The sequence below is a fragment of the Alligator mississippiensis genome, chromosome 4 (assembly GCF_030867095.1).
Source record: "Alligator mississippiensis isolate rAllMis1 chromosome 4, rAllMis1, whole genome shotgun sequence".
In the NCBI taxonomy this organism is placed as follows: Eukaryota; Metazoa; Chordata; order Crocodylia; family Alligatoridae; genus Alligator; species Alligator mississippiensis.
In genome coordinates, this window is record NC_081827.1 from 91182933 (window position 1) to 91304828 (window position 121896).

Below are 121896 nucleotides of genomic sequence, written 5' to 3' on the forward strand. Positions count from 1 at the left end.
GGCAGAGCTCCCAGATTTTCAATGTTTGGAAGATTCTTTAGCCTTATTTTCATTATAGAAGGTAGATTTCCAATAGTTATAGATCAGTTAGATTGTGTACTTCCAAACCATGACTGAAGTTCAAGGGTGCAGACAGAAGTGACAATTTTCACCTGATCTCATACTGTCAAATGGGGTGATTTCTCTGTGAGCTTTCATCCTGAACTCACACAGTCCCTTTGTGAGTACTGCTATCCACTGTAACGTCTGCAGGGCAAGATTATTTATTTAACCCTTCAATCATATTAGTAATTCATACTAAACATTGCATGAGAACCTAAATCACAAAAGTAATTCTTTATATCCATTTTAAAGATCATATTATGCTAATTCATGTAACCCCATAAATATTACTATTAACTGATATTCTTCTGTTTACCCCCCTACAAGTTCAAAGCCCTCTTTAAATTCTGATCCTCTAATCTAGACAACTCTAGCATCAAGAGTCAGGCCAGTAATTGAGAGATTGACCATAATCTCAAAATAGGGAATGCTAAGGGACACAACATAAAGAGTTTATTTTGTAATGCCACACACTTTCCCTTAAAGTATATCGTCATTATCCTGGCTGCCTAGACTGTAGGCAAGGAGGGGAACTGTTCTTTGTAAACAATTTTATCAGCCAGCAGGCAAGTACAAAAATTATTATAAACCTGGTCTTTTATTTCTTATGGCATAACCTTCATAGAAAAATAATTGTGTCATCCGTTCCTGCATTCTCTTTGCTACCAAGGGAGACAATCTGACTTTGTCTAACTAATAATGTGGCTACCCATCTGCACTCAGTCAGTCAACAATTACATGAAGTCTCTCTGGTATAATGGCTCAGCAGTGAGGAACAAGATTTTCAGGAAATCACAAGACAACCTCTTCAGTGCTTCACTTCTTGTTACGGTTATGTTACAGCCCAAGTGCAGGGTTAAACAATAATTTATGAAAGAAAATAAATATCCATGTTTAGCCATACTGAACATGTGTTAATCTTTCAGAGTCACCAGGAACTTAACATTTCTTCCACCTCATTCTCCCCCAAAAACACCTGCAGAGACATGATGCTCCATAGCTCTTACAGTTTTTCCCAGGGGTGAGGGAGGGGATCTCTAGGTGGATTTCTTTCATTCTTCATTTATGTCATTCTTTGCCCTTTCTCACTGTCAGTCTTGGATCCTTGTTAGCTGCACACAACGAACAGATTGGAGATACTTCTTGGGACACTGTCTTCTTATTGAAGGGCAGGAACATCAACAGAATGTAATGATTTACCTAGGGCTCAAAAGTTTATAAAGCATCCAGTCTAAAAGGAAGACTATTGTTTTAAGATAGTGACTTATTTCACTCCTCCACACACACAGTCACACATTTGTATTTACTAGTCTTTAACTCTTCAGCAATGTCAGTATTTACTAGACTTTAACCTTTCAGCAATGTCAGTATTTAACTGGTATTAAAAAACACAGTGGAATTTAAGGAAATAAGCCTGTAGGATTTACAAGGAAAATCAGTATTTAAGGTAAGATACAGTTAGTTCTGTGTAGCAGTACAGGAAGAGACTGCTTTGTTCATATAAATGTACAGGATTCAAGGGGCAGTTATCTTTGATCATTGTATTGTAATGTTTGAAACTGTTTCCCCTTACATGTGAACTGTAGCTCCTGTGCTAGATTTAAAGCCTCTGCTTAATGCTGTCCTCCATACATAACTCACAAAGGCAGAAGAAATAATAGTCAGTTAATTGCAAGGCCTTGTACAAAGCCTCCATGATCAGATAAAAAGCCCTTTGTAAAGGAAGTACATTATCACTGAACCCATTTCACAGAGTGGAAATACTGAGGCACAAAGTAGTGCCCTGTCCAAGCTCACCCAGCAGGCTAGGGGCAAAGCTAAGTATAAAGCTAAGACCTCCTGAGCTCCACTGCTGGGAAGATGCTGGCTAGCTCCCACATCCTGTACCTGAGCATTGCATTGCCAAGGAGCCACATGGTAGTCACTAAGCTCCCTGATGGGAACCTGCACAGATCCTGCACTAGACAGACGTAGGGATTCAAGGCCTGGCTAATGCCCGTGTGTGCACACCTTAGTTCCTTGCCCTGTGACTTTAATTGGAGACAAGGGGTTCCCCCTGAGGAAGGGCTAGTGAGTGGGTGGGATTCTAGCCAGAACTCAGTTGCTGGGACAATAGGATGCTACTCAAGGGAGGGATTTTTGCCCCTTTGGGATCCTTGCCTCAGCCCAGGATGCGGCGCACCTGGCAGGGAAACAGGGGCAGGGCCTAGATGCACCCAGGCAGCCAGATGTGGAGAGAAGGTCAGGGTGTCTGGGGGGTAGGGTAAGCACAGCCAGGGCATGGGGCAGTGCTGGGGGAAGGTTGAGCTGAATGGGATGCCCCCAGGGCAGCAGCTGCAGCTGAGAGCAGGTGGTCAGGGTATGGCTGGACCCTGCTGCTGAGTCCAAAGATGCCACAGCAGGCCCTTGGGGCTGAGATGTGGAGTTTGTCAGGCTTGTTTAATTTCCTGAGGTGGAGCTTCCTGCCATCATTTGTGCAGATAGACAGACAGATACACAGACAAATACAGTAGATAGATAAGTATGGCAGGTAGATAAATATAGCAGATAAGTATGATAGGTACCTAGATGGATATGATTGGTAGATCAATATGGTCAGTGGGTATGGCAGGTAGCTAGGTATGATAGGTAGATAAATATGGTAGGTAGGTATGATGGGAGATAAATATGATAGGTAGGCAGATAAATATGGTAGACAGGTATGTTAGGCACAAAGGTATGGTAGGTAGATAAATATGGTAGACAGTTCCTGCAGAGTATGAGCCAGACAGGGGCCTCTACCACTGTACCTTTTCCCCGATCTGAATTTTGCCAAACAGCAAATCCATGCAACAAAAAGCCTGGATCCATTCTATGCAGCTGCTTCAAACCCCAGCAGGCCACTGTGACATGGACCAGGGCTGTGCAAAACAGCATCGTTACACTTCAACTTCAGTTTCAACGAAACAGTGTTTCCTTTTGAGTTTTGTTTCATTTCGAAAGCGCTATTCCATTTCATTTCGTCAAAGCTCTTTCTCTGTTTCGATGTTTTGCCCATAGGATATTCCACAGCCAGTACCGGAAAGATCGGTGCTGCTGCTGCCCCAGCCGGCAGGCAGATAGGGACCCGCACCCCTATGAGTAGTCTAGCACAGCTGCCGCAGCCCTCCCAGGGGTGCAGGGGAGCCCCCGATCTGCCTGCTAGATGACAGGAAGCTGGTGCTGCCGGCTGGAGCCAGAGGCAGTACAGATCTTCCCGGCATGGGCTGAGTCCAGCTGGCAGCACCAGCCTTCTGTCATCCAGCAGGCAGATCAGGGGCTCACCCACACCCCTGGGAGGGCTGCGGGGGCTGTGCCAGACTGCTCCCGGGGGTGCAGGCCCCGATCTGCCTCCCAGATCACAGGAGGCTGGTGCTGCTGCCTGGGGCCAACGGCAGGCGGGCCTGGGGCAAATCAGCTCATGCGGGGCCGATCAGAGGAGGGTGAGGTGCCCAGGACAAATCAGCTTGTGCGGGGACCTGCCTCTGCCCCGGGATCGGGGTGGCAATGGGTCCCCGCACAAGCTGATTTTCCCTGGGCCCTGCACCAGAGCCAATCCAAGGAGGTGGGGAGAGTCAGGGCTGTGGAGGCACTCAGCGTGCAGCCCTGGCTCTCCCCTGCCTCCCACCACCAGGCTGCTTTGAAATTCGCGACATTGTGAAACTTTCGAAATGTTTCAACTGGCCTCATTTCATTTGGAGGCTGTTTTGAAGCCCTTCATTTCGATTTCGCTGTTTTGAGCTCAAAACAAGTCAAAACAGCCTCGAAACGAAACAGCCGGCAAATCTTCACACAGCCCTAATGCAGACTAACAGGGAAGGAGCTCTAACTTGATGCTGCAACTCAAAAAAGAAAAGAAAAAAAAATAGAAGACAGTGAGGTAAGGCCCAGAATCTCTTCTCAGGAGAAGTGGTCTTTGCTCTAAGCAGCAATGGGTGGGCTGAATTTTGTCAAAGTGGCTACATCCACACCTTCATTAATGCGCCTTAGGTACTGCACATTTAGCTTAGTACTTGCTTAATAAAATACTAACTAAATGCGCAGTAGCTAGAGTTACTTGCAGTAGCACTGGCACATGGGTTTTTTTGTGATGCTTTCTGTGCATTAGCTTAATAACACTGTGCAGTAAGCCATTAGTAAGGCTTTTAAGTGCCACGCGACTGCACAGAGTTATTAGGCTGATGCACAGTAAGCATCTCATGTAGACACACCCAGTGAGCAGGCAAAGCTAAAGCTATGGATTAGAGATCTGTGTGTGCTGCCTTTGTAGCTTGCTCCAGTTTTTTGTTAGGAGTTGCAGCAGCCTGTGGTTACCAAAGGAATCAGGGGACCGAGCGCTCTTGAATTTATTTTCCCTCCTTCATCCATGCTTCTTCCCTGCTTCAGTCCCTAAAGGACTGAAGAGAAGATGGCAAAAAGAAATTCCTTGGTATGGAAATATGCTAAAATGCCAGTTCTATCTTAGGATACCCTGCAGCAAGAGCTTCATTGTTCTGAGCAGCACTGGGAAAAAACTTAGAAAAAAGAAAAGGTTGATGAGCAAACTGCCTCAAAGACACTTGAGATTGACTAGAATCCCTTTTCTTATTTAAATGGATTTTCTTTTCTTATTCCATTTAAGTCTTTTTTTTAATTTATCCTTGAATGCACATAGTGACAGTGGCCTCTCTTAACTGCATAGCATCTATTTCCTTGTCATTTTTGCAAAATATTTTACTAGGAAGCAAGGATTACAGAAAGACTATCATTTTGGTTTGCATTTTCACCCTATTTTTGGACATCTAATACAAGTGCAGCTTCATTTCCATCTCTATTCTATTACCTTTCCAGCAGTGCGCTGTAAGCATCTCTGATTTTGTTGGTTTATAAGGTGCATCTCTACCCTATCCTCTTGACAAATGTACAATAATGTAAAATAAATCTCAGAATATCTCAACAGTTGTTATTTACCTGGACTCTGTCTACCACAGCATCTGTCATAATAAAGGTTCCCCGAGTTCATCTGAGCAGGGCCACAGGAAGCTATGGGCCCCTGCCACCAGGGGGAGCTGAAGGCTCTGGCCACAGCTGCCTGCAGCTGGCAGCCATCTGCAAAAGGCAGCCCCAACTCCTGCTCCCTGGCCAGCCACTTTTCAGGCTGGGAGCAGCATGCAGAGCCCAGCGCCAGCACACATAGCAGCTCTCTCACCACAGCCTCTGCTTTCCTCCCACCCCTGCCCCTGGCAGCAATAGCCAGCACCCCAGGCTCTTGCTGGCCATGGTGCTGGCCCTGCTGGCTCCAGTGCTTCCCCCCGGCAAAGCCCCAAGTGAACCGAACACCTGCCAGCAGGAGCCAGGGCGCCAGGTGTGAGAGGCACTGACCAACCACTTCCTTCTTCATTCCCTGCTGTAGCCCACCTGGACAGCTGCCCATGGATCCCTGCCTCACTGCCCACCCCAGCACCATACTCACTGCAGACAGCTCTCCAAAAAACACTTTATTGCCCTCACAGAAAAAGACCCCCTTTCCTCCTCCCTTCTCAGCAACAGAGCCTGTCCCCAACTCCCTTCCCAAAAATAGCACCTGAGCATATGAGATGCAAAAAAGAAAAAAGTAAAATATTCTGACTTCTCTCTTGTTCCAGAGTAATGGAAGAGCATGACATTCTCCTGTACTGTGACCTTCACAGTCATAAAAGAAAAGAAAATGTCTTCATGTATGGCTGTGAGGGTGTGGAGCAGGCAGAAACACCATGCCTGTGCTGACGTGTCTTTCATCTCTTGCTGAGCAAGAGTGCCCAGATAAGGTGGTGTGGGAGTAGTTCTCAGCAGTTGCTCATCAGCTCTGGGACTCCCTCTTGGGGCCCACCAGAGCCTGAGCCTGGACATCATCAGGGGGAGCAGCAAGCGATAGGAGAGAGACTCTGTTTACCAAGGTGCCCCTTGGAGAAACTAGAAACAACGGCCACAAACTGACAGAGAGCAGATTTAAACTAAAGAGCAGGAAGAACATCTTTATGGTAAGGGTTACCAGAGTCTGGAATGGGCTTCCAAGGGAGGTGGTGCTCTCCCCTACTTTGGGGGTCTTTAAGAGGAGACTCGACAAGCACCTGGCTGGGGTCATCTGACTCCAGCACTCTTTCCTGCCCAAGGCAGGGGGTCAGACTCGGTGATCTAGTGAGGTCCCTTCCAACCCTAAAAATCTATGAAATCTATGAAATCTTTTAGAATAGGAGTGGGCAATTATTTGGGCCCACAAGCCACATTAGGAATTTTGTTGAGGAGTCGCAGGCTGGGTCCACACCTCCCACCTTCACGCCCGCCCCTGAGCTGCAACTCACCAAAACTCCCTATGTGGGATGAGGGCACAGATGGACTGGGAGTGGTGTTTAGGAGCAGAAGGGGCAGGTGAGGCTGGGATCATGGTGGAGCTGGGGGGTGGTGACAGCAAGGGCCTGGGACCTAGAGCAGAGCCACAATCTGCTGCATGCATACCTCTGAGAAGAGTGCAGGTTCTGCAGACAGGGACATGCAGGGAACAGATCATGACTCTGCCATGTCCCGGCCCCCATGCTGTCACCACTGCAAGATCCTAGGGTCTTCATGCAGACCAGCCAGGAGCTACTCAGGCAGGATACTCCAGTTGAGTCTGCCTGGCAGAGTGTCCTGCCTATGTGGCTCCCCAACGGTCTCCAGGATCTTAGGGCAGGAGCCAGGACAGAGCCCTGGTTCTGCAGGCAGGGACAGGTGCTGAGCACATCATAGCTCTGCCCCAGCCTTGGTCCCATGCTGTCACTGCCCCAAGATCCTGGGGTCTCCTAAACACTGCTTTCTGCTGGTCTGCAGGCCTATCCCAGCCACCTGGCTGACTGCCCTGCCCTCTTGCCAGGGTGCTCAGGCAGCAGGGCTGGGTCCAGTGGCAGCAGCAGAAGAAGCCACTGCTGCTGCTGCTGCTGGGGTTACCAAGAAATGGAGTCTGCCAGCTGCACCACCCCAGCCCCACTGTGTGTCTGGGCATGCGCCATGGCCCAGGATGCCCCTGTGCCTGGTCCAGGCAGGGCCAAGAGACCCGCTGTGGGCTGGGCAAATCACTTCATGGGCCACATCTGGCCTGCGGGATATATTTTGCCCATCCCTGTTTTAGAAGCACTGGAAGTCCTTCCTGTTTGGGCAAGTATTTAACAAAGCAAGCTAGGCTGAGAGGAGGGGGCAGTCTGGGGTGGGAGGGGGGTCTCTGTTTCATATTGATATTCTGTTCTCTTTAAATTGTATTGTTCTCTTGTATAATGAGCTCAGTTCTGGAGGTGGTGAAACCACCTCTCCTGGCCATCACCTGGGCCTTACTTCGCCGCCTCCTTTTGCCCCTCAGGGTCCCACCCTGTTATCTTGGCTGCCATGCCTTGACGTTATAAGTTAACAGAGAGTCTGCCTCTACAGGGAAAAGGGTGTTTTGGATGGTAGGCCCCTGAGGCTGAGGGACCCTGGCCTTGTCCCACGACCCTGGCCTTGTACCCTGCCTGAGCCCCTCAGCCTGGGGTCCACTATCTCAGAACCACAAACCCAAACTCTGTCTCTCATGGTTTCTGGGCTCCTCAGCCCCAGGTCTCACCCTTATGTGCTCTGGACTTGCACCCATCCTTGCTGTTTTCTGTCTCCATCCTCTGTTGAACAGTAACAGTCTTCCTGCAGAGCATGGGATAGTGAACCTAGAGGAAATTGTCAGCCATATGATTTGCTAAAACCTCAGACTTGATATTTACTATGCTTTATTAGTAAAACATAGTAAACATCTAAAAAAAAAGCGCTTCCATTCATAAAATGAATTTCAGTTGGCTAAAACTAAATTGTTCAGGAAATTCCAGCATTTTGAAGTTTGTTTTCATCCCAGATCACAGCATTTGTAAAATTAATGAGAAATAAAAATGTTAATAAAATCAGTTCAGAAACATAACAAAAACAAAGGCACTTCCTGGAAATGCTGTTTGCAATAATGCCCATATAACATTCCCATAAAACCTCAGACCTTCTCAACAATAGTCACATTATCAAAACATAGCATTTTAATAATGTCAAAAACATTTAAATATAAAATTTTAAATATATTCATATAACAAAAAAGTAATATTACTTTATAATATTACAGTATAATATATCTACAGTTACTGCAAAGTTGTGCTAGCAAACATCTTTTTAGTGACGTTACTGTCCAACAGCCTAAAAATACTGCACAGTAACATATTAGCACTGTCCATATTGTGACATGCTACTGCACTGTATTATTCGGTTACTGTGCATTAAGCATCTCTAGACATGGCTACTGTGCTATAAATTACTGTACTTGTGAGTAAATTTACTACCTGAAAATGCAAATAGCAAATTTAATCATGAATAGTTACTGTACAGTAGCGCATGTATAGCGCAAATTTTCTCCCTGCCAGTCCTGCCACTAGGGACCAGCTTCACTCTAACCCCAGGGCTCCAGAACTGGGAGACTTTTGAAAAGCACAATTGAAAAAAGGGGGAAAAAGGGAAACCTGTGGGATCCCTCACATATGAAGAGGAAAGGAAGCAAGTACCATCATTATAATGACCTATATTTGGTATTATAGAAGTACTAGCGAATTGCACATCAAGAATGACAGGGAAGGGTGGAGACAGAACACTGTCACACACCAGCTCACGCTGCTGCCGCCTCCCAGGAGTGGGGGCGGGGGGGGAAGCTTGCAGGCAGCGGCGGCCACCATCCACCATCCTGCGCTGCCACCAATCCACATCCAGCCGCTTACCACCACCTCCCCTGCTCCACATCCAGCCCCATCCCCCCCCCCACTCCGTGTCTGGCCCTATGCCCCCACTCTGCAGCTAGCCCCATGCCACCCACCCCCTACTCCTTACCCCCCACTCTGTGTCTGCCTGGGCCGCTCCACTGGAACCACGCCCTGCCTGTCATTCTTGACGGACATTCTTGATGCAGCAGTGGCTGGAGCCAAACCCCACCAGGAGTCATGCTCCCCAAGAGCATTACGGACAGACAGACACACAGACAAAAGGACTTTATATATATAGATTACTGATATGTCTCGTCATCACATCTTTACATTTTTGTTCTGTGGAATAGACAAATGCAAAGAGATGTTGAATTGAAATAGTTGAGAGATCAATAAAACCTCTCTGCACACCAACCATGAAATCAGTCCCTACATAAAGTTTGCTGTAGAACTGAAGCTTCTATTTTCACTTTGTTTACTTTATGCATTTGTGTATACTGGTTAGTTTTCCCTATTGCTTATACAGGATACTGGAGGGAAAAGTATTTTAAGAACAGGAAGAAGCAGTCATAAACATACATAAATTGGCAAGGAAAGTCAGGGATGGGAACAGTATTTTAAATAACTTACAACTTCTTTTTTAAATGCTAAATTTCAAGATAGCAGTGTTCATTTAAATTGGAGAGCTGGAAAAAAGATGTCCTAAACTTCTATAAAAAGTGACGCATGCTATGGTGGCCAGGGATATATGACTCACAGGTTGAGATGGAGGCTAAAGAGGAGCATACCAAGTTGTCTTCCTCACTGATTATGTGACCTAACTTCTGCTTATCCTTCTCCAAATCTTCTGACGTAATCTTAAAAAACGAGAACTTTTTCTGGAGTCTGTGAAACACATTACAATTTCAAAAAGGATGATATTGTGCTCCTATTTCTGTGACTTCTACACTAATGAAAAGTAAGGAAGGATAAAAGACTATCCTTTCAGGTGTTCGGTTCACCTGGGGCCTTGGCGGGGGGAAGCACTGGAGCCAGCAGGGCCAGCACCATGGCCAGCAAGAGCCTGGGGTGCTGGCTATTGCTGCCAGGGGCAGGGGTGGGAGGAAAGCAGAGGCTGTGGTAAGGGAGCTGCCATGTGCTGGAGCTGGGCTCTGCATGCTGCTCCCAGCCTGAAAAGCGGCTGGCCAGGGAGCAGGAGTTGGGGCTGCCTTTTGCAGATGGCTGCCAGCCGCAGGCAGCTGTGGCCAGAGCCTTCAGCTCCCCCTGGTGGTGGCAGGGGCCCATAGCAGGGCCACAGGAAGCTAAGATGAACTTGGGGAACCTTAATTATGACAGATGCTGTGGTAGACAGGGTCCAGGTAAATAAAAAACTGCTGAGATATTCTGAGATTTATTCTACATTATTGTACATTTGTCAAGAGGATAGGGTAGAGATGCACCCTATAAACCAACAAAATCAGAGATGCTTACAGCGCACTGCTGGAAAGGTAAGAGAATAGTGATGGAAATGAAGCTGCACTTGTATTAGATGTCCAAAAATAGGATGAAAATGCAAACCAAAATGATAATATACCTAACTAGAAATGTGAAATGTCAATCTCACAGAAGATCGTACCAGGGAGAGAGAAGGTACCACAGAGAGATTGTACCACAGAGAGAAGGTAGGAGCAAAAACCCCTGAGGTCCTCAAAAACAAGTTGCTTATCATTGGATAGCAATAACTGTAGGTCCTGTAGCCAATGCACTGTAACTGTGGAGAAGGAGGTGGGCCAGACATATATACAGCATTTCCAGTAGGGCTACTAGAAGGATCACTGTTTTATTGTATTGAAGAACATAAAAAAATACTTTGCAGTCCCCAAATTTGTAAATAAAGTAAACCAATGCTCATCTTTCACAGTACTCAAGGTTCTGACAGCTCAGATTCCAATGTGCCCAGTGCACAGCAGCTACAACTAGATACTCAGGTAGGCTAAAAACTTCTTCCAGGTGCTTGTACTGGGCGTTGCAAGATAAAATGTGCCAGGACTGATTGGACAGTTTCATGTAACTAGATTAACAACTCTTTTGAAGGAGGTAAAAGTTTGTAATAAATTAGCCATAATAATAGTATAGCTTTTGGCTCCTTCTCTTTAATAGTATGAAGTACCATTAATGGCCTCTTATCTGTCACATGTCCCTAATCTGAACAGTGTTCCTAGACGCAGTTCACATTCATAATGAAGAACAAACTTAAATGTTTTTCCCATAATCTTCTTAACTCGATTCTCTAGAAGATGGTCTTTAATTTCAAAGGAAAAATGCTATCTTGTTCTTCTGATCACAAGAAAATATATTTTTGTAGTATAGATGCATAAGCAGGCTTTGAATCAGAGTACAGTAGCATAATTATGAGTGGGTGACTATGGCATGAACCACAGGTGCCAATATAGAGGGGATGCAAGAACAGAATCTTATAGGTGCTGCCAGCTTAGCTGCTGCCACAGGTGCCACCCAGACCCTTGTTGTTACACCTCTTAGATTTCAGTAAGGCCTTTGATTCTGTCTCCCATGAAATTCTTTCATAGATTTCATAGACATTAGGGCTGGAAGAGACCTCGGAAGATCATCGAGTCCAGCCCCCCGCCCAAAGGGCAGGAAGTCAGCTGGGGTCATAGGATCCCAGCAAGATAAGCATCCAGTTTCATCTTGAAGGTGTTCAATGAAGGCGCTTGAACGACCTCCGGTGGCAGGCTGTTCCAGACCTTGGGGGCTTGGACAGTAAAGAAATTCTTCCTTATGTCCAGCCTGAAACGGTCTTGAAGTAGTTTGTGACCATTTGACCTCGTCATCCCTTGGGGCGCTCTGGTGAACAAACATTCCCCCAGATACTGGTGGTCACCCCTGATAAACTTGTAGGTGGCCATCAGATCACCCCTGAGCCTGCACTTTTCCAGGCTAAAGAGCCCCAGGGCTCTCAGCCTGTCAACGTAGGGTCTGCTTCCCTGACCTCTGATCATGCGCGTGACTCTTCTCTGGACTCTCTCAAGCTTCTCCACATCCTTTTTGAATTGTGGAGCCCAAAACTGGACGCAGTACTCCAGCTGCGGCCTCACTAAAGCCGAGTACAGGGGGAGAATGACGTCCCGGGATTTGCTTGAGAAGCATCTATGGATGCAAGCCAGCGTTTTGGTCGCTTTACTAGCCGCTGCATCGCATTGCAGGCTCATGTTCATCTTGTGGTAAATGATTTCATAGATTTCATAGACATTAGGGCTGGAAGGGACCTCGGAAGATCATCGAGTCCAGCCCCCCGCCCAAAGGGCAGGACGTCAGCTGGGGTCATAGGATCCCAGCAAGATAAGCATCCAGTTTCATCTTGAAGGTGTTCAATGAAGGCGCTTGAACAACCTCCGGTGGCAGGCTGTTCCAGACCTTGGGGGCTCGGACAGTAAAGAAATTCTTCCTTATGTCCAGCCTGAAACGATCTTGTAGTAGTTTGTGACCATTCGTCCTCGTCATCCCTTGGGGCGCTCTGGTGAACAAACGTTCCCCTAGATACTGGTGGTCACCCCTGATAAACTTGTAGGTGGCCATCAGATCACCCCTGAGCCTGCGCTTTTCCAGGCTAAAGAGCCCCAGGGCTCTCAGCCTGTCATCGTAGGGTCTGCTTCCCTGACCTCTGATCATGCGTGTGGCTCTTCTCTGGACTCTCTCAAGCTTCTCCACATCCTTTTTGAGTTGTGGAGCCCAAAACTGGACGCAGTACTCCAGCTGCGGCCTCACTAAGGCCGAGTACAGGGGGAGAATGACGTCCCGGGATTTGCTTGAGAAGCATCTATGGATGCAAGCCAGCGTTTTGGTCGCTTTACTAGCCGCAGCATCGCATTGCAGGCTCATGTTCATCTTGTGGTCAATGATGACCCCCAAGTCTCTTTCTTCCATAGTGCTAACCAACATAGCACTGCCGAGCCTATAAGGATGCTGCGGGTTTTTTTTCCCAAGGTGGAGAACCTTGCATTTATCGGCGTTGAACACCATCAGATTCTCATCCGCCCACTTGCTGAGCCTGTCCAGGTCAGCCTGGATCATCCGCCTGTCTTCTGGTGTGGATGCTTTGCCCCAAAGTTTGGTGTCATCGGCGAACTTGGCCAGTCTGCTTCTGACTCCAGTGTCCACATCATTAATGAAGATGTTGAACAGTATGGGTCCAAGGACAGAGCCCTGGGGGACCCCACTGGTCACAGGACACCACGATGAGTGACTTCCATCAATTACTACCCTCTGGGTCTGACCCCGGAGCCAATTTTCCAGCCAGTGGATCGTGGGGGACCCAAGGCGACAATTGGCCAGTTTCTCCAAGAGACGATCATGGGACACCAGATCGAAGGCTTTTTTGAAGTCAAGATATATGACATCAATCTCATCTCCCTTGTCCAGGTGATAGGTCACCTGGTCGTAGAAGGAAATGAGATTGGTCAAGCAAGACCTACCCGCAACAAACCCGTGCTGGCTATCCCTTAAGATGTTGGCGTCGGCCAGTCCATTAAGGATGGCCTCCTTAATAAACTTTTCTAAGATCTTCCCCGGGATAGAAGTCAGGCTGATGGGCCTATAGTTAGCCGGATCCACTTTCCTCCCTTTCTTGAAGATAGGCACCACGTTGGCCTTCTTCCAGTCTTCGGGCACTACACCAGAGCGCCAAGAGTTTTCAAAGATCCGCGCTAGAGGCTGGGCTATGACGCTCGCCAGCTCCTTGAGTACCCTGGGGTGAAGATTGTCAGGGCCGGCTAACTTGAAGGTATCCAGCTTCTCAAGATGTTCCTTCACGAAGTCAGCATTAATGGAGGGCAGGGGATCACCCTCACCCGGACTTCCCGGCCCTGTAGCAGGCACGGGCATCCCATGGGGCTGATGAAAGACCGACGCAAAGTACCTATTTAATAGGTTGGCTTTTTCCTGGGCATCAGTTGTCAGTTGCCCCATCTGGTTCAGCAGGGGTCCAACGTTGCCCCTGCTTTTCCTCCGGCTCCCCACATATCTGAAAAAGGACTTTTTATTGTCCTTGATGCTCAAAGCTAGCTGGAGTTCAGTTGCAGCCTTGGCTTTCCTGGTCTGCTCCCTACAGGACCGGACCAGTGCAGAATAATCCTCCTTGGAGGTGACTCCCATCCTCCATCCTTTGTAGGCCTTTCTTTTTAGCCTCAGGAGGTCTGCTAGGTCCCTGGAGAGCCAGGGGGGCTGCTGTGCCCTCTTGCTGCCTTTCCTCCGAGATGGAATAGACTTAGTTTGTGCATTGAGGATCGCTCCCTTGAGGAGCAACCACTCTTCTTGAACTCCCCTCTCCCTGCGGTCACAGTCCCTTAGGGCCTCACTGACAAGCCTCCTGAGCTTGTCAAAGTCAGCTTTCCTGAAGTCAAGGACTTGCGTGTTGCTGACCGACTTGCCAGCTTTTCGGCGGATGGTGAAGGTGATCAGCTCGTGGTCGCTGTCACCCAGCTTCCCATCGATCACTAGGTTGCCGACTAGGTCATCCCCAGTAGCCAGTACCAGGTCGAGCAGCGCTTTGCCTCTCATTGGCCCATAGACTTCTTGAGTCAGGTAGAGGTCATCCACGCACGAGAGGAAGCTTTGCGACCGCTCGGATTTTGCTGAGCGATCCTCCCACGAGATGTCGGGGTAATTGAAGTCACCCATGACAACCATGGTCCTGGAGCAAGCTGCCTCAGCCAGTTCCTGGGCAAACTCCTGGTGTAGCTCAGGACTTTGGGTGGGAGGTCTGTAATAGACTCCCACCATTGTGTCCCCTGTGCCGTGTTCCCCACGGATTTTAACCCAGAGGGTCTCCAGCCGTCCACCCTGGTCGCCAATATCGGCTTGCAGGGACGCGTAGCTTTCCTTAACATAGAGAGCTACACCCCCGCCCCTTTTCTCTACACGATCCCTCCTGTACAGGGTATAGCCATCTATCCCTGTGGTCCAGTCATGGGTGGAGTCCCACCAGGTCTCCGTGATCCCTATGACATCGTAATTGTTTGCACTTAGCAGGAGGATGAGCTCCTCCTGCTTATTCCCCAAGCTCCTGGCATTAGTGTACAGGCAGGCAAGTGCCCCCTGGGGGGCTCCTTCCTTGCCCACAGATTTTACCAGGGCTGGGGCTGGGGTGGGCTCCCTTGAGTGCCGTGATCCGCTGGCTTTGCAAGGATTGCTCAGCGGGCCAGCAGTGGCGGTAGTCCCCTGTCCCCCAGCGGGCTTAGTTTAAAGCCCGGTGGAGCAGGTCAGCTAGTCTGGCTGAGAAGAGCCTCCTCCCTAGGGGAGAGAGGTGGAGACCATCTCTTCCCAGCAGCTCGCTGCCTCTCTCGCCAAAGAGCGGGCTGTGGTCATGAAAGCCAAAGCCTTCCTGACGACAACAGCGCCGCAGTCTTTGGTTGACCACATAGATCCTCCTGTCCCTTCTCAGCCCATAGCCTGAGACTGGGAGGATCGACGAGAACACCACCTGTGCCCCCAGACCCTTAAGCCCCGCTCCCAAATCCCTGTAGCGCCTCATGACCTGGCTGGGAGTGCTCCGAGCCGTGTCATTGGTGCCCACATGAATAAGGAGCATGGGATAGTGGTCTGTGGGTTTGAGGAGCTTGGGGATCCTCTCGGCAATGTCCCGGATGCGGGCCCCTGGGAAACAGCAGACTTGCCGGGCTAAGGGGTCAGGGTGGCAGATTGGCCCCTCCGTCCCCCTCAGGAGGGAGTCTCCCACAACAAACACCTTACGTTTTGTCTTGGGGAGAGCAGGGGCGGGAGTTGCAGTTGGGCCCATGTTGCCTGTGGGGGCCGGCAACTCAGCAGGCTCTGCTGGGGCAGCAAGAGGTGCATACCTGTTGCTCAGTTCTGGCGGGGGAGGGGCCTTGGTGCGGCGGGCCTTAGGGCCCTTGACCACCTTGGTCCATGCCCCTGGCTGGACACAGCAGGAGGTCCCAGAGTCCTCCTCTGGCCTGGAGGGAGACTGTGATCTACCCTCTGCCTCCCAGGGGAGAAGGGCCTGGCAGTAGGAGTCTATCTCCTGCTTGCAGTCCCTGATGGCACGCAGTCTGTGGACTGTGGCCTGGAGCTCCTCCAGCTGGCGCGCCAGAGACCCCAAAAGGGAGCAGACCCCGCAAGGGGAGGTCGCCATGCTCCCAGGCCCCAGAGCCTGAAAAAGGGACAGGCAGCCCCCACAGCCAAGAGCCAGGGGCTCCGTCTGGGTGGCCGTCTCTGAGGTGCCAGACGGGGGGGCTGCGGAGCCCGAGGGGACCCTTGGGATGCGGCGCGTGCCCATCCGTGTCATGCCTCTGGTAGGCTGGCTATGACTGGGACTGTCTACCCTGGGGGGTGCGCAGGCAGGGTCCGGCGCCCTCCCGCACACCCTCCCGCGCGAACTCACGCGCCGGCAGAGAAGTGCGCCTGTTTGTGCAGCCTGTTCGTGCAGCTCCGGTCGCGTGGCTCCCTGGGGGGCTGGGCCAAGTAGGGGCCTGGGCGGGGCTTGACCCGGCCCGGCTCCACTCAGCCACCGCCTCCCACACACACACTAAGGGGTTAGCCCCTTCTCTCCACGGGCCCCGCTTACCCTGGCTGCGCTGGGGGTCAGCAGGGGGGCTCCGCGGCTGCTGGAGGGTTTCTGGGGGGCTTCGGGGGAGCAGCGAGCTTTCACCCGCGCGTCTCTTGCCGCTTCCGCGTCTAACTTAACTTTCAATCAAACTGGAGGGTACTGGCCTGGACCACCCTGCAGAGATGTGGGTGGATAAGTGGCTTAGAGGCCAGTCCCAGAGAGTTGCAGTTGATGGATTGGCCTCACTTTGGAGGACTGTCTCCAGTGGTGTTCCACAGGGCTCGGTGCTTGGACCCATGCTTTTTAACATATTTATTAATGACTTGGATGATTAAGTTTGCAGATGACACCAAACTGTGGGGAAATGTGGGCACACCAGAGGATAGGGTAAAGACCCAGGACAACCTTGACACACAAGTTCTATGGGCTGATCAGAATCAGATGAGGTTCAGCAGGGAAAAGTGCTGGGTCCTTCATCTGGGTAGGAAGAACCTTCACCACTATATGATAGACGGTAGCCCACTAGCTGGCATGGCATCTGAATGGGACCTGGGGGTCACAGTTGACCAGAAGATGAATATGAGCCAACAGTGCAAGGAAGTCACCAGCAGGGCAAATAGAACTCTGGTGTGTATCAGCTGATGTCATAGGTGACATGTAGGGGAGGAACGCCCCTGAAATTGGCTCTTGCCAGCCAGGGAGTGGGGAGCAGTGGCCGGTACTCCCCCTGAGAAGCACTGGCGGCACTTCTGGTTTGCCACCAGTGCTTCTGGGGTCGGCAGTCGGCTGCTGGGGGACCACCCCCACCCCACCCCAGTCGTCGATCAGCCACTGGTGCCCCCCCAGAGCCAGGAGGCACCAGTCACCGATGGCTGATGTGTTGCCAACAGATCCAAGGAGGTGCTTCTCCCTCTCTATTCAGCGGTAGTGAGGCCGCAACTGGAGTACTATGCCTAGTTTTGTGTGCCGCACGTCAAGAAGCATGTGGATAAACTTGAGAGGATGCAGAGAAGGGCCACCTGCATGATTAGGGGCCTGGAGGACAGGACCTATGAGGAGAGACCCCAGGAGCTGGGCTTGTTCAGTCTGGGTAAGAGAAGGCTGCAAGGTGACTTGATATCCACCTACAAATATATGAGGGGGGAACACCAGGATCTGGGGGAGCAACTCTTCAGGAAGGCACCCCTTGGGAGGACAAGGACCAATGAGCACAAACTAATAGAAGGAAGATTTAGGTTGGACATAAGGAAGAATTTCTTCTCCATAAGGGTAACTAGAACCTGGAACACGCTCCTGGCAGAGGTGGTGCAGTTGCCATCCTTAGAGGTGTTCAAGAGGATGCTGGATAAGCACCTCATTGAGCTAGTTTGAGCTCTTTAACTTCCTGCCTATGGCCGGAGACAGACTCGATGATCTTACAGGTCCCTTCCAGTCCATTGACTCTATGACTCTATGAGAGCTATCAGGCTTTCAGATGGAGAATCATGGTGCCTATATGTGTGCTGATGTATACGTTACAATTCTTTAATTAGAAGGGCCCAAGTGTCACGATGCTCAGATGGCAATTCCCCTCCAGTGCACTGGGTGTAAGGGACTGTATAACACAATACCTTCCTGCCCCTCTGTGATAGCTTTTCTGGAGGGCAGATTTAGCAATTTGGCAAAGTATTTTCTACTGAAGGATATGCTTTACTTTAAGCATGTACTTACTTGTTTTGCCAAAAAGGGAAAGGCTTAAGTATGGCTTAAATGTTCTCTTTTTTTTAACTGGGGCCTATATCATTGATGACTGGCACTAATGTAATGGTGCTTTAGATGTACAGCACCCCAATTAGGAAAGTATTTTTATAGTCTTTTTTTTATAAAACATTTACTTCTTTTGTGGGTGGTTTACACTTTAGAAAGCTGTTTTAAAAGTTTTAGTAGCTTGTAATAATTCACATTTTTTATAACTTCCTGCTTTTAATATAATATAAACAATTAAAGGGAAGCCATAATACTTAAACTTATAAAGCTAAAGTGACCATACCTTTTTTTTTTTTTAATATATAGACAGATATGGGGCCTCTGGATGACTGGGCTGGCTGACTCTATTTGGATGACAGTCACTTCAAGATTCAGTTTGAAGTTTAGTTAAAGCTTAAACTTCTCTACCCTACATTGTCCCATACAAAAAAACAAAGCAAGCAGAGTTTCCTGTGTACTGTAAATTATTTTACAGGGACACTGGGGCATAGCTGATACATTTTGCACCCAGGGAAGCAGAGGGTCAGTCTAAGAGCAGCTGATATTTTTACCCCCTTTCCGCCCTGCCAAGTCAGCACCTGAGATCCACTGATGCCCCCGTACTTATGCTACAACTAAGATTGTATAATTAGCATGAGTGTTTTACCTGCGTGTGCTTGGATTTATTTCTTATCAATGTTGATCCACTTTATATATTATGATCATTTGGCATTTCTCTTAATTGTTCCCTCAGGCCCCTCCAGAAAGCTATTATCTGTAAAATCAATCCCAATGTAAAGCTCATTTGTGAATTAAAAATTGAGATGTACAAATAATTAGATAAAAAAATCATAGTATCATAGAAAATTAAGGTTGGAAGGTACCACAAGAGGCCATCCAGTCCAACTCCATCTCAAAGCAGGACCATTCCCAACTATATCATCCCAGCCAAGGCTTTGTCTACCCAGGTCTTACAAACCTCCAAGGATGGAGATTCCACGACCTCTCTGGGTAACCTTTTCTAGTGTTTCACTACCTTCTTAATGAGAAAATTCTTCCTAGAAAATATCTAACCTAAACTTCCCTTGTTGCAACTTGAGACCATTTCTCCTTGTTCTGTCATCTGCCACCACTGACAACAGTCCAGCTCCAGCCTCTTTGGAACCACCTTCAGGTAGTTGAAGACTGCTATCAAATCCTGCCTCAGTCTTCACTTCTCCAGACTAAGCAAGCCCAGTTCCCTAGCTTCTCCTCAGAAGTCAAGTGCCCCAGGCCCCTAACTATTTTTGTTGCCCTCTGCTGGACTCCCTGCAATTTGTCCATATCCCTTCTGTAGTGAGGGGCCCAAAACAGTACTCCAACTGTTTCTTCACTAGTGCTGAATAGAGAGGAATAATCACTTCCCTTGATCTGCTGGCGACACTCCTACCAATACAGCCTAGTATGATGTTAGCCTTCTTGGCACAAAGAGCACACTGTTGGCTCATATTCAGCTTATTGTCCACTAAACCCCCAGGTCCTTTTCTGCAGATCTGCTGCTTAGCCAGTCAGTCCCCAGCCTGTAACAGTGCATGGAATTGTTGCAGCCTAAGTAGAAGACTGCATTTCTGTTTAATGAACCTCATGAGATTTATTTTGGTCCAATCCTCCAATTCGTTGAGGTCTCTCTGAATCCTAGCCCTATCCTCTAGTATATCTATTACTCCCCCCCAGCTTGGTGTCCTCTGCAAACTTGCTGAGGGTGCACTTGATGAAGATACTGAACAAAACCATCCCCAGGACTGACCCCTGAGGCACTCCACTTGATCCTGGCTGCCAACTATACATTGACTACTACCCTCTGAGCCCAATGATCCAGCCAGTGTCCTATTCACCTTATAGACCATTCATCCAAACTATACTTCCTCAGCTTGCTTGTGAGAATGTTGTGGGGAACCCTTTCAAAAAACATGCTAAAGTCAAGGTATATCACATCTGCTGCTCTTTGCACATCCACAGAACCTGTCATCTCATCATAGAAAACAATCAGGTTGATCAGGCATGACTCGCCTTTGGTAAATCCATGCAACTGGTCTTAATCACCTTCTTCTCCTCCAAATGCTTAGAAATGGATTCCTTGAGGACCTGCTCCATGATTTTTCCAGGGATTGAGGTGAGGCTGACTGGTCTGTAATTCCCTGGATCCTCCTCCTTCTCTTTCTTAAAGATAGGCACTGTATTTGCAATTGTCCCACTGTCCCTTTCCCAACTGTCATGAGTTTTCAAAAATGATGGCTAGTGGTTTGGTTTGAAAAACTAATATTGATCTCTTAAAACTATCCAAATACTTTTTTTAGGTGGCCTGTAGACTTACTATCAAATATTTGGTTTATAGCAAAAGAAAAGAAATATTTTTCTTGGTACTTCAAACTCTGCCTCTTTTCTGCCCAGCCTTCTGCCATCACATTACTGTGCCTGCTCATATTTAATAAATTTCTCTTATTTATTCCACTTGGGGTCCAGACAATGTATGCTAGCTTTAATTCCTTCTAGAGTCCATCAGAACTATTTATTTGCTGATTATAATTGGTGTATGCAGGACAAACCCCCCCCCCCCCCCCCACTCAGGCTTTTCCTAAGCCAAAGTTTATGGGTCAGCTGCAACTTTTGGAGCTACCAGTTGCCAAGTAATTTAAGTCAGCTAGCAAACCTTATAAATATGAATCTAGTCATTTCACCAGAGTTTATTCCAGGACACCTGTGTTTGTGGTTCATCTAAAGTTCAAGATAAAAGACAATGCATGACCTTTGTTCTCCAAATGATGTAGAGTGACCAACATTTTTTGGATAACTGGTTTCAGGTATTTGAAGGAATTTTCAATTAGAGAGAATGATCTTGTTCTGGAAAAATTAGGTCCAGATAAACATGAAGGAATTTTACAGAACGTAAGTACATTTTGACTTTTAATCCATTTACATCTACCCATCTAATCCTTGTTTGTTTGGTAGGTAAAGTTCAGGAAGAAGCACTTAAAAAAAGAAGATTATTACCTGGAAACACTGAGAAAGAACCATAGAATACGTTCACAAGAGCAAATGATAAAGTATAATTACCTCTGGGCTTACACATTTGCAAGATAGTAAATTGTAGTGTTCCTCCAACCGTAAAAATGAGGATGATCACTAGAACCTTCTTATTTTGCATTACTGACTTGCAGACTGCATTTTACAAATTAATCATTACTAACTAAACAACGAAAGGCTGTGAAATGAAGGCAAGTGATGTTTAGGATTCTCATCACTCAACATAAAGTGAGGCCTTTATGTTGTCAGGTATCATTTTATTGATTTATGATCTTTGTATTCTACTAGTGCATATATTGTAGAATATGCTGTAAAAGCAATGATATTATTAGTGATAAGAAACCTTACCATGATATGTTATAAATATTTGTGTAAGCTGTTGAAAGATACCACTATTTTATGTATATTCTAAATTGTATGCATTACAAAGCTTCTACTCTATTTAAATAGCAGCAAAGCCCAGTAAATTATTGGTGGTGGTTTTACTTGGGAAATACCTATTTTTATCAAGTCAGTTTGAAAGTATAGTATATCACCATTGTTAGAAAAAGTATTAATATTTAGGTATTTGTTGATTCTTTCCATTGTGCAATAGTTTTACTTCCCTATAGATTTTCCTTTAGTTATTAAAGTGATGAGCTCACTAAACTTTTAAATCTCTTGATAAAATTGCCCCAGAATTTTTTTTTTGTTTAATCTATCCAAAAAGGTTTAGAATTTGAAATTGCAATAGTTATGTAGCTTGTAGCTAAAATACTTTGTTAGAGCCACATGCAAGGAAGTTTGCATGCATAGTTCACACATCTCAAAGGAAAAAATGTCCATTGTTGCCAAGAGAGCATTTCAGAAATTCAAAAGAAAGGGACATAGGTGGTAGCCATGTTGGTCTAAGGACATAGGCAGACAAGGTTCTTTGGGTAAATCTGATATCTTTTATTAAAGCAGCTCAGATAGTTGGAAAAATTCTTCTTTGCAAGCTTTTGGATATAAATACCCTTTGTCAGGCTGAGGAAACATCTGCAGTTGGTGTGTGCTCTTCTTGGGTGGAATGAATAGTCAAAAAGCTAGAGGCTGGTATGCATGCAAGAAAGCCAGTCAGTGAACTTCACTTCATCAGCCTCCTGGATACAAAAAATCCTAGGCTAAATATAGACACTGGATTTAGGACACATTATAACCTGCCTAACATCTGACTCCCCAGGTACCTGTCCACTATTTACCAGCTACATTCACCCTCCCACCTGCCCCCCGCTTTCCCGCCCCTCATCCTCCACCCCAGCTTGTCTCTCACCCACTGACTCCTCAATTTACCTTTTCACTGACTGGCTTTCTTGCATGCATACCAGCCTCTGGCTTCTTTACTATTCATTCCATACTGGAAGAGCACAGACCAACTGCAGATGCTTCCTCAGCCTGACAAAGGGTATTTAAACTCGAAAGCTTGCTAAGAAAAAATTTTTCCAACTATTTGAGTTGGTTTAATAAAAGATTTACCCAAAGAACCTTGTCTGCCAAAGAAAAGGGACTACATTAATATTTCCCCAGGTGATATTAGGTATATGTATATCATAATGCTGGGTGTTTTATTATTACTTTAAGTAGACATATAGATAGGCAGGCTGCCTGTTTCCAGGCTGCCTGTGCTATGTGCTACACAAACAAAGCTCCCTTTTCAGAAATCCCAATATTAACATTATGGAGCAACAAAAAATCAGCAACAGTGCCACTGAAAATGCTCCTTCCTTCCCGGATTACAAGACTACCATCCAGAGATAAGAATGGACAGATCCCGGTGTCAGTTTTTGCTATATGTGTGTCCAGGATTCATAACCATTCACTGAATAGAACTGCGAGGAAAATGCTGACCTTCAATATTTTGTCTACATCTCTTCCTTTTAATCTTGTGATCATGACGTTATCCTTTGTTCTCTTTTCTGCAAGCTGCAGTATTTTCCCCTGAGAAAAAATTATTACATGTTGTTTTCCATTAACAGTAAGGCCAAAAAAGTCAGTGAAGACAGAGGACATGGAAACAAAAATGTGAGGTCTCTTCAACACTATATAATCTTGGGATACATTCTTCCAGTTTAGGGCAATATTCTCTCTTTTACCAGAGTTTAATGCATGGTCAGCTTCATTCAGCTACAGTAAGTCTGGACACATTCTTGCAAAAATTATCAACCTGAAAAGCAATGTTCCCTCTAAGGTGTAGCGGTCCATGAGAGCACCGCTTCGGTTCGTGAGCACCCCACTTTGGTCCATTCCCAAATTGATCCCGCCTCCCTCTTTCGGCGTGCACCCACAGTATAACAATAAAGGTGATAGTATAACCTTTATTTACCAAACTGACTCCCATCTACCTTTTTCTGTTTTCCAAACAGGATATACAATGTCCAGGTTAACAGTCTTTCCTGATGCTAAATGAAGTTTAATTCACATCAGCTTGTCCAAATTATCAACTTCTAGATGATTTCTAGACTTTGTTTTTATTGCATTCATGAGGCTAAACCCTCTCTCACAATCTGCACTAGATGCCTGGAAAGTGGCACAGATGTCAACAAGTAATGACAGTTCACTAAATTTTTCCTGTTGTAGTATGTAGGTGACTATGTCTTCAAAGGTATTTATTCCCCCAGTTTTCATATTTTCACTAACAGTTCATTTAAAGTCCACATATTGTTTGCATAGGTCCTTCTTAAAAGTTTCTACAGATTTGTTTAGCAAGGTGCTATATCTTGTTGCCAATGTTTAAATCTCCTCATGCCCAAAAGAGAAATCATTTCTGTAAGATGAAGAGGAAAAAGAGTCCTTATTGAAAACTGACCATTCTTTCAGCTTGCCTTCTGGAAATCTGTTGTCCATGTGGTCACATGTATGCTCAATGAATTGAATAACTGATGTAGTGTCAACAGGCGATTCAAATGATGACAGCAAGGTTTGAATGTCTTCAGAAAAATGTACAGTCTCACCAAGATACTGCGAATGAAGTTTGGCAATTCTACCTTGGCAAACTGAAATGTTTCTACTGTTGTTAGTGAACTTCGTTGAAGCAGTCTGCACATTCAGCCAGTTCACCTAAGATATCATTTAGTATGGCCAGTGCAACATGGTACTCTGGTTTCCGCAGTTTGTCCAACCAGTATTTGTGAATTGGGTCGTTGTCTTCAGCCACTTGTTGTGCACAGTAGTCCATCAACACAGTATAATTCTTTATCAAGGCACTAACAGCAAAAAAACCAGCTGGCCCGCACCAGCCTCAGTCCCCACCTTGCCAGGCTTCTGGGAGCGAGGAGGCACATGGCGCCAGGGCTGGAAAGTGGAGCAGTTTTCCAGCCCCCGCCCCCAGCTCCCGGAGCAGTTTCCTGGTCATGGCCCCAGCCCCCGCATCACTGCTGGGACTGGAGGAGTTTCCCGGTCCCAGTCCTGGCCCCAGCCATCGCCGCCAATCTCGGTCCTGGCCCCAGCCCCTGCATCGCCGCCGAGACCGGAGTAGTTTCCCAGTCCCAGCCCCAAACCCCGCCTCGCCTCGGCTTGCCTCAGCTCGCCTCACCTCTGGAAGCAAGGAGGCACATGGTGGCAGGGCTGGGAAGTGGAGCAGTTTCCCAGCCCCGCCCCCCCACCTCGTGTTGCCTTGCCTCCAGCAGCCTGCCTGAGCTTACCAGTAAGTTTTCCCATGCCGGCATCGGTGCCTCTGCTGCACTCAGCTTGTTGCCTCTCGAAGCCACAACCCAGCTCCTCACCGGGTGGGTGTGCAGCATTAATGGGCTTGTGCATGGTATGGTTTTAAAGCGTGCGCGGCAGCGCACATGCGCAGCTTAGAGGGAACCTTGCTGAAAAGACTTCAAGGAGCATTACAGTAAAGCACAGTGCACCAAACTACACATGTTCTCTCCCCCCAACAGGTATAATGTAGCTGTAATCTAATGTAGCTGTCTTACTGTAGCTGTCTTAATGTGACCAAGCATGTGCTAAAAAGCTCTTGCTTTCTTTCAGAGCAAATTTTCCAAAATCTGTCCCAACAATCAGGAAAACATATTTTTAAAGGACTCTGCACCCATTTAAGCACCAAAATAAATAATGGCATTTTTCAAAAGAGCTCATTGTATTGAGCACTGAACTTTATTTATATTTTTTTTAATCCTTAAATTAGAACTGAAAATATGACCCTGACCATACATGTTGAACACTTGAAAATTTAGCTTTGAGGCCTCCATTTAAAAAAAAATTGCCTAAAGTTATATTCCCAGGTCCACCTGTAGGCATATTATAATTGATTTACACTGGCCATGTCTACACAGGTGCCTGACTATGCAGTTGTTACTGTGCAGTCACTTAGAAATGACTGTGAAGTAACCAGCAGTACTGCACAGTCCTGGTGCCACATGGATCATTTCTGACACTACTGCACCTTTAAATTTATATTATGGTTGTATGTTTGTTATGCTGTTTTCAGGAGCATGGCTTTCAGCCAGAATCCTTAATAAATTGAAATTGAAATTGAATTGACCCTACTGCACAGTAGCAATGAGCTACTACGCAGTTGCTCCAGCACAGTAATGGCAGCATCACAGTTTGTGCCCACTGACGCTATGTCTGAATCTCTCCAAATCGATTCGGAGGGTTCTGATTCGATTCAGAGAGATTAATGGGTCTCCTGCTTCAATTTGGATTCAGAGGTTCAGCCACCAAATTGGGCCAAATCTCCACTGCATAGAATCAGGGACCAAAGCTGTGCACAGCCCTACTTGTCTTCCCTCGGGGTGCCCTGGTGAACAGACATTCTCCCAGTTCCTGATGCACACCCCTTATATACTTATAGGCTGCCAACAAGTCTCCCCTGAGCCTTGTCTTCTCTAGGCTGAAGAGTCCCATGCCTCTCAGCCTCTCCCCATATGCCCTGCTCTCTTGACCTCTAATCATGTGTGTTGCTCTCTTCTGGACTCCTTCAAGCTTCTTCATGTCCTTTCTAAAGCGTGGAGCCCAGAATTGGATGCAGTACTCCAGCTGTGGCCTCACCAAGTAAAGTGGAAGAATGACTTCTTGGGTTTGCTTGAGATGCATCAGTAGATGCAAGCCAGAGTTTTATTTTCTTTGCCAGCTGCGGCATCACATTGGTGGCTTATGTTCATCTTGTGGTAAGTCATGACCCCCAAGGCTCTTTCTGTCATGGTACCAGTGAGTGAAGCACTGACAAGCCTATAAGCATGTGGATTCTTTCTCCCAAGGTAGAGCACCTTGCATTTCTCTATGTTGAATGTCATCAGGTTTTGATCCACCCACCTTGTGAGCCTGTCTAGGTTGGCCCCTTATCCCCAGTCTACGCTCTAGTCTGACTCTTATGAAAGAGAGGACACTGGTTTTTTTTAAATCGTGGGTTCAGTAAGCCAATGAATCAATATTAAGTTAGAATCATTGCAGAATCCAGGGTGAAGACACTGCCTGACACAGAAAACAGAACTTCTTAGGCAGGTCACTAAATGCAAGAATCCTAACTAACCAGCAACAGGGTCACGCTGATTATTATGTATTCAGAAAGCACTGTGTACTGTAGGTCCGAATGTTTGTCAAGCTCTACACTAGTTCTGCTAATGTAGTGTTGTTTGGAAAGGGCCTGCTCCTGCAGTGGAAAAAAACAAGGTAAATCCATTTACTTCAGTGAAGCAATGACACCAGTTGGGTGTTTGACCCAAAATGTACAAAACTGTATTTGGATGGTAAATTTATTTTTCAAAGATCTCTGCAGCTGTGCCCCTCACCAGTATGAGAAAGAGTTGGGCAGAAAATCAAAAAAAAAATCTGTCCTCACTATATTGCTTTGTTATATTTGCTGTGTTAGTTCAAGGATTAACTAAAGAGGCTGGATCATTCTTAAAATCGTAATTATAAAAGTATTTTTTATGAATTTGCCACTAAAATGTTGATGTTACATAAAATGTAATCTGCTTTTAGTTAATGAACATCAAGTCAAAATAAATATTATTTTTTGCAAGTTTTTCAGCCTAGATTTTTTTTTAATTCTTTGTTTCTACCTTCCCCCAGGATTAACCATTCCAGCATGATCTGTCTTATAACTAGATATTTCTCTGCAAATAGCACCCACGTGTTCCCATTACCTCCATATATGCCTAGCCAATTCCACCCATGCCAAGGCAAACCAGCCAATTGACCCCTCTTGAACATGAACAAGCCACCAAACCCCTATCAGGTTTCCCTTCACCAGGGAAATCATCCAACCAATCTATATTTCCTGGACAAACCATCAAGGAACAGTAACAGATGAGTAATGTATTTTTCTTTCTGTCACTCAGAAGTTTCCTTCATATGTAACCCGGGCGGTACTCCAAGAGGTACCCCCTCTCCAATTGAAGGGATCAAAGCAGGTACACAAGTGCTGTGGGAGGTGTAGGGACTCTCCTCCCCCTATAGAGCAGAGCCAGACCACCACTGAACCATATACCTTTTAATGAGGGAACAATACTGGGAACATAACAGGCATAAATCAGGAGGTATAGTGGACACTACAATGACCCAAAGAGGCAGGATTCAACAAAGGTTAGACACTTACAATCATTGATAAAAAACAGGGTTAACAAAATATAAAACACAAACAGCAGAGCAAACAATACTGGTTGGTGAAATATAAAAGGCACAAAATTCAAAATGTCAAATAATATAGGGCCTAGGTACCTGGAGAGGGAGAAAGGGGGAAAGCACAATGGCCCCTTTCCACTGCAAGAAGATTTGCTTCTTGTTAGCTCACTCACCCCAAGTCACCCCAGCTAGGACTTGAACTCAGATCTCCCATGTGGTAAGTAGAAGTGCTGCTACACAGCCACCACTGGTAGCACTGCTTCAAGCTGCTAGGGGTCTTGACCTTCCCGGAGCCCCGGCTTCACCTGGAGCTGCCTGGCCTCTGACTGGAGGAGCTAGAAGCCAAGCTGGGAACCTCTCAGGTTGCTGCTCAGATCGCTGGAGCGGGGGAGCCTCTCCTGCTGGCCACAGCCTCTGGTAGGGGATCCTGGAGCCCAGCAGGGAGCCTCTCCAGCTGGCTGCACACCATGGTGCTGAGGGTCCAACTGCTGCCTGCAGGTCCCACTCCTTCAGGCTCTTCTGGGGCAACTGCTCCTACCCCACTGGTCCAGCTCCTTGAAGTTCCTTTCTCATGGTCCCTCGCTGGTCTCTCCCTGAGTCAGCCGTGCTGCCTCTTTTATCCCCCTCCAGGTGACCCAAGGGGCCAATCAGGGGACATGAAGGGTGAGTCTCTGGGGCCTGATTGGTGAGGAGAGGGAATCCCAAGTCCTCCAATCATCTTTTACCCCTTCAAAACCCCTGGGCCAAATTATTACCAGATTGGTGAGGAAAGGGAATCCCAAATCCTCCAATCATCTTTTGCCCTTTCAAAACCCCTGGGCTAAGCCACTATCAGACAGCCCGTCACACATATTAGAGCAGTAATATATGTATTCATCTCTGTCCTACCTTACAAGCTATCAGTATGGCAACACTACATAAAATATTTCAGGAAGTTGATCCTAAATTGGAAGGTTAACCTCTTTTTATGGCCATAAGTTTTAAATATCTTTCGGTAGTATCTGACCCCTCTAAACAAAGAATACCCACAAAAGAGACATGCAAAGCTCTCGGTGTGGTTTCTATTAGGCCAAACATTTTGAATGGCCCATTTTTCATAAATTATTCTACCCTCACCAGTCACATTCATCTTCATCAATCAGCAGCTGTCTCAGCAGAGAAGTCCTTAATCCAAGGTAACTGGCCCCTTGCAGAAAGCTGAAAAGAACTAAGCATTTGTCACTGTTGGCATTACAAACAGAGGAGTTGTAATAATGTATTCATTGGTACGAAGAAGGTTAAAGAAGAAACTGTTTAGTAAAATAACACCAAAACATCAATCCAGCATGGTTCTTGAGGTGCCATACGTTCCCTAGCATTAAGATTATGAAGCAAAATGATTCTTATCTCCACTGAATTGTCAACAATACTTACTCATTCAAACAAAACATTTTTTTTTTCAACTTGGGCTTAGAATTTTTGCTAAAATAGAAACTAGATTGCATAAGCAGAAGCATCAACACTTAGAAAAAATAGTTAATTCAGCCAAGACAAAGTCACAGACTTAAGAACAAGAATGCAGGCTAACCTACAGAATGGAGGACCATGTCCTGGAAAGCAGTGACTCTGGGAAAGATTTAGAGATCTCAGTGAACAAACTAGTCTGCTTAAGCTCTAAACAAACAGTGTCAAATGGGACCTTTGTGATCCTTGGATATATAGGTAGGAGAGTAGAAATAGGGAATTGGCTCACTCCTGTATATGACATTGATGAGACTAATATTTGATTATTGCATCCTGTTCTGGTGTTAAGATTTTTTTTTTAACTATGCTGGAAAATATGACATGCGTGCAAGAAAGAGCCACAGAAATTATCTGATGGTTAGGATGAATGTCTCAGAGTAAGAGGCTTAAAGAGTACAACCTGTTTAGTTCAGCAAAAAAGACTACTGAGAGACTACTTTATTACAGTGCACTGGTATTTTAGCTGGGAGACCATATCAGAAAGTAATGGGCTCAGCAAGCCTGACAGTAAAGGCATGGAAAAAATGCAGATTACAAGCTGATGCCAGGTAAAATTAAACTGGAAGTCAGGCACACATTTTTAACAGTAAGTGTACCTGACAAATTGCCAAGGAGACAGGTAGATTCTCCATTTCTTTGATGTCTTGAAATCAAGACTGGATGCCCATCTTCAAAATAGGCCTTAGTCAAACCCAATTTTATAGGGCTAAATACAAGAAGGATAAGTGGGTAAAATTACTGAGCTGTGTTTTACAGGAAGTCGGATGAAGTAATCTACTGTACCTCTGGGCCTTAGAAATAGAATCAGTCTATCTACTGTGCACCACTAGAACGTATCTTCGGTTTTAGCTTGCTTTTCTGGAAGCAGGGATTCTGCAGGAGCATGGAGTTTCTTTGTTTTCCCTTAATCCAAGGTTTGGGGAATTTGGTTTAATTTATTATGATTCGTGAGTGGTCTGTAGTGAGTGGGCACGTCTACACGTGCCCTCGACTGCGGAGTTGTTACTTTACCAAGTACTAAATGACTGCACAGTAACCACCGCTACAGCGCAGTCCCAGCAGCACATGGGTTGTTTCTGACCCTACTGCACAGCGTCGGCGTCACAGTTCATGCCCACTGACACTACGTCACTGTAGCAACAAGCTACGTCACTACAATGACATAGCGTCTCATGTACACACGTCCAGTGTGAACCACATTTGCTCTCAACCCACTGTACTGTGATTTTTTTTCCCCCGACTTGGACATTATTATTGACTGCTTCCAGATGTGGGGGGACAGAAAAACAGCACTTTACTTTAAACTCGGTGCAGGAGAGCATCGATCCAAGTATGTGCCCAGAAGACCGCAGTGCACCTGGCTTTCTTAGCATCTGTAAAGATTAGGCAGTTTAGTGGAGATTTATTGACGCTTTTATCTAATAGTTGATTGAATCAACTTTAGTTAAAAGCACCAAAAAGCAGGGCCTATCACAGGGGGAGCCAGGAGGGCCATTTGGCCTGGGCCTCTCATTCACGGAGGGCCTCAAATTTAGACTTTTGACGTTATCTCCAAATGAGGTTATACATACAGACACAGAGATACACTGACAGGATTGAAAGAAGAAAAAAGCTAGAAAAGCTCTTGTTAAATAAAAAAGGAACATTTATTACAAATTACTGCATTGTATTTTGAGCTTCAAAAAATGGGAGTGGCCCGGGCCTCTCTCAACCTCTGAGAGGGCCTGCCAAAGCCCTACTGAGGCTCCCGATCCGTACAGACGCTGTGGACCCAGGTTGAAGTAACGGACTGCTGCTTCTGGTAGCGTGCATTTTTTCTTTTCCATGTCTGTCAGTGCCTATTATTATTATTATTATTATTACTAATGGTTTTTGCTGTTATTAATCCATTAAATTTATCCTCTGGACAGTGTAACCAACCACAAGAACAGAATCAACATTTTTGCTTTTCCAAGATATCAAAACATTTTATTGGCAAAAATGTTCAAGGCCCAAAATACATCTTTGTTCAGCTCTGATCTCTTTCTCATAGTTAAGCAACCATGGTGAATCATTATAGACGCACCACTTTTCTCACTTAAACAATATCTTTACAATCTTTTTCAGAATCTGTGCCAGCTGACCAAGTGCATGATATGAAACAGTACCTCAGCCATTATTTTCCCAAACAAGAATGGGGTGAGTAATTGTAAAGCTTAATTGTAAAGTATTCATATGTTTGTGTGTATGTATGTATGTATGTGCCTATACAGTGTGTGTGTGTGTGTGTGTGTGTGTGTGTGTGTGTGTGTGTGTGTGTGTAATATACCAGTTTGACATGAAGGAACAAATGTTTTCATGTACAGTTGTACTGAGGATGCTGGAATTTATCTTCATGAGCAAAGTGGCCTCATTCATAAGACATCTGTCACAGTTTGGGTACTGCATAATATATTTGTAAAGTCCTTGTTGTAACAATGTGCTTTTTAATCAAGATCTTGTGTTTTCTATTGATACTGCTTAAAACCAAGTCTCTGACTCCCTGTCTGTTTTTCCCAATATGAATTAAAAACCATTCTGCCTTCCAAATGTTCAATATTTTTCTCTTGTAGAACTTGGTAGGAAATAAAACTTAGTGGGAGCAAACAACCTAATTGTAAAGCAAAAGTTGCTAAATTTATGAAAGAGATCATGGGTCAGATCCAATCTGGTTATTAAACTAAAACTAAAACCTAAAACTTAGCTTCCTCATCCCAAGAAAACAATCCATTTTGACCAGTTTTAAATACTTAGGGTCCTCTGAGGAGCAAACCAGAAGCTCAAGAACAGGGGTGGGCAAAATACGGCCCACAGGCTGGATCCAGCCCTAAGGGCCCCTAAAAAATTTAGAAAATTAATATTTATCTGCCCTTGGGTCCTGTCAAAAATGACCAAAATGACAGGAACCAAGGGCAGTAGGACCCAGGGGAAGCCCGGTGAACTCCCACAACAGCAGGGCCCACCCATCGGCTGGAAGCCCCAGCAGGGGCTTCTGGCCTGGGACCATGTGGCTGCCCCGCACTGGAACCTCAGGTAAGGGAGGGGGGGAGGAAAGTGGCCCCTCCCACACCCCGTGGCCAGCGCTCCCTGCTGTAGCTGCTTGAAGCCCGCACGGGGCTGTCCTGAGCATGCACAGGCAGCCCCACATGGGCTATGAGCAGCTGCAGTGCAGGGCACCGGCCATGGGGCAGGGGAAGGGCTGCTTTTCTCTCCCCCGCGCTCAGCTTTTCCCCAGGCTGCTTCCCAGTGCAGGGAAAAGCGGGCCCTCCCCTGCCCCGTGCCCGGCACCCTGTGCTGCAGGTGCTCACAGTGCATGGGCTGCCTGTGCCTGCTCCAGACAGCCCCATGTGGGCTGCAAGCAGCTGCGGTGTGGGGCACCAGCCATGGGGCAGGTGAGGGGCTGCTTTTCCCCGCCCTTGCGCTCAGCACCACCTTGTAACCTGGCCCCACTGCCAGCCTGGGCCCCGCACCAGCTCCAGGCTCCAGGCTCGCCTGTTGGGGCTGCATGTGGCAACAGCAGCTGTGGCCCCCCTGCTTGCTGCACCAGGCAGTGTTTGCCACTACCACCTCTGGGCTGCCCAGTGTGTGAGCTCCGGGCAGCCAGCAGCAGCCAACACTGCCTGGCACGGCAAGCGGGGGGGGCCACAGCTGATGCCACTGACAGACAAGCCCAGAGCTGGCAAGGAGCCCAGGCTGGCAGCGGGGCCAGGTTACAAGCTGGTGCTGAGTGCAGGAAAAAGCGGCCCCTTACTCGCCACATGGCCAGCACCCCACACTGTAGCCGCTTGCAGCCTGTGTGGGGCTGCCTGTGCCTGCTCCAGACAGCCCTGCATGGGCTGCAAGTGCCTGCAGCAGGGAGCACCAGCCGTGGGTTGGGTGAGGGGCTGCTTTTCCCCACGCTCAGCACCAGCTTCTTCCCTGCCGGTGAGCAGGGGGCCGGGGTTGTGCACTGCCCCCGGCCTGTACTGCGGGGCTGGGGGGCACTGGGAGTGAGCAGGTGCAGGATCCAGCGGGAGTATGGGGCCTGTACCAGTGTCTCGGGGCCAGTGCCAGTAGGGCCCAGAGCAGGGTGGCAGGAGTACGGGGTCCCGGCCAGCAGGGACTCTATGGAGCTGGGCCAGCTCCCCACTCTCCCTGCTGGTGCAGCCCAGCCCGGCTCCACAGACCCCTGCCGGCCTGTGCCCCGCTTTGGGCCCCACCAGTGCTGGCCCTGGGACATTGGTCCCAAGATGGTGACCAGGGGGTGGGGCACCTTTCAAGGGGCGGGGCTAGCCATGCGGCCCTTGACAGCCTGCCAAAACTGAGTAAGCAGCCCTCTGCCTGAAATAATTGCCCACCCACCCCTGCTCTAGAAGTAGACAATAAAAAACACAAAACACAGGGGTATGTCTGTACTCTAGTGTCTCTTAGAAACTTAGGGTGCCTGTAGGCATGCAGTGATGCTGCTCTAATGCGCTGTAATTACAGCACATCAGAGCAGCACATCACGCTTCATGCCACGTGATGCTACTATGCAGTAGTAATGAGCTACTGTGTAGTCGTTGTCTCATGTAGATGCAGCCGCTAGTGCCTAAATGATTTAGGTGTTGTACATATACAAACACAGCCTGTACTTGATAACCTAAACCAAATCCCAAAAATGCATACAGGCATCTGAAGATAGACTGTTAGGTGCCTTAGGTAGAATACAGGTGCCTAAATCTAAACTGATGCTTCAGAATCATGTTCATTTCTGCTCCTTTCTCTCTCAGGCCTAGCACTTGTACAAATATCTCATGAAGAGGTGTATAGCTTCAGCCAGTGGGAGTGAATGCACCTACCCCAGAATAGTCCATAGTCTGATAATTAATAAATTATTCTGGGAGGTAAGGGAGGTACACTTGAATTTTTTCAGGCAGACATGAGAACTGAACTTATGCCTTCCACACCCTCAGTGAGTGGTCTGGCCACTGTATAAGAGGGATAGTATTGCCATTTCCCTCTCATCCTGCTCTTCTCCCTTTGTGAAAGAAAGGAAAATAAGCAGCTCTCATCAGGAAGGAATTCAGGGTTGCCAATTCTGAGTGGAGAGGAGAGCCAAGTAGTGCTTGGTAAAGTACATAACCCTGGAAAACAGCAGGATCTGTTACAGCCTTGTCCTCAGCACTACCCTATTGACTAGTCTATGTAGCTCCTTGATCAGATTCTGATTTTTCAGATCCCCTTCTGAGGTGCCTAACTCCCTCCTCCAGATATTGAATAGGGAGCTCAGGTCTGTAACTTAGGTCTCTAGATTCCACTGTGGATGCCAGGTGCCTAGAAGTAGCTGTTGCAGCCTCAGCATTGGGGCACTTAAATCAGTATAAGGCAATCAGAGAGAGAGAGATAAAGTATTATTTATTTCCCTCTTTCACCTGGGGAATATTGGTCTCAGATCAGAAGTATGCTTGTGCTGCATACTTGTTCACTGTAGAGTACTGAACTTAGCTCTAAATGAACTAGCAGAAAATACCAAAAGCAACATAGCCACAGTAGCCCAGAATTAAATGCAGTGTGGAGCAAGTTTTGCATGCTATGTTGTGCTACCAGAATGTCTTCATTTTCAGAGTCGCTATGTACCCATGGCTCCTGTTAACTGGGAGTGAACTAACAAAGACAAAAACTGGACTGTTGTGCTATGTAGCAGATTATCTTCTGTAGATCTGACACACATTTTCAAAATAGTGATTACTCCCCCTCTTCCACTGTTTATAGTCAAACTGCCAGTTACTACCCCCATCAAGCAAGTGGGAAGATGCGTCAGGTAGGAGAACGTCATGTTTGACTTCCAGAATTTTTTTCTAGAGGGGAAAGAGCGATCCCAAACCTGAATTCTCAACCCTACCATTTTGTCCTTTCATGATGTGGGGAGGGAAACAAACTGAAACCAGTGGATGAATATAATGTTTCTCAGTGAGACCATGGCAGCTTTTGGAAGATGATTTTCATCTTATGTTACCTTGTTTTTAATTACCTGACATTTTGTACTTTATTCCCTTCTATCATCCCATTTTAGATCTTTAAAAGTCTTATGCATGTATTTAACTTTTAATGCAGGATTTGTCTCTTTGACTTAATCAATGAGACTTAAAGGTGAGACATTCATATATGCACTTCCAGGTTTTGGCTGTTTTGTCAGTGAAAATTCTCAAGGATGCATTTTCTTGTGGACGCATGGGACAGTATTCCAATAACACTGATGATCCATGTTCATTAGGCATGTGCGAAGCAGGCCCTATTTGATTCGGATTTTGATTTGGCCCAAATCAGGGACAGTGATTCAATTCATTGATTCAGATCACTGTCCCCAATTCAATTTGGCCGAATCCGAATCTGAAGATTCGATGCTGATTCAGAAAATCAGTGATTTGGACATAGACACAGTTTTAAATGTTTTTTCTACATATCTTGAGCTACCAGCACAGCTTGTGAATGCTGCGATGCTGGGGCAGATGGAGCATCCCACAGGAGCACTGGGGGGCCCCCACATGCTCAGCGGTGAACGCAGAACCCAGAAGTACTTCCAGCCCACTTCCGGGTCTGCCGAGGAGCACGCGGGGTGTCCCCCCATGCCCCCCCAGCTCAGCAATCGGACATGGGGGGACCCCAGGTGCACCTCCAGACCCAGAAGGCACCAGCCGCCGAGCTGGTGGGTGCAGGGTAGTCCCCCTGCATGCTCCCCAGTGGACCTGGACGTGCACCGGAAGTGCTTCTGGTCCACTTCCGTGTCTGCTGTCGAGCACACTAGGGAGCCCCCTCCACTTCTGTGGGACACTCCATCCACCCCAGCATCACAGCATTCATGAACTGCCTGCTACCTAGAGGTATGTAGAAAAAACATTTAAAGCTGTGTCTATGTACAAATTGCCAAATCTTTCTGAACTTCTTTGAAATGATTCAGAGGGTTCTGATTTGAATTGGAGAAATTAAAGTGTCCTCAGATTTGATTTGGATTCAGAGATTCAGCCACCGAATCGGGCCGAATCTCCACTGAATCAAATCAGGGACTGAAGCTTCGCACTGCCCTGATGTTCATCACTAATGCACATATACCTATATTGACAGGATAATAGATTCCTTAGTTTGTTCAGTAGGCCCTGTAGGCTACTTTTGGATTAACAATGCATGATGGTATATTATTCAGAAGTAGGAACAGAGCCGCTATTATTCCATCACATTGAAGGATGGCCTGCTTCAGAATTAATCCATTACTGGTATGTTCTCCATGTCTTTCAGCTCTGAGACTGACTTGTGGTGCTGATGGAAAACATCATGAAAAAAACTCTAGCTCAGGAAAAAGTGTCCCCCTTAATGTGCCCCTATCCAACAGTGCACACCTGTCTTCTCAGTGCTTCAAGAGGACAGAGAAGCACCAAAGCAGAAGAGTCACCATCTACCCAGGGGGGGCACAAGAATGGTTGAAATAGGGGGCTGCCATTGACTGGTGTTGCGATTCACACCTCCACCTCAGTGAAGCATATTTCACCGTTTGGCAAGCAGCAACTGCTATGTAAGGATCCTCTACTCTACTGCATCCTTATCTCGCAGTAAAGGATTCCAGAACTGGTTTCACTGTGTGCCTTTAAGAGGGGGACTGAAAATTAATCACTTTGCTCTTTAAAAAGTACCATGAAATTTTTAACCCCTGCCTGAAGATTTAGTTGAGAAAAACCTAAAGAACCTCACTCTAGCACCAAAAGTTATTGCCTTTGCCACTGCACTGTTCCCATCCTATTTCTGGTGGAAGATTCTTTATCCATTGTTCTGTTCTCTTGTTTGCATTAGCAAGAATGATGGGATGACTATTCCCAGTAGCCCTCAAGCATGCTGGGCTGCTCTTCACAGACTGCCTCTTAAATCAGAAGTGCAGTTACATCTGCCTGGCCAAATAGCACAGGGGCAGGTAAATTGACACTGTCACTCACCAGGACAAAGGGCTTCATAAAGGTGTCATGCTCCTTATCATTTAGAAAGCAGCCCCAAAGGAGTAGCATCATGAACTTAAGGGAACTGCCTCCAGGGAATTCAGCTTAGTACTTAAAAGGGGAAGAATAAAGATTAGTCCCCCTGCTCATTGGCTTTATCCATAATCATATGCTAACTATAGATCATGTTATACATATCCTCTTATGCTTATCTGCTGCTGAAGGATTTTTGTGTTTCTGTAAGTTACAAGGCTATGTGAAACAGCATAATTCCGCTTTGACGTCTGTTTCAACATTTTGACAGAACAGTGTTTCGTTTCATTTAGATAGCACTGGTCCATTTCCTTTCATCAAAACTCTTTCACTGTTTTGATGCTGTTTTGACGTTTCACTCATAGCCAGCACCAGGAAGATCGGTGCTGTCACTGGCCCCAGCTAGCAGCACCAGCCTCCTGTCATCTGGCAGGCAGATCAGGGGCTGCACCCTTGCGAGCAATCCAGCACATTCCCCACAACCCTCCCTCAGGTGGGTGAGCCCCCGATGTGCCTGCCAGATGACAGGAGGCTGGTGCTGCCAGCTGGGGCCAGCGGCAGCACCAATCTTCCACGCACAGGCTACGCCCAGCTGGCAGCACCAGCCTCCTGTGATCGAGCAGGCAGATCAGGGGCTCGCCTGCACCACCAGGAGGGCTGCCGGGCTGTGTTGAACACCTGGGTGTGCGGGCCCTGATCTGCCTCCCGGATCACAGGAGACTGGTGCTGCCACCTGGGGCCAGCGGCAGACGGGCCTGGGGCAAACCAGCTCATGTAGAGACCTGCCCCCGCCCCAATCCTGAGGCAGGGAGGGGTCCCCACAACAGCTGATTTTCCCTGGGCCCCACACCAGAGCCGATCCGAGGAGGCGGAGAGGTGGGGAGAGCCAGGGCTGCACTCCACGCAGAGCTGAGCCATGTGGGGCTGCGGAGCCACTCAGAGCACAACCCTGGCTCTCCCCTGCCTCCCACCACCAGGCTGCTTCAAAATTAGAAACATTTCAACTGGCCTCATTTCGTTTCAAGGCTGTTTTTTTTGTAGCCCTTCATTTCATTTTGATTTCGCTGTTTTAAGCTCGAAATGAGTCAAAACAACCTCGAAACAAAACAGCCAGCAAAGCTTTGCACAGCCAGTTACACTGGCTTTTACTTTGCACAGTAAGTTACACTGAATAGGTTTTCATTTCATTGAAGTCACATGTCATTTTGACAAATAAAGAATCCCCATGTGATTGATAAAGTGTTGTTTTTTCCTCCTTTCTTTGGCCCAGGTCTTGCTCACAGTGTAAAAACCAGCTCAGACAAGAAAATAGAAAAGTGAAAAAATGGCCACCATTAAAAAACACAAGGCTCCATAGAAACAGGACAGCAAGTCAAGACATGAATGTTAGGAGGATCAATTAATGCCAGACACAAGAATTAGTGTGCCCCTCCCTCCCTGTAGTGCCTGGAGCAAAGGGGAAGCAATCCACTGAAAAACATCAGGATGAACTGCAGTCATAGCCCCTGGGCCAGAACCAATTTGTGAAGAAGCATCTTGTTACTTAACTTGCCTAGCCAACCAGTAGCAGTTTGAATATGCAGTCTCACCTGAACAGTCAGGGGGAGCAGCAGTAATAGGATCTGAAATTTCTCTCATTTCCTTTCTAAGTCAGAAGCCACAGACAGCTGGGCCACAAAATATGTGGTATTTGCTCTCTTTAGATGAGGAGTTAGTTCTCACTCTACCTCAGTTTAATTTGCAAGTCTCTCGTAAACAGAAACAAACTACTTGTGGAAAATTATACAACTAATACTAATGATATTCAAATAATTAGAACTGAGCTAGCAACTGAGGATACATTTCTATTTAGCATCTTATGCTGATTTGGGATCTTGATCCCAGAAATATGGAGCAAGGGTTTCTGGATTTACTATCTTTTGGGACTAACATTCCTGTCCTTCAATTTGTAATGGATTGGAGGGTCATAGGACAAATACATAATAATAATTCTGAACCTTTCATTCAAAATGGCCCAGAAGAACTTTCCAGTCCCAACAACTTGACATAACATCTATACATCACTAGTTAGCTACCATTTATTTCAGTGTAATTACACTAAGTAGGTTTGCAATCATTTGTGCAATCTAGGACAGCAGAAAACATCTGGCTACTTAAACACTATACCACTTATACTTATCCAGTAGGGCTGTGCAAAGCTTTGGTCCCTGATTCGATTCGGAGGCGATTCGGCCCAATTCAGTGGCTGAATCTCCAAATCTGAATTGACTCAAAGGACTCTTTAATATCTCCGAATCAAATCGGAACCCTCCGAATCAATTTGGAGAGATTCAGAAAGATTCGGCGATTTGGTCAAAGACACAGTTTTAAATGTTTTTTTCCACAGACCGCTAGGTAACAGGCGGCTCGTAAATGCTATGATGCTGGGGCACATGGACTGTCCCACAGAAGCTTGGGAGTTCTCCAGCACGCTTGGCAGCAGACCCGGAAGTGGACCAGAAGCACTTCAGGTCCACTTTTGGGTCCACTGGGGAGCATTACCTCCAGTCCACTTCCAGGTTTGCCACCAAGCACGTGAAGGGCCCCCCCTGCGCTCCTGTGGGACACTCCATCCGCCCAAGCATCGTAGCATTCACAAGCTGCACTGATACCTCAAGGTACGTAGAAAAAACATTTAAAGTTGTGTCTATGTCTGAATCGCTGATTCTCTGAATCAGCATCGAATCTTCAGATTTGGATTCAGCCGAATCGAATCAGGGACAGTGATCTAAATCAACTAATCGAATCACTGTCCCTGATTCGGGCCAAATCCTAGTTGAATATGGCCCACTTCACACACCCTTATTATCCAGTGTGCAGTTTATCCAGAGCTGCCCTGTCCTTATTCCTTTCCTAGTTCTACAACATGTATGATTGGTAAACTACAAATCAGAACCCACTGATGCAGAACTATAGGTTGTAAAGTTACTCACAAGTTCAACTGAGTATGGCCAACATTGAATTTTGTCAATAGCATATGAAATCTCTTTGATAATGATGTTAATCTTTGCTATTAGAAAGGTGGCTATTGGCTACGGCATCTTATGGAATTTGCACAATACCTAATATAAGCTGCAATTCCATCTCACTAATGTATGCCTACTAGGGGGCATCTTGTAGACAACTCTGTAATGTCAGTGGACCAGACTAGAGTGCAATACCTGTAGGACAACAATTGTTATATTTTGTTTTTCTCTACAGACTGAATCCGGCAGCTCTTACAAATACAAAGGGGAACATAGCTTTCAAACCAAATTCTTTTGCTGCTGCAATGTGACACCAAAGGAACAGCCCATCTAGCATTTCCCCTGTGCGCTGTACCGAAAACATCAGCAGAAAGTTTATTGTGCCAAAATGAAACCAAAGCTGTGGCTAAGTGAAAACATTTGCAGCTTGGGTCACAGACTCTGCAAAAAAACCTGCCAATCACACCTGGATCAGTTTACTGTCAGGTTTAGAAACTGATGCAGACATTGTGAAAATAGCACCCTGCAAGCTAAAGCATACAGCCTGCAGGGTTCCAGATCAGAGAAAACCAGCACTGGGAAATGAGTGGCCTCTCAGATACCCTGAGGGATTAGGACATCAAACCTGAAGCAAAAATAGGTATGGTACAAAGAAGTTGGCCTCACCCTGTTGTGAAACACATCTCTCTATCTACAGGCAACTTCTACGTGATGGCTATGAAAGAAAAGCAGAGAATTTGGTTTGGAATGTATTTGTTTTTTTAATTCTCAGCAAATTTCAGACAGAAAAAAAAGCCAGAACTTTCACTTCTCCATTTAAGTGGTATCTGACCAGCTCAGAAAATCAAAACCAGCCAAGATCTGTGCAACAACTCTAATCTCAACAGAAAGTTTACAAAATGGTGCCAACAATCTCCCAAGAAAGTACCTCCAATGTGGTACTACTGAAGGTTGCTACCTATAGGGTAGAGGCTGTATAGGGAATACAGGACAAGGACTATTTATCTTGGAGGGTTGCTCAAAGATGGGCAGGAGGGTGGTGAAGATCCCAAAAGGAGGTAAAAGCAAAAGTACATTTTACAATAGATTTTTAAAAAAATAAAGAGTCATTGAAATCCCATCTTACTGTCTGTTTTGCTATGGGATTGAATCCTTTGTGGGCCAGAATGGTTGCATGGCTAGCTATTTAATCCATTCTGCATATGCCAGCCAAAGATTTTATTCCTTCTCAGAGATGGACAGGGACTATTCCCTGGCACATCAGTCCAGGGCTTGGATCCTCTCATCGATTGACTAAATATTGCTAAGTGCAAAAATTCTTTATCCCGTATTGAGCTGATGCCTATAATAACATCTCCACCCTGTTGCAAACTCTCAGGGTACATTTAGGGTTTGTTTCAAGTAGGATAAAGGCTCGCTCTTAGAGCACATGAACTTCTGACGAAGCTGACTTACAAAACGATGAAACACATATGTTTCTGACTGCATCCCCTCAACTAATGCTCTGTGCTCCCAACAAATCTGAATTATTTAAAAATCTTTAAGGTTGCTAATCTGAACTGGAGGCCGGGGAAATCTCTGGACTAGATCTCCATAAAGTTATTTCTAATGGCCTCAGTTACTAACCAACAAGTCCCAAAGTAAAGGGACAGATCCTGAGCTGTGGTCAATAAGTATTCAAAATAGTTTGGGAACAGATTGTAAAAGTGCTTACTCATCCCTTCCAGGACCACCAGCATGGATTAGACTGTAAAACTCTGATCTGTAGCGGGATGTGGTAGGCAGAGCAGTTAAGGCTTCTTACTCCATCTCCAGAGGCATGGGTATGAGCCTTACTTTGGACTTATACTGAAGGACTGACACTGTTGACCCAGCTGTATCTATCTAGTACTTCAGGTAAGGGCACCTAAGGGGGCCAGATGTGATGCATCACTCCTGTGTGTACCATTGGCTACAAAAACTGCTGTGCCTTCAGCCTGATGGCCCTTTGGGCTGGTATGGTTAGATGGACCTTGGATTTTGAGAACTAACTACAGCTGGTCTACACCAGAGTGTCTTACTCCAGGCAGCCATGGAGAAACCTTAAGCAGCTGAGTTTTGCAGTGCTGTATTCTGGTTCAGTGAGTGCCCCATGCAGCTTGTGATGAGTTCTGGAATCTACCATCACTGCACAAAACATGCTCACATGGAAACAGAGATTCCCAAGCAAGCCCCCCCCCACCCCCACCCCCATCACTGCATTAGTTTCATAATATAACAAATGCAGCCGCCATTTGCCCTGGCTATTTTTAAAATGTCATGGTATGGTGAAATATTTAAAGTATGTATAACTAGCTCCTTCTTTTTGTATTTCTTGAACCATAGAGGGTGTGTACAGAAGTGCTCCGTGCATGTTTTACAGTGCTGTAATTTAGAGCACTTTTTAAAGCACTATACAGTTATAGCACTGTTAAACATGACAGAAGCTCAGTGTTTGATGCGGAGGCCAATAAGCTTCCCTTCCACACTAGGTAGCAGAGGGCGCTCCTCAGCCTCCTGGAGCTTCTCCACTGGTCAGATGTGTGACCAGCATCCAGAAGTTATTTAAAGTGCTGTAGGTTGCTAAAGTGCTGTAAAATACAGTGCTTCAAGTTGAACACCTCATTTAACAAGGGTTAATTTAAAGCACTATACTCATTTTTAAAGTGCTGTAAAGCTGGGCACTTCTTTTAAGTCACAGCAATAAGGGGCTTTAAATGGCAAAAAAAGCAACTTCTGTACACACCCAGTGATCTTAGAGATAGGGCATACTGCAGTCGCAGCTGCTGCTTCTGTGTCTTGGAAAAGAAAATCATTTCAAAGTAATACATTCCTTTATAAAGCTTCAAACAGAACAGCACTCACTTATTCATGTGAGTAGGGACAACTGTATGTGAAATATTAGCTCATGAACTTCTGCAGACTTACACATGAGTAACTTTACAGATGTATGTATTTGCTGACCACAAGTTGCTGCTTCAACAGGATTTCCTCCAATTGAAAGAAAAATATGGCTAGTAACAGTACAAAAATGCCAGACTGTTGTAGCACAATGATGAATTGAAGTCCCAGTGTCAAGCCTGGTATATTTACCTAGTCCTCCAAACAATGCTAACTGGCCTTGCAGTGTTCCACACCCAAGAATAGCAGCCATATTGAGAAGCACATTTAAAGTGTGGCTCAAGACTAATCCTCAGAAGGACACTGACCCTCCTTCTTGGAAAGCAATTGTGTAAAGTTAAAGGCAACAGAAAATGCTATCACCAATAATGACAGTAGCTAAAACATTTAATTACTTTTTGCATTGGTCCCAGCCAGTTTTTTGTGGCCTCTACTAACAGAGAATCTGATTTGCTGGCACAATTCAAAACTAACTGCTTGCACTCTCCTTCCTCCTCCTCTCCTCCACCCCCGGGCCAGTGGGGATAGCAGGCTCAATCCTACCTTGTGGGGCAGGGGCAGCAGGCCTGGTCCAGGCTGGGGGGAGTGGTGGGCTGAATCAAGAGGTGACACGAGCCCAATTCAGGCCATATATGGGCAGTGGGAACCCAGTCTGGGCAGATGGGGACTGGTGGGGTCCTGATCTGAGTTGCCTACACTGCTCCTGAGAGCAGGGGAGCTAGGCAGACAGCCTACCTGGCTCCTAGCAGTGCCTCTACTGCCCAGCCCTCTAAGGGTAGGTCAGAGCTGTGGACATTACAGGGGATATTAACCCTTAGCGTGCAACTGCTGAAAGCACTTTTAACTTTTTTAACACCGCCTAACATTCCTTAAACTTAGCATGTGCTAATTATAACATGTAACTGTACCCTGAGTCTCTGAGAACCACTGAATTTATGACATTTATCACTTAGGACTGAACTAGGATTTCAATTCAGATCTCCAGAACTGAAAGAGCAATGAATTAATTCACTCTACCTTTTCCAGTCACCTTCGTCTTTATTTGCTGTTGTTCCTTTCTTTTTCCTCTTGTTTATACGGATGTCAGGGAACACACTTTCACATAACTTTTATTTCTTATGCTATTATTGTACTTTTATCTTCTCTAGCTCCTGTTTTTTCCCTTTAGCCACCTCTTCTAGGTCTCTCTCTCAGTTTGCAGGCTGGGCTGCCTGAATTGTGGCAGTGCTAAGTTTAGAGTGCTTTCCTCAGGTCATTTTTATAAAAATAAAAAAAAAGTTTCATAGTTGGTAGGGTTGGAAGGGACCTGAGCAGATCATCAAGTCCGACCCCCTGCCATGGCAGGAAAGAATGCTGGGGTCAAATGACCCCAGCAAGGTGTCTATCTAGCTTCCTTCTGAAGACCCTCAAGGTAGGAGCGAGCACCACTTCCCTTGGAAGTTGGTTCCAGATCCTAGCCACCCTGACTGTGAAGTAGTGCCTCCTGATGTCTAGCCTGAACCTACTCTCAGTCAACTTATGGCCGTTATTCCTAGTTACTCCTGGTAGTGCTCAGGGGAACAGGGTCTCTCCCATTCCGTGCTGTTCCCCCCTGGTAAGTTTATAGATGGCCACCAGATCCCCTCTCAGCCTTCTCTTGTGGAGGCTGAACAGGTTCAGGTCCCATAGCCTCTCCTCGTAGGGCCTGCCCTGCTGCCTCCTGTCCATGTGGGTGGCCCTCCTCTGGGCTCTCTCAAGGTCATCCACATCCCTCCTGAAGTGCGGTGCCCAGAGCTGGATGCAGTACTCCAACTGTGGCCTGACCAATGTCACATAGAGGAGGAATGTGTTGTTTTTTTCAGCTTTGAGGCATGCACTAAATCCACTCATTTGTAGAATGATTTATTGGTGTGCATGGGGAATGGGTTTCCAAAGCCATCACCCACTTCAACCTCATTCTATATTGTCCGTGGCAATAAAAGCCAGAAAATGCCATAAATCATCTTGCCAGCGACTAATGACTCATAAAGTTAAAACTCTTTTACTTCTGAGTACTTTTGCTGAGTTTTGGGTGTCTCACTGAAGATGAGAAAATGCAGAATACTTCAAAATGCAGACAAGCCCTGCAAAGTTGCTGATATGCCTGGTCTGTAGCTCTCATCCAACCTCTGTTTTTTATTCTGTTGAAGGTAATTAATACTTAACACTTATTTACATGTTTAAAGCATTTTAAGGAGACGGAGTATAGTGAGCTATAATAATATAAGTGTAATTATATAGCTAATTCTCACAACAGCATTTTGAGGTTATTCACACCCTTGCCTTGTGTGGCAATGAGGCCAGTCCTGCAGGTGTAGCTGGTCCTCCTTAGGACAGCCCACAACTTAAAAAGCTGGCAGGTGGTGGCAATAAGAAGTCTCATGTGACTGCAGGGGGAGGAAGCTGGCTGAGGGAGCCTGAGCTGGGTCAGGGCTCCAGCTCAGGCAGAGAGCTGCAAGCTGGTAGTTGCAATAGTGGAGCCAAAGGGAGCAGCATGCTTTGGGAGGGAGTGCAATCACTCCAGAGAGACACGGCAACACCTGGAGGACAGCATATGAACTATTGGGGATGGAGGGATCCTGAGAGGGTCCCCAGCCTGGCTGAGGCTGAGAGTAAGGAGCCAGACAAGCAGAGCCCCAGATAAAGCCTTAAGGAGCTTGGGTGCCCCTGAGAGAGTGGGGCAAGGCCCTCAGTTAGGGAAGCAGACCACTGTAGGAAAGGGAGCAGGTTCCGAGAGCTCCGAGGCCAGAGGCATAAGGAGAACAGTGCCAGGCCAGAGTGTGCCTGAGATAGCTGAGAGTTAAGAGCATAGTGGGGCTTGAGGCCCAGGAAGTGGTATAAGAGTTGATATGGCTCAGAGCATGAAGCCCAGAGTGAGAGAGAGGGCAGATGACCACGGAGGTGTTTCATCCACCTCGACTGTCCAGGGCCCAGAGGGGCCAAAGGGCAGTTGCCTGCTTGAAAGGGGCAAGCCAGAGCCACAGAGGGCCTGGCACCGCAACTGGCCCAACCTGGGGCCAGGACCATAGAGGGTCGCAACATCCTGACATACTGAGGACCACGGATGAGAGGTGGAAGCCAGGGCCATCCCAGCACACATGATGGGGACTAGGAGAGCCTCCTGAAGGTAGAGTTGTAAGGAGCTGGGCATATCGTTGAATAGGGGCCAGGGTGAGCCTGAGTGAGATCTGGGGCTAGAGCAGAGAAGAGCCTCCTGGAAGGGAGAAGGTACACCCTAGGGGAAAGCTAGGGAGAGCTCGGAGGCAGGGCAGGGTGGCCTGCCAGAAGGGTCCTGGGTAAGACCTGAAACTGCACCCTGATGGAGTTGGCTGGTGTGGTGGGATTGCCTGTGGTGGGGCAGCCTCCAGGAAATCCCACGCCTCGTCTCCCCAGTGAAAAGGAAGGATGGGGCTCTGGAAAGCCTCAGCCACTGCTGCCTTGTGAGGGTATCCAGTGGAGGGGGAAGGCTAAGGGAGCACACCCTGACAGAAAAGCAAGGGGCCCCAGAAGACAATGGGGGCCAGGAGGGCCTTGAGGTCCCTGGGAGTAGGGGGGAGCCTGAGCAGGTAGGCCAGGCTATTGCAAAGAAGCCCAAGCTAGTAGGCCAGGCTGTAGCTTGAGCGAACTGGGACCAGGCTACTAGAGGTTTGAGCAAGTCGGTGCCAGACCTAAAAGAAGGACCTGAGCACACCTGAGCCAGGCCTAAGGTACAGGGTAAACCTGAGCTGATAGGGCCAGGCTAGCAAGTAAAAGAATAGTTCTGAGCCCAAGGGCCAGGTGATCTAAGATAAGAAAGCCTGAGCAGATAAGGCCAGGTCCTTAAGAGTGTGGAGGAGGCCTGAATTGTGAGGCCAGGCTATCGTAAGGAAGACCTGGGTAGACAGGGCCAGATCCTTAAGATTGGGGAAGAAGGTCTAAGTAGAGAGGCCCAGCTATTGAGATGTTGTAGAGAAGGCCTGAGCAGAGAGGCCAGGCCACTTGAGAGTGGGGAGAGCCCAAGCTGCCATGGGCTAAAGATGAGTGGTGATGGCCTGTGTAAACAGATTTTAAATACCATCAAGCCAAGGGAGAGCATAGGGCCTGAGTGACAAATAGCAGGCCAGTTTGAGGAGAGGGACCTGCATTAGGTGTCATCAGGCCTATAAGACTGGGAAGGGACTTGAAGATCTGCCAACAGGCCAGCAGGAGCAGATAGGGTCTGTACAGGACCTGGATGGAGAATTATGGGCCAGTATGAGTGGATAGGACCTGCATAGTGCCTGAACAGAGAAGCAGGCCAGCCTGAGCAGAGAGGACTTGCACAGGACCTGAGAAGATGGCCGCAGGCCAGCACGTGTGGAGAAGGCCTGAACAGGGCTTAAACTGGTAACAATAGGACAGCCTGAGTGGAGCGGGACTGCACAGGGCCTGGGTGTGGCCGTGACACCCCCTGGTGGCTCCGTGACCGTGCCTTGCTCTGCCCCTAGGTTGCCTTCCCATCTCTCCTGCCACACCTTGATGGAATAAATAGGGAGGCTGCCCACAGGCCCTTGCTAGGCCTCAGTCCCACTGGACCCTGCTGCGCCTAGGCCCCTCGCTCTGCCTCACTGGTAACTGTGTCACTGAAGGCACCTCAAGCCTTAAGGTCCAATTGCATGGCTCCAAATCCTTCCCTTTACCATACCCCATGCCTCACAGGTGTTACAAAGATGTTATTCCCTCTGTTGGGGCTTCGGCCATCTTGGCCTCAGCCCCTTTAATCTAGCTCGGCCTTCTGGCCTAGGCCCGCTGTGTCAGACCTGGCTTTGAGGCACTAGCTTCAGTTTGTCCCTTCCAGTCACCAGGCCCCTGCCTGCTGGGCCCCAATCCTCTATGTGGCTGCACCCCAGGCCCCTGTGTACTTGAGCCTGCCCCTGGCAGGGCTTAAGGCAGTCAAGTGTCCCCTGAGCGCTAATAAGGCCTCTGTACCTCCCCTCATCACAAACCTCTGGTAGAAACAGTAGTGTAAATCATATGCCCCTGGGCTGTAACATAACAATGGAAGCAACCCTCAGCACCTTTAAGAGGGCAAACCTTTACCCCAAATATAGCATGCCTCCCTATTTCTGTAGGCAGCACACAGTCAGCCCAGCATCCCTGGGAGGCTCCCCTGGGCAGGAGTTCCTTCCCCTGCGGCAGCCAGGAAGAGACGCCCCTGACCCAGCCTCAGCCTTCAGCTTATAAATTCCCAGGGCCCTGCCTACATCCAGTCAGCTGATCGCTTGCAGGTGTCTGCTGAGTGCCTCATTTTGCCCTGTTGCCCTGGCAACTGGCAGGTGCTGCACCCTGCCTGCCCTGCAGTGCTTCCTGGCTGGGCTGCCTTTTTCTCAAAGTAACAGAGAGCCCAGCGTTCTCTGTTACAGTGTATAACAACAAACCATACAAGATATGACTAAGTGGTAACAGAATAGGACAAATTAGAGGTCCGGGAAGTCACGACCTGAGGCAGAGCTCAGCTCAGATAGTAAACAAGAAGTGGATCAGTACTGGGCAGGACTATAATAGGAGTGTCATCTGCGAGGCATGGTCCACGGTGTAGGGAAGGTCAGAGCCGTGGGTGGTGGCCCATAAGGCCGAGGCCACCAAGACAGCATGCACCACAAAGATTATGGTAGCCTCCCGCAATCCAAATATATAATATCCCAACAAATGAATGGCAGGTGAATGCAGGCAGACAGCACAAATAAGGAGGCACAAATTTTTTTTTTGGTGGGTGCCCTGGCCCCGCTGTTACACCTTCACAGAGCAAATGTTGTTTTTGTAGTCACATGGCTACAATAGAAGATTTCTGAGCAGTGGTTAGCAGACAGTGTGGTCTATATTGTCTCTAAACAGTCCTGAAATGTTATGGTTTGATGAGAATGGACTGGGGGTCTGTGCAACATGTATAAAAATATAAATAATAGGGAGAGGCCTCTTGAAATAGATGCTTGTTCTACTACCAGTAGCTGTATTGAAATAGAGCTCTGGGAAGCTTAGGGAGTGAGGGATAGTCTTCGTGGTTCAAACAGTAAGATGGGCAAGGTCTATGCTAAAAATGGTTTGCTGGCCAACCGTTCTAGAGCAGATGTCATTATACTAGTGAAAGAGTGTGTTTGCCAGCTGGTATCATTCCCCAAACAAAATAAGCTATCCTGGCAAATGCAGTTCTATGCTAGCGTATTTGTGCCTGCCCTTAAGACTTTGACCAGTATAAAATGCTGTAAAAAATAAGCACCCCCCCTAATGAATTACTAGCCTAAGCAACGTTTCTAGTGTACATGTGGTCTTTCTCTTAGTAAGTAGCTCATTTGTATAAGCAGTAGACAGGAGAGATATGTTGAAACATGTTTGCCACCAGCTAGGGTCAGGCTTTGTTATAAATCCTTTGACAACACAGGGATTGTTTTTATTTTCACGTGACAAGAATGGAAAGTCCCCATACCAAAAATGAAAGTGAAAATACCCAGCTTTTAAAAATCACACACATAAAGTAAAGACAGCCAGTTCTGGTGCAGCACTCAGTTGGAGAACAGCTGACTAACAAAACGCAAGGCTGCAGAAGCTGTAGTCAAGAAGACTGACAAAACAGGACTTTGAGTTCTGCCTCTTCTTGTTGCTTTCGGAATTCAGCATTCACTATGATGCCTCTCCTGTAAGTATCCTCCCCATTGGCTACTCTGTTTTTGAGATGTTGTTTTGGAGATTATACTGCACATGTGAAAAACAAGTCTCTTTCCTGAGCCTTTTAAAGAGACACCAGAAATTTAAATCCCTGCTTCCATTTGTTTTGTTTTTTTTACTTGTTTCTCTTATATGTAGAATGTAAACTCAATCTAATCAAAAGGGATATGGGGAAAGGACTGTTTACTTTCCATATTTGCTTCTTTTGTTTATTTGATGATTGAGGGGTATAATCAGTTTCTTTCTGCATTATATTTTGTGAGTTTGACAGCACTCTTTGTGTAGCAAATGTCACGTATTCATGTCAAATTTTCACGCAGCAACAGGAAAGTGAAAACAATTTTTTTAATAGAAAAATTAACTAAAAAAAAAAATCATGGAAGCTGTGACAAAACCCTGGGCTGTCAGTGTGCTCCCAGAGATACACCTGTTTGTGTAAGCTTACCAGTCCCCCACTGCCTTGGGTGGGTCTGCCCAAGTTATTGATCTGCCCAGAAGTTATAACTGAGCATAGGCAACTGAGTCAAATGACAGAAAAAAATAAAAGGGTTTATTTCATAGGAAGAAAAAGTGATCAAATGCTTTGACAACAGAATATGGTAAAACAAACCTGACAAAAACTGACAACCTCCTTAGGCTACTCTCAGACTACCACCTAGCCTTCATAAAACGTCAATGAAAATTCCCCCAGGGTAACCACCCTGTCAGTCACAGCCAGCTCCCTCCACCCAGGGGCCTCCAGTCCCCCTCTCCTCCCAGGGAGCCCTCCCTGCCTGGCGCTGCTTCCAGAACATTCCACACAGCTCCCCCACACTGACAGAGGCAAGCAGGTGAGATCAAGAACAAGTAAAGACCTAAAATTACCCTCCTACAACAACATGCGAACCCTACCTAACATTCCTCTTGTTTCTTCCCCCTCCTCCGTCCCCTCCCTTTTTTCCAGTGGGTTAGATTTGTGGTTAACAAGAGTTGAATTGACTGAAAAAGTAAAATGAGATTATTGGCATTTCTGTGATGCATCTCCCTGGCTTCCTTGCTTGAACAAAGTCAGGGTGCTCCAATCATGTCACCTGTGTCTGCTGGGCCAAATTTTTCTCTCATGTCCGCAGGGCAGAGGCGTTCATTTCAAAGGGGTTAAGGAACCATGGAAAAGCAGTGCGAATGACAGCAGAATCAGAAACCTGTGTTTTTTTGTGTATGTGACAAGGTGTTCCTAAGAGCACTGATTAAAGATTGAGCTTTGTGCTCTGCTAACGATGCCTACAGGTGTTTAGGGGCTGTGATCTAACTCATGGCACTTTATACAAAGCACCATGAGTTAGAGCCCCCTCCCCACCGACCCAACAGACACCTGTTGGACTGGGGGAGATCAAGCTTGCCTGCACTGGCCCTGGCCAGCAGCTGGGAGCACTCCAGTGGCCTCCAAGGACACTGCCAAACCATCCCTCCCCCCAGCCTGCCCCGCACCCTCCAGCTCTGGGGCTGTCAACAGGGGAGAGAGGGGGAAAGAAAGGGAGCATCACAGAGCTGCCAGTAGCTTTTCCAGGCTGGAGCTGGAGCGGGGAAGGTGAGGTGGCCCGGCCCAACTATACCCCAATACTATAGCTGGGGGGGGCAAAAGGTGAGGGGGCTGTATTCCACCCCACTGCCCCTCAGCTCCAGCCAGGCAAAGCAACCAACAGCTCCATGCTGATCCCTCCTCTACCCCTCCCCTTTTTCTCCTCTCCTTCCCTCCCCCACTGACAACCACAGGGTTGGGTCTAGGCTGGTAGTCACCAACTTGAGCACCAGCCCAGCCCTACAAAGTGTGAAAAATTAACCCTGGAGGGAACACAAATTCCCTAAGGTGCTCTGCTTTAGAACACCTTCATCTAATACCTCATTTGACCAGGGTTACTTTTTTACATGATCAGCCATTTTACAAGTCCTCTGTAGCCAACCACATGTGTTACATCGCAACTGTAGAGCACTTTCAGGGGCCCAGTCTTGTGAAAAATGTAACTTATGTAAGCACCCTATGGAACTAGGCAGCTGATGCAACTGAGCAAATTAAGTGGTAACAAAAAGTATTACATCAAAAGCAGAGGACTGAAATCAGCTGACTCAGTCACATTAAAATGGGTGGGAGAGCACTGCCTACAGGTGGGGCGCTGGCATGGAGCTAAAGGGGAAACATCACCTGGCCATCCCTCCCTCAACCTTTCAGGAGCTCTGGCTCAAGCAGTAGAGAGGACAGAGAAACAGCACCTGGCGTTTTGCTGCTGCTACTAGAGGGGATGTTACCTCCTATTTTGTCACAGAAAAACAATGATTTTTTGGCCACTCAGCATGCATGTCAGCTGCAAAAAGGGGAACCTCTGGCCCCTGAAATGTGCACTGCTGCTGCCATCTAGGGCACAATACTGGCCAGTTAAACCTCTGAGCTGATTTACACCAGATAAATCTGGATCCCTATCTGTGGGCTTTGGATCAGGCCTGCACCATCCCATGTAATTAAAGTGCCTGTACCGTCCTATGTATCAGCATCCCGCATTTCAAAATGGTACGAGGGTGCTTTAACTAAAGCTCAACTAAAGCTTGTCGAATTAGCTTTAGTTAAAGCGCCCCCTGTGCCATTTTGAAGTATAGGCATGCTAGTATACGAGACATGGAGGCTGCTAGGGGCATGCTAATTAGCATGCTCCAGCAGACTCCATTAATCGAATCTGCTCCAATGGACTGTAATTATAACATGTCAGAACATCCTCCCTGCATGTCTATAGGCACCTTGCTTAGCTATCTAGCATTAAGTTATAAATGAAATCCTGAAACCCTACATTCAGCTGCTGCCTTAACCACAGAGGCACCTAAATTGCCTAGGTACTTCATGGTGTCTACATGGTACAATGAACTGCCAGACAGACATACCAAAGGTAGCTCTCAAGCTCAGGGTCTGGTCACACATTACACTAAGGACGTGTTTTATTGTAGTTTTCAGTTGCTGACTGGTCTTTCATTTTCCTATCTTCCTTGCTTAATCTGTTCTTTGCACTGTAAGCAAGACCTGGGCAAAAAAAAAAAAAAGGAATAAAGAAACAACACCTTACTAATCACGTACAAGTTCTTCTTTTGCTTAAAGGCAGACAAGTTTTGTTTGCTTAAATGCATGCAACATCAGTGAAAGAGAAACCTACTGTCATTTACAGGAATCTCAAACACAAAAGCCTTTCAGCAGCAGTAAGAGGATATCTATAAGGCCTTTGTGCGTTTTGCACTTAGAATCTGTTTTATTTTAGATCAGAGTAAGTGTTACTATGAGTTTAAAAGTTTTCTGAGCAGCTGCACAGCAATGCTTGCTAAATAAAACATGTCGTAAGTGCCAAAGTCATTAAAGACTCCGGTATACTGCAGTGTGCTGCAGGGGCTGGGACCAACAAACAACTTTTTTTGGTCCAGCTGGCCCACTGCACCAGAGTCTCTTGACAGTATTACCTCCATGGAGCAGTGAGGTGTTAGCTCAACCCTTTAGGTATATGATTGAGAGCAGGGGTGGGCAATTATTTTGGCTGGTGGGCCATTTGAAGAGTTTTGGTAAGCTGTTGAGGGACACACACACAAAATCTTTCAGAAATAATCATTTTGAGAAATTATAGATAAAAAACAAATCATACACTAAAAATCAAATATCTACTATAACATATTTTAATTTTATTTTTAAAATCTTTTTCTGAATTTTTTTGTGTGTAGTGTATATAGAGGTGAGCTGCATAATAAAAGGGGGTGGGAGGTGTAGAGTACATGTGCCGGGGGGGACTGCCTGTGGGCTAGGTCCTGGAAGCTTACCAGCGGTGAAGGGAGGAGGACGTGGGGGTGCGTGCAGCAGAGCTAGCCTGGGCTGTGCAGGTGTGGTCCATACTCCTCACCCCTCATTCAGCCCATGGCTGTCCACATGGTGCTCCATATGGGACTGAGCCCCACCTGCTCCCACCCCATGCCCTCCTCCCATCCACATGCTGGGGCAGGAACTGCCCAGAGCCCTGCTGCTCCATCAGGGGAGAAGCTGCAGGTAGTATTCAAGACAAAGTGGAACAACTTCAATAACAGATATCAAAGGAGCCCCCACCCCACCCCACCCAAAAGGGGCAAAGGGATTCACATGGGAGATATAGGTTCAAATCTTCTCAGGCATCACTACCTCCTGTGGTTGCTGGGCTCTTGGGGAAAAGGGCTGAGGTGCTAAACTCCCAGGATAGGTTTCATGGATGTGAATCTTGATAGAAGGACACACCTTCCTGAAGCTCAGTGCTAGGCATCTAACTCCTTAAAGGGAGCTGAGGCTAAGCATTCAGCATTTCCTACTGAAAACATAGGCAAGCAGGACTGGGATGAGGGGTAGGGGAGCTGTGGGGCAGCAGGTGAGATTGAGGCAGGGAGTGGTAGTCTGTGGAGGTAGTACTGCTTAGTACTGGACATACCCCATTTGAAAATTTTCCTTATAGTAGATCAGTACTAACAGGATGCTAATGTTAAAATCTAGTCAGGCTGGGAGAAGAAAATGCTGGTAAGCTTCAAGTCAGCAGATCAATTCCCACCTCTAGGCATTGAGACTCTGTCATCTGCTGTTGCTTATGACCATGACCAACAACTGAGTATATCACCAGCAGCAGCACACTCTTGAAAATCAAGCACACAGCTCATATCCATGCATCCCAGTACTCCCACCCTTTTGAGGAGTGATACAAACACACCATTGCATGCAGTACACCTACCAGCTGCAACTTTTATTGCTGTTTGGCCCCTGAACTGATCTAGATGCTGGGAGGTGACTGTAACAGAAACTATCATTAATTAGTCCCAGAATGCAGGCTCCTTTTGGATCCAGAATGATCTGGCAAAGACTGGAGGCAAGAAGCAGTGCTGCCACTACTTTAGAAAGAGAATGGGGCAGGAGGCAGTGAGAAGAGATGGATGTCAAAGGGTTACAGTGAATTTGCAGGATACTTTCTATTGCAGATCAGTGGCAGATGAGGTTCTGAGCACACCACAGAAGAATCCCCTCACTTCCCCTCCATGCTTAGAGGCAAGATCCTTCCCTTCCATTCCCCACTACCCCACCTGGCCCCGATGTTTTCCTCCCAGGGCAGGGAGAGCTTCAGAGCAGCTTCTGCCCATTCCAGATGGGATGAGTAGGGCCTGGGCTCAGTTGGGAATGCAACACAATGGCAGCAATGGTGATATGTGGGTGGGTGGGTTTCCCCTCCCTGCCCAGTCCCTCCAGGAGCAGGCATAAGAGGGAACACCCTCCTCCATCATGGTTGCTGTTGCCACTGTCCCAGCTGAGCCCAGCCTCTGTACAGCTTGGCTGGAGTAGGCCAGATAGGCTCTAAAGCTTCCTGTGCCCCCAAGACAGCACAGAAAGCAGCAGCAAGAGAAGGATGGGGAGAGGAAGGGATATGTCTTTGAGCACTGAAGGGAAACAAGGGGAATCTCTTGAGGTGTGATCCAGTCCAGAAGGATCCACCCCTGGGCACTCTTCCCCTCTCTCCCATCTCCTGCTTAGCCTGTTAATGTTCATTGGAGGTTAGCATATCAATACACATGCTATAAGTCAGCTAACTGCTTCCTCTGTCTTCCTGTCAAGGCAAGAAGCAATAGGGCTGCTTGTTTGTGATAAGCAGGGCTGCTATTTCTGGGGACATGAGCTTCCTGCATCCCCTTGGCACCAGAGCTGGAGTTGGCATCAAGGCTGGTATGAATTTAGATATGCTAAATTTATTAAATAAAGGTTTCTCTTTCAAGTGAGACCAAGCTCCTCTATGAGCTGTATGCTTATTAAAGAGTAGATGGCTTATTTGTATATAAGCCTTGTCATCTGAGCCCTTATGTTCCTTCCTCTCCCCAGCTGTGGTGTACAGTAGGGACAGCTACCTTCTAACTCAGCATTGGCTTCAGTGTCACATATTACGTGACTAACTTAAGAATGAAAAGTGTTATTTTATATATAAATTCCCAGAAGTTTGCTGAGCTGTATGGGAAGCAAGGAACCTCAGGTCCCCTTTCCCTGTTATTCCAGCAGGTGATTTACACTAAAGTTGGACTTTTCTAGTTTGATGTGCATTCAAATCTGTAAGATTCTAACCAGTGTGTAGGGAAGGGTGAGAGAGAGCCTGGCTGCGAGGGCTGGTTGCATATGGAAGCTTTTACCTGTCCACTCTAAAAGATGATGGGGTGTCACAGTAAACAACAACAAAAGAGCAAGTGCTCGGCTGCCGTGGGGTTGTAGAGCTGGTGTGGATGAGGCATCTGCTGTTGAGGGGATGGTACTTTGGGGGCTCCGGGTTGGAAATGATTTGGGATCTATTATTCTTTTCAGTTCAGACATGCTCCTTTATTTCCCAGTGAGGTGGGCTATGGGTTTAATTGTTCACAAATTTCTGATGTCTTTGAATCTTTGTGTTTTGTTATAGTGAAATGCAGGCCCTTGGTGAGTGTGCCATACCATTCAGGACTTTCCAGAAGCGTGTCTTGAAGAAGAGCTCCAAGAGAGACCTTAGGAAGCTGAAGTGAGGTATTGATTGGGTAGGGGTTTTCTTGGAGAACAGATAGATTTGGGGTACTTGTGTTACAATGATGTGTGATCCTAAAGAAATAAGTCCCTGATAGGGGAGAAGAAGGCACGGGGGGCAAGGGAGGTAGGAAAGAAATGTTCCCTTAGATGTTAAACCTCTATGAATAAATAATATGAAGAAAGCTATGGGTCAGTATTTGATACAATGTTCAGATTAGGTCTTACATTACCCTTGTATGTGGGAGATTGGGGTTCCAGCCCTTGTCCAGGTGTCTTGGTATAGATCCTGAGAGTATTGAACACCCTCCAGGAGCATCTGTGCTGCAGTTATGGCCAGGGATCTGCTTACAGTATAATTTTTCCATGGCACATTGAAACCATGGCTTGGTCCAGTAGTTGAAAAGTTTTAACCATGTCTCCTAGCTCTGCTAAAACCTACAGCCTCTAGGAAAAGGGTGGAATGTGTGCCTCAACTTCCCGAACAGTGACAAGTGTTATTAATGGGAAGCTGAGTCTTCTGCCCTGGTGGGAAAATGATGATTTAAGAAGCAGTCATCTGAGGGTGGAAACCTGCAAGAGGATGACTTCCCAAAGAGAAATTCTGTAAGGGAAGTGGGGTGCTTGAGATTAATCCTTTCTCTGTAGACTGCTCAAAGCCAAATGCAGAGTAAGCAGGTCCAAGCTCCTGCTTACTTATGACACCTTGAAGACCCAAAGAGCAAGTGATCCCTAAACTCTTGAGGGCCTGGAACAAGTAGGCTGCTTTTACTGATCACCCTTCCCTGAGTAGACTGGCTGGGGAGCTTCTCCTTACCTCTGATTTTTGTCTTTCAGCCTAAAGAGAGAACCCAGAAAGTACAACTGAAAGGAAACCTAGTCTCTAGAACTAGAGAAGCAGAGAGTAACGTCTGCCAAGAAGAACTGCCATTAGAGGTTTGTCTGTCTAGTAGGCCTGTGCGAATAGGTAGGTATTCGATTCGGCTTCGGATCCAGCCGATTTCAGATGCCAGCAATCCAATTCACAGCTCCGGATCAGTTTCCCACTTCGATTCAGCCGAATCAGCTCCAAAGCTTCGGAGCCACTTCAGTGATCCGGCCATAAGGTATAATGGAGAATCGATGAAATATCTATAACTTTGTTGGTTTTTGTCTGATTTGGATGAAACTTGTAGGAGTGGTAGCCTCTGATGAGATCATGATGCCTGCCATGCTTCAAGGAGATGGGTGTGGTGGGGTTTGGGGAAAACTGCACCCCAAATTCTTGAAAGCAAAACTCATGTCATGTGTATATGTTATGCCACAGCGGGGTGAGAACTGCAGGGTGATCACTCCTGCTGAGACCACAAAGCCTGCCAAGTTTCAAGGTGATAGGTGCAGGGGGAGTCTGGCTTCTGAGGCCCTGCACCTCTGGCTGCTAACAGGTAAAACTCATGACATAGATGACCCTGTGTGTGTTAAGGCACAGTGAGGTGAACACTGCAGACCTGCTAGCCCCTGCTGAGGCCACCAAGCCTGCCAGCTCTCAAGGAGATCGGTGCAGGGGGGGCCTGGGGCCCTGCACCCCTAGCTGCTGGCAGACAAAACTTGTGACATGGGTGCTTGTGCAACTGACTGTGCCTGTCTTGGTGCAGTTGATGGTCTGTATTGATTATTTCCTCTCTTTAGTCTGTGGTTTTCCAGGCATTAATCCTTGCTCATTAACTCATTACATTAGCTGGCTACTGTGTATTGAGCTGGTCACCGAGTGAATCATGATTGATTGGTAACACAGTAGCCTAGCAGCCAGGCCTGCCATAGTCCCCCACCACCCATGCCCCAAGATGGACACAGTTGCACAAGCACCCATGTCACAAGTTTTGCCTGTCAGCAGCTAGAGGTTCAGGGCCCCAGAACCCAGAAGCCTTGCACCCATCTCCTCAACAGCTGGCAGGCTTTGTGGCCACAGCAGGGGCCACCATCCCTGCAGCTTTCACCCTGCTGCGCCTTAACACACAGTGTCACCCATGTCATGAGTCTTGCTTGTCTGCGGCTTGAAGTGCAGTTCTCCCCAAACCCTTGAACCTACCTCCTTGAAACTTGGCAGGATTTGTGCCCTCTGCAGGGGCTACCATCCCTGCAGTTTTGACCCCACTGTGGCTTAACACATACATGTAATGTGTGTTTTGCTTTCAGGACTTTGAAGTGTGGTTTCCCAGAAACCCCTTCACTTATCACCTTGAAACTTGTCATGGGTCATGCTCTCAGTAGGGCCTACCATCTGTGCAAGTTTCATCTAAATCAGTCAAAAGACAACAAAGTTATAGATATTTAATTGATCCCCATTATACTCTATGGCCGAATCAGCTCCAAATCTATTTGGAAAGCCTAAAGCTTCCAGCAATTAGATTTGGACTCCAAATCATCCATATCATCTCTGCATCATGATCCAAAGCTTTGCACAGCCCTCCCATCCAGTATATTTCCAATATTTCCACAGCTCCCTCTTCCTTGATTCCTAGACCCCACATTGAGATTGGGTCTCAGGAACTGTGACATGCAGTGGAGGCACCTGGTTTTTAGGTACTTCCCATCTACTCTGCTGCTTTATCAGAATCCACAGCCTAAGTTAGGCACTTAACTCTCCCTGTGCATTGTATCGGAAGCTTAAGTGCCTTAGAATGGGCCCATACAATGAATGAGAAGACCCCTGATCTAGCCAACAAAAAAACACTGAGGAGAGGTGTAAATTTTAAATCCCATCCCTCTCCAGGGCTTGGGCACTGTTCTCAGCCCTACCAGGAAGTGTAGCTCTGGATTCACAGCCTAGAACTCTATCCTGAATGTGGGTGCTTACATTATCTCTGATGGATACAGAGCAGGGTCAACCTTCTTTCAAAACACAGTATGAAGACCATGCCACATCAACCCATTCCATCCATAAATATTTCAGTGCTTAGAGCCCTTACCTGGGATCTAAGAAACCTAAGCTCAGGGCCCACCTCAGTCTCAGGGAATTGCAAGCCACATCTCCCAGGAGACTGCTTTCATTACCGGACTAGAGGCTAGGCTGGTGGGGGGCACCCTCCATCACTCCTGTTCAACCTGTTTGACTTTGCATAGCATTATTAATCATTGAGTCAGGAAGAGCTAGGCAGTGTACGTACATTACTCCAGCCTGCTGAGAAGGGGTATTCTCATGGGGGAGTCAAGGTCGTAGTCCCTACTTCAGAAAGTACTTCTGTATCTGTATCCAAACCTGTTTAATGCAAAATACAAACATAGTGCTTGGATCAGGGTATGGAACCCAGAGCTGTCCTCACCCAGGTGAGTGCCCTGATCAGCAGGCAACAGAGTCACTGCCACCACATTTTGGCCAGAGCCTGGACAGTGTTCGGATCACACCTATGGAATCAAGGCCCTCAGGCAAGATAGGCAGAGGAATCTGTACTTTGGTGGACTTCAACAGGGTGTAAGTGCTCACATTTAAGGTAAGCTGTTCAGCCCAATTAAGACTGTGGTATTCTGGGTATGTCTAGAAGCAAAATTTTAGGTGCAAGAGATCCTTAATATCAACTATTTAGGCACTTAAGTGCTTCTAGGATTAGGCAGCAGTTGAATGTGTGCATATGTGTGTGGGGGGGGGGGAAGATTAAGGATCTGAAATTAAGACATAGGTATTCAAATTCTGCCTAAATCCCACTGAGACCTCTTGTAGACCTGTACTCCAGTCCAAAGTTCAAATTGCTTATCACCCTTGTGTTTGTTTCTCATGAATGATGATTCATACACTTTTGCTTTCAGTTCTATTAAAAATAAGTGTTTCCCAGAATAGCTGCTACTGTCATCTTCCCTAAGGCATGTAACACACAGAGGACCTTGTTGTCAAGCTTGATAGTTAACTTAATAGTTAACCTGACCTAAAAACTGACTCATTGTCCATGCACAAAGCATCTCCCTAGAAGCTTCTACCTGGAGGAACTTCTGTTCATGTTACTCCCCTACAACTATCTGAATTTAGACTGAATTTAGTAGGTCTTTACAATGAAACTATAAATGCTTCCTCCTTTCCCCTGTCCCATTGAGCATGACAGGCCAGTTTTCTAGTGTAACAGTTGCATTAACCCTAAGTGTAACTAGGACTTGCAGTTTATTTGACTCTTTAATCTATTGTTTTAGGACTAAGGTAGAGGTATGGTTTTGTATTCATAACTCCTTTTCTATGTGGTACTATATTAGCAGGATCCTGGCTGGCATGTTTTGAAATAGGATACATAATTAGTGCTGAAGCCAGTAAGGAAGGTTGAATTCTATATCAACACGCAACTCACTTGTTCTCCATGTAATTATATATATCTTACCCATTCATCTAGCCAAATTCCCAAGTCACTCTGTTTCCCATAATGTCTAAGGTCACAGGATATTGTCAGAGTTCCCTTCTGACCTCTTTCTATGCTAGACTTTTTTTTTCCCCCCCACCAAGTAAGCAAGATTGGTTCTGGTCTTTTCTGTCCATTTACTAATATTATCTATTCACATATTGCTTGGTTGACCTCTTCTTCTCCTTCTGTTTTCTCTTACTTGAAGTATGGTGCTGGCCAAATGAGGACGTCTCATAACATCTCTACATCTGAATTATGTCAAGGAGGCTTTCTTATTTTCCAACAGCAGTTGCGAAGTTCCAGCAGCAGTTCCAGCTGCCTCTTTGATTTGTCCTATGAATTGCATACAGTATCTTTAAGAGTCATCTGTAGTACTTCATTTCAAAGTCTTGTGTTTGTCTTTTTACACCTACATTTGGGGTCCAGCTTTCAAATGTGCATATAGCTTGTTGATATTGCCATTAATCTAAAAAGACAGATCCTTATTTTGATAGAGATCCTTGTCCTTCAAGACCTTAAACAGTTTTCCTTGTACTACTGTTGCCATTGAAATTCTTGTCTGTACCTCTGTGTCTGATCTACAGTTTTCTGAGAGATTTGACTTCAAATATTTTAAAAGTTTAATTTTTCAGGATGCCTCCCTTTTGAATGTATGTATCTATATTGCCATGTACATCCACAGACCTGATATTTCTTTTGCCCACGGTGATCTCCATTTCATGAAATATTGCTATAGTGTTTAGGCCCTGTGTTAATTCTGCCAGTTCCCTTACTGATCCTGATCAGCTTGCTTTTATCTTTTGCCTTCCTCTAGTAGGGGACATGGTCCTCTTCCTTGGATCTCTCCAGTGTATTTTAACAATGCTTTCAGCTGCAGGACCTTTATAATGCCCTTGTCCTCCTATTTTACCTGTGGCAAATTAGGGAGTTCTTAGGGGAGGCAGGGGTGGGCAGTGTCCCTTGCAGTTGTGCGAAAGGTGTTTGCGTAGTTTTACAAATTAGTTATACAAACACTTGTCTAGAATAGTTTAGATAGGGATGATTCTGCTTTTGAGCAGTGCATTGGACTACATAATCTCTAGTGGTCTCTTCTACCTACAGTTGATACTAACCTATTGAAGTGTTCAAGTGCATCTGAAGAGAAAAGAAAATGCCCACCTATCTTACATCAATGTAAATCTTAAATTCTTCCCATAAGGTAACTCCCTGATGAGAAAAAAAAATAAGAAGAGTTGCTGTAGAGTGATGTGATAGTATACATACTCCCTGGATTGATATTATGCTTTGTCACAAATCCCCATAAAGCCAAACACAATCAACGTTTCTTGTTTTTCTAGTTGTAATGTATTTCCATTTGGTAGCCAATACACTTTATGCAAAGTATTCTCAAATTGCAAATCTTCTCAGGTGTATTAAGGTCTTTTGTGAAACCTGCCTGTCCTGCTGGTATTATATTTTCTATCCATGGCTTCAATTAACTCGGCAAAATGTGTAGTAGTACTTTGCTTGGGTAACTAATCAGGCCTATAGTTCTGCACTTACTGCATTCTCAGAAGCTTACTGCAATCTCACAAACTTGTGAGAATTGAATTATCACTATCAATCTTGTCTATTGCTCGGCCAGTTTCCAGGCTGCCATTTAATGTTACAGATCTTAGGAAGGATCCCAGTCATTTATCACTCATCCCTGTTTTACAAATTCAGCAAGGATATTGTCATTTCCTGTACCTTTCCTGTTTTTTACACTTTGCTATTGCTGCCTCAGCTTCAGCCATAAGGATTCCTTAACAACTCCTCGTATAGGTCATTAGCAGCATTTGATCCTTAAATCTCTAGCACTACAGTATTAAATCCTACCACTTAATCTCACAGAATGAACTAGCCCTTAGGCTGTTATCCTCTAGCAGACTAGTCCTAAAAGAGGGCATTAGCACTCACTCTGGTGTGCTATGTAGAAGAAAATAGTGGTACCTGTGGCATATACACTGAAATTGAAGGTTCTCTCTGTTCATGTCTCACAGCAGGTCTCTCTGAAGAGAGCACTACTGAAGTATCAAGGACCCAGCAGAGCAACCAGAATGGTCCTATTTTGCCAGAAAAAGTTGATGTATCTGCTCCTTCTGATTATTTTCTTTCTGGCTGTGGGGTCTGTTGCCCTGATGGCTTATGCCCTTTTGGTGGAAGCTGGAAACATTGTCAACCTTCCTAATAAAAGAATTGGCTTTTACAACTTCTGCCTGTGGAATGAGATGATTGAAGACCTGCAATGCCTGATGATCAAGGACTTTGAGAAGATAGACATTCACCAGGCTGCAATAGCGGTGGCAAGGTTCTTTGTATATTCTCCCCTGGTTATCTGTCTCTTTTCATTACCTCTCATTGTGCATGTACAGTATAGTAATGACAGAACGAAATGGGAAGTGATCCTTACGATGCTGGGCATCACAACCATAATGTTATCTGGTGGCCTTAGCTTGTTTTTGTTTCAGGTCTGGCCTTGGATACAGGTCTCTGAGCTTTCTGGAGCTTTCATAGCATTAGCTGGGGCTCAGGTTCTGCTGGTGCTCCAGCTGGTTGCTGCAGCTACATATCTCAAGTGGGTGAAGAATAATCTTATCAGGGGCAGCTCTTCCCCTGAGGAGCAACTTCCACCCTTGCAAGTCTGAAGAGGGAGAGGGAGACATACCACAGGTGCCTTTCCATAGTCGGCATGACAGTAACTATAATTGCTTTCGTGGAATCAGAAAAAATATATGACTTAAACTTTATTTTAGTTATAAGATGACATAACCGCTTTGTGTAGAATTGCTGGCTCTGTACAGTAGAACAGATAAGGGCAAGTATTTGTTCTTTGTAACTCCTCTGCAACTGCTTTGCTCACCGTGGCCTTGAAGGTAGCAAAAAAAAAAAGTATATACAAAGTTAATTTCCAGGTGCAAGGAGGTTTGTGAACTAACCTCGCCTCCCCCATTAGTTCCCATCCTGATTACAGCAAAGAAATAATGAAGTAATATTATAGCCGCTTTTCATGCTAATTTCACTATATGATCACGTGAGTTGTAAGCAACTGTTAAAAAGTATATAAGCCTCCTGATTTTGCTCGGGGGGGGACCCCTTCCAAGTGCTTGGGAAATCCATGTCACTTTGGAACTCCCCCTACAGCTGTAGTTTCTTTTGAATAAAAGCTTCTGCTGACCTGACCCAAAAGTATGCTGCGTGTGTTTCCACGACACTTTGATTGCTTATACTTTTATATAATGAAATATTTAACCAGTAAAATAATCTAGTTATGATTTACTTTATATAATAATTTGATCAGTCATCATTAGCGGTCTGGAATTAACCATCTGTTTTTAAATTTCTTATTGCTTAGCATAAATATATTGGTCTCATGATGTTAGACACATTTGATCTATTGGACTTATTACTTTATAACTTAAATTTAGTATAAGGAAAATTGCTTGTGTAAGGGTTTTCAGTATGTCTGATGTATGTGGAAAGAGGTAATGAAAGGGTGAATGATGTATGTATGTGACAATGTGAAGGAAGACAGTTCTCTTGCACCAGGCGAAGATAGTCTTTTGTGGTTTAACGGTTTAAGGCTGCAGTGACATTGAATCAGTTCAGGATTACCGAATACTAGATCATGCTTCACCCTGATGGCTAAAGACTACAAGCAACGACCCCCCTGAAGACTGCAGACCACAAAGCCAGAAGATCATATCCTACCACTCCCAGCCTGCCAACAGGACAAGGATGACCTTCATGTCTCACTCGGAGGAATCCATAGGCTTGTATGGACAGTGATCCCTATAAAGAATGAACATGAAGACAAGGCTTTGGGTCTTTTCCACCTGCAAGGAGTTTTGGGTGTGTCCAACAAGACCTGACTCCATCTCTCATTGTCAGTCTGGCTGGCCACCAGACTGACCTGAGCAACTTTAGAACTTGGTAACACCTTAACCTTTGCAGGACTGTCTAACTATTTGTGTGTGTGCACTTGTCTTTCTTGTATGAATGAATGAATGAATGAATGAATGTGTATGCATGGTGATGAGTGAAGCAAACATCCTTACTGTTTTTTTTCTTTTCATGTTGTATATTTTATGTTCCAATAAAAGCAGTGTTGTGCCTTATCCCCTGCTTAAGATTTCTGCTTGTTTTTAATTCACACTGCGTGCAACACAGTGCCTTGTGAGAAATTACCACTCTAGTTTTTGCAGTCTTCTCAAATCTGGCCCTTAGATTGGTCCAAAATGCCACTAGCATGCTTTGCTCTTGCATGCCTGAGTTTGCCACATCTTCAGCTCTACCAGAGCTATCCTGTGATGCACACACAACTCATAATACAGAATGTCACATGATACCATACCTTCACAGGAACATCTGATCAGCTAATGCTTTACACAATAGGTGATGGCCAGAGGACCACATCAAAAGGCTGGCTTCACAAGCACTCTCTACAACATGAGTAGTCAGAGGTAGCCCTCCATCCAGCCTCCTCCCCATTTGTAGTGGTCTTAGAATGCACCCTCCCACTCCCACACTCCTTATTATCTTCTATGCTGCTCTTTTCCAGTCCAACTTGGTCTCCTTCTCTTCCTCTGCAAATAGTTGAACTGCTACAATTGGGAGTAAAGAGAAGCCTTTTTTTGATACCACTGAACTCCTTCAGGAGACTTAGTCTTCAGTGCCACTTCAGAAGCTAGAAATATCTTGTCAGTTTATTAGTTATGTTCAGCACAGCTAAACAATGGAGCTCAAATTACTGAAGGCATTCAAGCACCTGCCTCACTTCTACTAATATCAAATCAGTTGGCTGAATGGAAGAGAAATGTCTGAATAGTTTTGACAATCTGGGCTCAAGTTATTGCAATTAATCTTTGTTAGTTAACCTATCATTTTGGTTTGCATATGCACTATTTGCAAGAACTGAATGGCCTGGTATATTTAAAAATGAGTGTATAGCTGTCAGCAGAAACCATGGAATTCTTTCTGTAGCTCGAGTCAGCTGTGACTGTGGCTTAAGGCAATGCCCCGTCCCTTGGTTTCTACTTATGGAACATTTCAGCCTCTGGAACAGTTCAAATAGGGAAAGAGCAAGAGTAGTTTGGCCTTCTTGTTCCCTATACCAGGAGCCTTGGGTGTGCCTCTTCAAATATAGTACATATAAAATATAATAGACAGCAGCAGTGGGGGACTCGGCTCCATGCTGCTTCTGCTGCAGCTGCCTGCTGCTGGGGGCAGGGAGCTGCAGACGTGGGTCCCCAGCCCCATAGCCCTGACAGCTGGGGGCCCCTCCAGCAGGGCTGGAGGGCAAGGGCTGTGGGTGGGGGGCAAGAGGCACGAGTGGGGCAGTGAGGAGTACCAGCAGGGCTGGGGGGGCTTTGGAGGCAGTGAAAGGCACCAGCAGGGGGCTTTTAATTTTAATAACGGAGTTTGGGGGTTTTGTCAGAGAATTTGCATGGGTTTTTTTTGTTTTTTTAATCTGAGAAAACCAGGACCCCTGGTAATGACCTAGCCTTGCCAGAGAAGTCAACAAAGTCCAAAATCATAATCCCTGTTCCAAAATAACAGGGCATCAGCATCATCCAGTTCCTCCTCCTGCTTGGAGGAGGGAAAGCCTTCATTCCACCTTGTAGCAGGGACTGGGGCCAAGCCCCTGCTATACCCCCACTGAGTCAGCTGCACTGTCAGGAAACTTGCCCAGCTGGGTCCAGACAAGTGGTGCGTCGCCAGTGCACCGGATGAAATGGTCCAGGGAGAGCCAGGGAAACAGGCAGGCACCTGGGGCTGAAGAACATGTGCCCCAGGGAGCTAGCTCTGACTGGCCTGGACAGAAGACCGGGTAGTTTAAAGGGAGACTCCAAAAAAGGTGTGGTGTTTGGCATCTCCAGGAACAGGGAGTGGACAGCTGGCCCAGGGAAGAAGACCCAACAAATCTGAGAATCCTACTGGCCTAAACCTCGCGGAGCATCACAACCCAGGCAAGCTCTGAGTAAGGATCTTCTCTGCACACCCAGAAAGCTAAGTAACAGCGAATGGCAATGTAATGGGGGTCATCCCAGCAAGCCCTTAGAGCCAGGACTAAGCGGGGAATACCCATAGAACAGTTGGTAGAAGCTGACTGGGAGAAGGGAAAGAACAGACCCACTGAGTGAAGTGGGACCTTGAGAGAAGTTGAGGTGGCCAGAGTAAAGGAGAGATTTGTGTGGCACACTAGAGAAAAGAAAAACAGAGCTTAAACCAGATAGTGATAGCTAACAGAACCCTCGAACTGGGAAGGAAGCAAGAGTGATCAAACCTTTTTTTGAGTGTAGGTATACTGGAATTAGAAACAATTGAGGAGTAAAAGATCTCACCTTTTGATTTATTGTCCCTGTGTAAATACAGGCCAGATGGAGAGAAAGATCTCCTTTGTCCTTGATCTATGGTTACAGAACCCTAATTCCCTACAACTGAGTCTGTTAAAAGAGGTTTAGTCTACAAGGCCTGAAGTAAGGCTGGAAGAGACCAGAAAGTGTGAAAGGAGCTAGTTCATGAATAATCACAGAAACTTAAAAGAGTCACTAGAAGAAAGGAGTAGAGATGATGACAAAGGGAGAGGAGAGAAAAGAGGATGGGTAGAGTATAACCCAATCAATTCAGCCAAGGAGAGGCTCAACCAGAAGAAACCTAGACCAAAGAACCACAGGGTAAATAACCTGGCTGAGCTTGAGCAGAGACTCTGCAAGGTATCTCACACTCCTGACCAACAAAGAATAGTGACCAAACACCTGAGGAAAGGAGCAGGGTAAAGGGGAGGTGCAACCCTGCAGAAGACCATGGTCCCTGCCAGACTGACCTCTGCTCAGAGTCCTCGAATACCATTATACCATCAAGGCCTGGCAGGCGAGCGGGGAGGACAAGCCCAAGGTCAAGGTAATTCTAATGCAGCTGGGTGGACAAGAGGGCACACACTCACACACCTAATCTGCTCCCCTCACCTACCTCAATACTCCCTCCTTTCACACTGATATTCCCTTTCAGCATGCTCTGGGACAAATGTCTGAAGGTCAGAGTTAAACAGTAGTTTGCTATCTGGCAGGCAACTTGCTGCTGCTGCCTACTCCACCCATGCGACTGGCCCAAGTTCTCAATAGTATACTTTATTTGAAATCCCATCTCCTTCCATAGCCTAGAAAGCACCCACAAGCAGGGACATCACCAGACGCTCCCAGAGAGTAGACACTCATTTGAAAAATAAGAAGTTGAGATATCAAACTTAACATAATGTTGATAAAAGACAGCCTGCAGAAAGAACTCATGGGTTAGCAAGGGCTACAACCCAGCACACCTTCCACTACCCTGCCTCACACTGACTCGAAAGGTAAAACCTGGGGCTAAGAAGAATTCAGTCTCCATGACCCCCGTGCAAAGACTGCCAGTTTGGAAGTCCCACAGTTCTAAGTGAGGTGGGAGGGCCCAATGGTAATAAGGACTCTGCAAGTGGGGTTAGGAGGAGTATTAAGAATGGAGAAGATGGTGCCAAAGTCATAAGCATCTCCAAGGTATCTCCAAGATATTCTGGTCATGAACATGCAAGCTCAGTTCAGGGCATGACTGGATGGGAACTGCTTACTCTCATACATATGTGCACTCTCAGCTTTTCTTCATGCTCACTTCATTTCCACAAAAGAGGAAGAAATGTCAAAGGAGCTATTTAAAAACAACCAACTCTTTAAGCAATTCTGATGTTCCAAACAAAAAATCCCAATGTTCATCTTCCCCTGAGCCAACAACCAGCAAAGGGTCTTTCCAAGGCCTTGTTATGAGTTCCAGGTTCACTTTGTATAGAGAGACCACTGGCTTCCCAAAAGCATCTCTGCTGTCATCATTTCTAGATCCATCATTCTAGTAACCTTGTGGGTCTTTCCCACTTTCTGTCCTCTAAAATGGTTCCTGCTATATTAGTTTTGATTGGAGCAGCAGCAGCAAAACAGACTTTAAGTAAAAAATATCTCCCTGACATATTTTAAAACATCGTCATCTTCATCCTCTGACACAGTCCTGTCAGCACAGCCCAAAGCTTCAGTCTGGGGCTTGCTGCCTGACTTCAGTGTTCTGGACCCATTTGTAGATGCTGGACTCCACTGAGGATCAATCTGCAACTGCTGGCATCCCTGCTCCTCTTCACTTTCGGACAAAACTTTGTCCTCTCTTTCCTTGCATTTCAAATTCTGGCAAATAAAATAATTGTACACACCCATAAAACATGTCTCAAAGATAAAGCCTTATCTAAATAGAAACCCTTTCTATAATCATCTAAAATCTGGCTATTTCACCCCAAAGTGGCAACACTCCATATCCAGAAGTGTAGGTCCAGAAATTAATACTGCTCTGGCCCACTGGAACCTCAGGGGAAATCATACTGGAGACCAATGTTTTGCACCTAACTGCAATTTGGTGAGAACCCTGCAGCTAACATTTTTACAGTCACAAAAGCTTCAGATTGTTTAATGACCTCAAGTGGTTGGTAATTCTTATATTATATCTCCTGAGAAATTAAAGACTCTTCAGGATGGAACAGGAGAGGATCAGAAACAAGTAGAGCAATGGCTCTCAACCAGGGTGCCACTGCAACTGGGTGAAGCATGCTCTCCTGCCTGTGTAAGGGTTATCCAGCTCTCCTGCCTGTGTTAGGGTTATCCAATAAACTTAAAGGAGGCAGGAGTACCCAGTCCTGCCACAGCGCTTCCTGGTCCTACCCTGCACACTCCTCCCAGAAACAGAGGTGCTGTCCTGCCTTCTCATATTTATTTATAGACACTTAAATGCCCCCATCACCTTAGTCCCTGGTCATCTCCCCACCAGCCAAATAGAAGAGTTCAATCATCTGCATTTTACTTACAGGGAACTTGAGGCCCAAAAATTAGGTGACTTGCCCAAGGTCAAACCAGTAGGCTGTGGCAAAGCATGATACAGTCATTGGATCCTGTACCTAAACCAGATGGATGCCCCTTCCTTTCTCTGGCCTAGTTCACTCCCTGCTGTCCCTTCCATCACAACAGCTTCAACAAGGGTGAATGCTCAAGTTCTCACACTGAATTATGGTGTTACTAACATAGAGTAGATGGGAAAAAAGGAAAAAGTTTCTATTTAGCTTTCCTGGCAAGGAAGTTTCCTTAAGGGAAGGGGCGCAGTGCAGACATTTTAAAATTAGTCTGGGGAAAAGCACTGGTGGAAGTTTGATAAAGCCTGATGAGGCAGGGAGACAGGCCCATAGACATCACTGCTCACCTCAGCCAGTATCCCCAGTGCCACAGTCACCAGCTCTGCTTCATTCATACAGTACACAGTCACAGTCCTGGAAAGAGAGAAAGGAGACACCAAAATCAGTGATAACATAGGGAATGTTGAGCTGCAATGCACAAAAAAAACAGGTGGAAGTTAACACATTCTACTCTCCTCTCACTACCCCCTGCTCAGACTGAGACTTCTACATCTGTGGGAGTTCACTCTACCAGATCACCAAAAAGAAGATGCAGGGCGAGGGTGTAGGAATGATACTGTTTGCCTTGCTCAGAGACTAGCCACAAAACCAAGCAAAGCTGCTGCTTCTCTGCACACATGCAGGAGTTAGAGGAGAACAAGAGTAGAGGGTTACAGCAGGTGTTTCTATCTATGAGGCCCCTAGCCTGTCTGTGAATGCTGCCCCTCTGGAAACACCCTAGGTGTGCACATTGTAGGAAAAAGCAGGCAGGATCCTACACAGGGTTCGCTTCAGGAATCCCCTTTGTTCCCAAAATTCCTGTTTTTGAAAGACAAGAAGTCAGAAATAGGAGTGAGATTCTCTTCTCTCTCAGTCTTACACCAACATAAGTGCACTGGCTGCAGTTGAGTTGTTCCTTGTATATACCAGCTGCAAGCAGCAATTAGGTACCTCTTCTGGGTCTGCTCTTCCTGTGCCTTTCAATAACCATCCTAAAACCTTACACTGCTAACTGTCCCTGAGGAATCTCAAAACACTTCACCAACTGTGGGAACAAGGATCAACAACAGGAACACAGCGGGACAGGGAATGCAGGGAGCAAAGCAAAGAATTATTTAGCTCACAGCAAATGTGAAATTGCAAGAGGTATTCAGCTGTGGCTCTAGCACTAAGACTCTCCTTGGCATCTGTGAAGTGCTATCAGATCTATGCACTTGGGCCCTTTGTTTTGTACCTCAGGACCCTACCATCACATGGCCCCCAGCCACCAGGCTGGGAATCCCTATAGGTCTGAAGCAGGGCAGAAGGCCCCTTAACAAGCCACTGCCTCCACATCACTCACAAAACTGTACCTTCTTCCTTGGAATTTTCTTATCCCAGCATCAGTCAGACCCCATTTTGCTTAGCATATTTGAATCAACATAATCAGAGATGGCACAATGCACTTACCCTGCCTCAGCTGCCTTCTTCCTCCTCTTGGGTCTTGCTGGCGGCATTGTCTCTCTCTGCTCTGCCACCCCTGCTATCATCCATGGGGGGAGGACCCTCTTCTTTGCTGTTGATGCACAGGCCTCCATCTCTTGTAATGTGCAAAAGGAAACGCTACCCACAATCAAGACACAGGCACAAAGATCAAAGTAAGGACTACCTGTCCTAATGGTTAGCACCATACGCACACTCTCACACAGCAGCCTTTATTAACGCTCTGCTAAGGTGCCACCAGGAAGAAATGAACAAGAGGCCCCCAATGAATGTCTTGAGAAGACGCTGGCTAGGTAGGTGGAAAGACAGACAGACAGACAGATGCAAGGAAGCAGGCAGTACCTTTTATTTTAAAATAATTTTCCATAGTCCAAGGCCAATTATCCAGAACAAATTCCAAATCTGAGAGCCAGTCCACTACCGGCAAACATCCCCTACCCCCATCTGGGGCTTCAGATGTTCCTAAATCTTCTGGCAGGCATCCTACGTGCAGGCCCAAGCCCGCAGGCTTGGGGTTCATTCGGATGCCCCCGAGTTTTGCTTGCCCTCAGCCGTAAGGTCCCAGGGCAAGCCAGGGAGGTCCCCCATTTCCATAAAGTGGGCATAAAGCCAAGGTTAGCTATGCATTACCTATGCGGGTACTATACCATGCCAGCAGAGTGGTCTTCCCCAGTGCAACCAGGAAGCCACTGTGGTGACCATGCTACTTCCCCTGCCAGGCAAGCACAGACCACATTTGATCTGAGCCTTCAAGAAGACAGTGTCAGCACCTGTAAGACTATATATCTGTACTGCTAGTGCGCAGTCACACCCCTGTCCCCTCCTCTGGCACGCATCTACAAACAGAGGCTGGCTCTCACCACCTGAAACCCCCCTTGCTCTCAGGTCGTGCGGTCAGGCCCCTGGGCGCGAGGAAGACCCTGGTGCTGAGGCCCCCAAGACCCCAGCCCCTCCCCCGACACCTCACGCGGCTGCCCCGTGCCAAAGGCGGGCGAGCTGAAGGCCCCACCCCGCAGCAAAGGGGCACGGGACGCGCAGAGCTGAGGGCCGCCAGGGGCAAGGCGGCTGGGCGCGGCTCCCGCCCCATGTCCCGGCAGCGAGGCCCCCGGCCGCTCCCCGCGCAAGGCCCGACTCCCGCTCGCCGGCCTCAGGCCCGCCGCTCGGGCGTGGGCAGCGGCCCCGGAGGAAGGAGCCTGGCCTGCGCCTTGCTACTGCACCATCGCCGCCGCCACCACGCAGCGCAGGGCAGGGCAGGGCGGCCCGGCCTCCACGCCCGCAGGCGGCGAGCTCGCCTCGCCTCGCCCCGCCCCCTAGCAGCGCCGGGCGGGATCGGGGCCCGCGGGCACCCCGCCCCCAACCCGCACGTCAGCCGCCGGCCCCGCTGCCGGGGCAGAGCGAGACGTGCTTCGGGCCTCATCCTCCCCCAACCTCTCCCGCCGCAAGGACCTCGCTCGCCCGAGAAGTCGCTCCAGCCTCCTCCGCTGGCAGCTTCCGGCGGATACAAGAGCCTGTTGGGCAGCTGGGGGGGGCTCGAAGCCGCGACTACAAAGGTTTCAAACACAGGCTGCAAAAGGACTGATTCCCCCGCTATAAAGCTGACTGGTAGGGTGCTATGTTGCCCTTTCCATTCTCCTGGCCTTGTGATGCACCCACGCAGGGAGCAGGCAGGCTGACGTTTCACTCCTGCAGCACCCAGAGAGAAAGGCAGCTCCGCTGCAGTGCCCATTCTCTATCCCTCCCCACCATCCTGTAGGAGACAGCAGAGCAAAAGCGATCAGCTAGAAGAGCAGCAAATCAGTGTTCATTCCCCTTCCTCTCTCGGGGGATTTTCGGTTGGGTAAGCATCCGGCAGCTATGTCAGCCGAGCAGATGCTCTGTGATGTTGCACCGAAACGGTGGTTCCCTGCTCCCACCATAACCCCATGGGTCTGTCTACACTCGACATAATGCCCCATAGAGGCTCCCATGCTTGGCCGGCCCACTCACCCATTATGTAGAGACCCAAGGAACAAGCCCTTCCCTCTGGCTCCACTTTAGGGAGTAGGAGACCCATGTCTAAATCTGTACTTTGACTGATTCAGAGCATGGACTTATTCTGTCTTTTGTTGGAGCTATTGAGCTTGTTAACAATCACATATTCATTGGGTAAGAATCAAAGATCCAAGATCAGGTTCTGTCTGATGTTCTTAAGTTCAGTAAGGGCAAACCTCTTTTTGGCAGGTGTGCCACAAGTTAGCCCTGTACCCTCTGTGAGTGCCACTTGAGTCCCCTCCCCCTGCTTGATCTGCTGCTCTGCTGTTTGCTCCCTGCCCCCACTCCAGTCTGCTGCCTACTACTCATCAAGGTTGTCTGTGCCACTTGTGGGGCACATGCTGTAGGTTGGCCACTCCTGCTTTAGTTAAATCCATAGGTAAGTGCTCCAAATGCAGGGATCACTGCATAAACTTTTGATGGCCTGTGTTGTCAGATCTCATAACCATGACTTTCTGGCCCTAATGCATTAATCCACTGCAGCAATACACACACACACACACACAAATGCAAGAAAACATTTTCTTTTAAGAAAAAAAATACAACACTGCTAGTTTCACACAGACATTTTCATCAAGTCATTTGTGTCAAATGCTCTTCAACTTTCTTCCCCATTTGCATCCTATCTCCATCTGCCCTCTCCCGAGGAATTAGAGCCACATACTACTTGAGCCTCCAAAATCAAGGGAGCTCAGTTGCCAGAAAAGAACATACATCCTAAAATGACCATAGTACTGCTGCTGTTCCAGTAACCAAAGAGCATCTTATTGAGCAGTGGCTTGATGCTTATAAAGAAAAGTTTGTCTGAGGTGAAGTCAAAATGAGAAGAGAGATTGTAGTTTGCTTTCCCCTCTATGTAGTTTGTTCCTTTGTAGTTAACACTGATTTTGCAATGCATATCTCTCTTCCCAACCACTGGCATCCAGGTCATGATTTCTGAGCGAGTAAAGTTGTTAATTTGATCTTTCCATCCATTGAGGCTGTGAGGCAAGTCCCACAATCCATGGCTGTGCTCCAGTCCACGGTGACCACTGGGGCTCTGTGACCTCCCAGGGAGAGGCAGCTCTCCAGGATCTTCTCATCACTGTTCAACTGCAAGAGGTAGAAGACAAAAAAGACATTAATAAAGCAGGTTTCCAGAGCAGCAACAGCCTGTCTTCAAGAGAATCTAAAGCCTGGGAGTCATAATCAGCACATACACTTCAAATATACATTAAAGATAAATTGGGATTTTGAGCAACACATACATGGCAAGAAAAATGAACCATTTCTCTCCTTTGCTGCACTTTAAAATGGCCATGCCCTAAAAAGGAAAGATTCATGCTTGAACTAGCAAAGGATTGTAGAAATCTCAAAGTAAAAAACACCACCAGCCAGCTAAATATAACTTAAATTGCAAGCCTGGCACTAAGCTACCACTAGCCAGTATAAATCTGTATCCTGTCCAACACACACCATACCCTTCCTAATAAGGAAAATTGCTTAAAAAAAAAAAATCAGCTATTTTAACAAAGACACAGAAGGCTTACAGTTCAGTTACTTGTTTTGGGGTCTTTACTGGCTCAAGCCCTGGTAGATTTTTATTTAAAAAAAAGCAGCTAAGGTTGCAGTTTTCTATAAGGAAGCTTGTTTTGACCTGTTCGAATCATCTCAGTCACTTTTCAAACTGTTACCTTGTAGATGACACCCCCAGTGGAAGAACAGGTCAACATGTAGTTTCCCTCAGAGTCAAAGGCAAAAAGTCTTCCTCGTGGGACTTGGACTTGCTTGTATCCGCTGTACCCTGACAGCACAAAAGGGCCTGTGGCATCACTGGGAAGAGCATATTCAGATACTTTGGAGCCACTTTTGTGAATATTCCACTGAATAAACTAGAAAAGCAAAAGAGAAAGGATAAAAGCCTCTTGTTAAAAAATTCTTTACAGGGGTACAAAGAAGCTCAGCATTATTCATAGATTCTTATAGGCCAGAAGGAAAACAGCATCCTCTAATCTGCTGCATCATACAAGCTAAAGAATGTTAACAAGGAATTCCTGTATCAAGCCTGGAACTTTTGGTCAATCTAGAGAAGACCTTTTAGAAAAATGTCTTAACATTGCTTCATACTGGGGTTCCATGCTAGCGTAGTCTGTATATATGATAATCTGTTTTGGAATTAAAAAAAAAGACTTTTCCAGCATCACAGAGCTGCTTAGTATTAGACAGCATAGGCAAGCATCTTCTACCCTGACAGCACAAGCTGTGCACTGGTTGCACATGGGTTTCTAGATGAACGTTAAGGTGTTGGTTTGATCCACTAAAAGGCAAGGGGTGAGCACTCTATCAAACTTGTTCTCACTTAGGGAAGTATACTGGCCCAGGAATAGCAGAATGCCCAGTAGATGATCCCCTCCACTCCAGCTCTGTAGGGAGGACTGGCACGCAGCCAGGAAACAATGTCACTGATGAGCAGTTCGTTGAGCTGAGAACAGGACTATAAGTGGGCTGTCTTGCCTGCTGGCTTCTGCAGACAGGTATTGCTCATTGAGGAGATCTTCAGTCACTCCTCCCAACTACAAGTCTTTAAGTACCAAGCAAGTAAAACAAAACCCTTCTGCTCTGTCCCAGGCACTGAGAGGGAGCCCTTTGGCTGTGGTCCCAGCATAGCAGCCTGGCCCCTCTGTGCAGAAAGCTGTTCAGCTTGCAACCTGCTCCCTTTCTCCTTGCAACTGTTCCCTCACAGGTTGCTTACTTTCAGCTCTCTCCTCTGGGGGTTGAAGCTCCCAGTGGGACACTCCCTTCTTAGCCCAAAGGCTCACAGCTGAATATCCTTACTAGGGTTGACTACCCCCTTTTTAAGGGGACAGACCACCCAGTTACAAGGATATTACTCATGCTCAAATCCAGGGTCCCAACATCTTCTCACTGTCATAGGCAGCCTACCTTTCCATCTTCTCCTATGCTGTAAACTGTGTTTTCATCATAGCTGAACTCGACAGAGTGAACCTCTCCATCATGTGCCTTCCAGCTCATAGCGCACTCATGCTGCTGCATATCTGAAGGAAGAGTGATCATTGAATGTTCATCATGCACAGAGGTGGGGAACATAGAAGTGGCTCTTTCACTGTCAGGGTCAATGCCAGCCCTCACCAACCAGTGAAGCATTACTCCAGTACTTACCCATTCTCTGCCCATACTAGTTTCTTACCCAACCATCCCACCCCATCTTCCTAAACAGATATTTTCCTTCGTTACCCACAAAGACATAGTATTCAAAGCAATATTCCCTCTAGATTTATAGGACTGCATGCTCAGGGCATCACAGGAGGGAAGATAGGGCACTGACAGCAATACAAAGCAGCTGCTCTGGAGTAATTCTCTTTAAAACAGCCTGACTGCTCCTGGGCAGCATTTAGGAGAACACAAGTTTTTTTGGCAAATCATCTGTGGGATGACACGGGGTTCAAGTACAGAACACAAGAGCCCTAACATGCCTCCTTTCAACTGATGCAATTTACTATAACAGACGATACAATTTGCAGAGTGGAGGAAAAAGTACAATATGCAGAAAAATACAGAAAGCTAGAAAAATCATGCCCTATGGTGGGAGGAGGGGTAATTGAGGAAGCTGAGAAGATGGCAGCCTATCCTAAGACTGGCTCAGCTGGTAGTCTACACAAATTCATCACTAGGTCAAACCCAGAGACTATCAAGTGCAATTTTTCTTTCCTTTTTATACTCCAAAACTCATTTAAAAGGGAAGATGGTCACATGTGTCACCTGCCTGAAGGTCTCTGGCTCCTAGTGGGGTTCAACAAGGGACCTTGCATCAGATACTGCCAAAAAGAAGGTACACGTTTCAGAAAACCTGGGGCTTGTTCTTTATAAAGTCACTTCAATCTTCCTACATGCTCTCAGACAGGATACTGTGCAACACTTGAGGTTTCCACTTAGTTGTGGTACAGACTGAATGAGCTGGAAACAGATGACACATCTTTGAACTAGCTGGTTACCAACTGAAGTTTTGCTGCAGAGCTCAAGCCCACACCAATGATATTCCAATACTGTACTAGTGCTTACTGCACTACTAGAAATGCCAGACTTCAGAGGAGAGATTAAACAGAGCTCTCTCCTGCCCTTAGGTGGTAAAAGGGAAAGATAAAGACCTTAAGGCAGTTTGAGGGACACCTAACACCTGCCACTGCAAATTGGTTCTAGTTTATTGTGCCTTCTGGGAGCTACTGCTAAGGGGAAAAAAGCAGTCAGATTGCTGTCCAAGAACCTGCTTACCAAAGAGACGAATTATTCCATCTGCTGCCCCAGTGACCAGCAGGTTGCCATTGTGGTTAAAGGCTGTGCAGTTTATGGCAATGGGCTCTGGATCAAGGGAAAACTGGAGCTGAAAGGCAAAGTCACTATTACTGAACTGATCTCTGCACTTCTGTCCCTACAAACCTCTCATGGAGCAAATATGCAAAGGACCTAGTACCACAGGGGTTCATTTGTTTAGCCACCTAGCAACTCCCACCATAACTAAGCCCACTCTACCCAGACCCCATGATGCCCTTTACTATATGCCAGTCCATCCCACTGCATTTCATCAAGACATTTTGGCCAAGTTAATATCCTTGGTGGTAGCCCTGAGGATGAGGACTGCCAAATATTACAGTGAATTTGCCTCCTTTGAGCATGGTGTAGAACTCTCTCCTCCTCAGGCAACTGAGAGAGATGGGATAGGCAATGTCCACAACTTCCTTTTTGAATGTGGTGACCCTTCTTACTGGGGCTCTGGAGAAGAAAAAGAGCTATGCTCCTACCCCTGGAAGCATCCTGCACACAAAATTGTATATACAAACCTCTGGATATTACAGCAACACATGCTTTAGAAATCAAATGAACATATTGCCATACACCAATTATTTGGCACAACACTACAATCAGGCCAAATGTTTCAACCAAAAACCAAAGCTACATTTTGCTGAGGCAGCTCAGCATCAATGCTACCTAGAGAGCCACAGACGAGTCTTCAGTGCATGCCCCTCTCACTTCATATTAGTTGCATGAGAAGCTGCAGAAGCAAAAGTATCAAGATTCATTCATTCTATTAATGCTTTTATTTTTACAAAGTTTGTATAGTTTCCTCTTAAAAAAGAAACCTGCTTAAAATGGAAGCAGAATTTAATACAAAATATGCTAAATTTTAAAGTAGGTTATAACTTTTTAAAACATCTAAATAAAAGATAGATAAGCTAAAAAATCCATAAGCCTTCTATTTAAAAAAAACTTGAGTTCCAGGCTCCTCCTTTTTATATAGAGATGGAATTAGGGAGAGAGGAAAACAAAAGTACATAAGCTTTTAAGCTCAAGCTTTATAAATAAAGGAACAATATGTTATGTCCTGTGTTGCTAGTTGCTTGACACAACACCATAGGAAAATTACCTCTCCCCAAATGACTCATTAAACAGGTGCGAGTTTTCTGGAAAAGGAGTATTAAGAGGGGAGCTACAACAAGGTGAGGAGAGAAAGACATCTGTTGTCAGTGGGTAGGTTCAAGGAGGAAAGAAATAAGATAATACCTGCTGCTTCATTGTCTTGGTGTCCCATAGAAGCAGCTTCCCTGGGACTTGGTTCACGCCCTTCCCTCCAACAGCAGGGCCTGCAAACTCCAGCTGTGGGATGAGGCTCGGAGCTGCAGCAGAGCAGACAAAAGACGCACCACTTGGGCTGCACGCAAGCGAGAGAATCCTGAAACACAGTCCCCAGGCACAGTCAGCTTCACCTCCTCTCAGACGAGAAACCTAGAAAGCGGTTCTGCACACCACTTCTCACTCTTTCCTACACCCACAGAGAAGCTACATGGCAAAACCCCCTCCATGAACAGTGACAGAAGGCCTTACAAGGATGAGATCTCTCTATGGCTCATGATGCCCTGGGCCTGGCAACTCCACTTACATTTTTGTGCAAAGCACTTTGCTTGCTAGCAAGGACAATCTGTGCTGAGGGGTTTCTCCCTGGGTAGCCAGAAGGCACAAATACAAAGCACGTTAAAAACATGTACTCATACAGTAGTGGTGGGGGTAATTTGTGTGTTGAGATGTGCAGAAATCATTTTTTATTTCAATACGGTCTCAGTCTTTCCTACAAATGTTTAAAGTCTGTAGGCTTAAACAAGCACTCTGGAAAAACCATCTACAGATGGCTAGAAGAAACATGATAACACTGAGAAATAATTTGCACTGTCATCAATAACTGCATTACCCAACAGCAGTTTCACAAAAGAGCAGATAGCCAGTCCTTGCTTCAGAGGATGTTGCTTAATATCAGTCAAAGTATGCAGGAAAAACTTTGAAAGCCAACCTGCTCCTCCACAAACCAAGAGGAATGGGAGGGCCTGTAAGGGTTACCTGCGCATCTCTTCATCAATGGTGATTTCGCAAAGATTCTTCTTGGCTTCAGTGTCATAGAGACGAACTGTCCCAACCCCACTGCCCAGCAATAGCTTGAAGCCAGCATACAGGACAGGGAAAGGAAAAAAAAAAACCTGTGTAAAACTGCAAGTGAAAAGTACAACTCTTTCCCACCATCATTAACACCACAGGAAAATGCAATTCTAACTACATATCACTCCACTCCATATCCTACCCTAGGATGGGACATGTCACCAGGGGACTGGTTATATTCTACTGGTTTTTATTCTCAGGTGGGAATGGAAAGCATGTAGTCACTTTGGAAATAGGATCAGTGCCCAAGGTGGAATAAGTTATCCCCAAGAAGATGACAAGATGTCCTCCGGTTAGGATTGGAGAGCAGAGGTACAGAAAAGACTGACATGGAACCTGCAGTGTAAGTATTCACCCTGCTTGGGGGACAACTAGAGAAACAGCAATGTCTCCCTCTTGTCCAGCAGAGAGAGAGACAGAAACTTAAGCTAGGCCCAATATATATGCATCATCAGTACAGTTGGTATGCTGCATCTCCCCTGACTTTTAGTGATAAAGAAACTTAAGCACATTGAATCTTCCTTACTTTGAAATTTGGTCTCCTGCTGCTCAACCCCAGATGTTACCCCACTGCTTTTAAAATGTAATCCCACCATAACAGTAATAAATAATAAAATGAGAAGGAGCAGAAGCAGCTTCTAAACAAGAAAGATCCAAATGACATTAAATCTCCTTAATAATCATTAGAAAAGTGAACCATACAATCAGCAGAACTACTGGTAGTGTTCCATGGCTGGCATTTGAGAGCTGGAAGCAAGGAATCAACAATTTAACATAAATTTAACATAGAACTCCTGTCATAGGAGATTCCCACATTACTGAATTCTTTCCTCAGCAGGATGATGCAAGGTGCCCTTGGAACAGGCTATAAGCCTGGTGGCAGTAAAGTTACTTAAGAGAAGGGACTAAATGGAAATTCCGACTGCTCTTCTGTGAGATAAGCACTAGCATTCTGCAATTCCACAGTGCCATTCCTCTGATTGACCTCAAAGTCCTTCATGAAAATTAAGTCACCTTTTGCATTCCTGAAAGAAAGTAATTTTATCCTGTAGTCTGTAATTAAGTGGCTAAATCAGTTGGCCACAGCATAACAGACACCAAAAAAAGAACCCAGGTATCTTGGTTCCCAGTCCTCTGTTCCAATCACCAAAGCAAATAATGTTGAATTTCTCATTCATTCAGAACACACTTCCATTCCCAACTCTGCTTCTGACCCTAAAGGCTTGTGTTCCTCATCATCCCTTAAACTTTATGACTTCTTTCCATTTCATGCTTCCTTAGTCTCATTTTAAATTTAGCATCTGACACCAGATAACAGAACACCCCAAGGACATCAGTAGTAATTCAATAGTGTACACATACTACTTACCAGCCTGTCTCGTTTGGTTGCCCATTCCAGAGAAAGCAGTTGAGATTTGGAAATGGATGAAGCTTTGGTCTGCATTATAGGATTAAAAGACCACACCTTGATGACCCCATCCATGTCCAAGCTAGCTACCCTTCGCCCAGAGCAATCAACCCTATGAAAGAAAGCAAATGGTGAACACTTTGTTCTTCATGTTTATGGTCACTGTTGCTTCCTTCTAAAGACACCTCAAAAATTCTTCCTCTTAAAAGAATGAACTGATATGATGCTCCAAGATGCATGGATATAGAAATGATAGATTTAGCATAAGTCTCTCAATGGAATGTGTATGTGCAATACACTTTACAGATACCATTCCTGATTTCCTAGGGTGTTTCACACTTGGGGATCACAGGTATTCCCTGCAGCAAAGGCACTGATACAGGTCATACTGGTGCCAGCAAACTGTAAGTGCTCTTATAGTAGTCTAAGGAGAAAATGCTCTTATTACCTCTTTGTCCTAGGACAAGTACTCTGTTACCTGCAGTACATGATAGATGAATGGTGCTCTCCGTACTCATCCTGGCTCAAGACAATGAACGGCTGCTCCTGCCGGATGCCTCCACCCTCTGTGCTTGATGCAGAAACTTTGGTGACAGTTTCCACTTGCTCAACATGTGGCTCTGGGGAGGGCTCTGCCTCGGTAGCATTAGTCTCCAACTTCCTTTCCATGCTCTGCCCCTAAAAGCAAGAACAGTGCGCTGTGAAGTCCAACAATGCAACAGTACTGAATTAAGCTATTTGTGCTCATCCTCATCCTGAAAGTCAAGGAGCTGTGCAGCTGGCTGTAGTCATGGGCCAGCACCTAGAATCCTTTCAAACGTTAGAAGTGCTTTTGCAAAGAGAATGGTATAACTGCGGTCACAGTCCACACGACTGCCCTTGCGAGAAGAGCCCAGAGCTTGGCAGGTATTGGTGGAGCCCTTTCTACAACTACAGCTTCTGGATTATAGTTGTCAAATGCTAACCTTACAGAGAGTGGCTATCACAGACAGTTTAGTCAGCAAGTTTGTGAAGGTTTTAAATACCACAAACATATATGTACGCTGAAATCCTCTTCAAACATACATCTGTGCCTTTCAAATTCATGCTATTTATGTTTGCATTTGTCTTATGAAAGCCCCAATCAAGATCAGAACCCCACTGTGGAAATACAACAATGCAAAAAACAAACACTGAAGGCTCAGGTGCAACCCATGATTGCAATACTGTAGAAGTTGATTAAGGAGTGCAGGTCTACACTACTGCAGCTTGCTCAAAACTAGTGTAGAAGTGCCCAGGAAAAGTCAGATTAAAAATTATACCCTTGCAAGGTATCACACATCCCCAGAGATCCGTGACTAGCAGTTTAGGACAGTTAAATAGGCTATTACAGGCTCCCCTGCCACCTAGTGGCAAAGCATTGTGAACAATCCTACTGCAAGCATCTATCCCTGGACACCGCCAGCTACCTGCCTACTTCTGATCCCAGTGTCATTTGTGTCAGCCTACAAACCACATGCAGAATTATACCAGTGTAAATCTATTGCATGTCCTGGCCTTTAATATCTAGGAGATCACAATTTAAGTGACCAACATGTTGACCGTTCCATTCCCTATCCCATTTCACAGGAAAAAAACTAAAGCATAGCTGAAGTGATCTACCTAAATTAATACATAAAGTCTGTTCAGTTCCTGGCTCCCAAAGGTACCAAGAAATCAGTACCAACACCCTACCCACAATTCAGTTCTTCCTTGACAGACAGGAGCTGTAAACAAAGCAGAGGAGAGCGCTAGTGATGGAAAAACCAGGAGACAACACCTTGGTATAGCACCACCTGAAGATATGAGAGTGCGTGAGACATTTCAAGCAACCTGTCTTAGACAACAGGTCAGATCTTGCAGAATCAAATCCTCTGCAGTCACAAGGGTGGAGAAGCTTGTGAAATGGATTTACCACCACCTTGGTTTTATAATGTTAATTAGCTTGGCTAATTAATTAATATTAATTAGGCCTTTGCCCAGGCAGGTCAAAAACAAGGCACACCTAACTATACCCACTTCCTGATAGCTTAGCAGCAACCTAAACAGGACTGGGAAAGACTGGAATATCACTTGCTGAGCACCTGCCACAAACATGTACTGCAAGAAGAACAGGGTTCTCATTGAGCTCTGAAATATTTATTAAACGTACACACACATCTATGGGGAGGTGCCCTCTCACATACAAGTGCTGCCTGGAAGAACTGATAAGCAACACTCCTTACCATTTTTTCAGAAGGGGCCTCCAGCCATAGTATTTTGTTAAGCAGGCAAGATAAGCAAGGTTTAGATGCCACTGCATCCATTTTGCAGGGGTATTTGCTCTGGCAACACAAGGCTGTTGGAAGCCAAATTACTTGAACTGTGATGTCACACACCTGCAGGTCTTGTAGTCCTTAAAACAGATTTTTTTTTTCTTTACAAGACTGTCAAGGGCAGACTCCAAGTGAATTGGCTTGTCTGTACAGTGCAAGAGTCTCTAAAAAGGACACTGCCAACCCTGGTACCTGAGGCTTCAAAGCTTCTGCATTTAAGTTTCTAAGAAAAACTTGTTTCTGCATTAGCAAATGCAAACTACTCAGAGATCCAGGCTGTTACAGTAAGAGAAGGGGTTCCTTTGCAGGAATTTGTGCTGCTGGGCTCTCTGAGACAATACTGCTTTAAAGGCAGGAAAGTTAATTTTGCTGACAATTGGTTACTGCTTATACCAAACTGAGCAGATGCTATCACTGATGAGAGAGAACTGTAGATACACATGAAGATAGTAGAACTGGAACCACGCAGGGCAGACGGTTGGAAGTAAGAAACAACTCTTCCTCTACCACGTAAAAACCCAAGTCCTACATTTATTCTTCTACGCTTCTGTAGAAACACTTTGCAAGAGTCAAAACTGTTAACTGATTAACTACAAAAAATACCCTTTGGTCCAGCTAATCGGCATTAGAATGGTAGTGCAGAACCTTGTAAGAGCATTTGTCTCTGTCTAACCGAAGTCTGCTGCACAGTCCCAAGGCCTTCTATGACATTCCCAAATACCTGGGAAGATCCTTTGGATAAAAGCTCCTTTCTTTCCTTCCCATGATCCTGCAGACGCCTCTGACGCTGCTGCAGAGAATTAGCTTCACTGGCTGTCAACCCAAAGTTACTCTTGCCTTCTTTGCAGCTGGTTGCTCCCTCCTTTCCCTTGGTGCTCTGGAAGAGAAAGGGAAGATCTGTAAGACTTATTCCTGTCCTGTGTCTTAGAACAAACCATAAAACTGGAAGCAAAATACTACAGGATCAAACATTTAGCAAGACAGCAGCAAGTCTTAACTGTTCTGAGACCAATGCAGCACTAGAATGACTGCTAGTCAATTCTGGGATCCAGGCAGAAGTATGGGCTGTCTTTCCAAATTTGAGTACAAGCTTAAGAAGTAAAGTAGCCCAAGTGAGCACTCTGGCTCAAACATCACCTTGCAACAAACACATTTGAGAATCACCTGGTGGTTTGATGTCTCTTTCTTCCCTAACAGTATGTTGCCAGTCTGCATTGGGGAGGCTCCAGTTGTCTGGGTTGGTTTGGAAGGTCCCTTCTTCCCCTGAGAGAGCAGGGAAGATAAGAAGCCTCCTCGGGACTGAAGAGAGTGTGCAATGTTCCTCTGGCTGCATGTCATATCACTGGTCAAAAAGAAAAAAAAAAATCAGAACATGACAAGTGTGCAACTCAAGCACAACATCTGGCAATACACAATCACCAGAGAACTGACTATACATTGGGTCATTTCCAGAACCCAAAGATTTTTGCAGGCTGCTGAACCAGCATACATAAAGATCCATTGAAAATTATTAAATAAATAAAAACACACTGCACACATCAATGGTCCTTCATAGGGAGTTCAGAATTAACCCAACAAGCTAAAACTCACTCTTTAAAAAATATTTTTTACTGAATTTTTTTACAAGGCTGGAGAAAACGTATAAGATTCCAATCAGTTAGGTGAGGGAGGTGAGAAATTATTTTGGAGGCATGATCATGATCATCCCATATATTAACTTGATGTGGGTAAAAAAAATAAATAAAAAGTGAGGAGCTAAGGAGTAAAAAATACCATTCCTTCGCATGCACTCAAAAACATAAAGCTTTCATGTATATTACTGACAGCAGCATTAGAAATTTGATTAGCACAACAGTACCTAAACTCAAATGGAATAGGAACAGGAGAAGTTAAAGCTCCAATAATATTAGTAATAGTGTGTGACCAAATTATTTTGCTAGCAGAATCTTTTAGAATAACCTAAATTTGCTTTGCATGTTTACAAAGTCCCAGCCTTACTTGTCATCTTTTTTTCTCTCAAAACCTGCAACAAGCCAGCCAATTAAAAGATCTACATCACCACATGTATGACAAGATCTACTGGTGCAAAATGCTAAACTGGGGCTCGGTTTTGTTTTTTTAAACAGCATTTCTGGAGCCAGCTCTGGTATGTATGGAAGAGAAACATCAATTGGCAGTACAGAAGAGAAACAAAGACTGGGAAGCCTGCAAAAAGGTGAAGTCAAAAGCATCTTTTGCTTACCTAATCACCCCTCTGAATCACTTTGGAACAGTATTTATAAGTGCCAAGGGCATCCTTATCCAATTTACATCAGCTAGTGAGATAGGCAGGTATATGGCAAGACTCCGGTTCTCAAAGACTACAGTAACTGTACTGAGCACTGTGGTATCATTGATGCAAGATACAGATTTTGACCACTGCTATACAGGAACAACTTTTATAATTGAGGGATGGATGGCTGCTAGGGAGAGAATATCAGGGCTCTGGCAGGAATACAGAGGATAACATGCCAACCCCACTACAAGAAAGCCAGAGGAGATGCTCTGGCATATACAACCCATTTTTACCAATAGAAATTCTAGCCTGGTGAGTTTCTAAGGAAACACTCACCACCCTACATACTAGGTGTAAAAGGAAAGAAACAGACTCTCCAATTATATGACTGCACCAAAGAGTGAACAAGAGGGCCGACAAATAAAGGTAGGCTGTCTCACCCCCATCTAGACACTCACAGCTCTGAGTCCCCCAGACGGTCCATGCTGGCCACATAAGCAGGCAGTTTGTGGTGGGCAATTGACTCCTCTGCCTCCTGTTGCTGCTGCTCCTCTTTCTTCATTCGGTAGGATTCTGCCTGCAAGGCAAAGAGCTACAACAAGGGGACGGAGCTGAGTTAGGAAAGCTTTTGCTGGGATTCCCCTCTGCGCTACTTGGCATTGGGTGTCATTATTTGTCAGCCTGGCAGCACTCGTTCAACAACCATAATAGGATGAGTTAAAAGTAGAGTTGTTCTGACTGGCTAAACATTACATTATTCAAAGTAGCAGAAAACCATCACTTTCTTGTGTATGTGTGTAATTGGAGCCCACTAAAATACTTCACTTTTCCTCACAAGTGCACACGCTAGTATCATTTTTCCACTCACTATTGAAGCAATTGTACAGATTAGGCCTTATCTTTTGGAAACCAAAGACCTAGCAACAAATTGCAAAGTTAAGCAGAACAGACGGTAGAATAAGAGCCCATTATCTTAACCCAACATAATCAGGCATGCAAGCACAAGTTTGGCCTTCTGCTAAAAACTGACATTTCCTAGGGGAAAGATGTTCGAACCCCTGAAAAAAACAGCTCCATTCAGTGAAGCAGGACCTACTTGAACTCTAACCTTTTGACGTAAAATTTCATTTTCTTCCTGGATGAGAGCAATCCTTTGACATTCAGCATCAAAGTTCAAGATCACTGGCACAGGTGAAGGAGGTTAAAGAAACAAAACTAAAAGTAATCATATGAGCACGATGTTTAGCTAAGGTGTTTTCAATGAAGCCAAGAGTGAGAACTCATATTGGCTGTATCTTATTTGCAAATACCTGCAGAGAAATATGCTAGGTAGCTGATGCAGCAAGCACAGGGAGGGGGGCAAGTCATGGATTTCCAGTGGGCTTGTGCTGTATTTAACTACGCCTACTTTGTACTTCTGCAACACTCTCCTCCATTACGGATCCTAAGTAGAGGTGCACCGATACATCGGTCTGATATCAGATCAGCACCAATATAAAGAAAATTGACTATATCGGAAATCAACCTTAAGTGACTGATAATTTGCCAGTTAATACCCATGCATGTGCACAGCCATAGCACAGCACGTAGGCGGTGAGGAGCACGGCTCAGCAGCATGGAGAGCTACATGCAGCTAGTAAATCTGTTGTGGTGGAAGGGGAGGGGGAAGGGAAGGGGCATGGAGGGGCAGATCAAGGCTCCTCGGGGCGAGGGAGTGGGGCTGGGGCAGGCACTGCCCAGCCAGGGAGGGGAGAGGCAGGCATGGGATGGGATGGAGCCGCAGCTTGTCTGGGGGGTGCGGCTCCCACCGCTGCACACCACTTGTCCAGGAGCCATTCGTCTGGTGCTTATCCGACAGCTCCCACTGCTGCTCCTGCCACTTGTCTGGGAGGGCACAGGGGGGTGGGAGAGGGTACCCCTGGATCTGCATGGGGCAGCCTGGGCTGGGGGCTGGGCTGTGCTCGGGGCAGGCAGCAGTGGGACTGGGAGGGAGCTACAGGGGACTACGGTGAGATCTGGGGTAGCTGCAGCCCCCCCCTCCCCTCACCCCCCACTATAGCCCCTCTCCCAGCATCACCACCACCCACCCCAAGAGCAGTACAGCCCCTGGCCCCAGCTCGCTGCTGCAGCCCACCCTGCCCCACCCCATGTAGATCCGGGGGCACACACCCCTCCCTCACTGTGCCCTCCCAGATTAAGTGGGAGCAGCAGCAGGAGCCACCAGATGAGCAGACAAGTGGGCAGCTGCCACCGCTGCACGCTGCTCAACCAGGAGCCCTTTCCCCTGCTCTGCCTCTGCGCCCCCCAGATGAGCCGCAGCTCTGTCCTAAGCCCACCCCACCCGCCTGGGCAGCGCCTGTTCCAGCCCCACTCCCTCCCTCACCACAGGGTGGCATTGATCTGCTCACCCATGCCTCTTCCCTCCCCCCTTCCCTTTCACCACAATAGACTCACCAACTGAACACAGCTTTATCAGAAATCAGATCAGTATCAGCCAATATGCCACCTTAAAAATCGGCTATCTGTATTGGCCCCCAAAATCTCTATTGGGACAACCCAAATCCTAAGGTATTTTTATAAATATTAAACCCTTGTAAAACCTATTTGAAGTGGTATTATTATTCCCATTTTATAGATGGGAAGTGTAAAGCTAGAAAGGTAAAGTGCTAGTCACTACCTCAAGCAGGAAGGGAACCCAGGCGTCCTGACTTCCAAGCTGTGCTGACACCACAATGTAAATCTTCCCATCACTAAACGAAGGTGTTGTTACCAGCTTTGTCCAGGCAAAGTCTCACAGATATGTCTAGCATAGTTATAGCCTGAAGCCAAGGCTTTGCTCATCTGTTCATTTATTTAGGGTCTTGGTCACTTGCAAATAGGCCTTAATAGCTTCCAAGATTTAAGTAGTGTCCACAGTTGAAGTAAAATCAACACCTGGTTCCTAGACACAGAGAACCTGTATTTTCTAAGCTGTAGAAGCTGTTGTAGTGAGCAGTTTTGAGATTGAGACACTCTCATGGAACATATTAAAGAAGCCATTTTCAAATACCAAAGATGGGCTTGATTTAAGTGTGAACACTAGTTTGGAAAAGTCTTAAAAATGGCCTCAGAGCTGGTTTCCAACAGAATCCCCAAATCCTTCAGATCTGGTTACTAACAGAATCCCTCAGTCCTTCAGCTACTTCTCTGGCCCCATATAAGATCAGAGAGAATTTTTCTGGAAGATGACACTTTTATAAAAGCACCAGCATAACATCCTAGAGGCTTCTTCTATAGGGGAAAAGGAGGAAATGAATCTCCTAATCGAAACCACAGTCGCCATCACAACTGCAAACTTTACCTACCTTACCAATGACCAGTAATGCAATACCTTTCCAATGGTCCCTGCCTTTAATAGGCTACAAAATGAAAGCAAGGGCTCAAAAGCAAAATCTGCATCTTACAGGAGGTGCACTCAAGATGCAACCTGGTAAGCCCCCCTGATTCTGTCAAACCCTCCTGAACCCCAGCAACCCCCTGTGGATGCCACCTGCCCCCGATAGCTCCCACGATTGCACCTGTGCCCTCATTCCCCTGCAGGGCAGAAGTTGTGGTCCCAATGCCAATCGTTAACATTTTGACTAAACTCAGCTTCTGACTAGTGGGATTCAATTGTGCTACTGCTGAGCTTGGCCAGGAATTATAACATTGTTAAATTAAATAACCAAATATGATTTTAGGCAAGCACTTATCAATCCAACACCCTGTTCTCCTCTGCTCTGAGGAATCTTCTTAAAACAGCACTCAAGATTTCTATTCCATTTGAGCTTTGCCATTTTCAATGTACCAAAAAGAACATTAACATCACCCCAACTTCAGCAGACACATGAAACTTGGCAACAAGTATACTTCTGAAGCAAAAAGGATATGCACACATTGAAACAAGACGCTAAGAAAGTTGTGCAAAGACACAATAAATGTGTCTGCCCACTGTCGCGAGAAATACATGGCAAAGGTGGGATTTGAATCTGGGGCTTGTAGGAAGGGCAGAACAAACCAGTCCTTCCATTCAGCCTGGTTCTGGAGTTCTGCAGCCAGCCTGACAAAGAACTCCTGTGTCTTGTCATTCCGGTTTGTCTGAAACACATGAAGCAGAGTGAAACTTGAGCACTCTCCCTTTCTACTACAACAACTCCAAAAATATGGTCTTTGCTAGGTTCAAAATAGGGAATAAAACAGTAACTCTTCTTGCAGCATCAAAAACAGCAATAGAAAAGAGAGTTAACACCAACTAAATGGGAAACCACTGCATCTAACCCGCCCCCCATCCCCGCAAGTATACTGACAGAGTGCAAGACTGCACTGATTTGGAGATCCTCTATAGCCAACAGGTCCTTGCTGATGCAGCTGAGTTTGCACCAATTCAGTTAAATTGATGTACTTTAACAAGCGCAATTTTTACATTCAGAAAAGGACTAAGCAGTTAAGCCCTTAAGGGAAGGAAAGAGCATACCCCATGTTAGTCAGCAGCAACCCCACAACTAACAGAATATGAAAATAATTCTATGTGTATTCAAACCCACCGTGTTATTATGCTCACTGTGGTATTTATTCCTTTTGTTTTACTTGAATAGCAACATTTTAAAGCAAAACCCGCCAAGACAAAATGGACCAAGCCACACCTGAACAGTGTAGACAAGATAGTAGCGGAATAAACTGGTTTTCAACTTGTTCACTGTAGGCCGGTACATATCCTCCAAACGACTAAAAAGGCGCCGGTCAAGATAGTTCCAGTAATCCCGAAGGGCAGTGAGATCATAATTCTGAACAAACTGCTGCAATTGATCCACTATTTTATCCACCTATTGAAGGCAAGGGGGGGAAGTACTTTAGTTTCTCAGTCCTGTGACAGCTCTTCTGAAACAAAAGAATATTCACAACCTGATCTAGGAAGTGTTAACCACATAAAAACAGCCACAATCAAGGATTTTTTTTTTTTGGATTAGTACTTTAAAAAAAAGTAAACAGTATGAATTGTTTTTATTCAACACTACCACCCCTATTTCCTTTCAATTGCAGAAGTACAACTTAAAAAGAATACTACCAACCTAGATTTGGTTCAAATTATATTTTATAAAAGACTACCTTCTACAAATTTTATAGCCATCATAAATGTTCCCAGTTTGTTTTCTGCTGGGAAATATCAATGACCAAAACACCAAACATTCTCATTAAGCATTTGAAACCCAAGCACCAAAAACTTAACACAAAGATTAAACTAATTTAATTTATCAAATGTGAGAGAACAAACACCAGTCACAATGCATTTTTAATAATCTACTCCCAGTAAGCTACCATACATCAGCAAAATAGGCATAAAAAGCTGAATTGTTTACAAGCCTGCAGGCTTATACCAAGTCTCCCTTTAAGCTGCTTCTGAAATATGAAGGGTGTGGAACAAAGATGTGAGAGAAGGTTTTTAATTTAGTAATTTCTGAGAGTCTCTTTTGTTGAGTCTTAGAATGGCTGTTATGCTTTTTTAAATGGATACAATGTAAACAGATTAAAAATTAGCTTGCTGTTCATCACCACCTGTTGCCACATTTTTTGGCAATTCAAAAGCAACACCTAAATTACGTTCAGTTCCTTACTGGTCCTCCTGCATTAGAACACCAAATGCTGAGTCCCAGAGTGAGTCACATATTGCAGAATATTGGAACTAATTGTTCACCTGTGCTTGTTTTCAGTCAAGTTACTGATTGTAGTGTTGGTTGCAGAAAAGTCTGCCCTGTAAAACATCTAAACCTGGGGCCTAGAACATGGTTACAGTATAACCTAGGACTCAGGCAAAAATAGAAACTCACTGCCCTGCACAGAAACTATGCAAGTTCATTTCTATGGATCTTTATGTGTTTTCAGGGTTCATGAATTCTGTATAAGGTATATACATACACAGCATGATTGATCTGATGCCTAAAACTGTCCATAGGCAGTAATATTTTTGGTTAAAAGAACAGGAGTGAATTAAGTTAAAGCTGTTAATTCTGCTCCACACCTTTCTTCCCATTTCTTGTTGGATTTGTACTGTTTTTATTCATATCTGGCTACAAAGCTGCAAGCTAGCTGGAAGTCAGGTGGCAAAAGGTGTCAGAGGAGCTACAGATACTCCATACATACACATCAAATGTGCAGTGTTTACTAGGAACTATAAAATCTCTTCCAATTGCAACAGAAGGATGATCATAATCATAACAACTGTGCACTTCTATAGCACCTGGAACAGTGCTCCAAATGCTTGAAGCTACAGGGCGAAAAGGGTAGGGACAGATCAGTATGAATAGGCCCTGCTTAAATAAATACCCCTTCCCTTAACGTTCACTCTGCCACTATGGGAAACAGGCCTATTTGTTACACATGAGGCACCATGGGTCCAGGCCCACACAGAAGCTGCTAACCCCCTCTGTTGTTAGAAGGGGCAATTAAGCATACAGCTGGATACCTGGGGCAACTAAACTGAAAACAGGGATGGGAGAACAGGTCAAAGGTTAATAACGAGTGCTCCAGAGGGGGGCACAGAGCATACCACACCAACCAGAACGGGAAACAGGCCCATTTAACGCATGTAGGAAAACATGGGCAGGGACCCACAAAGAAAACTGCTAACTTCTCCTGGTATTAGAGGGGGTCACTAAGTGTGCATCAACAGATTCCAGGGGGCAACAAAAGTGAAAACAGGGAGGGAAGTAGAGGGTCAAAGATTAACAAATGCTCTAACTGGGGACAAAGCAGAGCACACAGGCCACAAAGGCTTGTTTCCCATTCTGGTACACGAAAGAAACATAGGCATATGCCCACATAGGAACATTAGCCTCCTGTTCTTAGAAAGGGCTATCAGGCGTGTGCCAACTGATTCCTTGGGACAATTAAAACAGTAACGGGGACAAGAGTGAAGGTCAAAGGTTGATAACAAGTGCTCCAAGGGGGGACACTGAGCAGACCATACAGGCCAGAATGGGAAACAAGCTACTGGGCCAGATGGACCTGTGGTCTGACCCAGCATGGTAGGATATAGGATCCTTAACCCTGTATAGTATGTAGTATGAGGGCATCTGTAGCTCATTAAGAAATCCTATTGCTCCCCCAAACAAACAGATCAGACCAGTTTCCATATATTTGCTCTTTCCAGCCTACAGTACTCTAACTCAGGGGTTTTCAACCTTTTTGGGTCAGTATACCCCCGGCGGCTGGTCAAGAAGGAAGGAGTCCCCCAGCAGCAGGTCCATGAGCAGTGTGGGAGTGATCAGCCAGCGTGCCAGCAGCATGGCAACGGCAAAAGTGCTAGTGGTGGAAGTGTCAGCAGGAGTGCCGGTGGCGTGGAAATGGTGGTGGCGGCAGCACACACTGCCAAGTACCCCCCGAGGCCTTCCGAAGTGCCCCCAGGGATACGCATACCCCCGGTTGAAAACCCCTGCTCTAACTCATTAGGTACAGGAACAAATGTGTAACCAGTGAAATGTTTCCCTTTCTCCCTGCCCCCTCCGCAAGAAAGATGACCTTGCTACCATCCTCCTCCTTCCTCCATCTCTTCCAGCTCACAGTCTTGGTCTTTCACATCCTAAAGGCTCAGCACCCACATATACAAGCAACTGCATCTCCTCCACTTGCCACTGGCCTGGCCAGCCTCACAGCTTTACTACATCTGGAGTTTAGCTTGTAAAGCCTCAAGGAAGCAAAGTGCTCTGCAAAGACAGACACATAACAGCACTGGCAGGAAAAGTCAGGCTCACATGCTTTCAAGCAAGGCCCACTGCAGCCATGTGCTGGCTGAGGAAGCATTTCCCCCAAACCAGAAGCAGGCTAAAAAGCCTGCCCTTTTCCACCAAGGGCCAGAGAAAAGCTGAAGACTCCAGGAAGCCCATTAGGGACCTAATTAGCAGGGATGGAATAGAGCCACAGAGAAATAGGGCTGGAAGGGACCTCCAGAGGTCATCTATTATAGTGCTTCTCAATCTTTTTTGGATCAGGACCCATTTGTAAATATTGATGGCCAGCCCTGACCCAGTGCCCCGCACTCCCGACCCGCTGCCTCCTGCCCCCCGGGGTGTATGGGGCAGGGGATGGGTGCGTAGAGCAGGAGGGGGGGAAGGGAAGCAGCCCCTCACAGGCTGCAACTCTGCCATCCTGCACAGGGAAAAGCCCCCGTTCCCCACGTTTTTTCTCCCTGGAAAGGAGAATCCATTTCTAAAGTCTGTTCCTGACCCTTTCATACATCCTCGCGACCCGCTGCTGGGTCGTGACCCGCGGGTTGAGAAACGCTGACCTGGCCCAACCCCCTGCTGCCTGGGGCAGGATCATCCCTCTCCAAACCATCATCTAAGCTCAACATCCCCCCGCCCCAGGTAAAGAAGGGGACCCCCCCAGTAGCCACCCTCCTGCTGCTGCCAGCGGCTCCCGGGAGACATGCAGCACGGAGCAGCCAGGCATCGCCCCGGGCGCCACCAGCCCGGCGGGCCCCGGGCTGCATCCCAGGGCGGGCGCTGGGGTCCCCTCCCGGCCGGCGGCGGCTCACCCGGAAGCCCTTCTCCCGATCCGCCTTGATCTCCGCGTCCAGCTGCTTGAGGGCGCCGGTGAAGCCGCGGAACAGCAGGTACTCGCGCACCAGCTCGTCCGTGCGCTCGGCCGCCGCCGCCATGGGGCCCGGGCAGGCGGGAGCGGGCACCGGCGCAGGCAGCAGCGATCGGCCCGCAGCTGCGCGCCCCGCCCGGCCCCGCCCACCCCGCATCCGCCTGACCGCCGGCCACTGCCCCGCGGGTCTCGACCTGGAAGGCGTCGGCGACGCAAGAGTTTGGGGGGAAAGGACGTGTAGGGCGACGGCTTTCGAGGCAGTGGGAAGGGCGGTAGACAGCTGGCAGGAGGGGGCATCTCCTTCTCCTTGCCCTGGGTGAGGGGGGTCATCGATGCCGGGCGGGGCGTGGGAAGGGGCAGCGGCTTGTCCTGGCGTGCTGGGATCTTCACCGCTCCCCGGAGGGGATTTGCGGTGGATTCACGGTTAAACAAAATGTCCTCGCTGATAGTAGAATCGTAAAAAATGAGGGTAGGAAGGGCCCGCAGGAGGCCTTCCCTCCACTCAAAGCAGGACCAGCCCCAACTAGGTCATCCCAGCCAGGTCTTGAAAACCTCCAAGGATAGAGCTTACACCACCTCTCTGGGTAGCCTGTTCCAGTGCTTCACCACCCTCCTAGCCACCAAGTGTTTTTCTAATATCTAACCTAAAGCTCCCTTGCTGCAACTTGAGACCATTGCTCCTTGTTCTGTCATCTGTCACCACTGAGAACACTCCAGCTCCATCCTCTTTCGAACCCCGCTTCAGGTAGTTGAAGCCTGCTATTCATGAATGCCACGTGCCCCCGGACACCGGGTGGCAGGGCATGGCAAGCTCCTGCAGGCACTGGAGCTCCGGCGGGCGGCTGGTGGCCATGACACTGTAACCGGGGGGGGGGGGGGGGGGGGGGGGGGGGCAGGGGTCAGCAACCACCCACAGATGCTGCCAACGGCAGTCAGTGGCAATTGTGGAGGGGAAGGGGGGGCGAGTGGTGACCGCCTGCAGGCGCCGCCAGCAATGTCAGTGGCACCTTTTTGCAGGGGGTGCACCACCACGCTCAGGGGGTGTGCATGCACCTGCTTGCACCCCCTACACGTCACCAATCCTGCTATTCAATTCCCCCCCCTCAGTCTTCTCTTCTGCAGGCTAAATAAGTCCAGTTCCCTCAGCCTGTCCTGAGAATCAAGAATGCAAACACCCGCCCTATCAAACTACCCCCTTCTTAATACATCCAGGCAGGGAGAGGCTGGGCAATGGTGGGGCTGGTGGCAAGGGAGTCTGTATGCAGCTGTGGGCCTATCACTGCTGCCTGCACCAGTCCCCACTCCCCCTGGTTCAGTCCCACCTGCCCGGACCCCATGGCGGCAGTGGCCGAGCACATGGAGAAGCTGGTGCACAAGTACCTGCTGTTCCATGGCATCACCGGCGCCTTGAAGTAGCTGGACATGGAGATAAAGGCGGATCAGGAGAAGGGCTTTTGGGTGAGCTGCCACCAGCTGGAAGGGGACTCCAGCACCCACTGTGAGACGCGGCCCAGGGCCCGCCAGGCTGGTGGTGCCCAGGGCGGGGAGCTTGGTGCCCAGACATGCCAAGGGATGGTGCCTGGTTGCTCAGTGCAGCATCTCTCCCTGTAGCTGGGATCCTGAGGGAAGAACAAGCCTGTGCCCATGCACTGGCTGCAAATTCTTCATCCTCTTGTTGCTACCACCATTCAAAGAAATGGGTCCATATGCCTGACTGATCTGTTTACCTCACCCCTTTGGCTCTCTCTGGTAGTACCCTTAGTTCAGGGAAGCATTAGTTCTTAGCAATATGTTCTTCTCCACGTGTGTGTTTTGACACCTGCTTTTCTGTGTTTGAGCAATAAAGGACACCACACCTACAACCATATTCTTTCAGACCAAATACATAACTAATATGTGACAGAACAAAGAGCAATGGTCTCAAGTTGCAGCAAGGGCAGTTTAGATTAGATATTAGGAAAAAACTTTCTCACCAGGAGGGTGGTAAATCACTGGAACCCAGAAAGGTGGTGGGATCTCCATCCTTCTAAGTTTTTAAGGCCAAAGACAAAGCCTTGGCTGGGATGATCTAGTTGGAGACAGTCCTGCTTTGAGCAGGGGGTTGGACTAGATGACCTCCTGAGGTCCCTCCCAAATCCTCATTTTCTATGATTCTTTAAGGAAAGCATCTCATTTGACTTGAGTCATGTTTCACCATTTACACTTGAGCTGAATTTCTGAGATTTTTTTCCCATAAATTGATTAACTCTGGGTCATTAAAAGGCCTCACCCTGCTTCAAATACTTAGTGTCCAAGAAGCTGAATCAATGATTCACAACCAGGGTGCCTTGATATCCTTTCAAGGGTGCTGCACAATGTTAGCACCTGTTAGGCATGGAAACACGATTCACAAGAGAAACCCAGAGGTTGCAAACAAGGAATCCAAAAACATCCTGACTTGTGGCCTTTGTGAGTTCTTTCCAACAGCAGAATTGCTCTATTATTTCTCTGTAGTCAGTGAGTGAAAAACTAAGATCTGACATTGAACAAGGGGTGCCAGTGTCTATGAAAGGGTGCCTTGAGACTCTCAAGGGGTGCCTTGATACTAAGAAGGTTGAGAGCCACTGAGCTAAATCAGTTGTAGGTGCTTAGGTCCCCTGAGTTTGTCATAAGTAGTCGACAAGAGAGATAAGAGATCTGAGCACAACACACTGAGCATAGCCTGGGGATGCCCAGCTACACCTGAAGGCTAAACACGCCACGGGATTCCCGGCCCCAACCTCTCTCATTAGCAGCTCAGATGCACTCTCTGCAAACTACAAATCTCAGAATGCAATTCTCCGTGAGGGCGGTCTGCCCGCACTGCATGCTGGGAGTTGTAGTCCCCGCAGTCCCCACGGGAATGCAGTCTCAGAGCACGGGCTACAATGCCGATAATGCTCCCGTGGGGTTCAAAAGAGCTGTAAGAAGCGAGCGGACAGACGATGCACAGCCCCAGGACGTTACACATTGGCCAGAACCACAAACCGGGGGGAATCACTCTGACTGAGATAGGGGAGACGCATTCGTGCCTCAGTGAGGAGCAGTTGAGGTCGCGCTCGCCGCTTCCCGTGGCTGCAAGCCCCTCCCCCCCAATCTTTTCCCGCGCTTTTGTTGCCGGCCGTAGCAACAACTGCCGCACCAACGTTCTACCCCAGTCTCACCTGCCTTCCTATTGGCTGCCGGAGATGCCTCCTGCGCCCCGATTGGCTGCCGGCCACGTGCAGCTGGTGTTGCTGGTGTCGCAGTCGCCGCGTGGCTCTTGCGTCTATGGGTGGGAGCGAGGCAGCCAGCCCGGTCGCGCCTGGGAGCTGTGCCTGGGACAAGCCAGAGTGCGGGAGGAGGCTGTAATTATAGAGAGCTGGGAGGGGGGTGTGGAGTGGGAACAACCCGCCAGGGGCAGGGGCTACAGGGAGGGGTGGGGAGTAGAGCTAAGCCACCCCTTCCTTACCCCCATGCAGCGTGGTCCACCCTCCTGCTATGCTAGCCTACGTACTGGGCAGGCAGAGCCACCCCCCAGGCCTGGGACACATTGCTGCTGGAACAATTTGTGCCCTGCTAAGGGCTGGAAAAATCCAGACCAGAAACACCTGTACCCCTCCTTTGATTCTCTAAGATCTTTCTTTCTAGAGGCACAACGGGGAAGCTGGGGCTTGCTGTAGTGACTTGGTTTTGTTTGGTCTGATTATTTTTTTCCCCAATTGTGGAACCCTTGGAGCAAGTGATTTAGGCTGACTCCTAATCTCTCCTCCAGTGTGGTTTAGAAAGGCCAAAAAGTCAACAAGAGTTGGGAGTGGGAGGGAGACTAGGATCATTTCCCCCCACAAGCAGACATTTAAAAAATCCTATATCATTCACCATGTACCTTCGTGTTTTGGTAGTATTTTACATTAGAAGAGGGAAGGAAGTTTTCAGGACCAGAGTGTATAGGAGTATGAAAAGCTGGTGAGGCCTTTACTCTGACAGACCAGAAAATGGAGTAATACTGATGGCTCTGGTCTTCATACAGAAAGCAAACTATCTTTGATAACCCTTTTTAGCCCTATGCAAATTGTGAGATTGAGCCATGTTCAGATACTTTGTTCATGTTGCCAAGGTAATGGCAGCAAGCATTCCAAGACTCATTTCTGCTGAAGGACACCAGCTATCTTCTCACTGCTTGTATCTGTTCCTAAATCCAAATATTAAAGTCATTAATAGCATTTGGAAAAAATAAAAAATGTAACGTTTGATAAGCATTACACATTAATTTTTATTTATGTGGCATTTGCCATGATTGATACATTCATACAAACTCAGTAATCAAAAACAGTAAACAGATGCATTCAAATGTGGCTACTATTCCATAATGCAATACCAAACAAGTACACAGATTAGCAATAATTACCTTATGTTTTAATTTGGTAGGTTTCAGTACCACATCCATGTGTGGACTCCACCCTAATGCAGTTCTAAAATAGCATTATATCTTACTAGTTTAGGGTCTGATTCCCTGTAGTAACTGCGGCTAGAGCAGTTCTTAGAAACAAGATCACAGTTCTGTTTAACACATTTTATGTACGTTTCTTCCCTCCTCCCTCACTACTAGCATTTAATTGAAAATGGCAGGTAGGTATCTTTAAAAAAATCTATTAGTTTCCATGTGTAATATAATTTAATATGGCATCACCACTTAATAAGAAAACATTTATGATGTCACAGAGAGTTCTCACTTCTAGTAATTTAAATGGGAGTTGAAGGCATTGAGCCTCTTGCAAGGTTGAGACCAATGTATACCATAGAAAAAGATTGATCACAGCATTGTGGGGAAAGAAATAGTAGATTGCTTACCTGCCTTGGTTGAGTGTGTTTCAAGCCAAATCATCTGCCAGTAGTGGTGGATCAAGTACATATTGATAGTTCATATTTATAAGGCAAAGAAGAGAAGATTTTATCCTTTCATGATTTCCTGCAGGAAGTAAACTGGATTGCTCTGCTGCACCACACTGGACTTAACTTGTTTATCTGCCCACTGTGAGCATTTAAAAGTGCTATTTTTATTTAGTAAAACATAATGTTCCATTGCAGCTTTTGATGGAGACATCTGGAGACTGTAGCAGCCCATATGTCAGAGTGACTCCTGGGTTCCTAGCACATCTGCAAGAGTTGGAGCCCCGGGTGGTAAGAAGACGCTTATCTCAGGCACGACACCGGGCAACACTGGCGGGACTCTTTAACAGTCTGCGGGAAACTGTTTATTCTCAGTCAGACAATTTGGCATCAAAGGTACAGAAAATGTATTTGTTTGTGTGCACTTATATACATACAGGCACACACTCATATATATGCTTTACATGTGTATATGTTTGTAGGGAAGATTCATAGCTCTGACCACAGTATTTTTGGGACCACATGGCATTTTATCACAGGAGACTTCCTTGAGCCTTCTCCTTATATGCACATCACTTCAGAGCAGGCTAACTGGGGATCTTCTAATGCCAGTGTCAGTAGTTTATCATGAGACTTTTTGCCTGTAAATTTTTTGATTCTTCATAATGGCAGTATTTTCAAAGCTAATCAGGGAATCCCATGATTGAACTGCTTTGACAATGCAGCACTTCAGTACAAAATCAGAACTACTGGGTTATGGTCAGAAACAGTTGTAGGGGAAAGGCAGTTCATTAAGCCTTGCAAATTGGCTTATATCCTGAAGAAAATCAGGAAAGTTAGATAAAATAAAACATTTGAACAACATTTACTTTATAAAAAAAGGAAATTTGACACTAAAATGGTACAAAAGAGGAAGGATTTTATTGTGGTCAAGACAGGAAGAGGCCTTGGAAGACATGGTTCTATTCCTGACTCTGCCTATGATTCATTTTGCCAAATTACTTGTCATATGTGCTTCTGCTTTCCTGTTCGTAAAATGGAGAGAGTAAAACTTGCTCCAAAGGGACATCATCTTTGTAAAATGCTTTGAGATCCTTGGAGGGAAGTGCTCAAAAAGTGCAAAGTTTGGCCTGTTTTAACTACAGTATAATGTGGCTTGAGATGGTGCTCTTGTTACATTTTGAGGTACAACTAAAGCTAAAATCATCACTGTCTCAGGAACTCAAAGCCAGCAAATCTAACAAGGCTACCATTCATTTACTATTGTATTTGATGGGGTATTTCTCTTTGGATTTCTTGTAAGTCTCATAGATTTTTCCTCATCTTGGAATGACTACTTTGATATCTTAATAGCCCTACTGCAATTTTTATATGCAATGGAAAGCAGGATTTCTTCAAAAGCCAACACAGAAGTTCTTTCCCAATCCTTCTCTCTTAGTGTCTGGCTTATGATTATGTAAAACCTCAGGTTTACCATATTTTATCATATATAGTACGCACCTTGATTTTGAAGAGTGAGTAGCAATGGTTAAGGAGCCAAGACTGCTCACAGGCCAGCTGCCAGCTCCCAATATTGGATGGGATCTGCAGACCTACTTAGTGTACTAGGTCCAGAGCCACTTGCCAGATCAGACCTGGGTCCAGAGCTACCTGCTGGCTCCAGAATCAGGTCCCAGGTCCAACCCAGCATGCTGGTTCCCAGGGCTTGCTGAGTCTGGAACCATGCACTGGCTCCGAAGCCATAGTGCCAGGTCCAATCTAGTATGCAGCCCAAAGCTAGCACGTGGTCCTAGACCTGGTCTGATCATACAGTCCCGGAGCCAGCACAGTTGGGGAGGGGGGCTCCTGACAGGTCCAGAAATTTGGCAGCAGTGTAGGGAGCCATGGCAGCATTAATTGTCATAGCAACCAAAGCCACTCCCCCTGCCAAATTTACAGAACAGTGAGGACCTCCTTTCCTCACACCAAGTAACCCAATTTTCCCCAGCTGGTTTGGGGGGAAAGCTTTGGGTTATATGTGAAAAAACATGGTATATGTTTAATCTGTCTTTAAAAAAGATAGATAATTATGACTGTTCTCTGTAATCATGTAAATGTCTAATTCATTCTTGAATCCAGTGTTGGTTTTAGTCCCTGTAACCAAATTCACAGTACTGTAAACCTGGAATAATTGTATTGTTGGCAGTGAGGTTACTGCAGTTCGGTATCAGTATAACCGAGAGAAGGGTTTGGCCAAAGAGATCTTGTCTTATAATTCCTACCTGATATGATCAAAGAGTTGTTTATGTCTGTAGCCAGAAAACATCCTGCAAAATTTTAACTACATGCTTTTTAGACATCCCACAATGAATGTTAAGTTCAAGCAGAAGGAACAGTTGCTGGCCAGAGAGACGGTCAGAGTAAACCTCAAACCTGTATGAGAATACATATTACATGTGAATGAAAATTTTTATGTTTACTCTGATTCTTGGATTTTTCCCCTTTTTTATCTGCATCAGAGTAGCTGGCCACAGAATTGGCTTTAAAGGGTTTTGGAGACAGTTGGTAATCCTTCCTTCTCATGTCCTTGTGACAAGGTATTTAGCAGAATTCACAGCATGGTCCTATCGTGAGTGCTTCTTCTCTGACCTCAAACTTGCGGTGTCTGGGTTGTCAGCTGTGTACCTTAGTGCCTCCACCCACACCACCCCAGTCTCCATAGTTGGTAATAAAAAAAGAAAAGGTATAAAAACCAACTAAGTGTTAAAATGTGAATCCAGTCAGAATAGAGAAAGATTGGGTCTGTTTTCTTTTTTTATGTTTAGTGTCAGGTTTTGCGTAAGGCTAAGAATTATATCCAGGAGCTGGAGCAAACCTTGGGCACTTTGCTGAAGATGAAAGGTACTGTATGCCAATATTTGCCTGAAACAGCTTCTGTAAACCTGCTTGTCATTTATTTGTTAAATAGGGACAGATAGCAAGATGCAGCAAAGTGCCTGAGCTAGTATTAAGAACTGAGCCTAGATTTTGCCTTTTCCACCCTCAGAAGAAATCTGCCTCTCATTCCGCCCCGCCCCCCCCCCCCCGACTCAATTCCTACCTGGGTTCTCCCTTGACTGAGCCTGTGTGAGAGGCCCTTATCAACAACAAAAATATCTCCCCTTCCACCCCAGGCCCCATTCTCATTCATCTGATCAATGTATTGGCAGGGCTAGTCCTAGTCTTCACCCATGTATTCCAAGGGCAAGTAGAGGTATATGGCACATGATTCAGAAATAAAGTTGGGTTCCAGGTTGGAGTGAAGGACTGAAAATAGAGCGAAAAGATTTCCTCACAGAAATGTAGGGCATGAAAACTTTACTTAAAAATTTTCTCCAAGGGAGACAATAAGACATGCTGTATTTTTTTTCTTTTGACCTGGTATGTCTTCCCAGACACTTATCCATTAGGCAGTCTCAACACTCTGAGACATAACTGCTTTTTTCAGGATGAGGATGGCAGGGTGAAATTCTTTGAGTACCTGTTACAATCTTCAATCAACTGGTTCAATTTCTGTTGAGTTCTGTGAAGTTTCTGGGCATACACAGCTGCCCCAGCAGTGTTATCAGCCATCTGTCCTCACCTCTCTAAGAATCTAGAGACCAGAATTAAACATTAAACGGTCATTCCTTTGGGTGGCAGTGACTTGACTTGCATGCTGATGATTTAAAGCCATTCCATCCATTTTCATTAAGTTAAACAGGGTCAAAACTCCCTTTAGTTGTTCAACTATTACTACTTAAAAGAAAGAAAAATCACAGAACGTTGCATTAACTAGTAGTTGCATGGGCTTGCGTTCACTGGTTCTTACCACTGATTAGCAACATTATCAGTTCATGCACCAGTTCAGCATTATAAGATACCAGTAATTCTAAATTAGCATTATAAGGTACCAGTAATTCTAAATTAGCCACATTATCTTGGCTAGGGATCATAAGCTCCCCACACAACAGATGTTTCTCCCAGTATTATTTTTATAGTATCAAGAACTCCCTGACATTCAGGTCAAATTGCCATCATTACCCTGTTTGATTGGGACCAAGAGTGAGAGAGCTGCTGAACACTCCACTCTGTGACAGTTATCTTTCTGCTGACAACAGAGTCCTTCAGTCTGGAGGATGGGAACCCATCCAGCTTGGAGGAAGTCAAGGAGGAATATATCAAGATGTACTTCAACCATCACAGGTAAGGACTTGCACAAATCAAGAAATGATGCTGATATTTTGTACTTGCTTCCATCCATGTATCTCAAAGCACATTGCAAACATTACCAAATACAGCATCTCTGTCCCTGTGAGAAATACCAAAAATATACAGAGATGAGGAGGTTTCAGCTGCCAAAAAAAACTACAGATTGGACCCTTATATTCAAGTACATGAAATTCCATGCACATTTTTGGTTTTATTCCCAGTTAGTGCTTATGGTTGCCTTTCTTTTTCTTCTTCATAGTGCTTCTTTGCAAGGGGTTTCCGTTAGCTCTGCAAAGGAAAAAGTACCTACTCAGAAAGAAAGAGTGACCACAGTAAGGACCATTTTAACCTGGTTGAGGAAGCTATTTAGTTGGCTTCTCCCTATCTTTTCTTTCCAGCTCAGCATCACCCTCTGACACTACAAGTGAAAGTGGTTCCACCATGTGGTATTTGATTCAAGAATATGAAAAAAAAGATGTGGAAGGGGATGGGAGATCCGGACTTATGCAGTCCCCAACCACTTCATCTCCTGACCTGATGGAATTTGAACGGTTTGTGCGTCTTTATTTGAGACAACATTCAATTCCTTACTAGCACTATGACTCTGAACCCCAGTAGGCCCTGCACAAGTTATGGTCAGTCCTCCTCAGCCATATGGCAGCTCCGTAGGCACTGACAGAAATGATGTCTTGTCATACAACTAGCCACCTAAAAGTGCTTTACAGCTGTGCCCTGACAGAAGTGCCTGGCTGCAGAGTGCTTTAAAAGTGTCCCATTAAGTGCAGAGTGCCTTCATTAACTTCTGTCAGTGCACACCAGGAGCATGGCTGGGCTAATGCAGCCCATCCCCAATGTTGTCTTCAGGATTGGGGGGGTGGGGAGAGGGAGCTAGGTCTGGGGTTGACACAGCTTTGGGGAAGAGGGGGTGTGGACTGAGAGGGCTCTAGACCGAGCTCCCTTCCCTTCTCCCATCCTGAAGACAGCACCAGAGCCTGTGGGGTGGGGGGCAACACTAGTGGGGAGAGGCTGCAGACATGCAGCTGGCTTCAGAGTGGCACTTGATTCCCCCCCCCAAGGAACCAACAGAGAATGTCTTTTGGGTCGGGGGGAGGGGAGGGGAGGGGGAGGGAGTTGTGTAGCTGTAACTCATGGTGCTTCCTGTGAAGTGCCATGAGTTACAACAAGGAGGTGCACATCTGTCAGTGCCCCCTGTCACACAAGTCATGAGGATCCTTCAGCTACATGAAAGAGGTATAACATTCTTTCAAGTCTATTAGTGCTGTAGAGCAGGAGTCAGCAACATGTGGTCCATGGGTCGAATCCATCTTATAGTACCTCTGGATCTGGCCCATGGAACCAGCGGGACTTTGGTGGCATTTCAGCATCAGAGAGCTTTGCCCATGCTGGGGCCAGACAGCAAGGAGCAGCTGGGGTACACCCATGCCTAGGGTACAGGGAGAAATGGCAATTCTAGGTCAGAGCAGCAGACCATCTCATACCTAAGCTGGGTTGTTCCAGCCTGCGGCTCCGAAACATTGCCAGCTACTTCTCTGGAGTGACTGATGAGCAGCCGCTGGTGTGTGTCGAAATGGTCTTTACGTTGCAGTATGACCTACTTAATGACAGAAACAGCAGCTTTAAAAGGAGTAGCTACTGGCAGATTCAGGATCAGGGTGTGTTTATGTACCCAGTATAATCTATCCGGATACATGCTCCTGAGTGACTTCTTATCTCTGTGCCCAACTTCTGTTAATACCATTATGGTATTTATTATACATTTTCCCCAAAAGGAGAATATCTTAGGAACATAAAAAATTACCACGCTAGATCAGGCACAAGGTCCGCTGAGTCCAGTACCTTTCTCCAACAGCAATTAGCACTAGATGCTTCAGAGGAAGATATTGAAACATTACAGGTCAGATTATCTCATATTTGTGGCTCCTCTCTCCAACAGTAAGAGTTTGGCCAAAGCTGTGAAGCATGAGGGTCAGCATCGCTTTCAAAAATTGTTTTTGTTGTCTGGTTAAATGTTCTGTTCTCTTTTAAACTTCCGCAGCCTGCTTTTCTCGGCCACACTGTACAGAATGTTTTCTAAGATTTCCTTTTGTTGTTGATACGGTTTTCGTAAAACCAAGCATGGAGTTGTGCCAGCAGGTGGCAGAGGCCTGCAACTTTTATGCTATTATCCTTTACTCCTGTGAAAATCAGACAGAAGGTAATTTGTAGGCAAGAAACATTTACAGAACCTCAGAATATGCTGCATAAGTACTTCTGGAGGGAGTAAGCCATGCTTCACCTCACACTACAACATAGTGTGATAAGTGACTAGTGGTTTGCTCTCTCCCATCCTTACTGATGCACGCAAAGCAAGATGAACAGTAGTGTGGGGACTTGCAGTGTTTTCTTGGCAGCTTCATGGCAGACTGCAGTTGCTGCACATTAACTCCCTTTCACAAGTTGGTCTTCTTTCTTTCTGACACAGCACAGTAGTGACCTAACCAATAAGAAAAAACTCATTCCTTTGGTGACGTGACAGTGCACCCACTATCTCCAACCAGCACTACAAATGCATCTCTTTTGAAAAGACTTTGTTCCTGTCACTTAGATGGACTGTCAGAAGCTGCAGCAGCAGAAACACAGAATACTGTCCCTTGTAAAATGCTGCCAGCTTTTACCAGCCCATAAAGACATCAGTGGTTAACCATTCACACTTAGACTTTTAACACAGCAGCCTGATACTAGTTCATCCTTTCAGATAAGGATGGCACCAGCTATTCATTACAGTTATCAATGAAACTGAGACCTAATTTGGTGGGCAGTGCACAAAACTATAGTAATTGTCCTTTGTGAAACCCCCCCAGCAGCTACTTGTGAGTGTTTCAGACCAAATAGTAATTAGTAATTGAACCTGTATAGCTGGTAGATCTATTAGACAAGCTTTCAGGAATTTGCCCTTCCTCAGATCTGGGGTGGGGGGGGAAACAGATGCTGCCTAAGCTAAATAGTAGATAACGTAATGACTTCTGTTTAACTCAGGAGTGGGCAAAATGCAGCCCAGGGGCTGGATGCGGCCTGCCAGGCCATTCTATCCGGCCCGAGGGGCCCCTAAAAAATTTAGAAAATTTAATATTAATCTGCCCTGGACTGCCTGTCATGCGGCACTCCATGGCTTGCTGAAACTCAGTAAGCAGCCTGCTGCCCAAAATAACTGCCCGCCCCTGGTTTAACTCCTTTATGCAAATAAGAAGTCACTTACAGAAGTGGAAGAGGGCTGTAAAACTGTGGAGTAAAGAGGAGTTCCTGGAAGTAGATACAAAACAAATAAAGGGGAGTTGAAGTAGATAACCTAATTACATAAAAGAATAAGCTCATTCTAGAGGAAAAGGGTCATTGTTACCTGTGCAGTACAGAGGGCTTAGTGGAAGCAGCAGGAAATGGTAAAGCGCCATAAGGCTGTTGTCTGCGTTTAGTCCGTGGTTTTTACTATTAAGTTAACTTGTTAATTTTTGTTCCCAGGCCCATCTTCTGAAGGTGTTCTCTAGCTTTCCCTTAAATACAAGGACGGCAAGGTCAGAAATGGAGTGGTTGTTCTGTGAAAAGCATTATTCTGCTGGAGATAGGGTATTTCTGTCCTTTATCATTTTTCTGTGAGATTTCATTCTGGAGTACAGTCATTGTTTAATTTCATTTACACAGTTTCCCTGAGGGTATTTGGTGCATTGGATGAGATGTCAATCATAGAATGTGGTATATGTGTAGGATCGTCAGAGTTTGCTTGTTTTCCTTGCGCGAGTGTGTTGATTGTAGTGTTGGTGGATATTTGCTGATAGGTTTTTGCATTTGCTATTTAGGCAGGGTTCTGTTCTTAGTCGTCAGAGTTTGCTTCTGAAGACAAATTGGGCAAGGCTTGGAGGACGTTGGGAAGCAAGGAGCAGGAGGGCTGAGAATATTTTTTTCACGTCCCAGTCTTCTTTATCTCTAGGCTGTTTGATGATCCTTGTTGTAGGTTCCACTGCAGGACAGCATGTGACAGGCATGGGTGCATAGTCATTGCATCTGTGGTGTAGTGGTTCTTTTATATTGTAGTGGGTTTGTGCAGGATATATGGGCGGCTTGTTCAAAAATGTCTGTTTTTCTACTGGAGTTTTTTTGCATTTGCAGGCTAACGTCAATTTTCAGACTGGTGAAGTGGGTGTCATGAGTCTTTTCCTCAGTACAGATGTGGTGACATGTGAGGGCCTCACTATACTTTAGAGCTTGCTTGGTGTGTATGGGATGATTCCTGGTTCTACAGAAGTAAGTGTAGCAGTCTGTGGGGTTTTTTGTGCGTATTAGTGTGATGGATGCCATTCTGGATGTCATTGTATCTGGAAAGTTGATGTTAGAGTCAGAGTATTCCATGTAAAATCCTATTGCAAAGCTTGAAGGGACCTGGAAACAGAAATGCCTCTCAGCTTGAGAATGATACCTCTTGGTCTGGTGACAGCAAATCTGTTTGGGAGAATCCCAGTCTTCTTGTCCTGCTTTCTCTGTTCAGTGTTCAGGCCTGACAAATTTGGGATTGTTCAGGAACTTAAGTTATATGAAAATACTGTAAAATGATAAAGCCACCTCAGTTCTTGCTAACTGAGCAGTGGAGCAACCTTGTAATAGAGAAGTTGAAGATTAAATACTAATGATCTTGGAAGGGAGGAGCTTTATTTATTTATTTATATATATTTACAAATCTTGGCTCATTACAATAATAATTTTCTAAAAGATTAAACAACTTTCAGTTGTTTTCACCTGCAGTATGCTTCAGTCAATCAGAAGACCTGCTTAATTCGGATATCTTCCAAGGAATCATTTTGAGCTTAGTAGAATGGCTGCCACTTTTTTGGAAACAGAACATCTGTTTCATGTTGCTTTGAACTTTGGCTTTTCATTTGGGAAGGCCTAAGATTTAACAGCCCAAATACAAATATAGCTTTGTTCAGAGGTAGCTATTATTATGCCAATGGCAAAACAGGTTTCAAAAGAGAAATGAGGGTTTGGTGGTTTATTCATTGGATTAAAACATGGGAGCTCTAGCTTGAATTCCCAGCTTTACTACATATTTTCTGTGGGACTTTGTGAAATACCTGTCCTTCTGCCACAGATTCCTGTAAAATGGAGAAAATAATATACCTACACACTTTGTCTTGTAACCTAAATAGTTACATATGCATAATGATACTGTGTTAAGTTCTATCACTCGCTATTTTTTCCCTTAGGCCCCCCCCTTGCTTCATTCAATACACAGGCTGGATTGTGCTCACTTAGCGAGCAGCTAATCATAGATTTCATAAACGTTAGAGCTGGAAGGGACCTCAGAAGATCATCGAGTCCAGCCCACTGCCCATGGGGCAGGAAGTCAGCTGGGGTTATAGGATCCCAGCAAGATAAACATCCAAATTTCTCTTGAAAGCGTTCAAAGTAGGTACTTGAACCACCTCCAATGGCAGGCTATTCCAGACCTTGGGGGCTCGGACAGTGAAGAAGTTCTTCCTTATGTCCAGCCTGAAACGGTCTTGGAGGAGTTTATAACCATTTGACCTTGTTTTCCCTTGGGGTGCTCTGGTGACCAAATGTTCCCCCAGATGCTGGTGAACACCCCTTATAAACTTATAGATGGTCATCAGATTGCCACTGAGCCTGCGCTTTTCCAGGCTGAAGTCCCATAGCTCTCAACCTCTCGTCATAAGGTCTGTTTTCCTGACCTCTTATCATGCATGTGGCTCTCCTCTGCACTCTCTCAAGCTTCTCCACATCCTTTTTGAATTGTGGAGCCCAAAACTGGATGCAATACTCCAGTTACGGCCTCACCAAGGCCAAGTACAAGGGGAGAATGATGTCCTGGGATTTGCTCGAGAAGCATCTATGGATGCAAGCCAGCGTTTTGCTCGCTTTACTAGCAGCAGCATCACATTGAAGGCCTATGTTCATCTTGTGGTCAATCATGATCCCCAAGTCCCTTTCATCTGTAGTGCTAGCCAGCATAGCACTGCCAACCCTATAAGGATGCTGCAGGTTTTTCTTCCCAAGGTGGAGAACCTTGCATTTTTTGGTGTTAAACACCATCAGGTTCTCACATCCACTCATTTCCTGAGCCTGTCAAGGTCAGCCTGGATCGCCTTCCTGTCCTCAGGTGTGGATGCTTTACCCCAAAGTTTGGTATCATCAGTGATGATCACTTGATTGTTTTTTCCTTATTCCTAAGTGTTCTGCCCCAGTCCTTATTTATTGCAGTCTCTGCTCCAGAAACAGCAGGTTGTTCACAGCTCTACTACAGGGATGGATATCTACAGCATGTATGTCACAAGTTGCATGGGCAGTCTCTGTGGGCTCCTATAGACATGCAGCAAGGCTGCTCCAATGTGCTGGAAATCCAGTGCATCGGAGCAGACCCAATTAATCAAGTCTGCTGGAGCACAGACATTAATGTGCTCCAGCAGCTTCCTATGTCACATGTATCAGCATCCCCATACTGAAAAATGGCAGCACGGCGCTTTAATCTAACGCTCATTCAATGAGTTTTATTTCAAAGCACCCTGCCACCATTTTTCAGTGTGGGGACACTGATACAAGTGATGCTTGAGTGCTTTTAATTAGCACAGCTTGCTAATTAAAGCACCTCCCACCTCCTGGAGCATGCCTATAAAACACTGTGTGTGTGGCATGTAGCAGATCAGGAAGAGAGCAGAGATCACAGCAGCAGATATGGCAGGGAGCAGAAAGCACAGCAGTCTTGGGAAGATAAATGGGATTGGGGTGACATTTGGGGAGAGTGCAGGGATTAATTTGTGGCCCACCTGCCAGAAAGTTTGACCCCCACTGTCCTAGTATGTGCAAGTACTTCACAAACGTTAATGATTTTATTTCCAAAACACTCCTGTTGGGGTTGTGGATGTTGGACTAGTGTCCCCATTTTAAAGATGGGGAATTGAGCAACAGTGGCATTAAAAGCTTTCCACTTATTTTGGGTATCCAGTTTGAGACACCCAGGACCTGATTTTTTAGACTCCTTAGCATTGCCTAGCATTTTATGTATTCAGAACACAGCTCCCTTAGATGTTACTTGCAACGTGGAATGCTCAGCACTTTCACATCTCAGACCCCAGGATATCAAATGGGGCATCCAGAAAATAAGAAAAATATAATTACTGACCAGGTGCAAGAAGTCTGGTGTAAGTGATTTGACAAATCCAACACAGCAATTGCATGGCAGAGACACAAAAAGAATCAGGTTCTTCTGGGCAACATTCAGTGGCCTTAACAAGGAGCTGTAGTGTAAGTAGAGGTGGGTGAGCAGGGCATCAGCCCTGTATGCTGGGAGTCTGCACTGTGGTATCAGCAGTGTATGCGCACAGATCCCTATTCTCTGGCACTTGGTACCCCCTCACCTACTCCCCTTTCCCCCTCCCTGGCCAAGGCACCAAAACTGCTAGTTAAGCCTCTGACAAGGAGACCTTCCCTTATCTCTTCCAGAAATTCCCTGCCTTGTTCACTACATACCTTCCAGTTTCCACAGGGGAGTGTCTGGTGGGTACAAATCATCCAACTTCTGCATCAAAGAAACAAGGGTCCTTAAACAAATCTACTTCCCCACATTGCTGATTCATTCTGAGCACAGAGGTTCTGTGGAAAATAATAATCTGTGAGCATATAATTAAAGGCTGCATTGTAATGCACATACACGAAGGGCCTGCATTACAGTTGTGGTCAGCCTTAATTCCAGCATTTCCCAACTGTAAAGTGGTGGACTTTGAAGCCTTAATAATGTCCTTTCAGTGGTGTTTGCTGTGTGTAATTTGCTGAGTTATTTTTTTTTTTTTAAATCAGGAAATGGAAAAACAAATCCCATTAGGTTGACTTCATAGTGACACTGCGTGGATCATCACTACAGCTTGGAAGAAAGTGTGCTGTCATGGGCACACACTTCCTGTTCATTTTCCAAAGCTTTACCCTTGCTCCATGTCATCATCAGACCTCTCAGGCTCCATTTATTAGGCTCATCCCATTCTTCATTTAATTTCCAAGTAAATCCTAGTTTCACTCCCACACACTGCCATTCCCAGTCTCCTTGCCGTGCTCTCTCTGTTCAGCTAGTGCTGGTTCTCTCCTGTTCTCTGGCTTCTCATCAGATTTGTTCTTTCCTTCATCACTTTTTTTCCCCAGCCCACTAGTATTTAGTCCCAGTCTTCTTACTCAGCCAACCCCAGGTTTGTCTTTCTACCAGCTTAGTCTCTCTCTCCTGTTACCCTCTCCAGATCCCAGCAGAGCCTACAGAAGCCCGAAGTTTCAGTTGCAGGGAGAATTCTGTGTATACCCAGACAGGAGTATATTGGGTGTGGATAAAATCAGTGGTGTATTTAGCTGCTAAAGTCTAAGAAGTCTCTACTGAGCATGTATGAAGTGTGATTTTTTCAAAAATATGGCCAGATTTGGCTGTTTTCCCACAGAAATGGCAAAAGGCACATCCAATTCACTACATTTCAAGTAACCACTCCAAAGAGAGGGGCATTAGAGATTCCTAAAGAAAGGAGTTACAGTTTAACATACGTACAATAACATGCGGGGGGGGGGGGGGGTCCCCCATAACCATGTTCTCAGAAACAGCTGAACCTTTTGAGTTAATTAAAATGCTAAAAATCAAATACATTTAAAAATAAATAAAATTAAAGCCTATGTGTTTCAACCTCAGGCAGACTCCCAGCATAGGAAATTTCATTCCAAAAGGTTACAGCTTGGCAGACTTTTAAGCAATTGGAAACAGGGGCTTACAATGGGGAGTATAGAGCAGCTTTAATGGTGGGCAGTGCCAACCATCCCATCTGTAATAATAACTGTACAAGGTCCCTGAGGGAGTCAGTGGCATTGTTGAGATTATAAACTAAAACTTAGTTCCCAGTCCCTTGCTGCTGTAACATTGCACCACTGCATCACAAGCTGCCTTTTAGAGATCCCTCCTTTCATTTATTGCAGGTACCTGTATTTCTATAAACAGACAGTGGACCTGCTGGTTGAGAATGGGATTGTGTGCACCGAAGAGGTCACTCTCCCTGTGGTCTCAACAGCTATTTCCCACCTATGGCAGGAACTTACGGAAGAAAGGAGAGAAAGCGTGTTGCAGTACTGTAGTCAGAGACAGAATGTCCTCCCAAATGCCAGGGCTCAGTGTTCTGAGCCTGTGTGCACTGAAGGCAGCGTGAGGGACAGCACAGCTAACAGTCAGGAAGCCAGTGGTTCATCAGTATCCACGCCAGAGGAAGTAAGTAGCACTTAATAACAGAGACTTCTCACTTCAGGAGCCACAGGCCTCAAGAAAGCTGATATCTTTTGTCAACTGTGAATCTGTTCCAGAGGATGCACATTATTATAAGAAACTATTTCCCACCCATCGGAATACAGCACTGCAGTAAACTTTTACAGTGAATTCTCTCACTCTGCAGTAGATCCATAACATTGTGGTTGCCAGTTGCTTTGTCTTGCTAGGCTGTCTCAGCACATGCAGGTGAGAGCACTGGTGTTGATCTGCAGTGCAGTGAGGAACCTGCCTGTAGGAAACATTTAGCTTTGCTCTAACACAGGCAGGGTAAGGCAAGGAATGCATGCAAGTACCATTCTACAGATCCTGCAGGAAGCACAGCTTAGCTTGATTCAAGGATCAGTGTTCAGATGGCTATGGCTTTTTTCTAATAGCACATTTAAAAGTGAGAAATACAAGGGACAATTGCTGTAGGCCCTTCCTCAGTTTTAGTGATATTCAGAAGTTCTGCTGATACTGCCGGCTGCGTGCATGCCGACATACCTCAGCAGAGGTGGGCAGTCAGGACATTTATACACATACCTTTTAGTTCACAGATGCACCAGAGATCTGCCACTTTGGAGCAGACTGGATTAATCGAGTCTGCTCTGCATGGGAGCTGATGCACACTGCGCTGCATTGCTTGCAGTTGTATAAGTGGTGAAATGCGCATCAGCGCAGAGAAAATGGCAGCAGTACGATTTTGAACTAAAGCACCTCCGAGGTGTTTTAGTTCAAAAGTGAACCGCCGCCATTTTCTTATTGCTGACGTGCATTTCACTGCTTATACAACTGCAAGCGTCACAGTGCCAGGCGCTTGCACATGTAAAAATGCTCACAGTAACTAGGTAGCATCAGAAATCTTGGTTAAAGCAGACGTTCCCAACCCCTGGGCCATGGCCAGGTACCGGGCCATGAAGGGTTGGCTGCTGGTCCACAGGAGGGTTGGCTGCCAGACCAGAAGATGGTAAGTGACCGGCATACTGCAGGCCAGCAACCAAGTATAAAAAAAGGGTTGCCTGCCAGCCTGCAGTATGCCGGTCACTGCTGGTCTGCAGTTTGCCAACCTGCAGCCACTTTCAGGCTGTGGTTTGCCAGTCCGCAGTCACTTATGATCCGCGGTTTTGCAGTCCGCAGCATAGAAATGTTGGGAACCCCTGGGTTAAAGGAAAGGTAATTCATTGTAAGCATTTGCTGAATTGTCAGTGAGTTGAACAATTAGCCACTCAGAGCAAGATTGGGTAACTTCATTGGGTGTTTTTATTCCCCTCTAACGCATCCATAGATTGCAGTGACAAGGATCACGTTTCCTTTTAAGTTGCAAGGAAATTAAACCTGTCTAATTTCTAACCGGTCTACTTACAGACTTGTGTTGGAGCATGACATGTATATTAGCTTCTGGCACTAGGAGTAACAGGAACTAATTAGACTAATGACCTTATGCAACTGGAATGTAGAACACCAGATCTCCATTGCAACTGGAACTCCAGCCTGAATAGCAGTGTGTGGGACTGCTTGGTACAGCCAAGATCCTTGGCTGGATATGTCAATAACAGCTAACTGAAAAGTCTGGGAAAGCCACGTATAATCACTGCCTTGCACTGATGGTTTTGAAGATGGTTGGCTAAAATCAACTTCTCAGAAACTGAAAAGACAGTCCTGATGGAACTGAGCCCAAGCTCCTGTTCTAGCTGTGTAGTAAGGACCATGACTTATGTTTTTCAGAGGCAGAAATAATTATGGATCCAAGCTAGCTATAAACATACCTGGCAAAGAGGGAAGAAAGAATTCCCACATTTTAAATACTTAATTATCAAAAATTATAGATTGAGTAACACTGTAAAATGCCTAATAGATTTAACATCTCAAATGTTTTCTTTTCTAGGTACTATTTGAAGATGCATTTGATGTTGCTGCTGGGTTTCTTGACAGAAATGAGATGCAGACAACGTCCAATCTAGGGTAAGTATAAACAAACCCAGTCTACTATCCAGCACTTAATTTTTTTGATGTTAAAGCAACATCCGTATTTGTGTCCTAATTCAGAACCTCTTTTAAAGACTACAGTCTGCCACAGCTTGTGGCCTTGTCACATGTTTATTGGCAACAGTTGCAAACTATTGAAATATATTGCTAGTATGTGTTAGAAGATGCCCTCACCTAACCATCCATCTTGTCCACTGTCCTACGTCACACAGTGGCAAAGCACAGATGCCAAAAGGTAGAGTGAACAGGATATGATGAGGGTTTTTCTCCTGCTCCTCTCCTGGTTGCAGCCTCCAGCATTTAAGGTCTAAGATATTCTTATTCAGTGGCTGGTCTTGGCTGGGATTTTCTGTTTTTGCATGTTGCTTTTTCAATAAATAAATTCTCCAAAAATTTAAAGGATCCTTTGAACACACCAGCTCTGATTCTGTCTTATACCACCACTCAATGTTACACTGCCAAAGCAGTGTGAATGAAAACAAGGGGATTTAGATCATTAACTCAATTGTATAATAATGTTGAATTAAAAGAAAACCATCAATTGTGGCTTGACTGATACACATTGAAGATTAGGGAAACATTCCATGGTGCAGTATGTTATGGCCCTAGTTCAGTGGTTCTCAGCCTGGATGCCACAGTACCCTGGAAAGCCATGAGACTTTCAAGGGAGCCACACTGCTGCCACTGCTAGCTGAAACCCTTTTTTTTCCAGCAGGAGGGGCATACAGGGCCAGACAGGGCAGCAGCAGCAGGAGTGGGTACTCCTGCCTGCATTAGGTTTTGTTCCTTTCCCTTTCCTGCTCCACTCTGCTCCCTTATTGACTGGTAGTTTGTAACACAGGCAGCAGGACACAGAGGGACTCTGGGTGAAGGGTATAACCACATTCAGCTTCTGTAAAACTCACATTTTCTATTTACAAACTGAAGACAATGGGGGAGGAGAGCAGAGCAAAGAAGGGAGAAGAGCAAAGCCTAATACAGATTGCTCCGCAGCAAGAGCACTCGCTCTTGCCGCAGCATGTCCCCACCCAGCCCTGTTTGTCCCTCCTGGAAAGAGGCACATGGTTTTCACCAAGGTGTCATCAAATTCACTAAAGTTATGGAGAGATGCCTTGAGTTTAAAACCTGGCAGGGGAGACACCATGATCTAGAAGGTGATTTTCCAGACTAGTATGATATAGAGTTTGTACTAGCTTACCTGGCAGGGAAAACACCATGTATCCGTGTCCATGAAGATAGTTTTCCTTAAGCTTTTCCAGGGATAACTGTTCTTCTGGCATGGTTTAGTACCCGCCGAGGTGTTGGGGCTTAAAGCCTACTTTATGGAAATGGGAGGCTCCTTCCTAGCTTGCTTCTGCAGCCATATGGCTGAGGGCAGGCTAAACTTGGGGGCATGCGAACCCCAAGCCTCCAGGCTTGGGCCTGCACATGGAATTCCTGCCAAAAGACTTTGGAAATATCTGAAGCCCCTAGTGGCGGTGGAGGATGTTTGCCGGTTGTAGGACCACTTATGGTTCTGGACTGACTCACGGATTTGGACTTGATTTGGCTTGGAACACAAAAAAATTCTTTAAAAAAAAAATTTTTTTAAGTTTGAGAACCACTGCCCTAGTCTTTAATATTTGAACGCTCAAGTTCAAAACCAGGTTTAAGCCAGAAGTCAAACTGTATTTCAATGCAGAGTTGATACAAGTACATTCCCTCCACCCAGATCAGAATTTAGGACAGTTGGGTCTTTATTGTCACTTGATTTAAAATTAAGGGGCAACAGCAGAACTTTATGGGAATTCAGGAAAAATTGTGGGCATGGCTTCCAGGCTCAAAGGGTATTTGCAGAGCCTTTGATGGAAGTCAGTCTCCACATGCCCACATAGTGACTACTGACATTCTGAGGCATTTTCTTGGCCACATAAAGTGGTTTCATTTAATGTAAGAAATCAAAGGAGTTCATATGAATAAGGGCAACGAAGGCATCTAAACACCCCAGCTGCAAGACAACTGGATCCTTACTGGTATATGCTTTCTTTATACTTTCCCCTAGAGCAGTAGGATCAAATCTGTCACGTCTCTCTGAATTTCTTTGCTGTGATAATTGTTCCTTACATTATACTAATGTGTTCCTATCATTTGCTGAGTAATATATTCCTATTCTCCACTGTTCAGTGGTTTTCCTGAACTGTTTTTTGGGGTTTTTTTTTGAGAGAGAGAGAGAAAGTGAGCAAGAAGAGGGAGGAGACAGGGCATTTAATATCATTTCTGTGTCTGTTTTCAGTTCAGCCTTCTCAGGCTGCACCTCAGAAAATCCAGAGGATATCCGCCAACTCTACTTGCAGATCATTGGGTTCTTAAAAGGCCTTTTCTTTGTGAACACGCCATTTCCCCAGGTAAGACTCATCAACGTGCTCATTATGGAGGAAGCAGCATAGTCTTATGCATATCAAAGCAGTATTTCCAGTTAATGGACCTTTGCTCATATTTCACTGGGTCATCCCATCATGCAGTCTTAATCTGAAGAGATGGAAGCACGTTGGTGGGCTAGAATAGTTAATCACAATAGTAAGGGGTGAGTCAGTGAAGTCATGACAAGACAAAGAACGTGAGCTAGAATTGGAACAAGAATGAGAATGAAAAAACATTGCATAGCATAAATGTAAAGAAAGTTAAGGAATAATGTGCGAGAAGGCAGCTCTGAGGCACAATGTCGTCCAGCTGAAGGATTCCTCAAGTTTAACCCGAAACCTTGTGTGCACTTCTGCGCATGAATCCCAAGCAGTCTGATGAGAGATGGCCCAGGGGAGCTTGTTAGGATTCATAGAGCATGGGGCATTGATAAGCAAAATGCAAGGGCATGCATTTTAATTTAGGTTATTACAATAAACTACGTCTAGGAAACGATACCGTGAACCAGAGTACAACTCATGAAAGGTTGTGGGGTTTTTTGGATTTGTTTGTGTTTTGTTTGTGTTTTTTGGGGGAGGGGGGCAGTTTGGGAACAGAGATAGAGTCCCAATGAACAGCAGATGCTGAAAGTGTCTATACTGTAGGTAGAGCTGCCTGAGCTAGCTTTTAGCAAGTTCACTTAGGTAACCAGTGGCTAGCAAGCTATAGCATCATGCCCTGCAAAACCACCAGAGACAAATTAGCTTCCTGGATTCCATTTTGCCATGGCTAGATTGCCACATGTACCTGTACTAGCTAATTTAAAACTAACTCAGCCATATCTTAATTACATTGCAGTTACTGCTGTGTCAGTAGCATTGACTCTTCCTCCTCTGTAGCACAGCACCTCTTGCAAGTTCTCCACTAGCTGTGGTATGTAGTGACCAGCATTAGCAGTACAAACAGTAAAAAACATCCCAGGATGAGCAAGTGTCTTGCAGGTTCATGCATGCAACTTGAAGAAAATGCAACAAAGGTGGGGTGGGATTGCAGATGGCCCTGTAAAATCAAGGTTTATAGCCAAGCCAAACCCTACAACACAGCCCATCATTGCCTGTCCCGCTCTGCCTGTGGGATAAATGCAGGACTGATAAGATTTATCATTGGCCATTTATATCAACTAGTTCCATTTCCACTCCTCTCAGGAGACAACATTAAATTGTTTTGGGTGACGCACATTTAGAATTTTACAGTTACAGACACAGTAAGTCCAGCTGCTCTTGAGAAGTTGCTGGTCTGGATCTGAGATGTTGAAACATTGGTCTCCCCACTTTGGAAACTACTTGAAAGACCACAGTGCAGAAAAAGAAAAAGCAGTGTTTAGACAAGGAAGGAGAATAATTTCAAAAGGACCCCAGCCTGAAACAGAAAGGGAAAATTGATGTTGCAGGATAGGAAAATATTTCCAAAAGTGAAGTCAGGCAGGTACTAAACCTGTCCAGAACTGCTGATGTCTCCAGGCCACACAGTAAAAGGTGCTCAACAGCAGATGAGTGAAACATTAATATAGATCCAGGGTAGAATTTTCAAAAGGATGAAAGTGAAAGCCAGCTGGAGATGGGGAAACCTGCGTAGATGCTTCTGTAAATACCACTACGCAGCTATTTACACATTTTGGATGACTAAATATATTACAAAATCCAGCTTTAGGAGTCTAGAATCACTTTAAAAGTAAACGGGACTTAAGTAAATAGCTCATTTTTGAAAAGAGGACTTGGGCACATTTACATCTTCACTGACTGCCTGTCTTGCATGCATACCAGCCCAGCCTCTGGCTTCTTTACTATTCATTCCATCCAGGAAGAGCACACACCAGCTGCAGAGGCTTCCTCAGCCTGACAAAGTTTTTTAACCTGAAAGCTTGCTAAAAAATGTTTTTCCAGCTATTTAAGTTGGTCTAATAAAAAATATCAGATTCACCCAAAAAACCTTGTCATATATTACTTACGCACTTTTAAAAGTTTTATCTGTGGTCTAAAGAAACTTGCATTGGGAGACTTAGCCAACTGTTTCATCCCTGAGCCTTTCAATTCCTAAGAGTTGCTGTGTCCCTAAGTCAGTCAAAGAGACAGACACTTATGGAAAGTAAGGCACAAACCTGCAACTTTGAAATCAGCAGGACTTGAGATCACACAGTAACTTGCAGGATATGCCTATACTGTGTCCCTAAGAAATTAACCTGCTCCCATGGTACATTAGTTACAGCTCTAAATGAGTTACATTAGAACATGACAGAATCCTATGTTCTTAGGAGTTGGTTAAAACAGGGAGCCCTTCTTCAGACAACCCTTGCCATTGTCCTCGACTGGCAAGTACCCAGGGTTTACAAAAAAGGAAAGGGTGCATCTGCTGAAGTTTGTGGGTGCTGATCAACCAGAATTCGAATAAAAACACAGCCCATTTTGTTTTGCAGGGAGATTCTGTTCAGTTTGATTATGAAACCGTGATGCTGAGGTGCACAGAGACCTTTGATGATGAGGATTTGTAAATAAAGTGTCTCCAGTGACTAGAACAACAGAAGCATTGCTTGATGCCCTTGGTCACCACCTCTGCTCCAGAGGGATGCTTCAGTGCAAGGATGGAGAACCCATTGATGCGATTTGTTACTGTTGACCTCTCTTTCCCTCATCAGTGCTTTTGTGCATCAGTTAATTGATATGTTTAAATGTTCCATGTTACAGATATTTATAAAGTTCTAATAAAGATAATTTTTGTCTAGTACCGTCTATTTTTACCTTGGCTATTCTTTGATAAAATGACCTGTACTCTGTTTTGTATTTCATCATCAATGTGGCATTAGGCAGGACACTTGATTTACATCTCTAGGATTGTTCCCACAAGCAACATTTATTACAGGTATCAAAAAAATATTCATCCTATGTACAAAAAGTGGCTGTTTTATTGGCACTGATCTAATATATCAGACTGACTTGCAGTCTCTTTTCCATTCATATTTGTTGAATATGAAGCCAGCAGGGACTATTAGATTATATAGTCTGACTTTCTATCACAGGCCAATAAATCTTAGCCAGTTACTCTGGTATAGAGACTTGTAACCTGTGTTTGGCCAATATACATCATGCAGTCTTAATCTGAAGAGATGGAACCACATTGGTGGGCTAGAATAGTTAATCACCTTCACAGTTAAAAACATGGGTCTGCCTTCCCATTTGGATTTATCTTGCTTCAGGTTCCAGCCATTGGCTTTTTGGGGTTTGTTGGGGTGGGAGGGTTGCCTTTCCTGCTAGATTGAAAAGGGCTTTAATATCTGCATTCTATCCCCAGGCTTATACATTATAACCATGTCACCCCTCAAGCTTCTTCAGCGTTGATAAGCTAAACAGGTGGGGCTCGTTACATTGCTCACTGTTGAGCATTTCTTTTCTAGAGTTCTCAACACAGTTTTAATGACCATTTTCATAGCTGTTTCCAATATTTCAATATCCTTTTAAAATGCAGAAATAAGTTTAAGCAGAAACAAATGCTACAGATACTGGTGGTTATGATTAATGAGGTTCAGTCTACACTGCACTACAAAGCTGCATATGCTGTGTCAGCTCTGAGATGTCAGAAGATCATACCTATAGCCAACATAGTTATGCCAGCAAAGTCCCTGCCCTACTGCCCCATGACGCCTGGAGGCAACTATGCAGAAAGAAAACAGTTTCTGGTAGCTTAGCTACTCTCATTCCCAGAGGTAGTATGGTTGGTTACATGCACCACCAAGAACATCCCCCTCTACTGTGACACAGCTCATCTTCACTGCAGGGCACTGCCACTGTACCTACACTACAGCAGCAAGAGCCACATAATGTTGACCAGCCCTGAGAAACCTGGGCTGCTCTTTAACAAAATGAGACCAACCATATGACTGTAAATCTCCTTTACTCAGTGAATCAATGATAATAAGAAACAGTCTGTCTAACCTTTGCCTTTCCTGGAAAATAATTCTTCCAAAATACCAAAGAAACATTTTGCACTTCTGTGCTGAGCAGACAAGTGGTTCCAGCAAGATGGGTATTACTCTATTTTACAGGTAAACCAAGGCATACTGTAGTTAAGTAACCTTGCCCACAGCACATAGTTGGAGCAAGAAAAAAAAATCAATGCCAACTGCAACTAAGATGTGGAGAGAGGTGGGCATGCTAGAAGGGAGGGACAGGCTACAACAAGATCTGGACAGGTTACAGAGGTGGGCAGATGAGAATAGGATGGGATTCAATACTGACAAGTGCAGGGTATTGCACCTAGGGAGAAAGAACCGCAGCATACCTATGGGCTGGGGAACTCCCTTCTTGTCAGCACAGAGGCAGAAAGGGATCTTGAAGTCTTTATCGATTCCAAAATGAACATGGGCCGCCAATGTGAGGACATGGTCAGTGAGGCTAACCGCACCTTGTCAAGCATCCACAGATGCATCACAAGCAGGTGCAAAGAGGTGATTCTCCCCCTCTATGCAACACTGGTCAGGCCACAGTTGGAGTACTGTGTCCAGTTCTGGGCATCGCACTTCAAGAGGGATGTAGACAGCACTGGAAGGGTCCAGAGGAGGGCCACTTGCATGATCAGGGGGCAGCAGGGCAGGCCATACGAGCAGAGGCTATGGGACCTGAACCTGTTCAGCCTCTGCAAGA

The 121896-nt window shown here is 45.9% G+C and overlaps 4 protein-coding genes and 1 long non-coding RNA gene across 16 annotated transcripts; 3 read left to right on the top strand and 2 right to left on the bottom strand.

Moving 5' to 3' along the window:
* The first annotated feature begins 30896 nt into the window (after positions 1-30896).
* LOC109281519 (uncharacterized) lies at positions 30897-37888 on the top strand. Its single transcript, XR_002088183.2, has 3 exons — positions 30897-31111; positions 31417-31488; positions 36583-37888. It is a non-coding gene; the product is annotated as an uncharacterized LOC109281519 (long non-coding RNA).
* Positions 37889-49581: 11693 nt separating this feature from the next.
* On the top strand, positions 49582-64968 carry TMEM140 (transmembrane protein 140). 4 transcript variants are annotated; one of them, XM_019480975.2, is made up of 4 exons: positions 49582-49898; positions 56374-56474; positions 57309-57438; positions 62854-64968. In XM_019480975.2, the coding sequence occupies exon 4, from the start codon at positions 62911-62913 to the stop codon at positions 63496-63498; it is 588 nt and encodes a 195-aa protein (XP_019336520.1). In that variant the 5' UTR covers positions 49582-49898; positions 56374-56474; positions 57309-57438; positions 62854-62910; the 3' UTR covers positions 63499-64968. The 4 variants fall into 4 exon arrangements, with proteins under 4 accessions (XP_019336520.1, XP_006261215.1, XP_019336522.1 ...); XM_006261153.4 differs by having other exon boundaries at positions 57309-57407; XM_019480977.2 differs by lacking the exons at positions 49582-49898; positions 56374-56474; positions 57309-57438 and adding an exon at positions 58759-59941.
* CYREN (cell cycle regulator of NHEJ) lies at positions 63573-72713 on the bottom strand. The gene is made up of 3 exons (XM_059726315.1): positions 71253-72713; positions 70112-70178; positions 63573-63719 (listed from the first exon to the last, which is right to left on the bottom strand). The coding sequence occupies exons 1-3, from the start codon at positions 71471-71473 to the stop codon at positions 63603-63605; spliced, it is 405 nt and encodes a 134-aa protein (XP_059582298.1). The 5' UTR covers positions 71474-72713; the 3' UTR covers positions 63573-63602.
* A 1111-nt stretch (positions 72714-73824) lies between these two features.
* WDR91 (WD repeat domain 91) lies at positions 73825-97618 on the bottom strand. 5 transcript variants are annotated; one of them, XM_059726314.1, is made up of 15 exons: positions 97599-97618; positions 90474-90653; positions 89721-89928; positions 86909-87003; positions 86271-86404; positions 84702-84879; positions 84259-84414; positions 81683-81882; positions 81166-81316; positions 79701-79795; positions 78873-79041; positions 77586-77694; positions 76239-76351; positions 74990-75187; positions 73825-74408 (listed from the first exon to the last, which is right to left on the bottom strand). In XM_059726314.1, exons 2-15 carry the CDS (start codon positions 90540-90542, stop codon positions 74244-74246), a joined length of 2040 nt encoding a protein of 679 aa, XP_059582297.1. In that variant the 5' UTR covers positions 90543-90653; positions 97599-97618; the 3' UTR covers positions 73825-74243. The 5 variants fall into 5 exon arrangements, with proteins under 5 accessions (XP_059582297.1, XP_019336432.1, XP_019336431.1 ...); XM_019480887.2 differs by lacking the exon at positions 97599-97618 and adding an exon at positions 94361-94545 and having other exon boundaries at positions 86271-86389; positions 86921-87003; XM_019480886.2 differs by lacking the exon at positions 97599-97618 and adding an exon at positions 94361-94545 and having other exon boundaries at positions 86271-86389.
* On the top strand, positions 94357-119983 carry STRA8 (stimulated by retinoic acid 8). Of its 5 annotated transcripts, XM_019480889.2 has the most exons (10): positions 97725-97781; positions 99023-99042; positions 99502-99699; positions 102108-102183; positions 103422-103506; positions 103911-104063; positions 112516-112801; positions 114723-114799; positions 117096-117207; positions 119676-119983. In XM_019480889.2, exons 3-10 carry the CDS (start codon positions 99508-99510, stop codon positions 119748-119750), a joined length of 1056 nt encoding a protein of 351 aa, XP_019336434.1. In that variant the 5' UTR covers positions 97725-97781; positions 99023-99042; positions 99502-99507; the 3' UTR covers positions 119751-119983. The 5 variants fall into 5 exon arrangements, with proteins under 5 accessions (XP_019336433.1, XP_014450796.3, XP_006261219.3 ...); XM_019480888.1 differs by lacking the exons at positions 97725-97781; positions 99023-99042 and adding an exon at positions 94357-94438; XM_014595310.3 differs by lacking the exon at positions 99023-99042 and having other exon boundaries at positions 97623-97781.
* The last annotated feature ends 1913 nt before the right edge of the window (positions 119984-121896 follow it).

Coding starts and splice junctions, on each gene's coding strand:
- STRA8 (XM_014595310.3), top strand. CDS start 97,623: ATGCCTCCTGCGCCCCGATTGGCTGCCGGCCACGTGCAGCTGGTGTTG. Junction 103,507..103,910: donor ATGTACTTCAACCATCACAG/GTAAGGACTTGC, acceptor TTTTCTTTCCAG/CTCAGCATCACCCTCTGACA. Junction 104,064..112,515: donor GACCTGATGGAATTTGAACG/GTTTGTGCGTCT, acceptor CATTTATTGCAG/GTACCTGTATTTCTATAAAC.
- WDR91 (XM_019480884.2), bottom strand. CDS start 94,483: ATGGCGGCGGCGGCCGAGCGCACGGACGAGCTGGTGCGCGAGTACCTG. Junction 79,796..81,165: donor CAACCAAACGAGACAGGCTG/GTAAGTAGTATG, acceptor GCTGGCTTCAAG/CTATTGCTGGGCAGTGGGGT. Junction 74,409..74,989: donor CTGGGGGTGTCATCTACAAG/GTAACAGTTTGA, acceptor TACCTCTTGCAG/TTGAACAGTGATGAGAAGAT.
- TMEM140 (XM_019480975.2), top strand. CDS start 62,911: ATGGTCCTATTTTGCCAGAAAAAGTTGATGTATCTGCTCCTTCTGATT.
- CYREN (XM_059726315.1), bottom strand. CDS start 71,473: ATGGTGCTAACCATTAGGACAGGTAGTCCTTACTTTGATCTTTGTGCC. Junction 70,179..71,252: donor AAGAAGGCAGCTGAGGCAGG/GTAAGTGCATTG, acceptor CTCTCTTTCCAG/GACTGTGACTGTGTACTGTA. Junction 63,720..70,111: donor CACTGGGGATACTGGCTGAG/GTGAGCAGTGAT, acceptor GCTACCTTCAAG/GCCACGGTGAGCAAAGCAGT.